Source organism: Homo sapiens, chromosome 7, assembly GCF_000001405.40.
Source record: "Homo sapiens chromosome 7, GRCh38.p14 Primary Assembly".
NCBI lineage: Eukaryota > Metazoa > Chordata > Mammalia > Primates > Hominidae > Homo > Homo sapiens.
The window spans coordinates 123,095,039-123,239,217 of NC_000007.14; the positions used below are offsets into that span (position 1 = coordinate 123,095,039).

Here is a 144,179-nt window from a genome sequence, read left to right on the forward strand (position 1 = left end):
TGTTTGGTTGTCACAACTCAAGGGAGGCTGCTATTGGCATCTAGTGGGTAGAGGCCAGGGCTGCTGCTGCTACATATCCTGCAATGCCTAGGATAGATTCCTCACACACAAAAAAAGACTTATCTGGACTAAAATGCCAATAATGCTAAAATGCCAAATAACCCTGATTTATACTGAAGGGAGAGGAAAAATGAAACATGAACATTCAAAGACTAACTAGCAAGCTAGTTCTTCAAAGCGAACAAATACATAACAGAAATTAGAATTTCCTGAAATAAACTATTTCAGTGCATATTAAAAGCTTGTATGTTTTGTTTATTTTATTTACTTCTTTCCCTCAGTAAGAGTTGGTAGCAGTACCCCTGTTCTATTCACTAAACTTCAAAGGAATAGAAGTGGGGTAGAATCCTGCCTGAGGGCAAACACTTATCTATCTAGTGATTAGAAAGATGGAGTTTTTGCCCAGAATAGGTGAAGATTAAAGGCAAGCCTAAAGAGTTTGAGTCAAAAGAGAGTTAAAATCTGAATTTCTTGATTCTGTGACCTATAAATACACTATGGAGCTAAAAAATGAAGTGTAAGTGAATAGTTACATTTGGAAATAATTGTCTACAGGAGACATAAGTTTTTATGAAAACATAGTAAGACCAGATCCTGTCTCCACAGAGTATATGAGAACTGTATATGTAATTTCCCCTCATTTATCTAAGCAATAGTGAAAACTAAGCATGCAAAGGCAGTGAATATAGCTTTCATAAATAGCATCAAATGAACAGAGAAGGGAGATTTTTAAAAATGGAAGAATCATTTATAATCTCTTATATTCAATGGCAAGAGTTTAAGTGTATTAAAGGCCAAATAATATATTACATTTGGCTGACTTTGTATATTTTTCCATAGCCTATGCAAATAATAACTGAAATTATGCTATTCTAATGTGTTGTGGCAATCTTAACTTAATCATAATAATGAGGGCAAGAGGAAAATGCTGAAAACTTGTTTATCACTAACTCTCCTAACACTTAATCTGAACTAAACCAATTTTTCCACCTTAAACAAATTAGTGAGACAAACAGCAAGCTCATCTCACTGTAGGAAGAAATGTAAAATGCTGTTTATGATTACTTTGAATAAAATATCCACATCCAAACTATATTAGTAAATCTATATAAATCCCCTAGAGCCATACCTGCTACACAATAAGCACTCAGTAAGTATGAGCTACTATTTTTATTAAGGCTATGTTCCAATATTGCTTTAAATCTAATAAGTATCTTGTGACTAACCAAGTGAAGAAAGCATAAGTACATTCTTCTCAGTCCAGAAGACTTTATGTTGCTGATCGGGAACATCAGGGAAAAAATCTCATTCAATGATAAGAGGAATATTTTTTTCTAAAATACCAATACCAGTTACATCAATGCACGATGCACAATTGTCATTCTATGTGTCTAGTAAATGTTCTTCAAGTAACCCCTTTTCAAAGTCAGAAAAAGAATAAGTAATCTGAATAGGAACAGAAATATGAATAATAAAAATAAGTGACACATGCTTCTCACCACAAGAACAGATGGGATGACAGGGCTTAGTCATGTTAAGACAAGTGAAAGGAGGCATGTACTAAGTATAGCAAATTGGTTGAACTCTATATGGAATCCCACAGAAAGAGTAACTCACACAGTTCAAAAGTATTTATTCTTCCAATGATAACATTAGTAACATAAAATAAGCATGATAACTATAAAAATAAAACTTCAGCATCTTATTAAAGGATATAAAATGAGACTTGAACAAATGTAGTACAAAAGAAAAATACATATTGAATATAACCACAAATAGTTGGTAGCAATAAATGCTTTGATCACAGTTGATTTTAATGAATAATATATACAACATATGTAACATACACAAAAACTATAATATACAAGTCACATTGTGTTAAAACTTATTAGAAATATTTTCCAGTCTCAAAGTATATGGGGGCTGTTTTGAATGATCTTTTTGCCATTAAGCTCTAATTTCATCACATTGTGGTCAGAAGACATTGTCTAAAATTAATTTGTAAGAGAGACAAGGTGGCTAACTAGACACAGCCAGGAAGAGCCTCTTCCAGTGAGAGAGACCAAAATATCCAGTAAACTGGCATATTTCCAACAGATCTGTTGAGAGAAAACACTGAAAGTAAATGGAGAGATGATGCAGACACTAGGACTGAAGAGGGAGGTAGCTGGGAACACTGCATGGGGTTACTGAGCACCAGGACTTATCCCTGGTCCTAATCGGCTTCTGAGGAAGTGTTGAATAAAATAACCATGGAATATCTTTCCATTTAATGTATTTATATCTTTAATTTCTTTCATCAGTATCTTATAGTTTTTATTGTACAAATCCTTCTCTTTCTTAAATTTATTTCTAAATATTTTAATCATGATGCTATTATAAATGAGATCATTTTCTTACTTTCTTTTTCAGGTAGTTTGTTAGTATATAAAGCTACAACACTTTGTACATTGATTTTGTATCCTGTAACTTTACTAAATTTGATTATTAGTTCTAACATTTTTTGGTGAAATCTTTAGGGTTTTCTATATCTGAAATTATGTTGTCTGTAAATAGGGACAATTTAACTTCTTTTTCTATTTGGATGGATGCCTTCTATTTCTTTTTCTTGCCTGATTGCTCTGGCTAGGACTTCTAGCACTATGTTAAATAAAACTGGCAAGAGTTCTTAACCTTAGAGGAAAAACTTTTAGCTTTTCACCATTGAGTATGAAGTTATCTGTGGACTTTTAATTAATGACCTTTATTATGTTGAGATACATTTCTCCTATGCCTATTTTGTTGAGAGCTTTTATTATGAAAAAAAATTAAAAAACAAATAACCCAATTAAAATCGGCAAAAAGCTCTGAATATTCACTTTTTTCAAAGAAGACATACAGTGACCAACAGATATATAAAAAGGTGCTCAACATCACTAATCATCAGAGGAAGGCAAAACAAACTACAATGAGATATTACCTTACACCTGTTAAGATGGCTATTATCAAAAAAAGAAAGATAACAAATGTTGGGGATAGAGAAAAGGGAACTCACATATACTGTTGATTGGAATGTAAATTGGTGTAGCCATTACGGAAAACAGTATGGAGGTGCCTCAAAAATTAAAACTAGAACCACCTCCTAATTCAGTAATCCTTCTAAGTTTACATCCAAAGGAAATGAAATCAGTATCTCAGAGATATTTGTATCCTCATGTTTGTTACAGCATTATTTATAATACCCAAAGTTGGAATGAAATCAGTATCTCAGAGATATTTGTATCCTCATGTTTGTTACAGCATTATTTACAATACCCAAAGTTGGAAACAACCTAAATTCTATTAATGGATGAATACTATTCAGCCATAAAACTAATGGCAATTATATCATTTGCAACTTATGAATGAACCTGGAATATATTATGCTAAGTAAAATAAGCCAGACACAGAAAGCTAATGACTGGATGATCTCACTTATATGTGGAATCTAAAAATGTATTGAATTCATAACTACAGTGAGTAGAACAGTGGTTACCAGAAGCTGGGGGGGTGAGGGAAGTGGGGAGATGTTTGTCAAAGGGCACAAATTTTCAGTTGCAAAATGATCAAGTTCTGGTGATCTAGTGCACAACATGGGCAGTGATGGATGTGTTAATTAATTTGATGGTGGTAATAATTACTCAATGCATATGTATTTAAAACCATAACATTGTACATCTTGAATATATATAATCTTTATTTGTCAATTAAACATTAAAAATAAAAAATTAAAGAAATTATCAGGAGGATTTTACAAAGGAGTTGAATCCTTAATCCTTCTCTTACATAAAATCAGTGATCCATGTAGGCAAAAACACATCTTATAAACAATAAAAAGATAGTACTATTTTAAAGTGAGTCCTAAAACTAAACACATGTATTATATCTTGTAATTCTAATGAGGTAGGCACTATTATTATGACATCTTACAGACAGTGCAACTGGGACTTTAAGAATTAAATTAAATACTGGGCCAAAGTTATGCAACTAGAAAATGACAATATTCAAGCCCTGGTATTTTTAACTCCAGAGCAAGGCTCTTGGCATTTACATTTGACTTTCCTAATCTTATACTAGACAATACTACCTAGCAAATAACTTAAATGTAATATAATGTCAGATAATATTATATAAAAATCTTTCTACTCTACCCTTTTAAGAAATCTCTCTTCATCTTACCTTTCCACTCCCTCCCCCAGGCTTTCACAATTCCACTCAAACCTTCAAAACAACTTGTTCACAACTTCGTTAGAATCAACTGATCAATATGCTTTTCATAATCAAATATCTTTATTTCACTCCTAAAGTGAAAATGTGGAATAAATGGTCTTCTTCAGAAGACCACTGTCAATTTTGATTTTCTTTTTCCTTAGAGTGGCTGGAATATTTATTACAATGGCGCATTTTCACGAAGAACAAGAACCCATCAGAGCCTTGCTTTTAAATAATGCTTTGCACAGTTGATTCAATCAGCCCATGACTAATTCTAACTTCTGAATGAGGGGAAATAGCTGATTTTCCAACTCTCCTGAGAACGCTATACATATTCATAGAAATTTGGAGTAATAATTGGGAACAAGCACTATTAAATCATCATTTGTTATATATATATTTTTCTAATAGAATAAAAAGAGAGATTGGAAAATGTCAACAAGTGATTTGTGTAAAGTCTCCTAATTCACAAGCTGACATTTCTTCAATGGAAACGAGTTAGAAGTAATGCTGGCAAAGACTACATTGTTAATTCAGATAATGTCACTTTGTCTCTTTGGAGGCACTTAATCAGGCTTGAATAAAAATGAACAATGTGAAAATTCCTAGAGAAAATGCGATTATGGTATGATGCATCTTTCAGTTCACATGCTGACATTCTGAGTGTTTTAAAAAGGTACTCCATCAGCCATTTAGGTAATAGGAATTAAAAACAGATGGATTGTAAAGAATAAAAATAGGGACAGGAAAATGAGGTTCAATGTCACTCCTTCACATGCAGAAAGTGTTGCATTTCTCTTCTTGGCTCATTAAAGTTCAGGTGTAGCTGGAATGTTGTACTGTACCTCTATGAGCCCATTTATCAGCAGTGCTACCCCTTTGATATTTTCTGTCCCAAACTTTATCTGCATGTTTTTTAAACTATAATTTATAATATGTAATGTGAGACCTTAGAATAATACAAGGAATAAACATTAAAACCCCAATCAAATTTCTTGAGTTGAAAATATTTGAGGTAAAAAATGCTTAATGGAATTAATAGCAGATTACACATTACAGAAGAATTAACTATTGAGACTAAAGCTGTAGAAACTATCCAGAATGAAACACAGAGACGAAACTGACTAGAAAACCCACAAACAAACAAGAGATTCAGTGTACATTGGAACAATTTCAAATGGCAACTATATGTATAATTGTAGTTGTCCCTGAAGAAAGGAAGTGGGGAGGGGACATTTTTAGGAATAGTGGAATAAGGTTTTTCCAAGTTTGATTTTTAAAAATCTATAAATACCTTAAAGCTTAAGGAACCCTGAACACATAGAAACACAAATAAAACTACATCAAGATACCTCACAATTAAATTGCTTAAAATCGGTGATAAAAAGAAAAATCTTAAAAGTATCTAGAGGAGAAAAAGAAAAACAAGGCAAGGAATGAAAACACATTTCTTATCAGAAAGCATATAAACCAGAAGACTATGAAAGAACATCTTTAAGTCTCTAAGGAAAAACACTGTCAATCTAGAATTTTATGTCCAGTGAAAATATCTTTCAAAAATGAAGACAAAATGGAGAATTTTTTCAAACTTACAGAAGCTAAAAGAATGTGAATTAGATAAGATGGAAATAGAAAGAACAAGCCTACCCAACAAGAATAAAGAATGAGGGGAAATAGACAAAACATTTTGATTTTTGGTATTTTTGTATTTTAAAATCTTTGTAAAAGATAATTGTGTGTTTAAAGAAAACACAATAGCAATGTATCCTTGGGTTTATGATACAAACATGGTATGTAATGATGGGGTAAAATTGTGAGGTAGAAAATGGAATCTTGTAAGCCTCTTATACATTGTGTTAGTTTATTTTATATTGCTATAAAAGAATACCTGAAATGGGGTAATTTATAATGACAAGAGATTTATTTTGGCTTATGGTTCTGCAGACTGTACAAGAAACTTAGTGCTGTCATCTGCTTCTGGTGAGGCCTCAGGAAGCTTACAATCATGGTGGAAGTTGAAGGGGGAGCAGGCACGTCACATGGTAAGAGAGGGAGTAAGAGAGAATGGGGAGGAGGTGCCAAGCTCTTTGTAGCAACCAGCTCTCGCATGAACTAATAGAGCAATAACTCACTCATTACTGCAGGGAGGGCACCAAGCCATTCATGAGGGATCCACCACCATTATTCAAACACCTCCCACTAGGGTCCACCTCCAACAATGAGGATCACATTTCAACATGAGATTTGAGGGAAAAAATATCCAACTATATCATACATGAAGTGATATATTACTTAAATTAAACTGTAATAAGTTAAAGTTGCAGACTATAAACTCTCAAGCAACCAAAAAAAAAATCAACAAGTAAGTCAACAAACAAAATAAAATAAAATTATGTAAAAAGTCAATTAATCCAAAAGAATTGGCAGTGCAAGATTTAAAATAAAGCCTGGAGCAAATAAAACAAATAGCATAATGGTAGGTTTAAATGCAATCATATCAATAATCACATTAAACGTAGATGACCTAAGCACACAAATTAAAAGGCAGAGCCTGGCAGAATTAATTGGAAAATGAGAAAGCAAGACATTTGCCTGTAAGAAACTCACTTAAAAAAAAAAACACAAATAGGTTAAAAATAAAAGGATAAAAAAGAAAACTCATGCCAAAACTAATTAAAAGCTTAAAAAAGTTACACTAATATCAGTATATGTAGGTGAAGTATGTTAACTGAAAAATATTAGCAATGACAAGGGAAATTCATTATGACAATGGCATAAACTTATAAAAAGTACATAGCAAACTTCAGTGTTTATACACTGAATAACAGCTTCAAAAATCATAAGTCAAACCTGATAAAAATGCCAGGAGAAGAGAAAAATCTGTAATTATAGGCAAAGATTTCAACACACCTTTCTCAATAATTGACAGAACAAATAGAAAATCAGTAAGGACATAGAATAATTGAACACCACTCTCAACTGTTTTGACCCAATTGACATTTTACGCTATTTCACCACCAACAGCAGAATATGTGTTATTTTCAATGACACACAGAATATTTACCAAGATAAACCATATTATTTTATAAGCAAATTTCAATAAAAATCGAAGGACTTAAATTTTATACAGACCTTTCAAGATAAATGGAGAGAGTGCTTCCTAACTCATTCTCTGAGGCCAGCATAACTTTAATACCAAAAACCTGATCAAAAAAAGAAAAACAAGAAAAGAAAGCTATAGACCAATGTCCCTCCTGAAAATTAATGTAAAAATTCTTCACAAAATGTTAGTAAATAAAATCTAGCACTATATAAATTGTATTCATAAAGTATCATGTTCAAAGTTGGTTTAATTCAATATAATTCAGTACAGTAACAAACTGAAAAAGCCATAAGATCATTTCAAAAGATGCAGAAAAAGCATTTGACAAATACTAACATTCATTTCTGATAAAAAATAATCTCAGCTAGCTAGCAATAGAAGAGAGTTGCTTCAAATTTCTAAAGAGTCTTTATGAAAATTTTACCGGTAGCATTCACAATTAATGGTAAAAAGTGCTTTGCCACTAAAATAAAGAAAAAGGCATGGATGTCTTAAGGCAAGAGTAAGAAATGAAAGACCGAGGTTGGAAGGGAGGAAGTATCACTGGCTTTATTCAAAGAAACATCATTGTTTATGTATAAAAATCCTATGAACTTACAAGAAAGCCACTAGACCTAATAAGAAAGTTTAGCAAGTGTGCAGGATACAAAATAAATTTATGAAAATGTATTCCTAGATTCTAGCAAAAATCAGAAACTGAAGCTAAAAACCAATATGATTTATAATAGTATGAAAAGTGAAATACAACAGCACCAAAAATATAAAATATTTTTAAAGAAGAGCAAAACCGTATGCTGAAAACTATATAATGCTGCTCAGCAAAATTAAACACTATCTAAATAGAGAGCTATAGTGTGTTCATGGATCTGGAGACTCATATATTTAAGATGTCATTTCTATTCCAGTTGATCTATTGATTATGACTAGAGTTCATGAACAGACTAGATTCCTGTTCTAGTCCCCAAAATTTTCACTCTAGTATACAGTTTGTTTTAGACTGTCTAAGGTGCTAAAAGTCCACAAACTCTTTCAGGAAGTGTAAGATAAGAAAAGACCCTGGAAGCTAGTCTGAAAGCCCAACATCTTATACATACAAAATTTTTTGCAGAGCTGAGATCTTTCTTCACATCAGAAGCAGATTTCATAGCAGCCATATCTGGGTTGATCAGAAGTGCTGTTTTCAAAACATCTCTTTCCCTTTATCCTAAGTTTCTTCCACCAAAATTCTCCCCATTCTCTTTCAGGATGACTTGGAGTTTAAAAGTCATTGCATGAAATGTAAGGTTTTTATTTCATTTTCAAGCTTCATTTGAAAATTTATTCATAGGTCATAGAATATGGAGATGTAGAAAGGTGTCTATTTGTGATTTCTTTATGTAGGAGTATTATAAGAGGCCACTATTCTTAGAGACTCTGATAAACAGCATCTGACTCTTCTGAAGAGTCCAAGAACATGTACAGCTTTACAAAAGAGAGGGAATGTGTCATGAAAGAAATATGAGCTAAGTTTTAAAAAAGGGCAGAATGAAGCAATTAGAATAACTAAGTAAATAATAATGAAAATGCTGGCTATTGTGCATGAATATGAGAGCAAATTGATCTTCTTTGGATAAAGTAGAGGCTACATGACATTTCCAATATTTTGGTAATCTTCAATACATTTTTTTTTTTACAGAAAAATTACCACAAAGGCATGGAGTCTAACTCAGTGGCTCCACCATAGACTTGCTGCTGTGAGGGGGTCAAAGGGTAGGTTCAGCTCAGCAGGTGTAAAGAACTACAGCTGCTGGGGTAAATCAACAACCTTGCAGAAAATGCTCCAGGGAGCTCTGGAAACATGGGGAATTTTGAACTATGTAAAAATCCCTGAAGTGAAAACTAACGACAACAATGAGTTAATGAAGTGAGAGGCTCAGTCTATACTGACATGCCACATTATTTCAATAAGATATTGAACTTGTGTTTAGTGTTGTATACAGAGTTTAAATTTTCCTATATTTTCTTTTTATGCTGAATTTTGTAAATGGAGATTTGCTTTTTAAATACATACTATGTTCACTCTTACTTCCAGTGTTCTCTCTCAACCAAGGAGAAATGAATTAAAATTAAATGATCCTCTGGAAATCTCTGCTTAGGGGTTATGAACTAGGAGTAACCTTTCTAACTTAAATAAAATTCACTTATCTAGAGTTTTAAGGAGATTTTGGCTAAATAACCTTCTGAAGAAAGAGTTTTAGCAAGGCTAGTGGATATATAGGCAATTACTTCTGTGTGATTCACTAAGGAATAAGAATATTACAGCAATTGTAAGACTGCTATCTAATATTGAGTTTTATTATAGGCAACACTGCTCCACGTTTTATGTCTATTAACTTATTTAATCCTCACAACACTATGAAGATATTCTTATACTATTAGTAGCCTATTTTAAGAATGAGGAAAACTGCAACATATAGAGGTCAAATAACACATCTAAGGGTACACAAGAGGTAAGTGGTGAAGCAGGGATTTGGTCCTGGTAGTCAGCCTCCAGATCCTGTGTTTATAGGCACCACTATAGACAGATAATCGTTTTGGTCCCCATTTGAGCTAGGCTAATTTGCTCTGTTCTCTGGCTATATGGTTACTTCTAATATTTTTGCCATCAACTAATTAATATGTTGACTCCTCTGAGTTTAAGATGCAAGCTTTAGGCTCCCTCTCCCTTTCACTCGGCATGGAGTCCTGCAGTAGAGTAGGCTAGTGGCAAGGAGCATCTAGGCACAGATGAGAACAGGAAGCACTTTCCTCCCAAGACACCTGGGTCCTCAAAGAGGTACAGAGCATCCGAAGTCCCAGAGGCCCTTGAAGTGGTGGATCAATAGGGCTTGTGGCAGTGATGAAGACATGTTGATCTCAAGGATGATATGAGTTTCATGAGCCAAAAAGCATGAGTAGATCTTGGAATCAGAAGTGGATGATAAAACATGGGAATAATATATTTCAGATAATCTCAGTGGAATTGTACATCTCAGTGGAATCCACCATGGACAACTGCTAATCACAAAACCAGATGCATCTCACTCACTAGGAGCTTCATATGTAAGGTCTACAGCACTTGGATGAACACTGCAAGGAGAAAAGAGCAAGAGAGGGGACCTAAAACAAAAACTAAGTTGAATAAGTTCAGTTTGAAATCACAGTTAAAACACTGAAATGACTAAATTGACTTCGATTTCATTAGATTAAGTCTTCTGCTACCAAGCCAAATTGCAGCTTGAGAGTGAAATTATATGAAGATATGAAAATAAAAGACAATTTCATTTTGGACACTCAAATACAAGGCTGTAAAATTGCTGTATACACTCAAGTTTTAATGCACAGGAATATGATGCCGTAACAATGACTTTCCTTTCTATGGTGGGAAGAGATAGGGAAGAATACTGAGTAGGGCAAAATAATCATATTATTCAATATTACAAATTAGATAAATGAGGCTCGGAGCAGTTATCTGACTAACTCAGTGCTTCACTGCCAATAAATGGTGGAATTGAAACTTGAGTTAATGTCTTCTGAGTCCAAAACCTGCACTCTTTCAGTGGAGCCACATTGATTTCATTTATATAATGTTGATTACTACCAAAACAACTAAAGAAGGGAAATTTCTGCTCTAAATGTGAAAGAGGAACTACTAAATGAACAACATGTTAACACAGCCAAAAGCAGAGTGGGTTTATAAAGCCGTAAGATTTTCTCATAATCCCAGACTATTAAGTAAGCCAGGTCTTCATTACATGGTCATTACTCTGGAGATCTTCAAATTCAAGCCAATGTTTTGAGTGATGAAGCTAGCAAGTCTGTTTGGTTTTATCTGGGGCAGGCTGAAGGAAGGATTTGTGGGTCTATGTTGATCCAATTCTTCAACATCATGGTTCCAATGGCAAATACAGTGAATGAAGATGAACAGTTTATGCAGCAATTGCTGCTTAAGACTGAGAAAGAAGCTCACTTCAACTCCACCCTGATTCAATTTCCCTTTTTTCTTTAGTAATTTTAAGTATGATTGGAGGAGAAAATAGTATCTCATCTAGTTATAACTAATTTAAAAGAAAAGAGGACTTCAAAATTATTCTTGAGCTATTTTTTTTTTTTACTTTCTGCAATGTAAGAATAAAGAAGAAGAAAAGAATGGACCAGAAGAAGGTGAACTGAAAGTCTTCCTGCCTACAGGCTAAAATGAAGGAAACAATTTAGGAAATATTGTGTACTATATATAGAAGCTGGTGGCATAACTATTTGAACAGAACCATCATCGAAGAAATAACAAAAACTATCTGTTTCAGAAAAGCAGATGACAGTGTGTTTTTATCATGGGGTTATTGTATATATCAATCAGCTACAGCTCCTTTTTAAGAACTCTAATGTAAGGATTATAAGACATCATTTATAATTCACTTATTGAGCAGGCCTTGGAGAAATTTTTTAAAAAGTAATTGATGTGCTTATGAGTTAGTCCCTTGTGTATTTTCCTGAAGAGTGTATATTTCTTAGTCATGATGTATAGATTGTCTAAAGCTTTTTTATTTTGGAAGACCTAAAAGACAAACTGACAAGTAACCATGCCTACAGATATAATACCCTATTTTTATTTTCCCTTCCCAAGAGAATGTGGAGGAGGTACATGAGCTAAAAGTTTAGAGATTATAGGTCTCTCGATTTACTTAGGCCTTCTTTAGTGTCTTTCTAAAGTTTTATAATTTTCTTCATTATTATTATTATTATTATTTTTTTTTTTTTTTTTTGAGACGGAGTCTCGCTCTGTCGCCCAGGCTGGAGTGCAGTGGCGCGATCTTGGCTCACTGCAAGCTCCGCCTCCCGGGTTCACGCCATTCTCCTGCCTCAGCCTCCTGAGTAGCTGCAACTACAGGCGCCCGCCACCGCGCCCGGCTAATTTTTTTGTATTTTTAGTAGAGACAGGGTTTCACTGTGTGAGCCAGGATGGTCTCGATCTCCTAACCTCGTGATCCGCCTGCCTCAGCCTCCCAAAGTGCTGGGATTACAGGTGTGAGCCACCGCGCCTGGCCAAAATTTTTGTTCACATTATGATAAATTTATTCCTAGGCACAATAGTACATTTTTAAAAAATTGCATTTTCTAATAGTTCATTTCCATTGTACAGAAATGCAATTGATTTCTGTATATTGTATGTAGAAACATCATTAAAATAATAATTTTGATTATCTGTGTAGAAAATCACATTATATAAAAATGATAGTTTCTTGTTTCCATTTCAGTAAGAATTGTCTATTATTGCTTTCTGTTTCTCTGTTTTACTCCATTATCTAGGGTTTCTGGTTAAATGTTTAATAAAAGTGGTGTTATTGGGCATTTTGGTTTTAATCTTCATCAAAAAGGAAAGTTTTAACTTTAACCCTAATTATAATTATTAATCTTATTTCAGACTGGATACTGGATTCTGAACTAGATATTGAACACTATTAAGTTTAATGTCTATTCTAGGTCTTTTTCTGACACTATTTTTCTTAAGGAATTTATTTTATTTTTTAGTTTTTTAACTTTCATTTTAGGTTCAGGGGTATATGTGCAGGTTTCTCATATAGGCAAATTGCATGTCATAGGGGTTTGGTGTACAGATTATTTTGCCACCCAGATAATAAGCATAGTATCTGAATGGTAGATTTTTGATCCTCACACCATTTCCCTCTCCCCTCAAGTAGGCCCCTATGTCTGTTGTTCACTTCTTTGTGTCCATATGTACTCAGTGTTTAGCTCCCACTCATAAGTGAGAACATGGAGTATTTGGTTTTCACTTCCTGCATTAGTTTGCTTAGAATAATGGCCTCTAGCTCCATCAATGTTGCTGCAAGAGACATGATTTCATTCTTTTTAATGGCTGTATAGTATTCCATGGTGTATATGTACCACGTTCTCTTTATCCAGTGTACTGTTGATGAGCATTTAGGTTGATTCTATGTCTTTGCTATTGTGAATGATGCTGTGATGAACATATCTGTGCCTGTGTCTTTATGGTAGAATGATGTATATTTCTTTGGGTGTATACTCAATAATGGAATTGCTGTGTTGAATGGTAATTCTGCTTTGAGTTCTTTGGGAAATCGCCAAACTGCTTTGCACAATGGCTGAGCTCATTTATATTACCACCAGCAGTATATAAATGTTCCCTTTTCTCTGCAACCTTGCTAGCATCTGTTATTTATTGACTTTTTAATAAAAGCCATTCTGACTGGTGTTAGATTGTATCTCATTGTGGTTTTAATGTGCATTTCTCTAATGATTAGTGATGTTGAGCACTTTTTCATATTCTTGTTGGCTATGTGTATGTCTTCTGATGAGAAGTGTCTGTTCATGTCCCTTGCCCACTTTTTAATGGGGTTGTTCACTTTTTGTTGTTGATTTAAGTTCCTTATACATGCTGAATATTAGATCATTGTCAGATGGATAGTTAGCAAATATTTTCTCCCATTCTGTGAGTTGTTTGTTTATTGTGTTGGTAGTTTCTTTTGCTGTGCAGAAGGTCTTTAGTTGAATTAGGTACCAATTGTCAATTCTTATTTTTGTTGCAATTGCTTTTGGCATCTTCATCATCTTTGCTAGGTCCTATGTCAAGAATGGTATTGCCTAGGTTGTCTCCCAGGGGTTTTATGGTTTTCATAATTACATTTAAGTCTTTAATCCACCTTGAGTTGATTTTTACATATGGTATAAGGAAGAGGTCCAGTTTCAATCTTCTGCGTATGGCTAATCAGCTATCCCAGCACCATTTCTTAAATGGGGAGTTCTTTCCCCATTGTTTATTTTTGTCAACTTTGTCAAAGATCAGATGGTTGTAGGTTTCCAGCATTATTTATATTCTGTTCCATTGGTCTATGTGTCTGTTTTTGTGCCAGTACCATGCTGTTTCGGTTACTGTAGCCTTGTAATATAGTTTGAAGTTGGGTAAGGTGATATCTTCAGCTTTGTTCTTTTTGCTTGAGAATGCTTTGGCTATTTAGGCTCTTTTTTGGTTCCATATTAATTTTAAATTTTTTTTTTTCTGATTTTAAGTATGGATGGAGTCATTGGAGAAGCCCAAGAAGCAGTCTCTTTCAGCCCACACTCCTCCCGGCTCCAATTTGAAGAGCTGCTGTCATGTCTGCTGCAGTGCACTGGGGTGCAGAGGCAAGGAGCAAGGGATGACCCCCTCTCCAAGTTCATTCCTGAGCTTTGGTGGTGCCCACTTCAGCAGCTGGTGCTGTGCTCATGTTTTCTCTGACCCAGTGCTTTGGTGGGCTGCGCTCCACCCCCTTCTTAAGGGTAATCTGCACTGAGGGTTAGATCTCCAGGAAAGAGGGGACTCCTTCTTCCCACTCCTTAAAGCTGGTGGGGCACTGTCCCCCAACTGACCAAGAGAACAGGCTGGGCACCCAGCAATGGCACACGGAGACCATTTCCAGGTCATAAAGCTGAGTCTGGCTGCAAGCCTCACTAACCAGGAGAAACCTTGTCTTCAGCAATTCTCCTCCTGGCTCCAGTCCTGCAATGGGAGAGAGCCTAATGTCAGTGCCTACTGCTAGGGCACTCTCCATACTCGCCACTGAGTTCTGGACATGGGAGCCCTTCCACTATTCCAGGGCAAGTTCTCCAATCTCTGGCCCTAGATGAAAATGCCCGCAGTGGCTGCCACTGCCAGGTCTGCAAATGATGGATGTCTTTATATGAGCCTGGATTAAAACTGGCATCGTTTTCTCAGTCTCAGGTCTTGGAGAATGCCTGCTGCTTTTCCTGATGTCTTTCCCTCTCTTCATCTCTCAGCCTTTCCCCAAGTTAGCTCCTGAAATTGGGAGAAACAGGGTGCTCTCCCTTGGCCTGGGTTGTACAGATCCTTAGTGAAAAGGTGAGTCACAGAGGGAGACTGACAGCCCTTCTCACATACTGGGGCTTCACTCATTTTTATCAGCCAAATGTCATCATGGGGGCTGCTTGCCCACTTTATCCTACCCAGGGTCATGGGTGTCCTTTGCTATTCCAGTGAATTGCCATTTTCCTTCCTGAATCAAAGCTCACAGAGTTGATCTTTATGTACTATATTGCTATTTCCAAGTGGCTGAGGCATGCTGAAAGCCTCTAATCCACAATCTTGGAAAAACTGACTCTCCTATTAATATTTAAAAAATTCTCAGTCACCATATGTTTTATTATGCCTCCTTTATTCTTTTTATCATATATTCCTGGAATTCTGATTAAATATTTGTTACATTTCCCATTCTCATTTTATTTTTCTTAGCCTCCCTCTTAGAGTTCCACCTTTTGTCTCTCTCTGTGCTGTATTCTCATTAATGTTTTGGAATGTGTCTTCCAGTTCACACACTTTCTTTTCTGGTTTGCATAATGTGCTATTTAACCTATTATGGTTTTAATTTAAATTAGTATACTTTTCACTGCTAAAATTTCTGTCTGATACCTTTTTAGTTCTCTTTGGTTACTTTTCACAGTTTGTTGTTTGTATTTGTTTCGTATTGTTGCTTTAACAAATTCTGCAAATTTATAGGCTGAAAATAAAACCCATTATTATCTTAAAGTTCTGTAGATTTGAAGTTCAGAACAAGTTTCATGGGACTAAAATTATGGTGTCTTCAGGGCTTCATTTTTTATTGGAGACTCTTAGGTTGAATCTGCTCCCAGGCTCATGAAGGTTGTTGGCAGAATTCAGTCACACGCAACTGTAGGAATGAGGTCCCTGTCTCCTTGCTGGGTTTCAGCTGGGGGTCATTCTCAACTTCTAGAGGCTTCCTGCACACCCTGGCTTGTGGTCCCTTTTATCTTCAAAGCCAGCAATGGTGGTTTGAGCCTTCTTATGCATCACATCTCTCTGACTTCTCATTGTGTTTCATCTTGCCCATCTGACTCTTCTGTCATCCTCATTTGCATTTAAGTGCTCATTTGGCCACATTGTGCACAACTGTATAATTTAGGCTACTCTCCCTATTTTAATGTTAGCTGATTACTAACCTTAATCACATCTGTAAAGTCCCTTTGCAGCAGTACCTACGTTAGTGTTTGATTGAATAACCAAGAAACAGAAATTTTAGGGGTACATTTTTAGAATTCTGTTTACCATACGTATGTTTCCAAACATTATACATCCTCATTTTATATTCTATATGTGATAGTCTTAACATATGTTGCCCTTGTACTTTGGATCTCTTTCTTTCGGTTATCTTGGCTCCTGCACATTGTGCAATATGTTCTGATATAATTTGTAAGTTTTGATTAAAATCGCACATGAAGTTTAGCCTTAGTACTGTTTTAAGCCCTTGATTGAAAAAGGTCATCCTTCTTTTCCCAGGTACTTGAGAATACTACCAATTCAAAATTATTTTAAAATAGGGTTTCAGATTAAGTCCAACTCTTTCCCATGCTTTGTTCTCTGCCCTGCCCCCAACACACACATTGGTATTGAGACTTTAGGCTTCCTCCACCTAGTGTGTAAACCAAAATATGAAAGTTCTCCTGATATTTTCCTCTATGTGGTGAGATTTTTCCCTAGCTCACATTCTCACTAAGAATATAGTCCTTTGGGATCCTAACCCTATATTGGTTTCCATCCACCCTTAACTTGGATAGACCCTAGCTTTGTCTCCTATTCCTATGAACCCATTAAGAGATCTCTAGGGATCAGCAGTTACCACCTTCAGTTCTTGTTTAAATCTCTGGATTCTTGCTTGTGCTTCATCTTTGTCTTCTGAGGACTTCCATTTTTTCTTGTAGACGCAATTATGTTATCCAATATTTCTTATTATTTAGCTTCAAAAAGATCCCATGCTGTATCTGTACCACTATACTATCAGTAAGAAAATTCCCTTTATTTCTTTTATAAAACCCTGCTTTTTCTTTCCAGACAGAGATTCCCATATTTGGAAAAACCTTTTAATTTCTGCCTCCCTTATATATTATTTTTACTGTTTACTTCTAGATTAATATGGTCTTGCCTCTATGTTGGGGACCTGAGATTTTGATATTTGCATTCCCGAAACTAACCTAGTAAGTTTTTACTGAAAAATTTGATTCATCTAGAAATAACATGATTAATACTGCCCCCAGAGAATAATTTTAACTATTTCATTTTTTAGATTATGCTAAAATAATAAACTGATACAGTTTGTTCAGTTTTACTCTTGCATTCCTAATCCAATCCTTCCTCTACTAAAATTTTTTAAAAACATTTCATTTGGTAAAATCTACATACTCAAGCAAAAATAAAATTTATTAACTAAACCAATAAAATTTTAGAACTGAAATGTCATCACAAGGACTCTTATATTTAGCCATGATAGAGATATAATAATATATCTAATACTCTTTGACACATAATAATACATGGTACACATGTCAAGATACAATGAATGTGCCATGATGTCGTTTTGTCAATTTTTGCTAATAATGCTCATTAGAACCACTGTCTAAAATTATGTACCTCCCAGGCTGAAAAAAGAAAGGTTTGGACACCATGGTGAAAATACTGCACACATATGAGAGAAAAGAAGTCTGAATTGTAGAGATGCTGACATGTACAGCAGCAGTTGAGGTGACTGAAAGATATACATATGCCAGTGCAGCCTTCCAAGTGCCTGCATGAACAGACAGTAGGTAGGCACTTAGTAGAATTGCTGCTATCATCTAGACAAGATCCAATCCTAAGTAAGATGCTGAAATTCAAAGTGACAAAGATTTCTAGTTAACCTCTAAGTAATGATCAGGATAATGACAAAAATACTGTCTACCATAGAGTGGGAGGACAAAGGATTTTTGATCATCTGTTTAGAATTGCTTTCTGGAAACTTTCAAAGACAGTATGCAACTCTCAAACTAAAATAACTTGAGAACATTAATGTAAATGGGACAAATGTGAAATGGGTCATTTAAGTCATTTTTGATATATCAAACATAGAGCTGTGGTAAGAGAACTATATCACTCAATTAAACAAATTTTCACTAAGTATTATTTTTCACATACTCAGCTAGCAGCTATTGGAAGTAATTCATTAAAATTATCCAAGCTGAAATGTTTGCATTATTTTATTGAGACCAAAACTTACTCATTATAATTTGAAAAGTCATTTTATTTTTTCATAATAAAAATGCATCCATGATCTGATGCAATTCAGCAGTGATAAATTGAATGACTAGAAAAAAGCAGAAATGTAATAAATACTACAGATTATAAATACATGTGTAAAATATGGTAGGGAAAGGAACAAATGAATAGAATAAACATAGAAGAGTTATACAAAGCAGCAATATTATAATTTAAGCTTTACATGGACAAATTTTTCTTTGAAAAAATGATTTTTTGCATTGGCCCATTAATAAACATAGATAAATAATGAACATGGCCAATTAATAATTCGTATGTTAAATATTATTTTAAAAACCCTCTTTACTATATTTAGTTTCAAGAATAAGTTTGTAAATAATCTTATTTGAATAAAAAATGACAAGGTCAGTAACAGCTGGAAAGTGCCAACGAAGATTAAAAATAGCAAAGGTTTGGCTGAGGCAGGAGAATGGCGTGAACCTGGGAGGCGGAGCTTGCAGTGAGCCGAGATCCCGCCACTGCACTCCAGCCTGGGCGACAGAGCGAGACTCCGTCTCAAAAAAAAAAAAAAAAAAAAAAAAGCAAAGGTTTATTTTTTGCTTTGTCTTTTGTTGTATTTTTAGCATGAGAATTGCTGTGATATAACATCTGCATCTTTTGCTAACTGTGCACCTTACTTTGTTTTTGATCATTTTTCCTTTAGCTGAATTTTGGAATGCCAATAGCACTTACTCTTTAAAAATTTATTTATTGATATATAATATTTGTACATATTTTGGGGGTGTATGTGATATTTTGCTACCTGTCTACAATGTGTAATTGTCACATCAGGGTAATTGGAAACTCATTCTTTTTCGCATCCTCACTTCTAGAAGACTATTCTTATCCCATTTTTGTTTAAATGTTTAGTTTTTTCTTTTTGATTTGATTTTAAATCATTTATTTTTCTGTTTTGTAATACGTCAGCAGTTTTCATTCTTATTCTTTTTTCCTTCTTTTTTTCATTTTTTCATTGCAATGTTAACACACCAGAGTTATGTGATTTTTCTGTCTGTATACACAGTGATAATTCATTTAGATTTCTACATCTCTTTATTTTTAACATATGACATTATGTATTTCTGAACTAAGATAAACACTTAAGCAAAGTTGTTACTCATATACGAAAATATGTTAATAGTTTTATAGTGTTCAGCTTTCCTTTCTAACTATACTGTACTAATAGTGCAAATCATAGCAAGCCTTATCCATAGCTCTACAAAATGAATTTCTCAGTGTGCCAATATCATAAAAATATGAATTATATTACACTAACTATAGAGTTCAGTAGAAATAAATTCTTATCTGTAACTTTTCTGTTATTTAGTATATTCAGCCATAATTTTGGAATTAGTGCTTCAATCTCAATTTTCATATTACATGTATATATTAAGAATAATCCAATTGGATTTTTTAAATGAGGAAATGCACATATCATTTAGATTAAACTTTTCTCTTCATCACCAGATGACCATGGCTTTGATTTCTCAGCAAATTCTCTGGAACAACAATGCAGAAATGATTTATCCAAGTACCGAATTAACTTGTATATCTTATTTTCTATTTTTAGTTTCATGGGAAATTTCTGAAATAATAAATTGCATTTAAAATGTTACATTGAACTCCAACTGTAAGATGAAACAAATGCTCTAATCTCTTTGAAGGTCAAGTTATAAATTATTCTTATGATGAAGCAAGTTGCAGATGGTTCATGAGCAAAATCTCAAAACATGGGCTTCTTGATGAAGGCACATAGATGCTCTTTAGTTGCACTGCAATAACAAATATGGACTCTGAGTTATAACAGCAGGTTTCGGGTATTCACAGGAATTGCAGCAGCTACACCATAACTGATTTAAATGTGTGTCATTAGTTATTTAGAGCCACATTTTACAGTCAATCATTAATGTCTTCCAGAAATTACCGCAAGATAGTCAGAAATTTTGTGCTTATTATGGCATGGTCTCATTACTCATAGCAGGAGCCCACGAAGGGTAAGTGTAGAGGTCAAACATGGGTACAATCCAAGTACATATGCCAAGCATAACCACAGCAACACCAACAATGTTGACACCAAGTCCAGCTTTAACCTTGAACAGGAAAGAGCATAAATGTCAGTGTCCCAGAAGAAAGCCTACAGGAGATTAGAATCCTATTGTAGGATGTATATGCCAAATTTACATGCATCCTAAATGATTAGTATAAATTGTCATTTTTTAAATTATACTTTAAGTTCTAGGGTACATGTGCACAACGTGCAGGTTTGTTACATATGTATACATGGGTCATGTTGGTGTGCTGCACCCATTAACTCGTCATTTCTTAAATCCAGGGGTTCTTCTCCATTCGTAGCAAGAGAAAAATCTGTCTCCAACTAAACATCGTTGAGTTGGAGATTCTCAGAGAAGTTCCTCTTAGGAATATACCTAAGTAATTCTGATTAGAGGAAAATCCCTTAGAAATCTGCCATTTCATGTTAAAGCAGAATTTCAGTTTTGTGGTTTTATATTTCAATGAATAAAATTCAGGACGCCATATGGCAACTGTATCTTTTATATTCACTCAACGTAATTGTTAATTTAACCTTCGATATTTTCTTATTGAGATTTTATGCCATGTCTATTATCTTTCTTAGCATTCTCATGGTTTTAGCTCTTATATCATTATTCTACAGTCCATTAAACAATCTCAGAGTTGCTTTGTATCTATTAAAATAAAAATTGGCAAATTACTGCCCTTGATTTGTTTTGGTAAATAAAGTTTTATTGGACCACAACTACGCTTATTTGTTTACATATTTTCTTTGCTTTCATGATACAATGGCAGAGTTGAGTAGTTGTGACAGAGAACATATGGCCCCACAGGGCCTCAAATATCATTTGCCTTTTTACAGAGAAAGTTTGCTTACTCCTGCATTCTCTGCATTAAAACATGGAGCCCTGAAGCAAAAGAGGAATACCTAGCAAGGGTGATAACAGATGCCCTCTTTCCTGTCCATGCAAGCCAGCCACTTATTTATCCCAGAATCCTGTTTTTATCCTTTTTAATACACATACATCAGGCATTACTTATATTCTATTATGCACGTTTTCCTTACCAAATGCATATTATTTTTGTGTAGAGGCAGTTCTAGAATGTTTATGTTGCAGGAGCTTAGGAACAGCAGTCTGTGTGAAAGAAAGGGAGCTGGGACTTATCTTGGAACTGTATTTGCATAGGAAGCTCACTAAATTTACTTTGGCTATATTATCATTTGGGTTGGTTTGGAAATTGGTGATGAAGATTTGGAAACTACTAGAATATTCTCAAGCCAGTTCTTATAAAGTACTGAATATTCTGCCAGTACTTTTGTATTTGGCAAAAATGTGCATGCTTTATCAGTGAAATTCTTACTTATTGTTTGCTTGTGTTTTCACGTTAGGTCCTGGTATTGAAATCACAACAAGAAAGATACTTCTTCATCAGTGAGGCACTGACTCAGTGTCTCATTCAGAGGAAATGTTGGTGCATAAATGTTTGTGATAGAAAATCACAGTGTTGTTTTGATTGCTGATTTCTTTAACCCTATTTTTTCCTTTTGCCTGGATCAGTTTGGATCCTAGTGTTGACTTGTAGGTTTATGCTGTCGTGTGGAGCATGTTCAGTGCTCTTTTCCTTCGTCCAAAGCATTAATGATGCATTCAACATCTCTCTGTTTGTGACCGTAAGTTTTAATGGCATGTTCACTTCTGATAATCACTCTTAAAAACAATTTTGTGATTAGTCATGCACACTGCATTCATAAACAGAATTCAGGCCCTGCTTTTCCTGGTGGTTGATTGGTGTATAAAAGGGAAGATAATTCAAGACATGGCACACACCAAGATGTGTATTGGATTTGATAGTATTTTTTTCAGCTAACTCACCATGTCAATGACTTTCAGATGACCATATGAAAAGACAATAGCATTGGGTGGATTTGCTACTGGTAGGAGGAATGCAAATGAAGTACACAGAGTAGAAGGTATCAGAATATAAAGAGGGTTCACATGAATGGCTTCGGCCTGTTGTAAGAGATAAAAAAGAGTCTAAGTAAAATTTTGAGGGTAGACACGAAACATAAAAAAAAAAAAAGTATTACAATAAGCCTTCCCAGAAGCATGTTGGAACCTAATGATATAAAATTATATAAATTATTGCAGTTATAACTTGAATATTTTTAAGAAAATATCTCATCCTCTTGTTGTTGATACAGTTACAGATGCCCACTTAAACATTACAGTCCAGTTCATTTAGAAAATAAAATATTATTTATTCCAGAAACTAAACAAAAACAGCAACCATTTATTACTTATCTATTGCTAGGTGTTGGGCTAAATGTTTACATATACGTATATATTCATATATTTACACATAATATAGTTTATAATATATAATAAATGTCACATATTTATATATATATTGAATTTTTACAATGATCTTATGAGATGGCTACTATAACCTCAAATAACATAAAGAAACAGAGGCCCAGAGAGGCTAAAGTAACTTGTCCGAGCATACAGCTGGTGAGCAACAGAGCTCAGGTAGGTTTTCAAGTCCCTGTGGCTCCAGCAGTTCTCATTACACTAATAACTTTACTGCCTCTGTGATATATGCAATTTAAGATTTGCTTAGGGTTCATCATATAAGAAGAGTTACTACTATTTTTAAATCAACACATAATTTTCTAACTGTTCCATGTTGAGAAATTTTAAAAAAGCAGAAAACAACACAAAATGATATTGTACCAATATACACAGCCTACATTTTTTCTACTTTCAATCAGCAGCTTATGAACACCAACATATGCCCTTTGAGCTTGTAGCAGCATAATTCCAGAAAGACAATCCTTCTTAAAGTGCTTTCCTTTCACCAAACCAGTCCATCCCAATAAGAAAAACATTTTACTTAAAGCTGTTTCTTGTAATTGCTACCTAGATTGAGAAAAGAAGAAAAGACATTCTTTCCCTCTCTCTTTTAGCAAACCCACTTACTTTTTAAAAATTCTTCCCTGGGCAGTAGAAAACTGTCTAAGATATTTAAGCCTCAAGCCTGAAGTGTGAGCCTAGTTTTTCATTCATTTGCAAATCACTTATATGAACCACTTCTCAGAAATTTAGGAACAATGTTTGAGAGGCAAAAGTGTCAGCGGTAGAGATCTAAATAATAAAGTTACCAGCAAACACTGAATTCCAAGTCTTACATCTGAAATGGATCTAGTCTGACCCTCTCTCTTATTTATAACGAAAAAAGCTGGACTGAGAAAAAGTAAGTTGTTCACTTAAGATCATGCTGCTTGAACATGAAAACTTAAAAACAGTTACCTAGAGTGAAGGTCCCCTGAAAGCATTAATACAAATAAAGACCACCCTGTAAGTTACTTACAGGAGGCCCATTTAGACCAAAAGAGATTCCATACCACAACATGAAAACCAGCATTCCGAAGCAGAGTACTGCTCTTAATGAAGAGTAAAAAGGGGATAAATGAGATACTCACCAATGGAGATAATATTGGGAGAAAGAGTGTAATGGTAGCTGGATTGCTGGCTACCTCAGTTAAAGATGTCACCATCAAAGAAGATATCAGAATTATTAGCCATGCTGGTAATGAACCCAGAGGAGATAATTTATTTCCTATCCACTTAGATAATCCAGACTCCTAAAAAACAAATTTGCAATATTTGTTACTCATGAATAATTCTTTGTAATCAGACACAATAAAATCCATAAAAAAACATTATTTCCTTTGAAAACTCACTTTCTAAAATATAATTTTAATCTCTCTTTTTTTCTGTGGTTTGGTAGGTCTGGGTGGCTTTGGTAGGAAGGAGCTATTGCTTAGTCTTATTTTGACACTGGGAACATGGTTTAGAAAGTTTGAAATGTATTACCACTTTTTTCAATTACATTTTAATTTTATCTAATTTATATATGTGGATATTTTAATAGATCATATAGAGGGCTTTAAGAGAAGAGCAACCCTTCTGATTCACCTCTCTCTATTCCTAAGTTATATTCTGCAGAGGCAACAACTTTCAACCCTTATTAGCCACTTATAGCTAGCTATATTTAGGTATTCATAGTTACCTTTTAAAATAATATTTTAATTATGATTTTTGCTTACTTTTAAAATTTAGACATTATTTACTGACTTTCTAATATGTTACATGATAATTCAGCTCTCTTACACCATCTACCAAACATATATTTTTTGTTTCTTCATTCCCCCACATTCATATATTAACATTTTTGTTTAAATCAATATTTAATGTTTACCCCTATGATTAAATAAATATTGTTCATAGCTACACCACTTAGCATACTATCAGTGCGTTTACTCTCCCTTCCCCACAAGGAATAACTATCTCATTATTTTGTTTGCTTAGCTTTCCAAGTACCTATCACTAATTCATCTGAAATTAAAACTAAAAAACTCCCCACAAATAGATGAACATATCAGGTAATTGATGTCTTTTCATGTTCCCTCACAGAAATATCTATTCTGGAATATTTCCTCCTCCTGCTCCATTTGGCTTAGTTTCCCTTTAAATCTATTCAACTGTTGTTGTTCTGGGACCCCTTTTCACTATAATATTATGACGTTCCTTCTCCTCCCCACTTTGTGGGAATCATTTTTTAATCTACTCTTTTGCATTGGGGGAGCACTTCCTTCTATAACTTCCTGAGAATTGGTATAAGAGTCTTTGCATGCTTGAAAACCTTTTTCTTTTCTGTTCCCACTGTTCTTATTGTTTTGCATTTGTAGAATTCTAGGTTCAAAATAATTATAACTCCACACTTCTAAGCCATTACTCCATTTCCTGTGGTTTCCAGTTGGATTCTTTAGAAGCCTGGTCATATTCTGCTCCTTTGATTCATTATACATAGTGCAGAAAAACTGGCTATACTCAGATTAGCAAGGATGTTGTTCTGTGTTTCTCCCCCACATGGAAGGGAAAATCCTCCTTTTGTGAAATTTCAGTGAGCTATTGCATGTATGAATCTTTATGACAACTAGAAGTGGCATGAGAAATACTCTAATTACAAGCAGTATACCCTCAGATCAAAAGCTGGCACAGAAATTCCTAGATGTGAGCACCAGATATCATGTGTGGTTTTGGCTTGTATTTTTGTTTATCTGCTTGTTTTTGCTTATGACTTTTAGGTAGAAAAAGATTATCCACCATTTTAGTCACATTGACACAAATTAATCCTAGAATAGGTATACTTTAAGAATAGGTTTTATCTATGTCTAATTAGATGTGGAAATGATTATACTACATACTGTTTCCCCTACCTGTAGGCCACTGAAATCATATCTTCATCCCCACAGTTCCAAAATTCTACATAAAGTGCTTTGGTATTGGGTACTCAGTAGCTCTCTCAGTCCAGAATCTCAAAGTCTCTAGCTCTAAGAAATTTCTTGTGTTATTTTGTGGAAATGTTCTTCTTTTCTATTTTTTTCTCTTTTTTTCTGAAATGCCTGTTAGTTGACTGTTGAACATTTTGGATTGATGTTCTAATGTTCTTATCTCTTTGTGAGCCAGTGTCTCATTGGCTCAATTTTGCTACAAAGTAAATCTCAATTTTCTATCACGGAGGACAGAGAACAACAGCAGGACTGGGGAAAGCATCTGGGAAGCCCATAGATCTTTATACACTTTTTAAACCATCCTCCATATTCAGCTCTGGCTTTTACTGTTGCTTTCAGAGTTATCTGCTGCCTCCAGTTCCTGAGGTCTGCCAGTATGCTATGGATAACCAGCATGTTTCTTGTTGGCTCTTCATTTTGCCAGCCTATATGTTTCATATTTTACTATTTTTCTATTTGTACAAAGTCAGTTCCTCTCAAATATCCTCTTTCCACTTTCTAAATGTGATAAACATTTCTTGCCTCTTCTTGTCCCTGTCATATAGTCTTTGTCTTTATGGATTGACATGTTTTTGTTGTTATTGCAATTTTAATGGATATCTGAAATAAAAAATAAATCCTGCATGTTTAACCTAGGAGAGAAAATTTCAAGAATGTATGAAAATTGAAGAGGAGATATTCACTGATAAGAATTTGAAACTGTCTATCTGCTCATGAGAGAGAAATCATGTTAAAACAAAAACCCAGGGGCATTTAAAAGAAAAGTAATTGCAATGAGGTGAATTCCATAGTAGTTGCTGTTTCACTGTTCTGTTCCCAACTAGAAAGAGTATCTGGTTCTGGACACTTGCCAGACTACAATTTGAAAGAAAAGTGTTGAAAATTAATTGCCTCCAAATTTTTTACAGTCCAGTTTTTAGGGGCATATTTGTCCACAGCCATACTCTTGAAGCTCATGGCTTCAATCTGGGCACTTAGAGGTAGAGTTATTCTGGGTATCCTGTAGACATTTGGCTCTGTATATTGAGATTTTTATAGCAAACTAGACCTCCCTCTCTGGGTTCCCAAATTCTTCTACTGAGAGAACCTTGTGCATCAGGCTGAGTCCACACCTTTTCGTTTCCTCAGATTTTGTATGCTAGGGTCTGGCTGATGCTTTCAAAATCACTTTGAGTGTCTAGGATCCAATCCAGACACATAACTCTGTGCAGAAAAATTGTCAATAAAGTTAGAAGCAAAGGAGTATCTTCCAATAAGTTATCAAGAAGAGAAGAGACAGTGATTTGTCTTGAGTAGTATAGAAATTTAACCTCCTGGAAGCCAAAGGGCTGAACATGACAGTTCTCTCACCATTCTGTTCAATTTGATGACTGAGTAAGGAAATGGAAGAGCCATAAGCTTTGAATATTTCAAATAAGTCTATGAAAACCAGAATGAGTGGTTTTAATTAATCTAGGAGTAATTAATTTTCATGGAAATTTGGGAGAAGATAATTTTCTTCCAACAACTCTACAAAGACCAGGGCAATTGCAAGGGATGAGGGCCTCCCCAAACTGTTGCTTTATATCAACTGGACAGACAGGTCAAATAAAGTCAACCAACATCTCATGGTGTTTTTATTTCTTACTAAGATTAGACATAATATAATGTTAGAAAGGGTTATGTGAATTTTTCTCCAGACTTTATTCAATAAACATTTACTAATTATCTTTAAAGCTAATATTATTTCTCATTCTCTTTTTTTTTAAATCAGCAATAGCATCATGATATACTGAAGTCCAAGAGCTACTCAAATTCATAATGAAATAAGGTAAAGGCATAAGCAAACGAAAAGTATATTTCACTAGGAGTCACTTTACATATTTTCATATACATTTTTCCTTACTAGCCTTCTAATACTATTTCATGAATTAAACATTTTAATCTTCTTTGTATTATTTCTTTTGACATTCTGGAGCACCATAAAAACTATGTTTTATGCTTGCAGCCTGTAATATTTCTTGAACTCTGAACTCATCTCATTTGTGTGGTATATTCACTGCATAGCTAGCAAAATTTGCAACATTAAAATGACAGAGTGAAATTGAATATGCCCAAAGATTGAATGTCTCTGTGCTCTTCTTTTGAACAGTCTGGTTAATTGTTAAATATCTTACACACAGAGTATTACCTCACAACCATCTGCCAGGGCAAACCCTCCACCAACAAGAATGGCTATATCCCAGGGCATGAATGACTGGAATTCTTTCCAAGTAATCAGTGGAGAGTAATCAAAAGCAACTGCAAAACAAAAATCCTACAGTTACACATTGCTTAAAATATTACAATATGACATTTGCTTCAGCATCCTAAGTAGCCATCTTACAGGAAGTTTGTAATATTCCTATATTGTTTTTAAAGAGGGGAATTAATCTGGAGTTTGAGTAATTTCCACCTGGACTAGGTGGAACATTCTACTATAAAAAAGAGAAAACTCCATAACTTAAAAAAATCCTTTGGGTAATATTATAGAATATATTTCAATAAATTATAACATTGTCACTTATAATGGTACTCATTCATTCACTCACTCATTCATTTATATTCCACTAACATCTTTGCCAACTGTGAATAGCACAGTGCATTAGACTATAATATTCTTTGCTATGCAAAATGTCCATAATATTCCATTGGTTCCAATAGCATCTTGTAGCATTTTAATTATTATCCATTAATATTTGAACATTTTATTAGTTTTTAGGTCATAAGGAGGATCATGATAGATTCACCAAGATTTCAGTTTAAAAATAATTCAAGATTCAGATTAAATAAAGTATTATTTATGAGGTTCTTAAAGTGCTTATAAAAGGATTATCATAAAGATTTCTCTTTATATTTGGCTTCTGATCTCTCCATTGCTTTGTTGATAAAGAAGTTCATTTGGAGACATATTCTGCCCATTTAACTTGTGTATAACAGGCAGCCTTCTACATGGTAAGATTTTAAGTTTACCAATAAGCTTCCTTCCTATCATCTTCCCCCAAATCCAAACCAAACCCATCCTCACTGATAACTGAAATTATGTCACCAGGTTTCTTACTTTAAGGTCATATATCTTGTTAAAATGTAAACATCTCTGACAAGTACTTCTTATTTAAAATTTAACATATTTATATATTATTTGTCATTTTTAAGCCTTGTATGAATGACTTTAGCAGGGAGAAGAGGTTTTGAAGAATGAGGGGAGAGAGAAAGGTGGGTAGGAGCAAGGCTCTTTCTAAGGGAGGGAATTCAGATGTGGAAACCAGGGAAGCTAAAGCCAAACATGGATTCCTCAGTACTTGCCACTGCCAGACCTCAGGGCTTTGACTGCAATGATCAGAGTCCTTGGGGTCCCATAGGAATCAATGCTCCATATTGCATCACCTCCTTAACACACATTGAGATATTCTAATCTCAAGTGAAAAACAAAGTACATTTGTTTCTATGCTGTGCTGGTCACATATGTCCTGGAAATCTGATACATTAGTCATTTATAGATTCTGACAAGAGTCAAGTGGGCCAACACAACTACATAAATCCCAGTTCCATCCCCATAAGAACAAACAAACAAAACCACAAGTCTACTAGTTAATTTCCAGACAATTACAAATTAGTTGTCCCACATTGACAAGATAGGAATCTGACTACTCAAAACATGCTGTGTTGTAAAGCAAAGATATGGATGAATCTTGTGTTTAAAAAGTGTGTGTGTCTGTGTGTGTGTGTGTGTGTTGAGAGGATGGTATGCTCAGGCAAATGTGCACACTTCTTTGTTCATGTGTTGTAAATACAATGAATGCTGTCACAGAATACCTTTTCTTTATTTTTATTACTATCATTATTTTTAGAGACCGAGTCTCCCTCTGTTGCCCAGGGCAGTGGCACAATCATAGCTCACTACAGCCTCCAACTCCTGGGCTCAAGTGATCCTCCTGCGTTGGCCTCCAGATTGGCCACCACACCTGGCTAATTTTTTTAATTTTTTGATAGAGCTGGGGTCTCACCATGCTGCCAAGGCTTGTTTCAAACTACTGGCCTCAAGTGATCCTCCTGCCTCAGTCTCCCAAAGTGCTGTGATTGCAGGTGTGAGCCACCACATCTGGCCCTTTTATTTCAGCTGTGATCCTAGGATATGGCTATGTGAGGTTTATTTAGCTTTTGTTCCAGAACTACTTTGAGAATGTAAATACTCTTTCTCTTGAAATTCATCACCTTTTTAGATCCTCTGCATTTATTACCAAGGTATCATAATGAAGCAGTGTCTTCCAAGTTCTTTTTCCTCTGTTTGCCAATAGTAAGATTAATTTTGAAGTGAGTTTACCATGGGTCAAATAGTATCGCTTGTAGCAGAGCCCTAGCCATGATACAAAAGGAAATCTACTTCTCACTTCTGCAAAGTAAGACGATCTCTCTTGAAGGTGGAAGCTGTGCTGGCTTGAAGACAGCATTGCAGTTTGCAAATAGGGCATGCTAGGCCAGGGATTGTGCCAGCATAGACTTTCTTTCTGCTCTAGGTGCCAAGCGAAACCAATGGAATTTTGTAATTTTTGCTCTTCTGTTAAATTTATGCAGAATTATAAATGATACTCAACCAATTTCTCCTGTAGGTGTAGTTTTAGTCAGTGTCTTAGCTGGGATAAGAAAGAATAGCAGCCCTATAAGTAAAGCAACAGTTGAATCTGTAGCAAAACCAGGGTACCTGTAAAAGGGACAAATACATGTATTAAAAATAGCATCAAGAACTTAAATGAGCTAAAACACCAATTTTGCTAATAACATATCAGTAATAGGTTATTATCAGTAGTAGGTGGTGTAGGTTATTTATCCTCAATAATCTGCCCTAAAATATATGGATTCCCGATTAAATGACACAACACTAAAAACAATAATCTCAGACCATAGTCTTATTGTTCCCATATATCTCTTCTTATTTTCAATACCACGTATACACATGCTGACATACTAGGCCAAAGTGGCAAATTTCCCTTTTAGATAAGCTTACAGATTTGTTAAACAATTTCTTCTTTGAATTATTTAATTTAATAATATTGATCAAGATTTGAAGTTGAAACATTGCTAGAGCATGGAAAGCCCCATATAATTGATTTATAACATCCTTCTATTAAATTGTGGCAAGGCGTGATATTTCTGTGTTCCTCTAAAGCTCTTCTATAAATTGTGAAAAGGAATTGATCTGTTTTCTGAGATATCACACCTGCTTCTGTGTTTATAAGCTCTAACCATATCATACAAAGGAAAGCAACCTACTTAATTTTTTGCACCCCATGAAATTCAATCAAGAATATTAATTGTTGGAGTGGTTTAGCCAATGCTCACAAATGATCACCATATAAATTAAGACTGATTCAGGAACAGATGGGGTCTTAGAATCACCAGACCATTGTAACAAATAAGACAGATTCCCAGAAGCCTCAACAGGAAAGAACCTGGAGACCAGATATAACTGAAATAGGCATTAATAATTAGCATTTAGTGTTAAAAGTCAGCAATATTAACTAGTGCATTTCTGTAGCCTGAGAAGAAATATGTACCATGCTAAAGATTCTTTTACTATCTTGCAACTCAGTAATATGTATACACTACCGAAGCTTCTCTACTTCTATAATTTATTTGAAAAATCTAAAAAGCCAAAGAAATGCCGTATCTTTCTCAATCTAGCAATTTTTAAAGCAGTCTACTTTCTTTAAGTATAGACACATTTTCTTTCATTACTAGTTAAAAATCTACCTTACCATAATTTATCTTACAAACTGGACCGATATTTATAATTTTATTATACCTTATTTCTTTTATTTCAGTTATAATTTTTGGTTGTATTTTTGGCAAATTGGGCCAGGCATCATGTAACCAGATTTCGTTTTATATAAAAAGACACATTGAATTCAGTCCAGGTACAAACAGATGGAATGAAAACATTAGGTGGTAGCTATAAATCTTGATACATCATGTTAGCTTTAGAAATTCTTAATGCCTGAAACTCTACATAACAAATATGTCCTACAAAATATATACATTAAATTAAATCAAGGCATAAATACTGAAATAATTTCTTTTCAAAGTACTTTAAAAACTATTCTTATCATATTATAACTTATTTTTAGTTTCTCAGGAATGCAGTTAGGTTGTCTCAGTATTAGAAACTATTAAGCTTATATAAATTTTATTTGTTTTGGGTTTGCCAATTAGATTTATATTTTAAAATCCCATCCTCTCTCAAACCTTTGTTCCTTTCTTATTGTTTTCTCTCAGAATTGTAGGTGGCATGAGTGCCTGCTCATAGCCAATACACTGCTTTCCTGCTACAAACAAAACAATTCCTGTTTCCTCGCATAAGAAACAGAAATTGGAAGCTGATTATATTGAATTACCTATTGGGATTTCTGCCTGGGCTTTATTAGCTATCTCTGATTTCATTTAATTCTTACGCACTGGTGTTTAGATAAAGACTCTCCCTGTCTAGGATGACAGAAGTTGGATTTTAAAAGGGGGAAGCATTATTTTTTATGTTGATCTAGATCCTACCACAAAACCACAAAATATTAATTAAATATTACATAATAACTTGATTTAAATAACTGAATGTCTAAACCTCTCAAAATGAAAAGTTTTATTTCTAAGGGAATCAAAAAGTTTATAAAAATGAAGCTGATGCTTTAAAACACACCACCATATTGACTTGTGTGGTCATTAGGAATTTGGACTCAGACTTCGCACCCTTCAGAAACATTGACAATGCCTATAAAACCAGAAGGTTCTGATTCAGGGAGGGAAGAATTTCTTTATTGTATGTGGGCAAAATACATATGACCTAAACAATTTTGGTTTCTACCCCAAAATACAATTTTTTTTTTTTTTTTTTTTTTTTTTTTGCTGGGGGATTTGAGACAGGAAGTCCAAGTAAGACATGTGCTGAATTTAGAAATTAGAGTAGTTCAGTGAAAGATAGATTGGGAACACAAATCTCACAACTGAGTTATTTATATTGACATATAGGATGGTCCTTAATTTAGAAAATTATGCTATACCCTTCCCCCTCACTTCACACAACTCAGCAATTGATTACTGGTATATAAGACACTGAGATATAAAATTAACTCTGACCTAGCTTCTAGCACCAGCTTTTAAAATCAGTCCTATTATTTCTTCAGAAATTCCTTATCTATGAAATGGAGGCTGGGCTGAACTTGTAGTGAACTAGTGCAAAAATGTAAATAAATGAAGAAAAAAGACAAGATACTACACCAAACAAATAGTCCTCCATAGAATTAAAAAACAAAGTGGGTAAAAATCACATAATATGAATTTATACCAGATTATTAAGAGGCATTGAGTGGTATTTACTTCACATAATAACATTAGTATAGCACTTCCAATAGGGAGAAGTCCAGCACTATTGTAAATGCTATAATTACCTCCATCTTACAGATGAAGACCCTGAGAATTAAGTGACTTGTCCAAAGTAAGGGGATGAGTCAGGAAAGGAACCCAAGCAGTGTGGCTCTGAAATCTATGCTCCCAACCACCACAGAACATAGCCTTTGTGCTGTTATATTTCAGGGATGGGAATAATTTTGTAGGGATGGGAATTTTGTAGGGATGGGAATAATTTTGTCTAATGGACTTTGCCTTTCAGTAACAGAGTAAGTAATATGGTTATTCTTTCTGTGCTCTTATCCTAGATTTCATTCCTTATAATTTTTTTCCTGAAAAGATTAGAACTTAAAATATCTTTTCAAGGGAAAGAAAGAAAAATATCTCATCCAATCTTTCAGAATTACAGGAACCACACAGGAGAGAAGCAGAGTATAAAACAGGAAGGGCTGACAAACATAACGTGCAAAGCTTACTCTGAAAAAAGTGCAGACCAACCAGGAACAAATCCGGGGTCTCGACTAAACCATAGCAGAGCCATTATAATGAAGAGGACCAAGGTCACAATTTCTTGATACCTGTGGAAAAATTCCAATGGCATCACTTCTTATTTTCTCAGTCGGGACATTTGTAGAAACTCCTTGAGCTATTGTCAGGAATGATCGCAGTAGAACACTAAACACTGTAAGAACTAGATGTGTCAATAATTTGAGAGCATCAGTGCAGTTTGAAAAAGCCCTTTCTCCTCTTTGGGGTCTCTCAGCTTCTTTTCATTTTACCTGGCAAATTTTAGTTAGACAGGGTATGTGTTTTATCATGTTGAGTTATAGTCTATAATCTCCATAGCTTAGCAAATTTGGGGCCCTAATCAAGTGTTATAAATACCTTGCAAGCAATTATGTGCTTGTTTGCTTTTCAACAGCTACTTGCAGTGTAAACAGCATTTCTCTCTTCTCTGTGTGTGTGTGTGTGTGTGTGTGTGTGTGTGTGTGTGTGTGTGTGTGTTTGTCTTACCTTATTGGCCCAAGCTTTTGGTATTCTTGCTTAATCACCTCAGCACAAGCTTTTTGTTGGACTGTTTTGGTTTTGCCACATTTGAACATCTCCTTAAAACTGCAAAGAATAATTAAGCCTGTAAGCAAGAAATTCTTTTACTACCACCTCCCTGTAAGGAAGATATTTTTGTAAAACGTTGTCATCTTCACGCAATATGAATCTCCCTTCATGCAATATGAATCTCCCCGTTAATAACAGATATCTGTGCTTTTCACCTCTACCTCCACCTCCTTTTTTGAATGTTTTCTGTCTTTTCTGTTTTTGCCTGGTTTGCTCACTTTTTCGTGTTCAATTTTCATTGCATATTTTCCATGACATCCTTTACCAATCTCTTCCTTTTTCCAAGTTATTTTGTACCATTGGAATTTTGCCATGTGCCACTTATCTCTAACTAACATTTTATTACGTACTGGATCTTATATATTTAAAATGTATTTATTGTGTATCTTGGTTGTTAATTCTTCCACGCATGTAAGTTTTAGCCCACTAGTTAAATTATTTGAGGGCAAGGACAGTGAGGTGGTCATAGATGTTTCCTTTGGCCTGCTATCTCTGAACACTGCTACCTCTGAACATACACAGTAAATACCTGACACATCAATCCAATAGTACCTTTGGCAAATGTATGAGACAGTTGGGGTCAGATCCATCAATTTTCACAAAGTATGCTAAACTCGAGTTTTACACTAGTGCAGGGACTGATCATGGTCAGAGACTAAACTAAGCCTAGTCTTAGAAGTAAAATAAACTCACCATAAATACCATTTGACCCAGCAATCCCATTACTTGGTATATACCCAAAGGAATATAAATCATTCTGTTTTAATGATACATGCATACATATGTTCACTGCAGCACTATTCACAATAGCAAAGACATGGAATCAACCCAAATTCCCATCAATGATAGACTGGATAAATAAAATGTGGTACATATACACTATGGAATACTATGCAGCCAAAACAAGGAACAAGATCATGTCCTTTGCAGGGACATGGATGGAGCTGGAATTCATTATCCTCAGCAAACTAACACAGTAACAGAAAACCAAACACCACATGTTCTCACTCATAAGTGGGAGCTGAACAAGGAGAACACATGGAACCAGGGAGAAGAACAACACACACTGGGGCCTGTCAGGGGTGTGGAGGGAGGGAGAGCATCAAGATAAACAGGTAATGCATGTGGGGCTTAATACCTAGGTGATGGGTTGATAGGTGCAACAAACCATCATGGCACACGTTTGCCTACATAACAAACCTGCACATCCTGCACATGTATCATGGAACTTAAGATAAAATTTAAAAAAGAAGTAAAACTCTATTACATTTTTTTCTTTAAGTTTCTTTACTCATATGTCCTAATAGCACCCACAACATAATTTTCCTGTTTATTTCCAATAGTAACTGCCACTTTTTATTGTTTTCAGCTGCTTGTTTTAGTGACCTCCTTCCTCACTAATTTTCTGTCTTGAAGTCCAGTGTCTTCGAAACTGAACAGTTTTTGTGAAATACTGTTCTAGATGGAGACTTTTAAAAAAATTCCTCCAGAGGAAGAACTAAATGAAAAAATGGCTAGATTCTTATGGATTATCTCTTGGAATGTTTATGAGCAGCTCAGTTAGTTTACATTTTGTGTAAGTATAGACAGAAAGGACATTTTCTTTCGTAAAGTATCTGGGGCAAGCCTATACATTCATAATCACCTTCATGCATACACTTCAATGCCTGAATATGAGTGAATGGACAGTGCTACATTTATGATCAATTAGGAAATAATTGCTTTTTACAATCTCAGTTAAATTACTGACTAGTGCCAGTCTCAAACTTTTACCCCTTGTCATGACATAAATACTATTATAAGAAACTAATTAATGTGCCACCTAGAGAGCAATCTGTAGAAGAGAAAATCATAGTAAAGAAGGAGATGAGTCTCCTTAGAAACAATTTTCCACCCAGTACATTGCATATATAGTTTATCATTTTGGTTGCAGACAATAAATAGTTAAGTCGAAAGCCAAATTGGCATTGCTACAAATGAAGGTTAATGCCTTCACAAAGCTACTGACAAAGCCTATGACAATGCATCAAACTCTCCATTTAAATAATTGAATGGCACTGACAGATGAGCTCCTCTTCTCAGGTATGTTGGGATCATTTATAATGGGTGAGTTAACTGTGTTAATACCCAACATACTAATCAGAATGTATGCTAGTTTGCCAGGGGAGCGGCTGATAATTTCCGTCTGTCAATCTAAAATCTCTGGAGGTAAACACCTTGGCAGACAGAAAAGGACACTGAAAAATTAGCTGGAGCATGAATCTGTGCAGTGTTTAACAGATAGTGGACACCAAGGGAACTGTTTAAACATACCACTCATCATGATTTACAGACTTTGCCTAGTGTATGCACTTCATGGGATTTTTTTCCTCATTAAGAGCACATTTCAATATATTTGCCTTTTATCTTCTTAATTTCTCCTTTTTAAATGGTGTGCCATTTTAAAATAATGACAATGGTTGCATATATGTTTGATAAAGTCATTAAATGTAGCAATGAAGAACCTGTGACTCTTTTGACTTGGGATTGCCATCTCCTGTATCCTGCATTGCTACCTGCATGATTGAATAGTCCCCAAAGGCTTGGATTTCCTGAAAGGGGCACTTAGTATGCAGCTGGCCTCTCCCCATTGATGCCCACCTGCTGAAATCAGTGACATTTTACACATTTGCTTCAGCAGGAGGACTGCCACATGCTGCTCCCACAATCTGGATAGAATTATCTTTTTAATCATCAGTACCATCTTCTCACTACTAATAAAACCATGGCAGTTCTGGAGAAAAAGCAGAAAGAGGAATCAAGAGGGGAGAATGTCAGTCCTCGTATTACTAGGCATGGAACCCATGGCCACAGGCATGGAACCACTACTGATTTCAGCATTTTTCTTTTCTTTTCTTTTCTTTTGAGACAGACTTTTGCTCTTGTCACACAGGTTGGAGTGCAATGGTGCGATCTCGGCTCACTGCAACCTCCGCCTCCCAGGTTCAAGTGATTCTCCTGCCTCAGCCTCCTGAGTAGCTGGGATTACAGGCACCTGCCACCACGCCCAGCTAATTTTTGTATTTTTAGTAGAGAAGGGGTTTCACAATGTTGGCCAGGCTGGTCTCTAACTGCTGACCTCAGGAGATCCACTCCCCTGGCCTCCCAAAGCATTTCACTTTTCAAAGGAAGTACACATAGCTGGCTTCAGTCTCTCTGGTTTGGTGAATAACATGCTGTTTTATTCATAGGTCCTTGAAATTATTTAAATAAAACCCCACAAAAATAAATTTGAGCTGTTTTGTTTTTCAGGAAAAAAAATACTCAAGATTTGATATACAGCGACTTCACCTTTCTTTAAGGAGTATTGTTAAATGAGTAGAATTTACAGGCTGCATTTTAGATTTTGCTCTGGAGCCCTTCATAATTTTAAATGCTGGTTGTCATCTAAGTTATGTAACTCATTGGTACTTATGACCTACCAGCTTTGATCCCAGCCAAGATAATATGTTGAAGTTGTCTTTGAATGCATGTATTTGACATTTTAGTGGCATCAGTCGGTCTTTATTGGTCAACATTTTTTTTTTTACTTTGACTTCTATGTGTTCAACTTAGGCCCAGATGTGTTAGAATTATAGCCTTGGAAGGGATCTTACTGATTTTCTGGGTAAATTCTATCATCTTACAATTGAAGACACTGAGACTGAGAATGGGTCTGGACTTGCAATGATCTCTTATCTGGCCTCTGAGAAGCCAGAATTTTATTCCTGGTCTACTAATTCCTAAAACAATATTCTTTCCACAGAGAACATCCTCAGATCTTTATTGTACTTGGTATATTGAAAGGGATGTCAATTTTGGTGCTAGCATGATGCAGGAAGCCCTATAGGTCACAGTGTAAGTAGCTTGATAACCCAAGGAAATCTCCACATTAAACCAAGTGGAGGGGCAAACCTTAAAATTCCCCTTTAACAAGTTGGACATCAGATTGAGTTATTTATGCCCTTCAATATCTTATCATCTTAGGACTCAAAGGACACTTAGATTATTTGTTTTCTAATCTTTATTTTTATTTATTTATTTATTTATTTGAGACAAGAGTCTCGCTCTGTCATCCAGGCTGGAGTGCAATGGCGAGATCTTGGCTCACTGCAACCTCCGCCTCCCGGGTTCAAGCAATTCTCCTTCCTCGGCCTCCTGAGTAGCTGGGACTACCCGCCACACCTGGCTATTTTTTGTGTTTTTTTTAGTAGAGATGGGATTTCACCATGTTGACCAGGATTGTGTCGATATCCTGACCACGTGATCCAACTGCCTTGATCTCCCAAAGTGCTGGGATTACAGGTGTGAGCCACTGTGCCTGGCCCTAATCTTTATTTTTATTCATTTTATTTTTTGAGACCGTTCTCTGTCGCCCAGGCTGTAGTGCAGTGGTGTGATCTCAGCTCACTGCCACCTCCACCCCGCAAGCTCAAGCAATCCTTCCACCTCAGCCTCTTGAGTAGCTGGGACCAGAGGCGCACACCACCATGCCTGGATGGTCCTTTTAGGGGGGAGGTTTTTTTTGTTGTTTTGTTTGTTGATTGGTTTTTTGTTTGTTTTTGGTAGAGACAGAGTTTTGCCATATTGTCCAGGCTGCTCTTGAACTCAGAGAGGATTGCGCAAGCAATCCTCCCACCTTGGCCTTTCAAAGTGCTGGGATTATAGGCATGAGCCACCGCAGCTGGCCCCTTTCTAATCTTTAATTAACTGTTCCACAGCCAGTATTATTTAAATGAGATTCAACCTTATCCTTAAAATACGTATTTGTGTGTATTAATTTTGTGAGCAACAAAAATGCAGAAAGGTAGCCTGCATGGCATAGGGGAAAGAGCATCGGATAAGAAGCTAAGAACTGGGAACCTAGACACCTTTATTTAGCCTATTAACATGAAATATTTACTTACTTGAATCCTAGGAAAAGCCACTGAAGCCAGATCCAGGATAAGAGTAGAATGATAAGGGCAGCTGGGAAGGAAAACGTAAACCATGATCCAAAGTTGAGGCAACGACAGTCAGGATAGCGTCTGTGTGAAAACATGGAGACGTGTTCAGGGATGGAGAGACAGGTGGAATCCTTTCTGATTGTCACAGGGAAGCAGCAGTCCACCTCTTTCCTGTGTTTCTGTCCAAGAAGGAAGTCCTGGAATATACTCATCATTAAATAGAGTACTTTTACCCCTTGTCTCCTGTCTTGATTCTGGAACTGCATAATTATCACTGCATCCCATATAAGCAAGAGTGGATGTGTTTTGATTTTTGTTCTCTATATTTCATCTTTAAGGAAGTGCTTGTGGAAAAAACCCAGTGCAGTTCTTGGCTTTAATGAGTATTAAATGCACAAGAAATGGGTGTTCATGAGGTATTTGCGTTTTGTTGTCAATACTCCATCAGTATATGAACAAGGAAAGACACATAAGCAGAAATGGGAACAGGTGAAAATTAGTGGGACTGAATGTCTGTTCCCATTTCACCTTGGTGGCTGGAATTCTTGGCCATGTGAAAGTACTCTGATCCAGCCTAGGTCATCTCCCATGGCTGTTTTCCTTTCTGTTTCTTCTACCCCAAAGCACAGCAACCATCGAACCAGGTATATGGTAGCTCTTTCTTCCTAGAACCAGGTGGTGCTTTGGGGCACAGTCAAATGGAGTAACTCTGAGCCAGATAAAAATAATTAAAAGTTCTGAAGAAATCAACAACTTTTCTTTTTTATCTTACCTACTTATTTTCAACTTTTAAACTCACATAATAACTCAACAACAACAACAACATAAGATCAGACACTAGCACAGTTTCTTTGGTAACCTCACATTCATTGTTCTAAAATGTCTAATACTAAATAAATTCTTATATAGTCATTTATTTTATTACTATGGAGAAACAATAGGAAATTTGAGAAACAGTTGTCTTTACTTTTTTTCTAAAAGCAATAACATAAAGATAAATTTGAAAATCTGAAAAACAAAGATATACAGAAGTAATAAAAACATCATTAACATATTTTAATATGTTTGAAGTCATAAAATATGTAGAACTTTATAGAAATATTGATTTGCAATTTTTTCTATTTTAATCATACTTTGTACTTTGTCATTTAAAAATCACATAAGTAATAAAATATTTCATGTTATATCTATGTAGCAAATTTATACACTTTAGAGTGTTTCTTTTTCTACTTTAAGATGGTTCCTAATAATAATGGGCCCTCAAAACTCTAGATTTCTAAGGTTTTCTATCATTTTCTTTGAGCTTATGAAAAGCTATTAATCTCCCTAGGCCCTAGAATTATCTTTAGCAACTGGAGGATAATTTTTATCTACCTTGAAGAGATCCAAAGATTAGCTTACATATTTATGCAATTAGAAAGTGACAAATGATAATTAAAGATGTTAGAAAATGTGCAGTGTGATGAATGGAAAAATACTTTATCACATCCATGAGGCTCTATTGAAAACTGTTCATTTTTGAAAAATGTTTGTTGTCTCCAATTGGAAAATAAAGTAATGGGAGAAAAGCTGATTTCCCATTAACATTAGACTTGGATTACAGGATGACCTATGTTATTCTGTACAACCTAACGACACTCAGAAATGCTGCTTGGATTAGGTTTAGACCCATGTCCTCAAGCCTAATTTCACTTTTCACCATCTGTGGCTCATATCTTGAAATCAGTATGCAGAGCTCTCTCTACCCACTGGAGAGAATCCTGCAAAATGTATTTGACTGAAGATGGGCTTTTCAGAATTTTTGCCTGGAGGAATAGTTTTAGAAAAATGAAAGCCTGAAAAAGTTAAACTTCATTGTTATGTTTTGTTTAGTTTAATAGTATGGAAGTATATAAACAACCACATGGGACTATGCCTCTATAATCATAACCTTTACCCTTATACCTAGAGTGAATATTTTGGACAAATAAAGAAATATATGGCATACTCTAAGCATTTTCTTTTGCTGTGATGTTCCTTTTCCCACTCTTTCTCATGTCCTGCAAGTGAAGAGACTTCAAACATGCATCTAAAGCAAATACAGATTTCTTCTGTCATGAACTATGCTAAGACACTTAATTCTGATGAAATCCTTTTCTTTTACCTAACACTGTTTGGTATCTACCAAGTGCCAGGTGCTCTCCAAGCTACTGGGGACATAGTGGTGAATGAGATTGACCTGGTCTGGGCTTTCATGAACTTTATGTTAAAGTGGGGCACACAGGCAATAAACAGGTAAACATATAACAAAATAGGAAATAAAGCAGAATAATGTAATAAAAAGTGATTGGGGAAGGGGGAAATTTTACGTAATGCCATCAGAGAAGGTAACATTTTAGATGAGACCTAAATAGCAAGAAGGAGCCAGTCATGTGAATAACTGGGAAACAGCATTCCAGACGGAGGAAATAGCAATTACAAAGTCCTTGAGTTAGGAATGAGTTTGTCACATTTGTGGAGAGATAGGAGGCCACTGTGGCTGTGGGTAATGAGTGAAGGTGAGTGTGACATGAAAGAAGTAGTCAATATGGATCAGATCATGTATAACCTTGTAGCCAGTCCGAAAGTATGCGGATTTTATTACAAATGCAATAAGGACTAATTGGAACGTAGTAAGTTAGTAACGTGACATGATCTAATTAGTAATTGACATAAAACAGAATGGCTCCTGGATGCATTCTCAGGATTGAAGGCAACAAGAGTGGAAACTGTGTGATGTTCAGGATGTGGTAGACAGAGTTCCAAGATATGCCTCAAATTTCTGCCTCCTGGTGTACATGCCTTGTACGATCTCCTCTTCTGTGTGGATGGAATCTGTGAATATGATGAGATATCACTCCTGTGATTAGGTTGCGTAGTGAAAAAAGTGAAGGGATTTTACTTAGGTAATCAAAGTCCCTAGCAATTGAAACTGAGTTAATCAAAAGCACGAACTATCCCGGGTAGGCCTAACTTAATCAGGTGAGCCCTTAAAAGAGAGTTTCCTGCTGGCCTGAAGAAGCAAACATCCTGTTGTCAGAGGAAGGGGCCCTGTAGCAAGGGCCTGAAGGCAGCCTTTAGAAGCTGAGAGTGACCCCATGCCAACAGCCAGCAAGAAAATGGACACCTCAGTAATTAAACTGCAAGGAACCAAATTCTACTGACAACATCAATGAGCTTGGAGGAATACCCTGAGCCCCTGTCTAGGTTACAGGCCCAGTTGCCACCCTGCTGTCAGCCTGGTAAGATCCTGAGCAGGAACCCAGCTAACCTTTGCCTGGAGTCTTTTTAAAAAAAATTCTTAAAATTTTTAATTTTTGTGGGTACATAGTTGGTGTATATATGTATGGGGTACATGAGATGTTTTGATACAGGCATTCAATGTGTAATAATCAGATCATAGAAATGGGGTTATCCATCCTCTCAAGCATTTATCCTTTATGTTACAAACAATCCAATTATACTCTTTTAGTTATTTTTAAATGTACAATTAAATTATTATTAACTATAGTCACCCTGTTGTCCTATCAAATACTAGGTCTTATTCATTCTTTCTGCCAATTTTGTACCCATTAACCATCCCCACCTTTCAGCCCACACCCTATTATCCTTCCCAGTCTTTGGTCACCATTCTTCTACTGTCTATCACCATTAGTTCATTTGTTTTAATTTTAGATCCCACAAATCAGTGAGAACATGTAATGTCTTTCTGGACCTGGTTTATTTCACTTAACATACTGACTTCCACTTCCATTTATGTTGTTGCAAATGACAGGATCTCATTCTTTTTTATGGCTAAACAGTATTCCATTGTGTATGTGTACCACATTTTCTTCATCCATCCGTTGATAGGCACTTAGGTTGCATCCAAATCATGGCTATTATTAATATACACAGCATTGCAACAAACATGGGAGTGCAGATATACCTTCCAAATACTGATTTTCTTTCTTTTGGGTATATACCCTGCAGTGGGATTGCTGAATCACATGGTAGCTTTATTTTAGTTTTTGAGGAACTTCCAAACTGTTCTCTATAGTGGTTGTACTAATAATTTACATTCCTACCAACAGTGTATGAGGGTTTCCTTTTCTCTACATCCCTGCCAGCATTTGTTATTGCCTGTCTTTTGGATAAAAGCCATTTTACCTGGGGTGAGATGATATCTCTTTGTAGTTTTGATTTACATTTCTCTGATGATCAGTGATGTTGCATGCTTTTTCATATGCCTGTTTGCCATTTGTATGTCTTATTTTGAGAAATATCCAAATATTTTGCCCATTTTTAATTGTATTATTAGATTTTTCCATATAGAGTTGTTTAAGCTCCTTATATATTTTGGTTATTAATACTTCGTTAGATGGAAAACTTGCAAATATTTTCTCTCATTCCGTGGATTTATCTATTCATGTTGTTGATTGTTTCCTTTGCTGTGCAGAAGCTTATTAACTTGATGTGATGCTATTTGTCCATTTTTGCTTTGGTTGCCTGGGCTTGTGGGGTATTATTCAAGAAATTTTTGCCCAGACCTATGTAGTAGAGAGTTTAACCGATGTTTTCTTGTAGTAGTTTCATAGTTTGAGGTCTTAGCTTAAGTGTTTAATTTATTTTGATTTCATTTTTGTTTATGGCAAGAAATAAGGGCCTAGTTTTATTCTTCTACATATGGATATCCAGAGTTCCCAGCACCATTTATGGAAAAGACTGCCTTTCCCCAGTGTATATTCTTGACTCCTTTGTCGAAAATGAGTTCACTGTAGGTGTATGGATTTGCTTCTGGGTTCTCTATTCTGTTCCATTGGTCTATGTGTCTGTTTATATACCAGTACCATGCTGTCTTGATTACTATAGCTCTGCAGTGTAATTAGAAGTCATGTAATGTGATTCTTACAGTTTTGATCTTTTTGCTAAAGATAGCTTTGGCTATTCTGGTTCTTTTGTTGTTCCATATAAATTTTAGGATTTTTTTTTTCTATTTCTGTGAAGAATGTCATTGGCATTGTCACAGGGATTGCCTTGAATCTGTAGATTGCTTTGAGTAGTATGAACCTTTTAATAATATTGATTCTTATCCATGAACATGAAATATCTTTCCATTTTTGGTGTCCTATTCAATTTCTTTCATCCATGTTTTATAGTTTATATTACAGAGATCTATCACTTCTTTCATTAAGTTAATTCTTAGGTACTTAGTTTTATTTGTGGCTGTCATAAATGGAATTACTTTTTTGATTTCTTTTTCTGATTATTCACTGTTGGTATATACAAATGCTACTGATTTTTGTTTGTTGATTTTATATCCTGCAACTTTACTGAATTTGTTTATCAGTTCTAACAGTTTTTTGGTGGAGTCTTTCATTTTTTCCAAATATCAGATCATATCATCAGCAAACAAGGATACTTTGACTTTTTCCTTTCCAATTTGGGTGCCTTTTTAACTTTCTCTTGTCTGATTGCTCTAGCTAGAACTTCCAGTACTATGTTGAATAACAGTGTTGAAAGTGGGCATCATTTTCATGCTGCAGATCTTAGAGAAAAATCTTTCGGTTTTTTTACCCATTCAGTATAATACTAGCTGTGGGTCTGTTATCTGTCGTATACAGCTTCTTTTTTTAAAAAAAATTGTTAAGGTATTTTCCTTCTTTACAAATTTTTTGAGGGTTTTATTGTGAAGGGATGTTGAATTTTATGAAATGCTTTTTCAGCATAAATTAAAATGATCATATAGTTTTGGTCCTTCCTTTTGTTGTTATGATGTATTATTACATTCATTTATTTGCATATGTTGACACATCTTTGCAACCCAGGGATAAATGCCATTTGGTCATGATGAATGATCTTTTTCATGTATTTGTTGAATTCAGTTTGTTAGTATTTTGTTGAGGATTTTTGCATCAATATTCATAAGGGATATTTCTCTGTAGTTTCCTTTGTTTATGTGTCTTTGTCTGGTTTTGGTACCAAGGTAATACTGGACTCATAGCGTTTGAAAGTATTCCCTCCTATATTTTTGGAATAGTTTGAGTAGGATTGATATTATTTCTCCTTTAAATATTTGGAAGGATTCAGCAGTGAAGCCATTGGGTCCCAGGCTTTTCTTTACTGGAAGAATTTTATTATGGCTTCAATCTCATTACTTGTTATTAGTTTGTTCAGGTTTTGGATTTCCTCATGGTTCAATCTTGGTAGATTGTACATGGCTAGGAATTTGTCCATTTCTTCTAGGTTTTCTAATTTATTGGCATATAGCTGCTCATAGTCACTACTAATGATCCTTTGAATTTCTGCAGTATCAGCTATAATTACTCCTTTTTCATCTCTGATTTTAAATATTTGGATCTTTTCTCTTGCTTTCTTAGTCTGGCTAAAGATTTGCCAATTTTGTTTAACTTTTTAAAAAAAGAAAAGTTTTCATTGATTTTTTTGGTATTGTTTTCTTTATTTCAATTTAACTTAATTCTACTCTGATATTTTCTTCTACTAACTTTGGGTTTGGTTTGCTCTTGCTTTTCTCATTCTTTAAGATGCATCGTTAGGTTATTTGAAGTTTTTCTTTTTTTTTCTGATGTAGGCACTTAGAGCTATAAACTTCCCTCTTGGTACTGTTTTTTGCTGTATTCCATAGATTTTGATATGTTGTGTTTCCATTAACATCTGTTTCAAAAAATTTTTCAATTTCCTTCTGAATTTCTTTATTGACCCAGTGGTCATTCAGGAGCATATTGTTTAATTTTCATATGCTTTTATAGTTTCCAAAATTCCTCTTGTATTTGATTATTAGCTTTATTCTATTGTGGTTAGAGAAGATGTTTGATATTATTTCAATTTTTTGAATGTTTTAAGACTCCTTTTGTGACCTAACATATGGTCTATCCTTGAGAATGGTCCATGTGCTGAGGAAAAGAATGTGTATACTGCAGCCATTTGATGAAATGTTCTGTAAATATCTATTAGATCCATTTGGCCTGTAGTACAGATTAAGTCCAATGTTTCTTTGTTGATTTTCTGTTTGGAAGGTCCATCTAATGCTGAAGGTGGGGTGTTGAAGTCTTTAGCTATTATTGTATTGAGGTCTCTTTCTCTCTCTCTCTCCCTCTCTCTCTAGCTCTAATAGTATCTGCTTTATATACCTGGGAGCTCCCATGTTGGTTGCATATATATTTACAACTGTTATATCCTCTTGCTGGATTGACTTCTTTATCATTATATAGTGACCTTCTTTGTCTCTTCTTATACTTTTTGTCATGAAATCTATTTTGCCTGATATGAGTATAGTGACTCCTGCTCCTTTTTGGTTTCCATTGGCATGGAATATATTTTTCTATCTCTTTATTTTCAGTCAACTTATGTCTTTGTTGGGTAAGTGTGTTTCTTGTAGGCAACTGTCCAATAGATCTTGTTTTTTATCCATGTAACCACTCTATGTCTTTGGATTGGAGAGTTTAGTCCACTTACATTCAATGTTACTATTGATAAGTAAGGACTTACTCTTGCCATTTTGTTATTATTTTCTGGTTGTTTTGTGGTCTTTTCTTCCTTTTATCTCTACTTCCTTCAATAAAAGGAAGCTTTTAGTGAAGGTGAGTTTCTCTAGTGATATGGTTTAGTTTCTTGCTTTTTATTTTTCATGTATAGGGTAAGGCTTGATGTTCTAATGTACTGTGGCTCAGCTAGCACTCAAACCACAAGACATAGTCTTTCCCACTCTCCCACCCCTTTCCAAAGGCAGTGAAAGCTCACCCCGTGTCCACTGCCACCACAGATCCATGGGGAGCATTGCCAAACTACCACTGATGTTCCCTTAAGGTCCGAGGGCTCTTCAGTCAGCTTGTGTGAATACTGCCTGGCCTGGGACTCACCTTTCAGGGCAGAGGACTCCCCCTCCTTCCCAGGACAGGTCCATAAATGCCATCCAAGAGCCAAGTCAAGGAATCAGAGACCTTAAGAACCTGCATGGTGCTCTACACCGCTGTGGCCAAGCTGGCACCTAAAGTGCAAGCCAAAGTCCTCTTTAGTTTTCCCTCTGCTTTTGTTAAGCAGGAGTCTCAACCCACAGCCACCACAGCTAAGAATGCACTGATTCTCACCTGAAGCCAGCAACTCTTAGAGTCTCTACAGTCTCACCCAAAGCTCTTGATGTAACTCCTGAGTCTTGCTTTCAGGGGCAAGAACTTTTTTTTTTTTTTTTTGATGGAGGCTGGAGTGCAGTAGCGCGATCTTGGCTCACCACAACCTCTGCCTCCCAAATTCAAGCGATTCTCCTGCCTCAGCCTCCTGAGTAGCTGGGACTACAGATATGTGCCACCATGCCCGGCTAATTTTTGTATTTTTAAGTAAAGATGGGGTTTCACTATGTTGGCCAGGCTGGTTTTGAGCTCCTGACCTCTTGATCTGCCCTCCTCGGCCTCCCAAAGTGCTGGGATTACAGTCGTGAGCCACCGCACCCGGCTGACGAAGAGCTCTTTAGTTAGCAGGTGATGCAACCTCCCAGGCTTGGTCTTTTTCTTCAGAACAACAGATTTCATTCTGGCCCAGGGTGTGTCTAGAAATGTCGTCCTAAAGCTAGAGCCTGGAAAGGGGGCCAGTGCCCTAACTTGCTGTGGCTGAGCTGGTATCCAAGATGCAAGACAAAGTCCTCTCCACTCTTCCCTCTCCTCTCGTCTCCTCTCCTCGAGCAGTAGGAAGGAGTCTTTTTTTGGAGCTGCAATCTGTGCAACCTGGAGTTAGTGAAGAGGGATATGAGGACTCCCTTAGCTGCCCTGTCTTTTGTCCCAGTAGACTACATTCCCCCCACACAAGTCCTCTGGCTCAAGGCACAGTTCAGCACTAGAAGATGTCTAGGAGTTGTAGTTTTTGTGCCCTAGACTTCCTTTCAGAGTTATTTTTGGCCCCAGAACACTTTAGCCCGCAGTGGTGAGGGTTGTGGGAAGTCAAGTTCCAACTGCTGGGATGGGCACTTCTTCTCTGGCTACAGCTGGTTTAAATGCTCCCTTGGTGTGTGGGCTGAGTTTATTCCTGTTTTTCTTTCTGCTATGACAGGACAGCATTGATTTCAATGACTTACAATTGCTGGGCTCCTCCTCTCCCCACAGCACAAGAATGCTCTCTGCAACATGCTGCCACTGCCAGGGAATGAGGGAGGGGCAGCATCTGTGATTTTACACTGTTTTCTCTACCTCTTCAGTGCCTCTTTCAATGATATGAAATTAAAAGGAGCTACTGTGAGTGCTCACCTGATTTTTGGTCCTTATGAAGGTGCTTTTCTGTATGTAGATAGATGTTAAATTGGTGTCCTTGCACGGGGTACTATCCATGGAGCCCTGTATTCCACCATCTTGCTCTGCCCCTTTCTTCCTGAACTGTTGACCCACAAAAATAATGAGATAATAAATGTGTGCTGTGTTAAGCCACTAAGTTGATTGCCATTTGTAAGGTAGCAGTAGAAGAGGAATACACAGGGAAACCTATTACAAGATAAAGTCCCTCGGAAGTAGGGTAGAGTGGAGTAGATTTTAGTTTACATGTGAAGATAAACAGAAGGCAAGATATTTTAGATATATTTGGAATAAAACCTAGGAAATGGAGAAAAGATGTCATATGTTGAAATGGTGAAGTCTGAGGGGAGGTTGGATTGGCAGGAGGGCAGGGGAGAGGTGGCAGATCAAGCATGCTGTTTTGGGATGTGATGATTTGAGATGTCCCTCAGTTTTTGAAGTGGTCATGTTGGAATGCAGCTGGATAAGTAAGTCTGAAATTCAGAGGAAAGGGCAGGGATAGAGATAAAAAATTGGTAGTTATCAGCACATAGGTGGTATTACAAACATAGAAATGGGTCTGATCATTTAAGCAGTAATGGAGATTTAGAAGAGAAACTGAAGTGCTTCTCTTGGGGCACTGTAAGTTTTAGAGGTTAGGTAGAAATGAGCAGATGAGCTAAGCACTTTTAATTTTATCAAAAATCCTGTGAAAAAAGCATTAAATTTTTATTTTACACAGGAATAAACTGAGTCTTAGGGGGCTAAGTGGATTTCTCAAAGTCAGATTGTGTAGTCAAACTGGATTTTTAACCCAGGAGGAGTTTAAAACACAACCTCTGTTCATTAAACCATTACATCCTCAATTTTAGCTCCCAGGTAAAAAGAGAAAATGCCACATATATTACAAAACATCCGCAGGCTGGAGTACAAACTTTATGTTTTCTTGGCACTTTAAAACAATTGTAGAAATGATGCCCCATAACACGGAGATGTGCTTTGACCTAAAGCACATTTACACGTCAAGGTTGACTCTTAGGAAGAGTCATTGTCACTGCAAGTAACTTACATGTTATATGCAACTTATGCCCCACTGCAAAACAAATAACTTTAATACCCATGAAATACTCAGAACATAGCTTCAAAAGAATGAATGTAGTCTTGGAAATTTATAACCTTGGAACAGATTTTGGGCATTAAGTGTCATAGTATGCTACTATAGATACTATAATTGCACACCAATTATAGACCTTTTGACTGATGACAGTTTTGATTATCTCTGAGATAAAGCTACTTTTCCATTTTGTGTGTGTGTACTTCCAGAGGATTTTCCTCAAAATATTAACTATTTATCATTCATGATCCAGGCTGAGATTTTTAACAGCCATGGCAAAAGTAGAGCAGTGGCAATAACAACAGCTAACATTATTGACAAGTTACTATGTGCCAGACCCTCTGCTAGAGCCACATGTGCATTATGGCATTTAATTAATTCAATAATGTTGTAAGTTCTAGTATCATCCCCATTTTACAGAAAAGGAAACTGATAGTCACAGAAGTTAAGCTAATATATGGTGAGCTTGAAATCTGAATTGAGGTCTAAGTCCAAACTCTGCCGTGTCAAAATTTCTTCCATAGTATTTACCATATTGCAATCTTACAGAGTAATATGAATTACTTGACTGTATCAACTAATTTCATGTGAATGATGGAAACCAGCAGTTCTCTAATATCAACAAAGATGAAGCATAAGAATTCGGTCTGGATATTAGAAAAAGAAATTCACAGACAGGAACTAAGATGTGGAATCCCTTCTCTTGGAGAATTCATGAGAAAGGATATAAGTCATTTTCAAAAAGATGTCAGGTGCATTTCTTGTCTTAAATTAGGGGATACATTGGATAAATCCTCACTGGTACTGTGAGTTTCAGAAGCCTCTCATTTATAAACCAAAAACCTTTTAAAGTTTTCTAAGTCAGTAATTGGAGTGTAGATAATGGATGTGTATTCATAGAAACAATACTCTTGGAGGTCTGTGTAATATTGATCCTAAACTCCTATACCAGTGTTCGTTGAACACAAACACCCATTCTTTCTAGAATGGAGATTGACATTCTTTGAGTCTTGTATTTCTTAGAGAATCCGTGCATGCACAACATTTTGCAAATAATTTCAGAAAATTCATAGAGTCTATGAATCTACTTCACAGAGAGTAGTTTTCCTGCCTCTAAACTCTAATTTTTCTGTGAACCCAAATCCTGTTCCTAGGCTTTCTCAATTGTGTCTGTCTTCTTGAAATTCTGATTATTATCTGTTCTTTTAGTAGAACCAGTCTGAGTGCACATATGACACCATGGACTTTCATACTATTGTTTCAATGATACTTACATAGCGCAAAATATTTTTACATAGTTTACTTCATTGAATTCTCACAATAACCCTATCAACTGTGACTATTTTACATATGAAAAAATTAAGTCTTGGGAGAATCATGGACCTTTTTGTTGTTAAATTCATAATGTGGCCGGGTGCAGGGGCTCATGCCTATAATCCTAGCACTTTGGGAGGCCAAGGCAGGTGGATCACTTGAGATCAGGAGTTTGAGACCAGCCTGGCCAACATGGCAAAACCCCGTGTCTACTAAAAGTACAAAAATTAGCTGGGTATTACGGTGCATGCCTGTAATCCCAGCTACTCGGGAGGCTGAGGCACGACAATCACTTGGCAAAAGTTGCAGTGAGCTGAGATCGCACCACTGTCCTCCAGCCTGGGCAGCAGAGTGAGACCCTGTCTCAGAAAAATAAATAAGTAAGTAAAATAATTCACAATGTAAGTACCTGCAAATTGAGGATTTTTTAACCCAAGTGTTCTACCTGTTGAATCCACAGATTCCCATTTCTGCAATGGAATTGTCATCACAGTTCCAAACATATTAACAGTCATATATCTGTTTGTAGAATACTTTATTACTGACACTTATTACAATTGTTCAATCTTTCAAATCTTTTTTGAATTCCAAAGCCAAGCCTTCCAAAATTAATACCTCTGTTCACCATTCATTACTTAAGTTCACATGTTGGTCCCCAAACCCTACATAAATTGTCCCAAGAAAATAATTCCTTTTCACTTTAGTTAACTACCATTTGTGGTATTATTTTCAATGAAAAATGTTTTTCCTGTTTGTTAAGGGTGGTCAGCCAAGAGTTATCCCCTCTGAGCTGACCTGGGAAATCTGTTGGCACAAGTTAATTCAGTATTCCCTGAATATTTAATTCTCAGTATAAAGGAAGGTCTGTAGATCTATAGATGTCCTGAAGGGAAACAAGGGAGAGTTAACATAACATCTCTGTACTTGAATTCTCTGAATCAGGTAAGAATAATTTTTATAATTTTTGTGCTGCCCTTATGTTAAATCACCAATCCAATAAGGTTACTTACGTATTGAAATACTCTGCAAAGATCAAGTTGGTGGAGGTACCAGTGATTGTTGTCAGTCCACCAATGGTAGAAGAGTAGGCAATGCACAAACACGTAAGTTTACGTGTCACGTGGCCCTTCTTTGTTCGATATTTGGTTCTCATGCCTGAGTTCTGTTCAACAACAACAAAAAACTACCATGAGAACTGCTCTATATTTGTTATGGACTGAATATTTGTGTCCCACCACCCGCACCAATTCATATGTTGAAACCCTAACTCCTGATGTGATTGTATTTGGCAATGGGGCATTTGGAAGATACTGTACCTTCCTTTGAGGATGTGGCCCTGGTCTGATAGGATTATGTCATTATAAGAGGACACATGAGAGAGCTTGATTCCTCTCTCTCTCTCTCTCTCTCTCTCTGCTATGGAAAAAGCCACAAGAAGGCATCTGTCTGCAATGCCAGGAGAGAGCCCTCACCAGACACTGACCCTGCCAGACCCTGATCCAATCTTCAGAACTGCAAGAAATAAATTTTTATTGTTTAAGCCACTTAGTCTGTGGTGTTTTGTTATGGTGATATGAGCTGACTAATATAGCATTTATCTTTCCATCAATAGAGATGTAGCAATAAAAGTATTTAAGCTGAAGCCACTGAAATATTTTAAAAACCCAATTTCATTCATTTCTTCATCCTTCTTTCTTGTCTCTTACCCAACTCTTCCCCCATGTCTTTCCTTCTCACCACTACTCCCAAAGCTTTTCATTATTTTTCTGTTGATACTGGTGGTACATACTCAATAAGTCCCTAAACTTCTTTAAGAAGGGTTTCCCCATCTACACACCTTAATGGATGGTTCCCAGGGGATATTACTCCTGAAGTGGAATGTTTTCAACACCATATACCTCAGCATTGAGAGATAAGTCAGTGTCCTCTTTGCTCCCACTGTCTATTCCAGAACATTAATCCTCCACTCACACAAAAAATAAATCCATTTTTTTTAAGGATCATGTAACTTGGATATCTCTTTCTCTCCCCATTCCTTTGACCATTATATTTTGATCTCCTGGTCACCCACTGTCATTTAAGATAACATTTGCACTCAGCACTTAATCATCTTCCTTAGTCCAAATCTTGTCAGTGACTGAATGACTACACTATGTTCATGAATAGCCCTTCAAATATCCTGGCCTCACAGATTTTTTATCTCATTTCCAACGATTTTCAGTTCTCCACCTCAGTCACCCCACCCCCATAGTTATACCTTGGACAATGGCACATCCTGAAATGGTTTCACTTGGGGAATCACTAGTCCAAATGTAAGTGTTTTATTTAAGAGATGACTTTCTAGGGTGTAAGCCAAAAGCAACTTCATTCTTTTTCTCACCCATGACCCTGTAAACACCCTTTGTTGGTTTGATTCTTCCTCTTCCTGTGGCGAAATTCAAAGAAGAACCAATAACTTTTCCGGTCATTTCATTTAATGAATGGTTTTTCAGTTATGTTTAGTCAGGAGAATAGCTTCATTTCAGTAGTTAAACAGTGCCCTATTTAATAAGAAAAATCCCAAATTTTAAACTTAAGCATTCTCTTATCCCCTAGATCAGGCCTGCTTGAAAACCCATAGCTGGAAGGAGGTTTGTGAGTTTGACTTTCTCTTTCTCTCCTAGTTCCAATTCTTCTCACCACTTGCTACACTCAGTTTTTAAACCTTCAACATTTGGAATGTCAAGAGAAGAACAGGATCAGGAGAGGAGTGGTAAGGATTAGGAGAAGTCTTATTTGACTGTGTATTAATTTTAAAATGGTATTAGTACTTTCCAGGCATGGTGAATTTTTGAAATGACTCCATCTGGTGGGCAATTTTATGAGATTTTATGAGACTCCTATTATCCAAATAAGAACATCAGATTGTTGTTCTTTCTATGTAGGTAACACACATCTTCTGCCTGGTGACGTATGACACACTCATGGTGTCTGCATGTGATAGTCTACCTGGTCTCTTTATGTTGAAATCCACTTATGCTGTCAAAAATCCCTTCTGGAGGAAGTTGCCTTTCAAATGATCCCACATGACACTCCTCCCACATGTTTCCTACATATGGTCCAAGGGAAACAGTCACCTCTGTCCTGTTGTCAGTGACAGTGCAGCTGAAACTTGATTAGGTAAAGAAATTCAGCCACGAGTTTTTACTTTATAATTTTTCAAGAATGTGTCAAACACTAATCCGTTGACCTTTTCTAAGTCTAAGGTGGTAGATAGCAAGTTCTCCAAGTAGTAGTTTCTTAACGTCTATCTCACCTTGTTAAGTAGGAGACTCTTCCCTTCTTTCGACTGTGATGGTACAAGTGGCAGGGGGTTGGGGCACTGGGGAAATACTCCAACTTTCTCCATAAGCAGACTGTCTCTCAGCCTTCTCATTTTAAACACTAAGTTTAAGAGTCTAAAGCTGTTTTTTGGTCACCTCACTTGCAAGTACTGTGGAAATGAAATGCAAAAATACCTAAGTGTGTGCTTGATATTATAGTTACTCAGGGGTAGAAAGAGTATCATTTTACCATCCTGGTTATCAAGAAATTGGCACAGTTATCACAGTTTCTTCTTCCAACTTTGCTGTTGAATTAATTCTATCTCTACAGTCCTTCAACTGCACTGGCAAATCTAAGTCAATAAAGTATGTAGTTATGCCCAGTTATGGTCCTCTCCTTTCTTTACTTCCATCCTTATTCAGTTTAGATTCCATGGTACACCATTTCAATAAATTTTCTTAAAAAAACTCCAAACTCTCTTTCTTGTCTTTTCTTGAATGGTAGTTCTTTATGAAAATTCCAACTGATTTATAAACCCAACCATTCTCTCTCTCCATGTCATGTCTGCTTCTGAGTAGCCAGCTACTGTTGTTAAAAATTACATGCACAGTAGAGCAGATGGGATCATTCATGATCACAAACATCCAGTGCTGTAATGATGTTGCTCCTCTACCCTACTGTGTTTGCATAACCAAATTACTCTACCTCTTTCCACAAGGAAATATAAAACCTTCTTTATTATCTCTATACGTCCCTCTTAATGGTCCTTCTCAGTCTTTACAAGTAGCTTTGCCTCCTACTTCACAGAGAAAATAGAAGCCAGCAGACAATGGTATCACTGTGAAATGTAGAAACCTACTTGCATTTGCCCCATCTTCCTGTTCTCTACATAATTAATAGAGTCAATGTTTCTCCTCCAACTTCTTGTTTCTGGACCACAGTCTCTCAGATTTTCTCAGAAACCTTCCACTACAGACTATTGGAATTTTCATCAACATTTAATTATTTTTGAGCCATCCTTACAGAAGAAAAACAAGAAAGACTTCTTAACCCTCCTTTCAAGTAAACTATTGTCCTAACTCCATTTTCACAGCCAAACTACTCGAAAGAGTTGTTTACATTCACTGACTCCATTTTCTTAGACACTTCCATCTTGCTTGTCTCCTCATTCCACCCACAATGCACTTCCTGTGATTATCAGTAATCCCCTCAGTGCTAAGTTCAATAGGAACCTTTCAATCTCAACTTTGTAGTCCCCTTAGCAAGCATCTAAAAGAGTTTATCTCTTCTTTTTACTGAAAAAACTCTGCTTTGGGTTTCTGTGATATCTCACTCTTTGGATTTTTCTATCTCTGCCTGTTTTTCTGTCTCCCTTGCCAGTTATTTTGCCTTCCATCCTTCCTTAAAACTGGAATTTCTTTAAGCTGTCACAGGCCCTTGTCTCTCCTCACTCTAATGTTTCTCCTTTAAAAATATCTTATTTTTATTGATTTAATGACTATTTTTATGCCAGATCACCAAACTTCTGTCTTCAGCCAGGCTCCTCCATCTAGACCCATGTATCCAATTGCCTGTTCAACATAATTTGAGGGCCAGGCACAGTGGCTCATTCCTGGAATCTCAGCACTTTGGGAAGCCGAGGCAGGTGGATCACTTGAGGTCAGGAATTCTAGACCAGCCTGGCCAACATGGTGAAACCCTGTCTCTACTAAAAATACAAAAATTAACCATGCTTGGTTGCAGGCACCTGTAATCCCCACTACTTGGGAGGCTGAGGAAGGAGAATTTCTTGAACCTGGGAGGCAGAGGTTGCAGTGAGTCAAGATTGCATCACTGCACTCCACACTCCAGCCTGAGCAATAGAGCAAGACCCGTCTCAAAACAAAACAAAACTATATATATATATTTGAATATATGTGTGTGTGTGTGTGTGTGTATATATATATATATATGTATATGTATAATATCTTCAATAAAACTCCAATCTGAAAATGTTCAGGACCAAGGCTATTACTTCTTTTGTCAAACCTAGTTTGTCAGGATCACTTATATAAGCTGATGTCATCACCATCACTATAACAACAAACACTTATAGTGTCCTTAGCATGTAATAAGCACTGTCCAAGTTAAAATCAATTAAATGTTTTAATTCATTTACGTCTTACAATACAATGAGGTGGGTAAAATTATGATGTCATTTTATAAATAAAAGACATAGAGAAGTTAAGTGAATTGTTCGAGGTCCCAGAGCCTGAAAATGACAGACTTGGGTTTTGAAACCATGCAGTCTTGCTTTAGAGCTCATACTCTCAGCCACTTTGCTGTAATGTATTGCTTGTCCTCCTCAAAAACATTATCTTCCTCATCCCGTCAAATTCTGTCAATTGTATCTACTGAAATATGCCTGGACTCTGTTCAATTTTCTCCACCTCCACTGTTGTCACCCTGGTCTCAGTCAACATTATCTCTGGCCTAGGTTAATGAAATAGTGTGTTTATAGATCTTCTTGCATCAACTCTTGCCTGTTACAGACTCATTCTACAGACTGCAGCCTACAAAATCTGAAAGATTTTGTAATCTAAAAGATTACAAGAATCTAAATGTAGTTAAGGAATATATAAACACTTATTATCTTTTGTCTTCTTGTGTTTGTGTATTTCTTAAATACATTTGTACATATTTTTTAGGCTGCTGTGTATAGGAGAGTTCTGAAATAGGCAAGAATTAATGCAAGCACAACCATAAAAGGATTGTTACAGTAACTCAGGCCACATTTTCTTTATCCATTCATCATCTATCAAGGGACACTTAAGTTGTTCCCATATCTTGGCTATTGTGAATAATGCTGCAATGAATATGGGGAAGCAGATATATCTTTGACATACTGATTTCATTTTGGGGGTACATATATCCAGAAGTGAGTTTGCTGGATCACATGGTACTTCTATTTTTTTTCTAATTTTTTAAGGAATCTCTATATTGTTTTTCATAATGGTTGCACTAATTTACATTGCTAGTAACATTGTACAAGGGTTCTCCCTTCTCCAGGATGAACAGAAGAAATGCCATCTTCCATACAGATAAACATGCTATTTGAGACATTATTAAAATATCTTTTTGAAAAGTTGTGATAAGGAAAAAATTACTACTCACTAAAAGTCATCATAGATATGAAAATGGCATTTAGCATGGCAGAGTCAGGTGCATTGGACTGTAATTTACCTTTTACTTTCTAATTAACTTTAAGGTCAGCCCACAAAGGACTCTACGCTTCACCCAAAATAAACTAATTTACAAACGTCTCCCTTTCCCTTATATTTTATACATAGAAATCATTTGTATTTTCTATATGATAAAACATTCCATTGAAATTTGACACAAAATAAGTGGTATGTAAATAAGATAGGGAAATAAGTTTAAAAATTCTTATGAGTCATACAAAGTGGCAATTGAAATTTGAGGCTTAACATTAAATAGTTTACTATAGGAAAGACTTCAAACACAAACCAGAAAGTGATGCATAATTTGAATATTATTAAATTGATAATAAGAATGGAAACTTAAAATATGCAATGTTTATATGATTTCCCTTTGCCACCTTAAAACTTTCAAAAATATAAATAAAGAAAAAATTGGATTTCATATAAAAGCTTAACTGTAAATATATGCATATATATAGAATTATTAAAAGACACTGGATGATATAAAACAAAAAAATCAAAACAGAAACAGGTTAATATGTTTGCCATGCTTTATGCCTTATGAATTAACCACACATTTTTTATTAATAAGGACCTTTAAAATATACATTATTGCTACTGCACATGAGCTGATGTTTATGCAAATATCATCAACAATTTATAAAGGCATTAAAATTCAGGGTAAAAATTCTACAGTAAATGCTAACACTAATATATCATAATGCAAATTAAAGGTTAAGAGGAGGAGTTTTTGAAGTGGAATGGTGAATGCACCATTTTTTTAATCTAGCCAGTAAACATGAGCTCCATGCATTCAGATTTATCATTATTTTTACCGAGTGCTTGTGTTCGCTGGGCTGAACACAGAAGAGATGATACTGAAGTAAAGGGTAAAGCATGAGGACTAGAGGGACAGTAGCAGAGGGCACTGAGCTGAAAAATAGGGCTCTTAAGAAAGCCTGATATGAGCCACTAAATGAGCCAACTAGTGGTACAGAAATTATACAAAGGGGGCAGGTATCACAGCAGATTAATCTTTAGTCTTCTGCCTAGATAGTAGTTTCAGCCTATGGCCACAGGACATTGTCACAGGTATATTATGAATGGAAAAGTACTTGTGTTATATAAGGATATTTATGTGAAGTGAAAAGTACAAAATGATGTAAAATTTTAAAACAAAAAATATTTCTACATATACACATGTGCCTGAAATGAAACATATATATATGTGGCTGAAGTAAAATATATCAAAATATTAAGGATAGTTATTTCTTAATCATGAGCTTAGTGGTATCTTCCACCTTCTTGATACTTTTTGTAACTTTTATTGCCAGAAATAAGTTTTTTTAACATATAAAGGAATTATAGACTATTAGGGCAGACAGGTAGTTAGAGATTATATGGTGTAAAGACCTAATATTTCAGAAGTGCAAAATGAGTCTCAAGTGTGACCCAGCTGATTACTACAGACTTGAAAGCAGAATCCATGTCTGTGAGTTCTCTCTCAGTGAATTTCCCCTGTACCAACTTGCCTTCCAGAATACTTTACTTCTATGAATTTTTAAAACTACATTTGAGTTCCATTTCATACTGCTTTTACCACAATGGTAACCTATTGTGTTTTTATTCAATCCCTTCTGTCTACCATACATGTGGAGTATGCCTTCCACATCTTCTTCCAAGTAACTGAAAAATTTCCTATGAGGACATGACCGAATGCAGAATCCAATGACATCATCACAGTGGACCTGTCACAACAGAAATCCTGCAGGTCCAGATGTAACTCACTATTGCCACCTGGTGGCAACGATTGCAGATTTCTTTCACAGCTTCCTTCACTGAATACGTATACTTTGTATCATCCTCCAATTATGGCTCTGTCATAATGTTGCTTATAGTACAGACTTCACATTTTCAATATGTTGCCTAGAGCTCTATTAACAGCTAGAAATATGATATACATTACTTTTCCTGCCCCTTCTGTAAGTTAGAATATGTCTTTTCCTTCTTTTACTTGCTTATTTTTTAAAGTACCTACTACTGAATCAGTCCCAAATATTCCCTGGTTGCTTAAACATTCTCTCAGAACAATCAAGTGATAGGATACCTAATTCACATCAATATTCTGCCAATTTTATTGTCTTGATGACATCTCTTTCAGGGCCTCCTTTCCTGTCCCAAACCTAGTTATTTTTTCTCTAGAACTGCAAAGAGCTATCTAGACTTAAGTCTTCCCTCTTATTTCATCAAAAGTCTGACTGGATATTGACTCTAGGTTGGAAATAAATGTTACTTAGAATTTTGAAGGCAGTTTTTCTGCTGTCTCTGAGTAGTGCTGCTGGGGAGAAGTATTCAGTCATTCATATTTTTGATCCTTTGTAAGGAATTAGTGTTTCTTCCTTTTTGAGAGCTTTTAGGGTCATCTTATAGTATTCTGAAAACTCAAAGATTTTAAAACAGACCTGCCCTGTGTGGGTCTGCTTCATTCATTTTGATGACATTTAGTGAGTCCTTTAATCATAAAACTTGTACTCTTCCATTGTAGAAACTTTCTTGAATTTTTAATATACTCTTCTCTTTTTTCCTATTCTTTTTTGGAAACTCCTCTTATTTCCTGTTTATTCTGTTTCTTTCTGTTTTGTCTACTGAATTTTCCATTTATGCTTTTATATCTCTATATTTTACATTTATACTTTATTTTATATTTACATATTTTGTATTTTTGCCTTCTTGATTCTCTTTTATAGAATACTATTTGTATTTGTATTTCATAAATACAAGTAATATATTTGTTTGCCTCTCTGATTATATTAATGATATTTTCTTTTTTATAGTCTCTTCTTCTTGCATAGTCTCTGTTTCCCGCAAATTGCTCTTTTTTCTTTTTATTTATTTGGCAATCTCTCTTTCATAATTGAGGCTTTCATCAGATATCCAGGAATTTTTGGTTGTCTGCTCACATTTCAGGCGGTGAATATTTGTGTAGAAGCTCTGCACTCGTATTTTGGGATTTGTTGTTGCCTGTAAGCTTCACTGTAATGTCATCTGACTTGGCCTTTTTTTGAGAAAATTCTAAGGTCAATGTTTTCATCTCTCTTAACGCTGATTGTGTTCTCCAAGGAAGCATCATCTGGCCTTCTGCCTGCTGACACCCGAAAGGCATAGACTTGGCTCCTGGACCAGTGTAGGTAGAAGGCCGGGTTCTCCATTTTCAACTTGTAAGCTATCGCTCAGTACCCCTGTTTTCCTTGTGACACCCTCCCCCAGCCCAGAACTGGATCTGGTTCTCCTTATCCCGTTTTACCTTGTCTGAAGATCATATTTCTGTTTGGTGGATTAGAAGCTGTTGCATCCATGTGGATTTGAGGAAGAAAGTAGAAGATTTAACTGCTTCACAAGCAATTTTTTCTTCCTCCTGCTTTTCAGCATTTTAAAAATGTTGAAGCCTGCTGCTATGGAAATTGAATTGTTTATTGGCTTTTTTCATTACCGATTTAGGATTCAGCTTCCATGGGATTACTGGGGATAATGGGGTTATTTTCCACTCATCTTTTTACTTTCCAGCTTCCAAAATGATTTTGCTGTCATGTCTTCTCTTGATGTTTATATAATTTGGATTATATTTGAAAGTCTATTTGTTCTTGTTTTAATGAAGACTTAGAAAAGTGGTAACAAATGGGCCTATTTAACCTGCCATCTTAATGGAAGATGCAATATTTATCTTTTTACATTTCAAAATTAAAGAAATAAATATTTACTAATAATTAATGCCCACTTTTGACCTTGGTGCTTTCGTGGTCCATATGTTGGTAGATGATGTAACTAAAAAGGGAACAGGAGAGTGGAAGTTCCATAGTGCACAGAGGAATTGAGACAGTGGGAACCTGTCCTTTTGGTCTGCATGTTGAGTTTAAAGATCCTCAGTTAAGTTAATAACAGATTATGTTATTTAATTAAACCAGCCTTCCTACAGTGTTCTAATGGTTTAAAATGTCTATAAGAAGATTATTTCTGTAAAGAAATTTTTTTTATAATGGATTCTTTATTAGACGAAGCTCTGATCACAATAGTTGATCCCTTTAGTTTTCCCATCCTTTTTCTTCTCCATGCCTTCTCTTTGGCCCTATCAGGAGCTCAAGTCCTTCTAGACCTTCTCAAGGCCTCATTCTTTACCAGGGCAAACCTATCCCTTCAGATGAATCACTGACAACTCTCCTGCTGTGCCTTCAACATCCCAGCAGGCTTATCATTTTGCTGTTCCCATCTTTATGGACCCTGAACTTCAGCTTAATATGAAAATCAATTTCTATGCTCTCTTGGATGCCACTGGAGAAAATCCCTTGGCTAAGCTCGCTGGTGCTGTGAGAAATCCACAACCTCTGACCTCAGATGGGCCTCAGTATCACTCTGCAACGTTTTCCTGTGTTTCTGCTTTCTTACAAGGGATACCTAAACTCTCCCCACATCCTTCTGTAAAGAAATTATTGAATGAAAGTACTAGATAAGTGAATAGCAAGAAATTGTAGGAGAGGATCTTCTCCTTACAGCTAGTATGAACTCTTCATGAAGATCTAGTGAAAATATAATCAGTAATAACCTGAAGAATTCAGAGGAGTTGGTAGTAAAATTGAAGTTATCGGTAAGACTCTGAAATAGAATTTTTATCCACCGTAGTTAATAAAGAACTATTACATATTGTGAATTTGGATATGTTTATAAAGTAATAAACATTTATTGTGTGTGATGAATAAAGAGATGTTTAAAATGTAGCATTAAGGACATGAGGCCTCTTTATAAATAAACTCTATTTTTCAGAAATGTTAAAAGTCATGATTAAATCCAATATTTACTTAAAAAATTTTATTGCCCTAAATGTTAACTATTTAGAAGCTTCCCTTATACTTTCTTAGGAAAAAGCATATGTGTATGTGTGTTTGTGTGTGTGTGCCACTGAGAAAAACCTTGCTCTTTCTAGTTGTAAAAATGACTGAAACAAAATATAATAACATAGCATATTTTTCTATCCAGCAGCATGACAAATCAGATTCCCATGCTAAATGAGATGCTATTTAAAATATTAAAAACAATCTTTTAAAGTGCAACAATCATTTTAAAGCTGGATTTAAAATAGGATTTCAGATTTCAGTGTATCATGTTGCAAGGAGAGCTTGGTATAAAAGATATTGCTCCAGGCCAAATGTGTGTGGGGAATCATACAAGAAAATACACATAAAGCTGGTATCCTTTGCAGAAGCAGAAAGAAAATATCATGCTGAATTAAGGGAAAACAATATCCCCTAAAAATTCCTAACCATGAGCATTTTTTCTTAAAGCACTAATTTATGTTATGTGTGTGTTAAAGAGAAATAGCAATATAATTGAAAACTCTTACAAGAAGCTGCAACATAGGACTTAAAGAATTTCCATAGTAACTAAAAAAAAATTTCAATGTTTAAAAGTACTGAACATGCAAGAAAATAATTCAACAAAATGAGAACCAGCAATAAATAAATAAAAACTAAATCAAAGAAAGAGACCCACAAGGACCTCAGAGGTGTTGGACACAGACACAAAATATAATTACATTTACATATGATTAATAAAATTAGAGAAGCAATTGAAAATATGAAAAAGATTATAAAAGTTACAGGCAAATCTTAAGACAAATAGAGTTTACATAAATTAAATTTAAATAACAATTTAAAAGCTCAGTAAATAGGTCAAAATAGACATAGCTAAAGAGAAAATTAACTAGCTGGAATATAAATCAGAAGTTACTACTCATAAAAATAGATGTTAAATAGCTTAGAAACCACAGTGAGAAAGTGCAGAATGTTTAATTGGAGACTCAGAGGGAGAGAATACAGAGAACTAGGATGAGGCAATTGAATATTGAGAAATAACACCTGATAATTTGCAAGAATTGTTGGGAAAGATCAATACACAGATTCAGGAGAAATATGCACTTAGGCATAGCAAAGTAAAATTCTATCACACACACACACACATATACACACACATCATTAAAGCAACCAAAGAGAAAAGATTGCCTACAAAGGAATAATAATTTGACTGATAGCTAGCTGACTTTTAAATAGAAAAAAAGAAAGCCAAAAGGCAGTAGAAATATATAAATATATTTCAATGTGCAAAATAAAAAATAATAACCTATCTAGCACACTATAACTATAAAAACATGTTTCAAGAATTATAGAAATCTATCAAACAAAAACTGTGAATTTAACACCAAAATCACTCTCTGAAATACATTCAAAAGATATATTCAAGAAGAAGGACCATGACCCCAGATAGGGGGTCTGAGAAGCAAAATACAATGGTGAACAAAGATATTAATAAATATGAACATAACTCTACAGAGCACTGATTTTAAAAAATAATACAATTATGTAATTTATGGAGGAATAATAGACTAGAACTAAAAAATTGGAAAATGGCATGTAAATAGAAAGCGATGGTCTAAGTTAAAATATCCTAGGCTCTTTATACTGTTCAGGAGAAAAAAAAATGGATTATCTTTAAATGTTTATATATTAAGTAGACATGATATTAATGACTGAATTATGTCTCTCAATATTCGTATGTTGAAGCTCTAACACTCAAAGTGACTCTGTGTGGAAAAGGGCCTTTACAGAGGTAATTAAGTTTAAACAAAGAAGGATGCCTAATCCGATAGGGCTGATGTCCTTGTAAAAAGAGCAAAAGGGACCAGAAATCCCTCTTTCTACTGCATGTGCACAGAGAAAACATCACGTGAGGATGCAATGAGAAGGTAGCCTTGTACAAGCCAGAAAGAGAGGTCTCACTAGAAACCGACCCAGATAACACCTTGATCTTGTACTTGGCTAGCCTCCAAAACTGGGAGAAAATATAACAGATTTGTATTGTTTAAGACACAGTTCTGTACTATTTTGTTATGGCAATCCTTGCTGTCTAACAATATAGAAAATGATTGGACAATTAAAATAGACACAAAGTATAGAATAGACCACCCATACAAGTGTGTGTGTAGCGTGAAATAAAAGAAAATAACTGCATAGGAACGCAGGAAGAAAAGATGGAAAGAATATTTGGAAAAAATAAAAAGCTGGCAGTAGAAATTATTCTAAATATATAATGTCACAAATAATTTAAATGGATAAAACATGTCGGGTAGAGGTAAAACTTTTCAAACATAATAAAAGAGATACACCTAAAATATAAGGACACAGAAATATTGAAAGTGAAAGGATAGAGGAAATGCCAGGTAAATACCAGCTTTATAAAAGCTGGTAGTGTCATAAAGTGTTGAAAGTGAAAGGATAGAGGAAATGCCAGGTAAATACTAGCCTTATAAAAGCTGGTAGTGTCATGCCTGTAATCCCAGCACTTTGGGAGGCCGAGGTGGGCGAATTATGAGGTCAGGAGTTCGAGACTAGCCTGGCCAACATAGTGACATCCCTTCTTTACTAAAAATACAAAAAATTAGCTGGGCACCTGTAATCCCAGCTACTCAGGAGGCTGAGGCAGGAGAATCGCTTGAACCCAGGAGGCGGAGGTTGCAGTGAGCTGAGATCGTGTCACTGCACTCTAGCCTAGGTGGCAGAGTGAGACTCAGTCTCAAAAAAAAAAAAAAAAAGCTGGTCGTCCTGTATTATCAGCAGACAAATAAACTCAAAGACCAAAAAAATTAAGATAGATGAAGAGGTGCACAGCAAAATGATAAAAGGTTAATCAATCACACACACAGAAACATTCTAAATGGGTTCAGAATAACATAATTTAACAATGCAGAGGAACCAAAATGGACAGAAGTATCAGAAGAAATAGAATACCTGCATGATAGAAGGAGAGTTTAACAAAACAGTCTCATCAGTTGCTGAATAAAAAGAGACAAAACTTGGTCAGAGCACAGAGATTTGAGAAGCACAACTAGTAACTTGATCTTACAGAGTTTTGGAAAACATCGAACCTAATTAGTTAAAAATGTACAATTTGTTTTAAGCACAATGAAAAATATTTATTATAGCTGACTATGTGCTAGTCCGAAAAGCTGCTTTAACAAGTTTTAGAGAACTGTTATATAGACCACAGTTTCTGACCGCAGAAAAATTGTTAGAAAAAATTTAAAAGTAGCTAAAAATCTAATTTATTTTAAATTTCAAAACACATTTCTAAGCATCTTTTGAGTGAAAAAAATCTAGTATAATGGAAATCAGAAAACACAAAACTGAAAAATATGGAAAATAGCTAAAGTAATAGAAGCAAATTCATATCCTTAAATCCTTACTTTGGAAGAGAGGAAAAACTCAAAACTAATAAGGTAAAGGTCAGATTTTAAAAATTAGTAAAAGAGCAAGAGCATAAATACACCAACAAAGTAGACAGAACAAAGTAATAAAGAAAACTATTAAAAATAATATGAAATATACATTAAATAGAGAGGGTGAAAGGAGTCAGAAGTTGGTTCTTTGACAAGACTTGTAAGACTAATAAAATAGACATAGTTTGGAAAGATTATTTGAAAAATAATCTTTAAAATACAGATTTAAATAAAATAAGATAAATAAAGATTTACATTAAAAAAGACTTAAATAAAATATTTTATTTAAATGAAATAAAGATTATTTAAAAATAATCTTTAAATAATCTTTAAAAGCACAAGAAAAATGTTAGAAATAAAGACATATAACTATAAATACTATAGAAATTAAGTAGATATAAGAAAATATTATAAACAACCACACACTACTAAATTTGACATGGAACACATAAATTTCTTTTTAAAAATGCAATTGTTTGATGTTGAAATAGAAAATCTGAATACTCTTAAATCCAGGAAAGTAATAGAATAATTTCTAAGTACATATGCCTTCCACTTTCTCCTTTCCTTGAGCAGCTAGCTGCGATACAGAATGGACAGAGGGAGATGGGGAGCCATCTTGAACTGCAAGTTTCCAGTGCTGGAAATGGCAGAGAAGAGATAGAAAGAGTCAGGGGCATGGTGATGAAGGAGCCACTATACCAGCCTATTTCTATCTTGTTGAAATTGTTGCTATATTTGGTCTTTGCTGTGGCGACCAATCCATACCTTAACTAGTGCAAGTGATAAAACAAAAGAAAACAAGAGAATGATTAACACAAAATTTGGACTATAGCTAACTTGGCAAGGGGTTGGGGGTGATTCTGTAAGGAAAAGAGATAGGCTCGTGTAGATTTTAGAAATCATTATGTTCTAGTTATTAAGCTGGGATGTGGTATACATTATCTTATTTTGTTATTCTTCAAAATATTTAGTCACGTTTTATACAGGCATATATGCATGAAATATTTCTTAATCAAAATACAGAAAAATCAATTTGGAGACAAACATATTTCTTTTTTTTTTTTTTTTAGAAAATACCACTAGAAGATGCATAGGAGAACACTGTTGAGTATTTCAAGAAATAAAATATAGTATTCAAATAAGCTATGTAGTGTGGGGGGCTTATTGTACAGTTAAAGTACAGATATCACTAATATGGCTGAGCTTATGCTATTTGCTAGATAATATTTCAATAACATAAAATGTGAAGAACTAGATTTTTGTATTTCATAAAATAAAGATATATGGGAGAAATGATATTGTCAAAAGTCAATAGTTTCTTTAATAGAAAAATGTTTTGTGAGACCACAACTAAGAATGGCCATCAATGGAGATAGCACTTTGACTCTAATAAAGGTTGAAATCTGGAGTGAGGTCACGTTCACAGATTGTTGCTGTGATTCCTAAAGGGTGTATGGTATTCTCCCTCTCTCTCCTTGCTTACCTCGTCTATAAACATTCTCTATAAACCACTGCATGAATAAAAGGAAACCCTAGGTTGAGTCAGGTAAGGGTTGAGCAGTACTAATTACTGCCTTTGCCATCCAACTTCTCCCAGTTTAGGAAAATAGAAGAATAATGAAGGAGAGCCAGCTTTTGTTTGTTACGTGATCTAAGCTAAAATACCTTTTTCATATCTGATCTAGGAGCCAGATATTCCAGAATTAATATCTCCTTATTTGGCAGAACTAATACCCCTAGTTTCTAATATTATGAACCATGTTTATTACTGTACTTACAAGACTCCTTTGAATTTTTGGAGAACATTAAAAAGTGTTGTCTTGTACAATTGGATTTCAACCATAAGGATTTTCACCCCTAAACTAAACAATACCTAATTAAAAGCAAGATGTAATTTATTCAAGGATATTTTTACTTTGAACTTTTCCCTTTGAGGAATTACAACTTATATTAAACTAATGAAAAACAATTATCTCAGATTTTTCATTAAAAGTATACTGATTTTCCAATCTCTTTCATTTGTAGATGCCTGAAGGTTTAGAAATTGAGCTGATGTAAAACTCTGGGCTGTCTCTTTGAGTGACATTAATGCTTGCAGGGGAGGGAAAGAACTAGCAACTTTATTCCTTCTTTGGTATCTACAAATGGATTTTCGGATACCTAGAACTCATTTCCCATGGAAATTGTATGCATGGTGGTTGGTTTACCAGGTACCCCAATGGAACCTGACAAATATATTTCCTCAGGTACTGTCAGTGTAATTTTAGGATATTCCTTTCTTCTCCCAGTATCTTTTCTTGTCTACAAATATTTCAGCTACTTTTAGGGGGTAATGTGGGATTTATGGGCTTGGTAACTATTCACCACTTTATTTTGGGCAAGTAGAGAGCTCAGTTAGTATTTGGGCCATGGCCTATAGTGAGAAGAGAACTTCATAAAAGTTAAGTCATGGGACAAATCTCTTTTTTAGATATGCAGCATAGGAAAGTGACTCTTCGATGTGAATACTTTAAAATAAGGTCCTGGACTACTAAATATCCATCATCTTCAACACTAACATCTAGTCTTTATCACGCCAGCAAAATGATCATCGTTATTATCTGTATGAGAATTTTGCAGTTCTATTAACAAGAATTTTAGAGCTGATAAATTTTAGTTACAAAACATTTTTTTGTCTTTCTACCCAAAATGAAACCAGTCTGATCCATAGTGTTGACTTTAAATGTTTATCAGTTTGATTCTTTGCTTGGTGTAGTTTATTTTTTTAAAGCAGCCAAAAATAATAGTATTTAATGGTTCTGTTGTCCATAGTGACTTCTCTGAATTTTCCCTGATGGTTAACTAGACACTGGAAACTTAGTGTAGTTTATATACAACATGAGTTATTTTACTGTAATTGTAATCATTTGATAAAAATATTACTGAATTTATTTATTCAATAAGCAAATATTTACTATTTACAGCAGTCACTATTCAAGATATTTGTGATATGTACTAGATGGACAAAAATCTCTGCCCCATGAACCTTGCATTTTAGTGGAGAAAGAAGACAATGAACAAAATAAATAAAAATTAAGCAAATTATATAGTCTGTAAGAAGGTGATACATGCTTTTGGATAAAGTAGGGTAGAGTCAGGAGGATTAGGAGGAAGGATATGGGATATGGTGGCTGCAGTGAAATAGGGAGATTAGGGTAGGTCTTGTTGAAAAGGTGACATTGAGCAAATGTTAAATGTATATTTCTTAACTAATATTACTGTCTGCTAAATACAGAATTTATTTGGGGGCCATTATTATTTTTTTCTACTTATTGAGAATTTTCTACTTACTACACACTAAACTTTATATGGATCAGTGTATGTTATTGCCTTTGGGGAGAAATATTATAGTTCTAAAAATTGAAGTAAGCTTATTGATCAGCTTAGATTAATTTAATTATATTAGTAAAGAGATTTTAATTAAATTTTTAAAATCTTTAGTTTTGTACTAAATAAATGGTGCTTCAAATGAATCAAATTGTAATAATTTCATTAGAAATAAAATTTATTTATTTTATTGCAGGAACATAGCAAAATTGTGCAGATTACCAAAAAAAAAGCTAAGCCTTTTATTTTATTTCTCTTCCTTTTTTTCATTTTCATTTTAGGTTTTGGGGGTGCATGTGCAAGTTTGTTATATAGGTAAACTCATGTCATGAGTGTTAGGCTGTGTTGAGGGAAATTCATAACACTAAATGCCCATATCAAAAAGTTAGAAAGACCTCAAATTAACAACCTAACATCACAACTGAAAAAAATTAGAGAAGCAAGAACAATCCCAAAGCCAGCAAAAGACAAGAAATAATCAAAATCAGAGCTGAACTGAAGGAAATTTATCTTCTCTGAAATTTAATTTATACCACTCTCCCCAAAAAAAGAGTAATATTTGTATTTTTTTTTTGACTTGTAGGTCAAATTCAAAGTCAAACCCCACAGGATTTATTTTAATTCAATAGAATATCCTACCTACTTCAAGAAGAAAGCATAAGATCAAAAGATTATGAATATAAATATTTTATAGCTAGATGAAGTAGATATACATTCTTCCATATAATCAGTGTTAAATTATATAGGGTAAATCTATCAAAGAACAGCTGCAGTTTATTATAATTGTAACACAAATTATATATACATTTATTCCTGAAAATATACCTATAATTGTTAAAAATCAAAACATATCATAAATGTATAATATATAAAATAATGCTTTCATGCATGTCTTATAAAGAATACTTTAGTGCAGCAAAAAACTATTCCTGTTTTTATATAAAGCTAAATTTTTGTGCATTGCATTCTGGAAAGACCATAGAATCAACATTCAAAAGCCTCGCTTTCCTTTCCTAAACTCAGATATTAATCTTTATTGCCAAAAATGCATCTCCGTTATCTTTTCTCTATTGAAAGGTTATTCTTACCTCTGAGTTCTGCATTCTAATCAATGGCATCACAATCTACCGCTCCCTAGTTTAGAGCAGTGGAGGCATCTCCTACATTTTTTTCCCTCGTCCCCAATGTCTAATTAATAAAAAAGCTCAGTTGCTCAGTTAATCAAAAAGCTCACCACTGACTTTCAGGTTGTCCCAAAGGCAGAACTTATCATATTGCCCCGCAGTTTTAAGGCTTTGCGTTTTCCATAAAATCAACTCTAAACTCCTTTGCATTGGATGAAGAGATATTTATAACCTGGACAAACCCATACAATAATTTTATTCCCCACAACAGCTCATCTCTAGCATCTGCATTGTAGAGGTTTCCTGAAAAAAAAACATTCTTTACTTAGCTGGTTCTTTGAATTAGTTGTACTCTCTGATTAGAAAGTGTCTTCCTCTTTTTACTCTTTTGCTTTCACTCATTCATTAATTGATAAAGATAACTACTTATCGAATACATCCTTTGTGTCAGGCAATGGGAATGTGCCAGAGTTTAAAGTGCTGACAAGGTAGACACATTCTTGCACTCATGAGTTCGCACTCTTCTGCTTGCACATGCTCTCGTCTTTCCAGACTCAAATGTCTTTACATTATACTTCCTCGCTGCAGTACTCCCAGATCAAACTAGTTGCTCCTGCTTCTAGAAGTGTTGGCATCTGTGCATGCCTTTGTTGTGGTATTTATGTCAGACATATTTTTATAAGTCCGTCTTGTCCACTAGACTCTGAGCTGCTTACAATAAGGAGCAGGTCTTTTCATCAAAAGACCTGCCTACAATGCCTGGGACAGTATTTGGATATCAAATCAATTTGAATGGTTTTGACTGAAACTTTAGGCCTTATGATAGAAAACTAGGTTTCCAAAGATGACCACAAGAAATTTACTGAATGCATGTATATTCTTTCTGTTTAGGTGTGCCAATTTTCATAACAGCTTTTAAAGCCCATTTCTTTATTTTTTTTTATTATACTTTAAGTTTTAGGGTACATGTGTACAATGTGCAGGTTAGTTACATATGTATACATGTGCCATGTTGGTGTGCTGAACCCAGTAACTTGTCATTTAACATTAGGTATATCTCCTAATGCTATCCGTCCCCCCTTCCCCCACCACACAACAGGCCCCAGTGTGTGACGTTCCCCTTCCTGTGCCCATGTGTTCTCATTGTTCAATTCCCATCTATGAGTGAGAACATGTGGTGTTTGGTTTTTTGTCCTTGCGATAGTTTGCTGAGAATGATGGTTTCCAGCTTCATCCATGTCCCTACAAAGGACATGAACTCATTTTTTATGGCTGCATAGTATTCCATGGTGTACATGTGCCACATTTTCTTAATCCAGTCTATCACTGTTGGACATTTGGCTTGGTTCCAAGTCTTTGCTATTGTGAATAGTGCCGCAATAAACATACGTGTGCATCCCCATCAAAAAGTGGGCGAAGGATATGAACAGACACTTCTCAAAAGAAGACATTTCTGCATCCAAAAGGCACATGAAAAAATGCTCATCATCACTGGCCATCAGAGAAATGCAAATCAAAACCACAATGAGATACCATCTCACACCAGTTAGAATGGCGATCATTAAAAAGTCAGGAAACAACAGGTGCTGGAGAGGATGTGGAGAATTAGGAACACTTTTACACTGTTGGTGGGACTGTAAACTAGCTCAACCATTGTGGAAGTCAGTGTGGCGATTCCTCAGGGATCTAGAACTAGAAATACTATTTGACCTAGCCATCCCATTACTGGGTATATACCCAAAGGATTATAAATCAGGCACATAAAGCCCATTTCTAATGTATTATTCTATAACATACCTGGCATACTGTTAATTTTTCATGTTTTATAGGAATTATTTCTATCTCTAAAGATAATATCTTCATAAATATATATGCAATTCCCATCTTAAAAAATCCTTAATATATTCTGTAGCTAATGGCTTAAAACTTATCTTTGTATTCATTTTCTCTTTACATAGAAATTGCTCTTTCCTAGAAGATTTCTGTAATTAACAAGAGGGTTTTCTTTTTCCTATTGAACTGCCTGTTAATGCATTCCATGGCCAGATGAAGAAATATATGTCCCACTTTCCTATTCCTAATGCCATAGTTACTATAGGAGTATTTCTATGTGGGATTTATTTTTCAGGTCTTGAGATATATTGCTCCCAGTGCAATCTAGTATAGTATTTTTATATTGATTTATTCTGGGGAAATGAATTCTATGGGATAGTTTACAGAGATCTCCTTCCCTCTTTTAATATCTAGAATGGCTACAACTCCTCCACCTGTATTTGACAGAAGCAACTCATGAATTCTGCATTGATTTTTTTTAGTGGCAATGGAAGCACTAAAGATAACGAGTTGTAATTACATGAATAGGAGTTGCTCCAAGTTCATAACCTGGAAGAAATGACGACGATGCCCCTAATGAAAATCAGTCTATTAGGCCAGCAAGATTTTAATAAGAGAAGGATGAAAAAAACCTACCTATCAGGTACTATGCTTATTACCCGGGTAAGGAAATAATCTATATATCAAACCCCCAAAACATGCAATTCACCTGTACTACAAACCTGCACATGTACCCCTGAAACTAAAATAAAAGTTAAAAAAAGAAAATGAAGCAATATTCTGAGACTGGAATTATATTTCTTTAAACTACCTTGGCTAACTGCCATTATCCTGATTCTGGTAAAAAGAGAAAATAATGATACTAATTTTCAGAGCCTAAAATGGTTCCTATCCAGATGTTGATTTCTGTCTGTTCATGAAAGTTTATCAAACCATTACACCATGCTACTGCTTAGTCAAGCAAAATAATTTATAGAAAAGGAAGCAAGTGGCAGGTTTTAAAATGCATATGTATCTAACTACAGCTCTAATATAATTTTGTATATAATTATTTAGAAAGAATCAAATTTATGTACCTTTTCCAACTCCACCTTGCTTGAAATTTTCCCTGTATCATTATTGTATCTGAAAAATACATTGATCCAGTTATAATTTTATTAAAATATAATTTGGAAAAATCCCAATCAAAATGTCAGTATTCCTTACCCTGGAACTGGTTTTGTTTTCTCTTTCCTCTCATTTATTTCATGTCCATTAACACTTTCTGCAAAACATTAAATAAAAGAAAAACAATTTAAATAAGGGATTATCATTGGGTTTGCCTGTGTGTGGATGCGAAGATGGAAGCATTAGTAGAAATTGAAAATAAAAAATTCACTGTGTACTAACATAACAGTCATCTTATTTTATAAATACAAATATCCTCCCAACACTTTTTCACTGCATCAGAGCAGTTAGTCAGAGCCAGAAATAATAACAGTGAAATTTGATGCTGTATCCAAATAGAATGTAGGAATTAAAGATTCCCAATATTATGCAGGAAAGCCATTTCAGTATAGGAAAGAGTAACCTGGAGGTCTACTGATAAAGACATGAGAGAGTGTTCCATCAGTCTGGCTGAGGGATAGAAAAGGCATTCTTCTTTTTGCAAGCAAATAGAAATGTAACAATTTAGGTAAAATATTTGTAGAAAACTATTTTTGTAGATACTGAGAACTATAGAGGGAAGAAAGTTAAATTCATATCATGCATGTATAGATGGTTAATTCAAAATACAACTTAGAATTCTTGAGTTTATGTCTATTGCTCTAATGACTAGACCCCAGATTGGCCATATCAACATGTGATACCATCAATTTCTAGTCCGTGGTTGGTTGATCCGTTGAAGTAAGTCATCTGAGTGGCCTCGACCTCTGCTTCTGCATTGATGATCTGCTGCACTACAGCCTCCGCAATGGGCATCACCATGGCAGCCGTCGAGGTGTTGCTGAGCCACATAGACAAAAAGGCAGTGCTGCTCATGAACCCCAGCGTCAGCCTGAAACCAGAGAGCCATTATTGTGGAGCTGTGCTCTTAGCTTAACTAGCACCGTATTATTTAACTGGAAGATGTTTAAGATGTGTTTTGTGAGTTGGGAAATTAAGTCTTTCAAAACATGGAAGGTTAAGATTCTGCCCAGATGATGAAATTGGAGTACCGTGACAGCCAGGTAGAAATCAAAGCCATATATGTAAAAGTGGAGTTCTTAAGAGATTTGTCTCCCAGGGAACCATGCAAATTTTCTCTTCAGAAACAGAAAAATGATTAAAACTAAACGAACTGCAAGTTGGTTATATGACATAACAGCTTATAATATTACACCAATATCTGAATGCTCTTCACAGCTGACCACTTATCTTCAAATGCTATTAAGACGAAACTGCAATCAACTTTTGAATTTAAGGTCCCTTATTTTTTCTTTTATCTTTTAGCCATAACTCTGTTCATAGGGGTGTCAAGGAGGTACAAGGACAAAGAAAGATTAATATTTATAAAGCCTCTTTTTACTTGTTCACTATACTAGTTCAGTATAAGGTGGGTGGAGAAAATAGTTAAAGTCATTTGCTAAAATGAGGTTTCTGAATTTTCTGAATATTCTGATTTATGCTCCCCTGAATCTGATATCCTTTCCTATTGTCAAGATCTGGACACACTACATTGTCTTCTTTTATAAATAGAGTAGTTATTAGTTATTCTCCTTAAAAATAATATACCTAAGACTACAAAATTTTAAGCCATATCTATAAACTTTCAAAGTCACACTTGGGGAAAAAAATGATCTCTTTTGAGTAGGCGGGCCTAGAAAATCATTCAGAAGCACACCTTTCTATATAGAGCAATTTATGAAATAATCTGACACCCTTTTAAAACAGATGTACAAGAACAATACCACACTGTAAGTTTCAGACTCAGATAAGGTGAATATTTTCAATGTATACAACAAAATAAAAGAAAATATATTAGGAATCTGCTTACGCAATAAATGGTTCTTCTAAAAAAAAGAAAATTAAGAACTTTTAACTTCTTAAGGCATTGTCAAAACAAGAAATCTTTGTATAAAAAATGCCAGGATCAGATAAAGCTTCTGGATGGTGAAAATGCCTTAAATTGAAGAGCCACTTAGTGGCATAATGGACAGAACTTCTGCCCCACTGTGAAGTGCATTACATCATCCTCTGGAACAGTGAGCAGAGGGTCAGGAAAAAGAGATACATTTCTGTAGCACCCTAAAAGGCATGGAGCCCCACTTCATTTTAAGAGTCAGATGACGTCGTTTTGGTTTTTTTTGTTTGTTTGTTTGTTTGTTTTGAGACAGAGTCTCACTCTGTTGCCCAGGCTGGAGTGCAATGGCGTGATCTTGGCTTACTGCGACCTCTGCCTCCCAGATTCAAGCAATTCTCCTGCCTCAGCTTCCCGAGTAGCTGGGATTACAGGTGCCTGTCACCATACCCGGCTAAACTTGAACTCCCCACCTCAGGCGATCGCCCACCTTGGCCTCCTAAAGTGCTGGGACTACAGGGATGAGCCACCGTGCCCGGCCGAGATAATGTCTTAAACACATATGTGTTATACAATTTTTAAGTAAAAAAAAAATTGAAAATTTGTCTCGTCTGAGTCATTTTTTTTTTGTATTTAGCAAAACAATTTGCACCATAAATGAAAAACACAGATGTGTCTACGCCCTAGAATGAATTATGCAATATAAGTCAATACAATATTCTAATTTTCAAAGAAAGATGAGAAGGGAAGAAACATCTAAGGCTTTAACGCAAAATGCCACTATGCAAATGATTATGACACTGGAAATTTTCTTTAGCTTACATTCATGTTCTTAGCAAGAAGTGAAATAAAACCGAAATAGCCAATTAATTTTATCAGTCAAATGAGTGATTTCATACTCTGTAGATGAAATGTCTTAATTGATTTTTTCACTTTGCAACAGTTGGTTTAAAAAGAAAAATATTCACCTTGGAATTTTTCTGCACACATTTGTATTTTGTCAGTAATGTCTTTGTCTTTGGTTTGTAACATCCTCCCTGATGATAAAGGATGCTCTTGAACAAGTTCTGAATGTGTAATCAGCCAAATAAACAAGATCGGAGGAAAATCTACTCTGAAGTCTATCAATCTTGTCTGTTGAGGTTCAAAGCTTCTCTCAGCTTTGACTTCTATGATGCATAAAAGGTGAGAAAGTTGTGTGCACGTATTCCAAGCACCCTGTAATCAGACCTGCAGTGAAAGTTGTTTTTTTTTCCTCCTACAACTCAAGTACACTTTATATCACTTTCATATTTGCAGAGGAAAAAACGTCATAAGTCAGACTGTGATACAAAGAATTTCCTGGGCGTGAATTACTTATTTGATTATTTGCTCTGCACAAAAATGGTCTGTTCAGCAGGTAAACTGGAAGCAGTAAATGCAGTACTTACCATGCAGGATTTACACCAACCATCATCACCATTTTCAGAGCAATTCTCTTGTGCAAATTCCATTTTTCTATGGATGTTGCTAAACAGATAACTCCAATTAGCAGTAAGTGAAAATCCTTGAAATAAGCAGATGCCACCTGAAATAACAATTAAACCCGTGATTATTTACTTTGGTGGGGAAAAATAACATTGCACAAGAAAGACATTATTATGCTGCTCTTAATTTTGACCTTCAACCGCATAATCTTTCCATTTTGTTGAGAAAAATGTAGATGTGTTTGAATACAAATTTAGACATGTTCTATATTCTTACTCAAAAATGGTGTTAAGGAAAAGTATACCGAAAAAAGAGTACTCAGGGTTATTAAATAGCTGAGTAACATCAGGTAAGTGCTTTTCTATTGGGGCTAATTTGTTTATGCATCTATAGTGGAATGGCAATGACTGTGATTTGGGAACGTTTTCAATCAAGCTCCAACTTACTACTGTCTTCATCATGACCCATTATGCTGTAACTGCAGTCACACCTTTATATATTGAATGATTTTACTTTCAAAATTACTTTTTATAAGGCCAGGCATGGTGGCTGATACCTGTAATCCCAGCATTTTGGGAGGCCAAAGCAGGTGGATCACTTGAGGTCAGGAGTTCGAGGCCATCCTGGCCAACATAGTGAAACCCTATCTCTACCAAAAATACAAAATACTAGCCAGGTGTAATGGTGCATGACTGCAATCCCAGCTACTCTGGAGGCTGAGACAGAAGAATTGCTTGAACCCAGGAGGCGGAGTTGCAGTGAGCCGAGATCGTGCCATTGCACTCTAGCCTGGGCGACAGAGTGAGACTTCATCTTAAAAAATAATAATAATAAAATTGTAAAACAAATACCCTCAAATGAGACTTAATATTTTAAGCAATTTTCAGTCAACACCATTCAGAGATTAGTAAAGGACCTAGAACTTTAAGCAACCATTTGCAGCAGTATTTCTTAAAGAATACTTTGAAATACATTTAGGTACATAATCTTTTTTTTTAAAAGGGTTGTGTAATTGATTAGGTTGAGAAAACAGAATTTTGACATACTAGAACTTTCTCTCCTATAGGCCTTTGCAAAAACCTTTAAACAATAGTGTATAATGTCATTTTTAAAGAGGGGGATATCATATACTACATATTTTTCAGATTTACTTAATTATTAAAAACTTATTTTTATTTAATTTTTAGGTGGAGCACTTCATGAGAGTGGTATTCAAGATAACTTACTTTAAGAAGCACTTGGCTAAACTGAAACACAAGGCTGTGCTGAAAGAGGATTATAAGAGTAAATGCCCCTCTAAAAAAATCAAACAATAGCTAATAGAAGGAATGGGAATGTTGGAATAAAACCATTCTAATGTTACAAAACCACAAAAAGGAAAATCAATTCTTATGATAATTTTGCTATATTAAATTATATCTGCATTTTTAACATAATTTGCTAAGCTTGGCTTCGTTTCGATAAAAAGCAAAAATTGATAATTACCCTTGAAATTAAAAGTAGGCAAGTGGACAACTTTTATATTTTATAAAATGTTCATTTATGATGTCTTTCAAAGTTTATATCTATCTCTTTACATTTTGTAGTGATTGGATAATAGAAAATAATTATATCAATTTCCTTGCTATTTCATTTATTACTCATTGAAAAATTATCCATATGCACCAAAAATATTATAGGAGCAGAGTATATATTAATAAATGCTTGATAAATTTTTCCCTCTTTGCACCTCTTCAATTCTCAAATATCAGGCCTTTCTAAATAGGTCCTATATTTTTCTGTATCATAGAGCCGTGTTTGGTTTTTTCGTAGTATATACATTACGTAAATACTGTTTGTTTACGTGCTTATTGTTTTCTCTATTATACCATACATTCTGATGAGGACCAGGAATCTGTTTTGCTAGCCAAACCAGGACTCTATTTTGCTAACCATCACGTATTTTGCACCTAGCATAGTGCTGGTACACAGTAGAGAGCTTGGTAAATAGAATTGAAAGAATGAGGGAGAGAGGGACAATGAATAAGCTATGGTCTCTGAGCTCTTATATCCCAATTTTCTACACTCTGTCCTCTACTTCCTAGTCTCCCACCTCTTTCAACTCTTACTCTAGGTATAAGTATTTCAGTATATTAATTTGCCAGTGCTTCCAGAGTCGGGAAGCTGTTTTTTTTTTTTTTTTCTCCCTGGTTCTATACCTGCCTGTGAATTTTTCTTTTTTTTCTAACTTTGAAAATCCAGTTATCTCGGTCCTCCAAAATGCTGGTATTCCACAGGGTTCTGTCCATAGTCTTTATAGTCTCCTTGTTTTATCCATCCAATGACTGAATTTGAAAGATTCAACTTTATGGGACTAAAATAATGCCTGGCACATACATGGGGGCACTCAATGAACCTTTGTTAAATGAATGTAGACTACACCAAGATCTTTATTTCCACACAGATAAGTCTTCTGAGTTTCAGACTGATATGTCCAACTGTTCATTTCCATTTGAATTTCCCACAAACACCTACAATTCAACATATCCACAATGACACTTCTCATTTTCTCACTCCCCATCCTTCAAACACATTCTCCCTTTGTAGTTAATGTAAACATCTATCTACTCAGTTGCCCAAGACAGAGACCTAAAGGTCAGCCATGATTCCTTTTTCACTTCCAATATAAGTCCTATTATTCCTAGGTCCTTCATATCTTTAAAATTTGTCCCTTTTTCTCTGTTTACACATGACTACCTTGATTAAGTTCCTCACTATTTCTCACTTGGCTACTGTATGATCGATCTTTTTCTGATCCACTCCATACCATTGTCATAGCCCCTTTTCTACAGTGTAAATCTGATCACATAATTGTCCTTCTTATACTTCTTCAGTATAGTTTTTAAGAACTTCCCATAGTTTTAAAGACCAAATCCAATATTTTCAACATGTCATAAAAGACCCTTCATCATCTGGTCCCATTTCACTTCTCCAATTTAGTTTTTTGCCACTCCACCCTTCTTCTTCCTATGTATTTAGTTCCCCAAACACAGAAGTGCTTTAACACTTGCTTGCAATTTAACCTGGAATGACCCTCTCTGCTTGTCTTGGATACTTCTAGTCTTCCTTCATGGAAGATGTCAGTTCTTCTAAGATATCTTCCCTAGGACACTAAACTGGATTAGATAATATCTCCCTTTTTATAGTACATCTTAATTTATATATTGATAATTTCTTCACTTATTTATCCCCTTTATTACACTAGATTTATCTTGAAGGCAAGATGTATCTTATTGATCATTGTATTTATGGACTTAGCACATGCCTGGCACAAACTGGCACTCAATGGATGTTAAATTTAATAAGTCCCTAGACTTAAAGAGCTTACAAGCTATTAGATGAGAAAAAACAAGTTAACAAAAAGTGCAATAAAGTATTATAGATGCTTGAATGATACCTCTCCAAAATATAATTGAGATTTTAAAAGTAAGTGGGGTGATAATTTTTTTTCCTAGAGGGATTGGGAAAGTCTTCTTACAGGAGCTGATCCTTGAGTTTATTATTGAAAAATGAATAAAGATTTAAGTTTTCATTTTCCCTTATCTCTTTTGCAGTTTGGCTCATGGAAATAAGCCCTATTGACTGCTGTGGTCTAAACGTTGGTGTCCCCCACCCAAATTCATATGTTGGCACCTAAAAGGAACCAAATATGTTCACTCCAACCTCTTGAATGGAATTAGTACTTTTATAAAAGGGGCCTGAGAGAGCTCCCTTGCCCCTTCCATCATGTGAGGATGCAGCAGCAAGATGCCATCTATGGAGCAGACAGCAAGCCCTTACCATACACTCAATCTGCCAGTGCCTTGATCTTGGACTTCACAGCCTCCAGAACTGTGAGCAATAAATATCTGTTGTTTATTTACCCAGCTTAATGTATTTTGTTGTAGTAATCTGAATGGGCTAAGATACCCTATTTTACCAATACTCTGAGAATTAAATAAAAGAATAAATGCAGAATTACTTAAAAATACAAATAAACACTTAGAAGCAAGCCATTATTAGTAAGTGATTAGACACAGAAAGAAGTCCAGGACTATGAGACATTCTTGCTGTTACTGATTTGGGTTATATGAGGAGTTAGCATATTGTAGAGGGCCAAGCAGTAAATATTCTAGACTTTTTTGGCCATATGGTCTTCATTGTAATTATTCAACTCTGTCATGGCACAAAATAGCCAAAGGCAATATGTCAATGAATGACTATGGATTTGTCCTACTAAAAAGTTTATTTTAAAAATTAGGCAGCAGGCTGATTTGGCCTTCAGGCCCACAGTTTGCCAGTTTTCTCAATAGACCATGCAAACAAACTACAGCCTGCAGTCCAAATAAAATTAGTTGTTAAACTTAAGAAAAAAACTTCACATTCTCTGTTTTCATTGTAGTACCTATTCTATGGTTTTCATCAGTCAGAATATTTGAGAAGAAACATTAGCCTCAGGCAGATGTGTTTGTTTATGGCCTACTTGTCCAGGGAGGTAATAGAAGAAGGTGCTGTTGGTTTGTAAATTACACTGATAAATATAACTATTCTCAAGGCAAAATTGATATGTCAAATAACATCTCTAATAAAATTTGATATCTATTTGCAAGATCAACATAGTTATATTTCTGTCTCAAAATAGGATTTCATCAAAAAGCATGGGCTTTTGCAATCAGAGCACCTGAGTTCTCTCTTAGTTATGTAATTTACCAGTTCAGCAACCTTTCTACAAATCAATAAATAGTTGTAAAAATTAAATATTACCTCACACCAACCTTGCAAATTAAATGAGATAATATTTTTTAAAAGGTGCTTTGTTAGTTATTAGGTTGTTTAGCTAAATCCAATAGCCAATATCTACTTTTCACATTAACTGACTTATCAGCAGATTTGACACACATAATCATTGCCTCATCTTCAAAACATTTGCTTCACTTGGATTCCAAGATCCCACACCCTCCTGGTTCTCCTCCTACCTCAATAACCTTTTCTTCTTAGTCTCTTTGGCTAGTGCTTTCTCTTCTCATTTGCCTCTTACTGTTATAGCTATGCAGAGGTCAGTTCTTTGTCCTCTTTGCTTCTCTATCTTCATTCACTCCCTGAGTGATCTCATCAAGTCTTAGGGCTTTAAATACCATCTATATTTTGATGAATCTCAGATTTATATCTGCAGATTAGCTCTCTCTCATGAACTCTGGACTCTTTTGTATTCAACTGCCTACTCAACATCTTCACTTAGATGTCTAATAGGTATTTCAAACTTTTCTGTCCAGCACTGAACTCTAAGTGTCAGCCCCTTTCCTAGAGTAAGCCTGCACTTCCCATCTTCCTCCCATTTCAATTGATAGCAACTCCATTTTCCCAATTGGCAGATAAGCTGTGAGGCATCTTTGACACTTTTCTTCCAACCATATGCCATATCTAATCAATCAGGAAAGTTTGCTGATTTTACCTTCAAATTTTATCAGCAATACATTCAATATCTCTACTACTGCCCCTGGTCTGAATTACCATGGTCTCTCACCTACTGCAGTAACCTCCTACCTGTCTCTTTCTTTCTGTCTTGTTTCTCAACACAGCAGCCCAAATTATCCTTTTTAAAATCAAAGTTAGGTTGATCATTTAACTTTTGTGCTCAAAACTCTTCAAAAGATCCCATTTTATTCAATGTTAAAATCTTGCAATGGACTACTTTGACCCTACCTGGTCCATTGCCTCATTACATTATGTACCTGACCTAATCTGTCATTCTCCTTTTTAGTTACTCTTTTCCAATTACACTGCAGATATACCTGCAATAAGGTCTTTGCACTGGGTGTTACCTCTTCTGCAATAGTCATGCTCCAAATATTCAAATGGCTAACTCCTTCATTTCCTGTAAGTCTTTCTTCAGGTATCACTATCTCAAGGAGGTCTAACCTGACCATCTTATTTAAAACTACCATTCTCTCTGATCCCCATCATCCTGTTGCATCTTTTCCATAGCACAAAATTACCTTTCTAGCTCACTATACTGTATAATATTTCTATTTATCAGATACAGTGTTCATTGCCTCCTTTCCTCTAGAAAGACAGGAAATATTTTGCCTGTTTTTATTCATTGATATGTTCCTAAATCCCTGGCAGGGTACTACCATATGAATATCTGTTGAATAACTGAGTAAATACATAACATAACACCTATATCTCTCTCTTTCTCTCTCTCTCTCTCTATATATATATATATATCTCCATACATGTGTATTTTCACATTCATATATGTGAAATTTATATTTAAATATTTTCGATGATAATATTAATGCTTGTTTTGAAATATCAAATTGAACATACTCTAAATACTTTAGATTTCTGGTTTAGTTCAACAAATATGAGAAAAGTTTAATATTTGTTGATATTCTTCAAATACAGTAATGGGCTCAGCAAAATACCAGTATTTAGGATTGGCTTAATAAACAGGTAAAGTTATAACTGTGATGGCCAAAGAGAGAGGTGTTTAGGGCTCTAAACTTAGATGAGGGCATTAATGACATGGTATCCTACTCAGTGACAGATCTGAGATTCAAAGATGTTGCAGTGGGCAGGAATTATAGTTTAAAACTCTCAAAACAAATTTTAACTGGGAATATTAAACCTAGTAAGAATGCTTGATACTTAGTTTGTATCATTGTTTAACATACATTATTTAATTTGATCATGACAACAATGGGTTGTGTAGCATTATCACATCCCACTTACAGATGATAAGAATTATTAAAGGACATGATCATAATCAGTGATAAATATCAAATTTTAAGCTCAGGTCTTATGACTAAATCTCTAGCTCATTCATAATAGATTGTAGCTTTGGTCAGCTAACTTATTAGTAAAAGGTAAGTTACCCTGTCGGCAAAAAGGATCACAAGTCTGAGAACAGTTTTCTCCACTAAAAGTTCTAAGGACTATGATTTGCTGCAAGTTCCAGTTAAACTTACAAGGTGAAGAGAATCACATAAAGTTTAAAACAAACTTAGGCTGAAATGCCATAGGGAAGACGATAGGCTCATTCACCTTTACAACACTCAGAATGTTTCTAGAATGATCTATTCACTTTTGTGAATGTATAAATAATAACATTGGCTAACATATATGGAGTACTTACTATGTAATGAAATTTACATTTATTAACTCATTTAATTCTTAAGTCTCATTGACAAACTAGAGTTAGTTTCAGGAAGAAAAAGAAGATGGTGGTGGTGATGGAGTTGGAAATGGCAGATTTGAGGATGGGAGTTGAGGTCTGGAAACCACTAAGGCTCAAGGTGGGAAGAAATAAGGAGGAAATGATATTAATTTTCAAATTCAAGCAACATTTTCATGAAAAAAACTAAGGTTTATTTATGAAATTCTACATGTTAGAAATAAGTTTAATGAGTCAGTGATTGAGTTTCAGATGTGGGCTTAATAAAGCTGAGTTACTTATGAGTTAAAATTATTCAAAAATAATATGTATCTCCTTGAAAGGGATATTAGAGGCCCATAACCCAGAAAGCTTTTAAACACCTTCTGAATGATTTCATCCGTTAGAGATATTGGAGATATTGGATGGGATCCCTGTTCTGGGTGAGAAGTGACCAAGAAGAATTCCCTTTCAAGTCTAAGATTCTATGACTGTTAAATTAGTCTGGGGATAAAGGACTGTTGGGCAGGTGTCTGCAGTCACAGTGATGCAAAACTGCCATTGGCACCTACAATTTTGCTGCCTTTAGTCAGGCCCTTACACACCACAAAGAGGCAGACGTATATATCCTTGGCAGCTCCTACAAAGCCAGCCCTTCCCAGGCACCCTTCCCTCCTGCTTCCCTCTAATGTTTCTATGTCCCTTCCCATAACAGCTTGCTACAGAAATGCCCCATGAGTCCAGTGAATCTCACTTCTACTTCAGCCTCTTTTTAACAGTTAATTTAGTCAGTTTTATTGTTACTAAACCATAACAGACAAAGGTATAACTGTTAAAAACACACCTGTCTCTGGACACAGAACCATCCAAGCCCATGGGACAAGGGTTAAAAATTTGACACCCTATTTTTAACAACTGATCAACCCCTTCTTTTTTTATTCCCGATATTGAAAGCCATATAGCATGTTTAAGCATTTAAGAAGCTTAATAGATTATAGCTCTGAGATTCCATGCGGCAGCAGAATGTCAGCCTGGAGGCAAGAGGAACTGAAGTACAGCCCTGGCCAGTCTTCCAAATCAATGGCCATTAGAAAGAAAAGACTCGAAGTTAGGTGGGAGGGGAAAACCCAGTAAGAAAAGAGGATCAGGGAGGATAAAAAGTGCAAAAAGATCGACTGGGGCTCCAAAATCAGGAAGAAGGACGTGAAAATAAAGAAGGGAACCATTCCTTTCACAGGAAGAAATGTAATCAAGGGTTTGTTAAAAAGAAAATGACAGACAGGTAAGCCTCAAGAGAGCAATGTTAGACCCAGGCAGAAGATAGAAGTCCAAAGGTGATAAATTGCACTGACTGGTATCTCGAACTTAACATCTTTCTTGAGATTGTTTCAGCTGTGGTTTAGACAGTTGTTCACTGGGTGGCTGGAGACTGGTTTCAATGCGTTTGGGAAACCAAATCCACTTTCTTCAGATGGGTACTCTTAGATTGTATAGAACAAATAAACACCTCTTAGCATGAATAAACTCCTCTCAGCAAGAACAAAATGGAGCTATACATGAACATTAGTTTGGCTTTATCTTTTGAAATGGCAGGTTTCTGGAAATGAAAACAGGGAAACTTTTTCTTCATTAAAAACAAAATTGTTTTTCCAACACCGTGAGGCTGAATTCTGCTGAATATAAAAAGCTTATGGAGGATGTCAACAAATTTCCCTGTTTTTGAGAGGGAGGCACTAGGCATAGATGTCAGTGAGAGAAGAGGGGACATACATTTCTCCCACTGACATGCATGACTCAAGAAGCTGCAGCTTGTGTTTGTTCTTTGAAGGTGGACACACATGCAGAATGCCAGAGAGGAGAAACAGTTGGAAGTTTGGGGGACTTATGTGGAACCTTACCAACGAGATGATTGCTCCCTTTAAAAATAACTTTTCTCAATGGAAATCTCAATACAAAACAGGAAATCAACTTATGACATTGGCAAGAGGACTTACCTTCTTAGAAGGCATGATCCCAAACATGGGTAACATTAAACTAGGTAGCAAAGCTGTTACCGACAGAGGCAATGCTTCTGTGAGCCAAAATGTGGCGACCACAAAGAGTGTGTAGGCACATTCTGCTTCCTGGTAAGAACAAATGCAAAGCAAAAGGTGATATTATGAGGCTGGAGAAGTCAACATTCAAACACAAACATGTTTGCTTAATAGAGCCATGTCACAGAGAACGTAAGAAGATCTGAAGACCTCTGCATCTTTGAGTTGCCCTCAAATACTCATTTCTTAGAAGTTCTAAGAAGCAAAATTTAATAAACATAAAAAACTAAAGGGAGAAAAAAATCCCCATTCATTACATTTATTTCACATTTCCCTCAAAAGAGATAATCTAGTCCATTTTCTTGCTCATATTAGTGTATATAGATGTTTCTACTCACTTTCCTTTGGCCTATAAAATGCACTCCCCCATACTTCCAGAGTACAGAAATAGCCAAGTTACAGCCTTTCCCCTGGGGGCAGGATACCTGCCTTTTAAATGCATTCCTTGGTGCCTGGTTGAGTGGGACCTAAGCACTCCTGCCTTCCTCTCCTTCTAACTAAAAGGGGAAAACCAACCTAGGAGAAACCTTTGCCGTACTGTGTCTCAGAGAAAAGACATGACAAGTTGTGTGGCATGGAAGAGCCTGAATGCTACTCTTAATAGAATCTGTTGCTTTGCTTAGTATAAAACTATAGGTTCATGTTTTAGGGCATTGTTAAGAGATGGTCAAAATTTATCATTATATTTAACTTATATAGATAACTTTGGTATGAAATCACCTGGAACGTTCTAAGTCTTTAGTAAAGGTTAGCAGCTATCAAATGGTGCTATTTTGCTCTCACAGTGCTTACTCTCTGCAAATTCTGAGTTGCATTTGAAAAATTTACAAAAACTGCTGTTTAGGTTGAATGAAGTTATTAAGCTTTTATTTTTGTCTGGCACTACTGCTGTCTGATTCAACTGCCTCAGGGTGAGTCCTTGGGGCTTGGGATTTACTTGACCAGCATCCCTACACTTCCAGTGCATTTCTAAGATATCCTTAATAAGCCAGGATTAGGCAGTACCTTTATTGTGTTATCTATTTAAAGGAGAAAGAATGAAAGTGTTTTGATGTTGACAGTTTCATACAGAGTCTGCTTCTACCATCTTGATAAACAATAAAACAACAAAACAAAGCTGAGCCTTGAATGGATCTTCCTGAACAGCTCTAGAGAGAATTGTGTATACTAGCTTAAATTAAAATGCCAGCATGGAAGAAAGGTTGTGCATTTTCTCTTAATGAGAACACATGGATAGCCTGAAAGTTCCTGTTATGACTTTATGTTTTCCATCATACTTGTAAGAACCTAGGTTGCAGAGATAAAATGGACCACTTTTAATCTTGCTCTCTAGTTACAACTAGCCACTATCTTGATCCTATTTATTCCCCAGTCATTATATCTCTCAAATCTGCCCCTCCACCCACTTCCTCCACTGCAGGCAAGACTATTCCAATATCAGGTCACTTTCCAAGAATCCATTTTGTATTTGGCATTCCCTTACAGAAAGCCAGATACAGGTCTAGCCACCCTGACAACTATCTGGAGCACCAATCTATGAGGGTCTGCTAAAACATCAAAAAATAAATAGAATACATAGTGCTAGCTGGTTCTGTTCACCATATACACCCCCTGCCTTAAGTGTTGAACATCCATGTCAACATGGGCCTTTGGGTGGAGAGTCATAGTCCACTAAGATGGCACAACTTTGGTGACAGAATAAAAAGCAAAATTTCAATAATCACATTATTACCTGGCCCAGAATACTTCCATATTTTAAGTGGCTCAGCCCTGACTGAAATCAACCAAAAGTCAGTGACTTTTAGTTGTTTATTGAAAATAATTGAAGAATCCTCATTTTGCATTCAAACCCACCTTCACTTTGACTATAATGTCTTATCACAACACCTCCTGACATCAATTTTCTATATCCAAAGAATCTTCTTTACACACTTCCTTGATATTTGAGTTCTGATCCTTGCTCCTCATAATGCATCCCTTTCTCTGAACTCTAATTCATAGTATTCAGCCAGTTGGTATACCAACAAGCCCCCAGATCCTTTATGTGCTAGTTTCTACCTGTCTGAGCTCACATTCTAGACCCTTTGACCGTGTTTGATCATTTGGATGAAGCAGTCACAAGCTGATAGCCAAGTCTGGCAAGGCAATTCTATATATTTGATTCACAGTGTTATAAGTCTATGTGCTTAATTTGAGTCAAGATTTACAAATCAGCAGATTTAATGTTAAAAAATAAAGTCTGAATTCCTGCCTTCTCTTAACAAACTGAGATATTTGGTAACACTGGGATCATATTCTTCCATGGCAACAGTTCTCCAGGGTCACCTTTAGAGATTGACTTGTATTTTTTCAGTTCTATACAGTACTACTACATTACTTCACTCATTCTCTTACCTCCTCAACTTTTGTCAGCATTTTAGTAAAATATCTGGTAGGAAAAAGGTTGCCTATTTGCTCCGCCTTTCAAATATTGCTTTGTCATTCAAGAATCAACACTTAGATTGTGCATTTGGACTTCTCCCCTCTCTGCCCCTCTGCCTGGTCCATGAACCAGCAGCGTCAGCATAATCTGGGCACTTGTGAGAAATGTAGGACATCAAGCCCTTCCCCAGACACACTGAATCAATCAGCATTTTCAGGCTCACAAGGTGATCCTTATCTAGGTTAAAGTTTGAGAAGCACTGGGCTACATCCTTTTCCAGACCTTCCCTTTCATCTTTAAATCTGGTTCCATACACTTGCTTCCAAGTAGTTTCCTTTTGCCTAAGCTGAATCCCTGGATTCATAACCCATTTGTAAAACTTGTCTACCTTTTGATTTGCAGTTCAAATTTATGTCTCATCATGGAGTTTACCTTGAACACACATGTGCATTTTGTATTTTTTCCTAGGAGTCCCAGTGGATTATAATTTCAGCTAGCTAAGGCACCATATCTGCATGTCTTTGATAGCTGCCTTCCCAGAATTTGTGAAAATTGCCCCCTTTTTTCACATCTGAAGAAAACCAAAGGTCTGGAAAAGGAGGAAGACAGAGTTATTCCCCTCTGAATGCTATTTTTTTATCCTTATTTTTTTAATTGACATGTAAAATTGTATGTACTGTATTTATCATGTACAACATGGTGCTTTGAAGTATCTATGCATAGTGGAATGACTAAGTCTAGCTAATTAATATGTGCATTACCTCACATCATTATTATCTTTGTGCTGAGAACACTTTATATCCACTCTTTTTAGCATTTTTCAAGAGTACATAATGTTATTAACTACAGTCACCATGTTGTACAATAAATCTCTCAAGCTTATTCTTTCTATCTTTTGACTAACATCTCTTTAACCCTGACACCTGATCTCCCCAGACCCTGGAAACCACAAGTTCACTCTCCACTTCTATGAGATCAACTTTTTTAGATTCCACATGACTGACATCACATGCTATTTGTCTTCCTGTCCCTGGCTTATTTCATTTAACATATATCCTTCAGGTTCATACATGTTGTAACAAATGACAGGATTTTCTTCATTTTATGGCTGAATAGTATTTCATTCTGTCTCTGTCTCTCTCTCTCCATGTGTGTGTTTGTGTGCAAGTGCATGTGTGAGTGTGTGTGTGTGTGTATACATACCATATTTTCTTTATCCATTCATCTGTTGATGAACACTTAGGTTGATTCCATATCTTGGCTATTGTGACTAGTGCAGCAATAAACATGGGAGTGCAGATATCTCCTCAACATACTGATTTCATTTCCTTTGGGTATATATCCAGTAATGACATTGCTGGATCATACAGTAGTTCTATTTTTAATTTTTTGAGGGAATGCTGTGTTATTTTTCATAATGGCTGTACTAAGTTACATTTCTGCAAACAGTGTTCACATCCTGGCCAACACTTGTTATAATAGCCATTCTAACAAAGGTGAGATAATATCTCACTGTGGCTTTAGTTTGTATTTCCCAGAAGAGTGATGTCGAGCATTTTTTCATGTACCTGTTTGCCATATGTATGCCTTCTTTTGAAAAGTCTATTCAAAATTTTTTGCTTATTTTTCAATTGGGTTATTTGCTTTCTTGCTATTGAGTTGTTTGAATTCCTTATGTATTTTTGATATTAATCTCTTATCAGATGAATAGTTTGCAAATATTTTATCCTATTCTATAGGTTGTCTTTTCACTTTTGATTTTGTTTGCAGTGAAGAAGTTTTATTAGTATAATGTAATCCCATTTGTCTATTTTTGCTTTTGTTGCTGTGCTTTTGAGGTCATATCCAAAAAACTCATTGTCTAGGTCAATGTCATGGAGCTATTCCCCTGTTTTGTATTCTAGTAGTTTCATAGTTTTTGGTCTTACATTTAATTAATTAATTCATTTTGAGTTGATTTTTGCATATAGTGAGATATATGGGTCTGATTTCATTCTTCTGCAGGTGGATATTTAGTTTCACTAACACCATTTATTGAAGAGATTCTCCTTTTCCCATTGTGTGTTCTTGGCACCTTTGCTGAAAATCAGTTGGCTGTAAATGTAGAGAATTATTTCTGGCTTCTCTATGGTTTAATTGGTCCACATGTCTGTTTTTATGCCACTGCCATGCTGTTTTGGTTCCTATAGCTTTGTAGTATATTTTGAAATCAGGTAGTGTGATGCCCCCCAGCTTTGTTCTTTTTGTTCAAGATTGCTCTAACTATTTGGGGTCTTTTGTTTCAATACAAATTTTAGGATCGTTTGAGAGCTCTTTAATGGGTAGGGTAGCCATCTGCCCCAGTTTTCTCAGGACAGTGTTATTGTAGAGTTTCCTTTCTCATTAGTATTTCCTTTCATTTTCAAAAGCGTCCCTCTTTGGCTGATAAATTAAACAAGCATCCTATTGATGGGTTCATCCCAGGAATGCTTCCTTCCTCTAATTCCTTTTCTCTATTGTGTGATTTTTCTTGGTCGTGCTTGGGTATGTGAAAGAATGCAGGAAAGCATTCTTTCCCTTCAAAGTCCTTAGGCATTAAATAGCAGAAGGTTAATTCAAACACAACACCAAGTATTTTCTTTTAAAACTATCCTATTAAAGTATATAGGGTTATTTTTTACTTTAAAATCAAAGATCTGTGAATAATCTTGCTAAGAAGAAGAAAAGTATAAGAGATAGAAAAAAAAACAACCATTTTCTTCTTTTGTGTTATTCACATCTATTCACACATGCACACAAAGAATACGAGGGTGAGTAACTTTTGGTGGACAAGTTCTTCTGATGAAGAAGAAAACTACTCAGAGGTTGTGGAACTGTGTTGCAACTAAAAAGAGATCCTAGATATTTGATTTTAGGACTGGCTTTGAGGTAGAACATAAAGTAGCTTCATTTTGTCACTAGAAACTCATAGAGTGACCAATTGTTTCAAGCTATATTATCTTTGTCTCCTGTAAATTTCTTCCAAATTTGTCTCTTTCCTCTTTTTCTTCACCTTAACAGACCTCCTACTCCTAAGAAATAAAACCACCACAAATTGTTTACCACCATTACACACAATCACTACTACTACTACCTCCTCAAGAGAACGATGGTAAAACAGCAATAAAAGAAGACCAGTTGTCAATTAAGAGTATGAGTGAATCCTTCCTCCCCCACAACCTACCCCCAAGTCTGCTGGAAGTTGCTGATACATCCGATATCGTTATTACAACTTACTCTGCAACCGTAACAAGTAAACGTTTTAATCACATTTTGTTCTGAAGTATTTTAGTATTATGAATTCTTAAACTGAATGATAGCAACAAAAATAATGTGTACTTTTATCTTGTTTATTTATCATGAAGGACATAACTGTAAAGATTTACAGTTATGACTACCACTGACCTTACAATTTTTTTTTTTTTAAATCATGATTCCTTCTCAAAATAAAGAAAGAGAAAAGAGGGGAAAAAAAAAAGTCCAGAGGACTTCCTCAAAAATACTACTTTTCTACTTAAAAATCTCTGTACGTGTTACGACTCCCAAAAGTTACATCAAGAAGTTCAGCAAACAAGTCACACCTAGCCAGACAGAGGCAATTGTGTGGAAACCAGGTGAAATTCCATTAGATCATAGGCAATGTCATGTCGCTTAACCCTGGATACCTGCTCTGTATGTATACACTGCACCTCTTTGGCTCATTCATGGCAGCTCCGTCTTTCCTATTATAAGATTTCCTCACACTACCAGAGACATGAAGTTATTATAGTATGGGCAGTTCCTCGTCCCTTAAATTAAAAAATATATATATTAGAAGCTTTTTAGCAGTGTATTCTTTAGAAGCATTTTCAAAATTATAAAATATTTAGAACATAGTAAAAATATACAACAAACATATTTGTACACCTTATCATATTTAACAAATGTTGACACTTTGCCACATTTGCTTAAATTATTTTTAAACAAATAAAACATTCCATATTCTGTTAAAGACTGATGTTAAGGACCACTCCCTCATTTCCTTCTCCTCCACCATTCCCAAAGTTAACTACTGTCTAGAATGTGGTTTGTATCCTTTCCATTCATGTTTTTGTGATTATACTACATGCAGACATTAATACATTAATAACAAGTGGTTTTAAAATTAAATAAGGTTTACTCTATATGTCACTTTGCAACTTGCTTTTTTCACTCAATATTTTATGTACTTCAAATACATTCATGTTGATACATGTAGATTTATTGTTACTTCATTTTAATAGATGTAGTATTTCTTTTTATGAATATTTTACCATTTATTTGTCTGTTTTTCTACTGATGTTTGTTTGGATTTTTTCCCCAATATTTTATTATTATAAGGCTATGGACATCTTTGTACCTATCTCCACATGCATGTCTATGGAAAATAGATTTTCTTAGCTGGTGGAGAAAACTAGCATCAGAACTTCAAACGGGAAGGAGTCCATTGGAACTTTACTAGATATTGCCCATTTGCTATCTGACATGGTTAGGCTTTTTGTCCCCACCCAAATCTCATCTTGAATTGTAATCTCCATGCTACCCAGGTGTCAAGGGAGAAACCAGGTGGAGGTAATTGAATAATGGGCGCAGTTTCCCCCATGCTGTCCTCATAATAGTGAGTGAGTTCTCATGAGATCTGATGGTTTTATAAGGGGCTCTTCCCCCTTAATTTGGCACTTCTCCTTCCTGCTGCCTTGTGAAGAAGTTGCCTCACTTCCCCTTCCACCATTATTGTAAGTTTCTTGAGGCCTCCCAGTCACGCTGAGTCAATTAAACCTCATTCCTTTATAAATTACCCAGTCTCGGGCAGTTCTTTATAGCACTATGAAAATCGACTAAGAAGCTGAGATGGTCATACTAGTTTATATTAACACCAACAATGTTCAGAAATTCCATTTCACCATCCTTGGTATATGGGATTAATTTATTCATTTGACAGTCTGATGGTATGAAAAAATCTTCTTATTTAATTTCCATGTTCTTGAATACCAGTGGAGTATTTTCACAGTTATTGAACATAATTGTTTCTCTTCTGTAAATTATATATTTATAGTTCTTTTTCATTTTTCTGTTGGGTTATTTTTTCTTTTATCTCATGGATTTGTGGAGTTATTTTTAGATTCTTAATATTATTTCTCTATAAACTATGTATTTGTAAACATTTTTCTTAGTCTCTGGCTTGTCTATGAAATTAGCTTTATTGTATTTTTAATTGACAGGAGGATTTTAATTTTAATGCAGTGATTTTAAACACTTTTCTGTTGTCTCATGTTTTTACCATATTTTATAAGAAAATCTTTCGGCCGGGTGCGGTGGCTCACGCCTGTAATCCCAGCACTTTGGGAGGCCGAGGCGGGCGGATCACGAGGTCAGGAGATCGAGACCATCCCGGCTAAAACGGTGAAACCCCGTCTCTACTAAAAATACAAAAAATTAGCCGGGTGTAGTGGCGGGCGCCTGTAGTCCCAGCTACTTGGGAGGCTGAGGCAGGAGAATGGCGTGAACCCGGGAGGCGGAGCTTGCAGTGAGCCGAGATCCCGCCACTGCACTCCAGCCTGGGCGACAGAGCGAGACTCCGTCTCAAAAAAAAAAAAAAAAAAGAAAGAAAATCTTTCTACATTATATATTTCCATATTTTTTCTAAGATTAAAATTTTTTCAAGTGTAGAGCTTTAATATTTTTGTATAGGAATCTAACACTTTTTTTTTCTCAAAATGAATAGCCAAAGTGCCATGCTTTTTAAATTGAATGAGCTCATTTTTGCCTAGTAATTCATGTTGCTACATATTTTCTATGCTGAAGTTCTCAAATGCAGACACATAAGCTTCTGGTCTCTTTATTTTGTCCTCTCCCTCTCCCACTGCTGCCTTCTAAAAATAAGTTCTTACAGAATTATGCTCTTTTAACATTTCTAACCTTTCAATAAGGTTTACAATCTGTATGACAACTCCTTCATCTTATATGTTTTTCAAATTGCCTTAATAGTGTTAGATTTTCATTCTTTCTTTTGAATTTTAAAATTACTATCTCAAGTTATAAAAATTTTATTCAGATTTTCATTCAAATTACACAGAATCTATGAAGTAAGATATAGCTTTAAGTATTTCTATCTATGAACTTCTCTATTCTTTTAGGTGTCTATTAAATTTCTTCTATAATGTTTTGTAGATTTCTCCAGAAAGGTCTATTATATATTTATTAGATGTTTTCATTATTATTGAAATGAAAAATTTATCTAATTACAATCCTTTTGGAGATTTTTTTCTTCTCTATTTGGAAGCTTTAAAAAATTCACCTTATTTTTAATCTGAAGTCTCATTCCTGATGTGCCTAAATATGGACTAATATCTAATTAAGTTGTTTGTACTTACAAATGCATTTGAGAGCTCATCTTTTTTAAAAAAATTCTGGAGAATTCAGTAATTATTACTTTGAATATGACTTCTTTTCTAGTCTTTCATTTTCGGTAATGTCTTTTATACATATGTTGGGGCTCTGAATTCATTCTCCAAATGATTCTCTCACTTAAAGATATCCTTTTATATTCTATTTGATATTTTAGGTAAATTCCTAGTATTCTTTCTCAGTTCACTGAATATATCTTCAAGGATACTCAGTTTAAAGTTTATTTCATCTTGTAGTATACTATAAGAGACATACCCTGGTTATAAGATTAATGATAGCCATAAGGCTTATTCAGGCATCTTGCTGATACTACATGTCACGTAGCAGTATGTCACAGAGTAGGGTTGACACTAAGTGTCACTTAGCAATGTGATGCAGACTGGCTTGGGGATTTCCAACCTTGGCCTGGGGATTTCCAGGAGACAAGGCTACCTCAGATGCAACTTTCATAAACAAAAAAGGCTTACTCTTTCCAGAATTGTTTAAACTCCCTTTATGAGAGAAATGGCTGGTAACTCACCTGGGCTGAGTACAAGCATAAGTAAGGGGGAAGGGTCCTTTAAATTCTGAGACTGGTCACTGGACGGAGGCCCTCCTGGTCAGTCAGTCATCTGACTGCATCTGGCCCATGCCACTGGCCTGCTCTTCATCTTCATCTTGGAAAAGTCAGAATAAGCTGTTGAGCATTAGAATAAGCTGTCTAAGACTCATATTTGACATTAACCAAATGAAAAAGGAGAAGCTGTTGAGAATAAGCTGTTGAGCATTAGAGTGTCTAAGACTCATCTTTGACATGAATCAAATGAAAAAGGAGAAGTTGCCCCTGGGGAAGCTGGTTAACTAGGACCACCCAGGAGCCTCAAACATGACACATCTATTGAGGATTTTGTTTGTTTTTTTAATCTCAGTGACAAAATTCCAGGATATCTAACTAGTTTTATTTTATACTTTCCTGCTCTTGCTTTATATTTTGAAAAATAATTTGTTTCTCTTTTTTTGTTTTTTTCCTTTCCTAACTTGTTGATTTCCCTATTATTTTCATTTCTTCTGAGCGGATTTTGTCAGTCTTTCTTTAGTGTCTTATTGTATTTTGAAATTTTATTTTCAAATTTATTCTGAGTGGTAGCTTTATTCTTGTGTTTTCTTCTTCTGCACTCCTTGTTTCTCATCTAGCACTTTTACAGTTGCTTCCAGCCAGTTCCTAGTTCCTGGTTCAGATGGGTCTTATCTTGACACCCTAGAGTTCTTTTCTTGCCAGCATAACATGGATCCAGTCATCTAGCTGAGTTGGGTAGTATGGGTGAGGTCTTGGCTGGGGAGCTGGGCAGTGTTTGCTTCCTGTGAGCCATCATAGCCAGCGATCAATCCAGCTCTTTCTGTCCTTCACAGGTTTGAGAAAACCATTTTCCAGCCCTTAGTTTCTGGCATTTAACCTGACTCTGGTCCCTGAATGGCATGGGAGTGCTTTCAACCACAGGTTTCCACATTCATGCCACTTGTTTGCTTTTCTGACTCATTCTGATCTACAGAGATCTTTATTTGCTTTGTGTTTCCAATGGAGAAAGAGCTTGGGAAGGGAGGATCCTAATTGTCTAAAACCTCATCTAGACTGTTGATCATAGACTTTATATATAGAAAAACTTATTTAAGATGTGAAAATATTTGCCAAGTAGACAGATAAACCTGTTTTCTGACTTACTATAGGATGGGCAAGTAATACTCATGAATGCTTATAATGTGCCAGATAACAACACTTGGCACTCCACATGACATTTTATTTAACCCTCGCCAAGATTCTTTGGGGTAGATATTGTAATTCCATGCTGAACTAAGGTTCAACGATCACACTGCTAGCGTGTGGTAGAGTTGAGATTTGTCCATGTATAAACTCTATCAGAGTATATATTTTTAAAATTTACTACCCTGTTCCCAACATTTAAAGCAGTACTTGGCATAGAGTATACGGTCAGTAACATATTTGAGTGAGTAAGGTTCTTCTTTCTGTTCTTTCTAATATTGTTTGTATTTATATATCTTATAAAACACTAAATCTTTATCTTAGGCATAAGGTTCCTTAGCATAGAAACTTCTTTCTCTTTGCCTTGTTCCCTTTTCTCTGTTCTCTCCTCCTTGCCTGGAACTGGATATTTTGACTCCTGCCCCAGTGGGTGAATGTGTTTACAATTTTCCTGCAGCCCTCATCTCTCTTGCTAATAAACAGCACTGGAACTAAAATGTCCACCTGCATAGGTGAATTCCTCCATCACAGACATTCCCACTTACCCAGCCCCCAGTTAAAAATATCATAGTCATATCTTGTCTTAACCACCTCAAGTGCACAGCTAGGGCACTTGCTGAAGGGGTGAAAAAGGCAAAGAAAGCTATGACTAGGCAATTTGGATAATGACTTTTTCCTCCTTACAAAGTTCTGACTGTCAAGTTATCTTACAAAATGTGGCTGATTACATTTAAAAATCACCTTGGTTCTCTTTTAAATTATAGCCCCACATGGAATTAGAATATAAGTTTGGCTTTAAAATATAGTTTTTTCATCTCTTCTGCTTTTTTAAATGACATACTGACTGATATTAGGGAGTAATTTGGCTGATGAATTAGTACGTATGTGGGTATGATCTCTTCTCAGCACAGCGTGAGAAAAGCAGAGCCAATCACAGACCTCAATCACTACAATTGATTTTCTAAAGAGAACACAAAGCAATTAAAAAAGGAGAAAAATCATGCATTCTAAATCTCTGTGCTACAAGAAAAACATCATTATTATTTGACAGAGCCTGTGAAGGGCTTTGTATGGTTCTTGGTATTCCTACCCCTACTGCAGCAGTGATTTCTTAAGACTCAATTTATATTAATTGCAAAGTTTAAAGTGCTTTAAAATATCCTCATTTTGGAAGATGGATAGTAAAAATAAGTTCAACTACAAAGTCAAGGAGAAATAACTAGATGTTTTTTCTTTTCTTTTTTTTTAAGTTTTTAGCCAAAATGGATAGTAGAGAAAAGCAATTGATGGCCCACTAAACCAGTTATTGGGAAATTTTTAGTTCCTCCTTTTCACTCAACCTCCACACCTAACCAGCACCTGAGATGCATTGTTTTCATACTCTGTACACAGTGGAACTGGAAAAAGGTACAGAAATAATCAGTTCTCCAACCTGACTACACATTTGGTTATGATCAAAATGCAATCCATGAACTACCTGCTCCAGAATCACCTGGGGAGTTTGTTCAACGTGCAGCATCCTACACTTCACATTAAGAGTTTATGATTTTACACAAGTATCTCAGGTGAATCTGGGGAAGCTTATCCATAGACAACATTTGGAACTTTTTAAAAAGAGCCTTGCTCATTTTATAAATAAAAAAAAAAATCAGCCAAGGGTAGCATGTCTGAGTCACTTGGGGAATGTTTCAGAATATGCTATGTTAATCAGGACAGGATAAGCTATGCTGTGGCAAAAGTTCCAAAATCTCAGCAGTCTAAAACAGCCAATTATTTCTTACTTATACTATTTGTCCATCATGGGTAGAGGTTACTACGTGATCCAGGCTGAGAGAGGCATCACCTCAACCTGTGCTTTCGTGATTGCAAATGCAGGAACAATGACATAAGGCAATCTGAGCACAGCTTTTAAAGATCTGATATAAATATCATTAAATAAGCAATGACATCATGAGCTTGGAAGTCAGACAGATTTGTGTTTAAGTCCTCTTGCTCCCTTTGTGGACTGTGTGACTTTGATCACATTTCTTGACCTCTCTGAGTTTCTGTTCTGTAAAATTGGGATGATATTGACTATTTCTAATTGTCGCTATGAGGCTCACAGTGGGCATTCACATTTACTATTGTTACCAAACAAGGTATAAAACATATTATGGGAGGAAGAAAGAGCTTTGTGAAAGGGACAGCCTCTGGTTACACCTACATTCTTCTTGTTCTGTCCTTTCATCATTATTTTCACTCTATTGAAGTTCCCCTCTTTCATCAACCTCTTTCTCCTGCATTCTCTCCTTCCTATCAGGTCCAAAGCCTTACATCCTTCTGCCACGCTAGATCATCCTTCACTCAACACAGTTATTAACTATCTACTATGTGACAGGCACTGGGTTTGGTGCTGGAGGAGACAGAAATTTAAACACTATGCTCCATGTTCTTGAGATATTTACAGTCTGGAGGGAGACACAAAGATAAAGCAAAACGGAAGACATACTGTAATAGAGGCCAATGTATCCATGATGCAATGAGAGCATCGAGGATGATCCTTAGTTTACATCACAGCCTGAGCCTTCCTTCCCAAGAAGGGTGAGGTAAGAGGAGATGGCATTCTAGGAGGAGGATATAGCGTGTGAGAAGGCAGAGAGACAAGAATAATCACAGGCATTCTAGAAACTGCAAATAGTGAAGTATTGTTAAAGAGGAAAATGCAAATGTGGGAGATAGATACTGGGGACTGTGTGGTGGAGGCTTTTAGGACAAATAAATGAAAAGTCAGAAATATCCATCAGCAAAACCATCTTTTGTTTAGATATTTTTCCATTATAGGCAAAAAGGAACCATTGAAAAATTTTGATTTTTCACAATTGGACTGAGTTGGCATTTAAAAAATAGTACTCTGGCCAGAGACTGTAGGGGAAAGTGTGTAAAAAACAAACAGTCTATGAAAGAAAGAGAAAGACAGCTTCAAGGAAAGCAGTGCCAGCAGGAAAGGAAAGAGAGGAGAAGATGAGGTTGAGAGGGGAGATTTAGGAGGATTTAGATTAAGGAGATGCAACACCGTATTAGTGATGGGGGCTTGTGGATATTTGAAGCATCTGAGATGACATACAGCTTTCAAACCTGTGAATGGAGAGAAGGGTAGTGGCATTCTCTGACATAAAGAAAACAGAAGGAGCAGCAGGTTTTGGGCAAGTGGGACTGCATGCGGTTAGGGGAACAGAGGAGCTGGAAGATGATGAATCCTTAGTGGTTTATCCACTTTTTAATTACGCCTTCATAGCACAGATGATTTCTTTAAATTATTCGGCATGTGTTTAGGTACAACCTACTTTTGCCATTAATATTTGTCATACTATATAATGACTTTCCAGCAATTCTGCAAGCTACATAAAGACAGAAACATTAATTTAAACTTCTGCTTATATCACACAATTCATCTGGCACAACACTTTGGGCTGGGAAAGTTCTTGTAAAATATTTGTGAAATAAAAATATATTACCAAAATTGGATTTTCTGGTTTTGTCGAACTACCACATTGCTATTAGCATTATTTCTATTTTTTTCCTTGTTCTTCATCATTTCTGCATTCTTTGGTGTCCAAAATATTCACTTACTTGGACTTTATAGCATTTTCTTCTTTATCTTAAATCCCTACAATATTTTTATGCCAACATTTAAAACAGTATCAATTATTTCCATTAATATATTTAATTATTTTATTTGGCTCTTTAAAACTTATCTGTTTTCTTGGAATTTCTCTCCTCCCTCTTCTTTCACTTATAGTCTTTTTAAATTATCTCCTACTCATTTTCATTTTCTTTGACCAACTTCTCGACCTACCACTTCCTCCTTCTAGGGGATACTTCACTTTTTAAAGTTTATATTTCCTTACAATCATTATATTTCTCCCATCTGTTTATTTTATTTTTATATCTAGCACCATAAGTCTCTCATCATGTATCATTTTATTTATTATTATTTCTATTCTCACTTTGAAAGTCATCATGATTCAAGTGACTATATCGTGAGTTTCAAAGTTAGAATATAAAATATTTTCTAGAGAAATCCAAAATATTTTCTGAAGAAAGAATTAAAATTTGGTATCGGTTTTACAACCCATCAACTAAGAAATGCTGCTCAGTATATGTGTGGTTGTTTCCTTGTCTCCTGATCTTAAAAAGGGGTCCTGATTAATAAGTAAGCTAGATAGAATAGGTATACCTGGAAGAATTGCACTCTACAAATATAATATATTGTTGTTTGATTTTCCCCTCTTACTTCTAACAAATCTGGCCTTTTTGTTTCATGAATAAAAATACAAAGAAAATCCAATAACTGGAAAAATAAGTAAGGAAATAGTATTGACTGCTGAAAAGAGTAAAAATTAACAAAATAGCCTAAAAAGAACAAAGTTGCACATAGAATATTACTGAAACTATGTCAGTATATACTAGGCCAGTTTTACCAAGATTTTAACTGGAAATATTTAAAGAAATTTCTCTCCAAAATGAGAAAAACTCAGTGTGATTATTTCATTCAAATAAAAAGCAGTTACACTCCAGACTTGTTTACTGATCATTAACTACTAATTGGGTAAGGACTGAGATTACCATTATGTTTAAGAGACAGAAAGAATTTCTGATGCTCAGTGTAAATCAATAAGAAAATGGAATTGCATTAGCGAAGTGAGATTCACAGCAATGTACTAGGAATATATTTATTATGACCACGGAAGCTATAAAGACACAGATACTCAGTTGTGATTAACATCATTGGCTCTAGAGTCAGACAGAAGTTGGTTGGAAAAATCTGTGTAGCCAGATTTTTGCAAGCTGCTTACCTGTTTTTGTCTCTATTTCCAATTCGGACGCAAGTATGGAGAAAAGGGGCACCATATCCTGACAAGCTGACTGACCAGCTTAAAAAACTGGGGCTCTGGGACACCCAGCAAATGACATCCTTATAGCTTCAGTTCTCATAAGCCTATCTTCAGTGGTTAGAATCACTGCAACTTTCTACCTTAATGACATTGCGTACCATAAGGTCAATTGAGGAAATGGTTAAAACAGAACTCTTCTGTTTGGCCTGTCTAAAGCATTTTCATGAACAGAAATGCCTGTGTTGTTGACAAATGATGAACAAGCCATGAAAGAGTAAGTCTTCAAAAATATACAAAAGACTAAAACAAAATCACTTTTAAAGCATGAATTCTGAGTTCTGACAGGATCCAAGCTCAAATTTACTTTCTAGAGCATGTAGATGGCCTTTGGTGAGTTACATGTCTCTGAGCATCAATTCCCTCAAATGTAAAACGAGAAGCACATTTGTACTTGTTTATTCGTTTGTGATGGAGGTTAAATAAGATAATTTGGGGAAAGCAGTTGGCAGAATGCCTGAAACAGAAGAGTACTCTGCAAATCAGTCTATTCTCCGTCCCTGTTAATAGTACATTGAAAAACCAGTTAGGGTCTTTCTTCATTCATGGCACTTTTTTCACTTTAGATGGAATTAAGACATAAGTTAAGGCCAGTCTATTGAACAACTCAATAACAAGCAGGAAAATGAAGGAAAGAAATCAGTCAATAATTCATTGTTTGTTGGCTCTACATCCTGTAGATTATAGCCCCACATGGAATTATTTTTTATAATTGTGGTTTTGAAAGAGAAACTTGGATTTTTGTTTCCATTGAATGTTTTAATTAATCTAATATTGTGTCTTTAGAAGCATAGACTTCTTCAGTTTGGTAACCTAAAAGTTAACAGTAAATTGACTTGCATTTATGTTAAAGTAAACTTCTCCTTAAATTTTATACCCTCCAAAGGCCTACATTCTTTAAAAAAATAATTTGCTTTCATTGTAAGCAAGTTAAAATAATAGTCTTTCAGTTTAATTAGCAGTTTATTGAATGATTAAATATATGTTTAAAGTGGCCAAAAAATAATATCATGTTATTATACTAGGAATAAATCCTCCATTAACATTAATTGAGTTTTAACAAATGAGTTGATTAGGAGGAAAGGAAAGAGGAACCAGCTCACCAGATGCAACTTGGTGCCAGACACCTGGTTCCTGCATGGACCTAATGTTCTTTTGTCATAGCACCTTGGAAAAAATAATCAGTGGCTGCATTTCTTAAAAATAATACACTTCCCAGTGAATGAATCATGTACTAAAATGATTGCTTTTGATTTATTTACTCATTTTGTTTTTCAAAGAGTTTATATTCATTTCTCAGAAAATTATGGAGGATAATCAAATTGTCATGCATTTATATGTAAAAAGAGCAGCACAGATGATATGTGGTAATGACCTAAATTTGTCTTGACTAGTTTAATTTCCTACTTTCTCTGCCATAAGTAAGAATGTATGCTGAGACTAACTCAAAAATATTAAAATATAGCAGGGCTCCAGGTATGAAGCAGGATATGGTCATGATAGGATTCAGCCAAATCTAGAGGACTCATGGGACCAGGAGAGTTGCAAAGTGAAGATCATAATGTGTCTTAGATGAAGTTCTTGGCAAGGAGATGGGGTGAGAATTCAGAATAGAGCACTATTTCTGTGCTGGAATTTGTCATCTGATGGGGCTGCCAGAGATTCATATAGGAGACCTCACAAGGAGCCGGGGTGGGAGTGGCAGGGTGGGAGGGAAAGGGTTAGTCACACAGAATTTGAAAAACAAAACCAACAAAGCCAAAAACAGCTGACAAGGTCTTTTAGTTATTATTATTATTTACAAATTCTGTACGAATTTGAGGGCTTAGAAATTTGGACCAAAAGGGGTGGGGAGTTTTTCCCTTCCCTCCATGTAGCTCTGTGAGACCTCAGCACAAGGAGAGATAAGCCAAGAATGCTGCAGCTAGAAGATTGCACCTGGTGGGAGACAACCCACAGATGCCACAGCAGGGGCCAGTCCCTTCTCCAGCTTTGCAGGTAGGATAGGCCTTGACAGTGTCCAAAAGGACTTTATTAGCTCACATGAATTCCCTTCAGAGGTCCCAGGATCACTGGCAAAGGCTTCTGGCAGAGGCTGGAGGGACCACCATATTATAGTTAATATGATTCTATTATAACCCAGACTGGTGTAACCTCGATTAGTACTTGTTAGAGGAGAGCATCAGCAGGGTTCTTGCCCATTAAGAGGAGGGACTGTGCATAATGGAGTGCTGGGAATTGCCCCACCTGTGGAGTCAACACACCCAAGGAGACTGGCACTGCACACTTACTGTGTGCCAGGCACTGCTCCAAATAAGTGTTTGAAGAGTGTTTCTTCATTTCATTCTCACAACAAGCCTGCTACTATACACATCTTTCATATGAGAAAACAGAAGCACAGAGACATTAAGTAGCATGCCCAGGTGACACAGTTTGTAAGTGGTAAATCTGGGACCTGAAGCAGAGAATCTGGCTCCAAAGCCTGTCCTCTTACTACCAAGTGACGTTTGTGCCTGGCACAGAGAAGGTGCTCATTAAATGTTTGCTGATTCAAATCATTTTACCAAGAAATTAAACATGCTTGAGCTTATTGTTCTGGACTTAATGCCCTGACTACTCTTAAAAAGCAAACAAAAATGCTTACAAGTACACCACAATGAAACAAAACCTGGAATTATCAGAACATGGTAAATGCTTTATTAGATTTTCTGATTGACCAAGGGAAATTACTCTAAGCTTTCAATGTCTTCTTTTCCTACAAGGGAACTAAATTTCCAGGAAGTTCTGTGACAAAGCCACAGAGCTGAGAAGTAAATTAGTCTGTGCTGGACCTAGGATTTCCCTTGTTCTTCCACCTCTGTCCCCAGCAATTGCTTTGCTGCCTATTCTCAGGGGAAGGCATTGCACTAGCCATGCATGCTCCCTGGAGAATGACAACTTGAACTGCAAAATCTCAAAGGTTGTGCTTCTTTTGTTCTTCCTCTCATCTAGTTGATAGGCAGAGAACAATTCTGATTGAATATTCTATTTAATTATGTTTAATCATACTAAGAATCAACCAATGTTAATTATTAAAAAGGGAGAAAATGGCCAAAACATCATGTACAACCATCCTGACTTTAGGTATGAAGGGTCAACATTCATTCAGCTCTGAGCCAGGCAGTTAAACAGCAAACAGTTTTAATAAAGGACAATTAAATAAGTCAGGAAATCCACCAGTCTGTTCTCCAGGTTCACTCACCTTGGTGTGGAGGACGATGGGCAGAGGTAGTAAAACCAACACAGTGAAAACCACGAAGAGAAATCGGCGATAAACCAGAATGTAACTGAAGAATTTCATTGTCCTGAGCAGGTGGCTTCAATAGTGTCCTCCAAATAAAGCAGATGTTAAATAACCAACTTGGATTAATATTTTTCCAGCCTGTCACCTTCACTCACTGCCCTAGACCGACCAACACAAGTTAAAATTAAATCTCATTTTTTATTGTTTTACTATCACAATTAACATGAAGAGATAGGCCCAAGACTTTTCATGAGAAATCAAAGACCATTTGCTCCTCTGGGTTTTCAAGGAAAAACTGTTCTTTCCCTGCTTTCTTTGATCACATTCACTGAAATACAGACTGGACAAGCCTAGGAGAAGGCAAAACCATGAAGCTGGTTGTTTGTTCACAATGAGGCACTTCCAACCCTTTTGATGTCCTCTGACTTCCAGACTCCCTAACTGGAGTAGTTACCACATTGTCATGGTGCCATGAGTGAGTCTCCACAGGCAGCCTCCATGGCCCTTTCTAAGGAAGTATGTTTTCAGTGTGTAAATTGAAATAGCAACTAATAGTTGGAATTTCAGTGTATGACAGTGAAAGGGAAACTTTTTTGTTTAGAGATGGATTTTTAACGGACTTCTTGGACAATGTATTGCAAGGGTCTTCTACAAAATTTATAGCAAATGTCCCTGTTGGTTAGAAGCAAAGTTTTGTGTATTTCTTGGACCCTATTGTCTCTTTTGATAGAAAACCAAAATAACCATGAAGTGTTATATAAACCCTCTATTTTAAGACCTTTGAAGGCTTGATTTGATACTGTTGTGCTGATACAGACTACATAATTATCAGGGAATCTGCATAAAGATGAGTGATTAGGGACATTCAAGTGGTGTGTGATGTGTGTGTGTGTATGGTTTGTGCACATGAGCACATGGGAAGTTGGAGACTGTTCCAACAGTGATATGGAGGATGTATTTTGAAAATCTTCAGGGATAAGGACCCTGGTTTTTTTCACGTTGTGTTGTAAATTGATGATCCAGTAAACCTCAAGTTAGCAACTACTACTTGTCTTTAGATATAAATGAAACACATTCCCAGCCCTACTAGAATTTATAGTCAATATCTCTTGACATAGATAACCTTACTCTTATGTAATCTATAGTTAGCATTTAGGTCTTATTTCTAACTTCATACTAATATAACTCTGCATTCTCTTTCCATCAAGAGAAACAATTCTCTCACCAGTACTCACCATATTAATGTAAATGAGAAAGCATTTTTTTCCTGTAAAAAATTTAAATTCCTAAACATCTATTATGGACAGTTATTCAGGAAAATCAGAATAGTAAACAGAAAAAAAGTTTCCAAACCAGAAAGTCTTATTATATCTTAAATTTCTTAGATGAAAGGATAATTACAAATGATATTGTAATAAAATGGTAAGTGATAATAAATAGGTAACAATAGTATATAGTGTTAAAATTAATTTATGAACTGATTTACTCAAACCAGTTGTAGTACTTATTTTTTTCCATTAACACCCTGTACAGTTCTCTAGTTCATTGCATGCTTTTTTTTAAACTACTACTTTTTGAAGAAACCATTTTTGCTCTCAGATTTCCTTCAGCTACCTGGTGAGATGATTTGAGCCTCACTTTTTCATCTTAGAGGATTTTACTTTGTGAGATGACACCAAAAAACGAAAAGGCATTTGTGTGACATTTAAAGGAAATGAGAGCCTATGTGTAGGCAACTGGAACCAGACAGAGGCTAAGGGAAAAGCACTTGACATTTGTTAGTCCCTCCTTTCTGTGCCCTATTTTCTCTCTTTAGGTCCTCATTTCTCACCAGAGGAAGGCTCCAGGACCCTATTCTTATGGCCTGGGCTCTAGCTAGCTGAATCTGCTGTGGGTGTTCATTATTACAAAACAGCCTCACCTTCTCCTTACCTTCAGCCAACCTCTTATTCCTCGGTGGTTTTCTCTTCACTGTCATAGAGAGAAAAAAATCTAATAAAATAATTTGCACTAAACATGAATGACTGATGTGAGCTGAATGTCTCTGCAAGAGTCACTGGGGAATGAAACTCTAAGGGAGACTTCGGGGCCCCTTGGATACATATCTTAAGGTACCCTTCAAATCACATCACGCTTTAACTAGCTCCATGCCTAGGACAAATTAGTCACAGTTGTCAAATTTCACCTCTTCTTTGTACAGAAAATCATAAACCTTACTACATCATAATTGTGTTATGTTTTATCTAAACTGAATCACACCATTACATAATCATGAATCAGTTCATGACTATGTTCATTCATTTGTTCTTAAGCTTCGCCTAGCCCTTAATTAAAAAACATGTTTACCAAAAAAATCACAGATATTGTTCATTCATTCATTGTTATAGTTATATCCTATGTCCCAGAGAGTTTACATTTAGTACCTCATTTAATCTTCAAAACTTGATACAAGTTATATGTATGTATTGTTATTATTATTTATATTTTATAGATTTGAAAACTAAGATTCAAAGAGGTAAAGTAAAATATCCCAGGTACTAAATGGCAAAACAATTCATTTGAATCCAGTTCTTTCTGGCACCTAAGGCAATGCTCCTTGTACTACGTTTGAGGTCTACCATCAAGAATATTCATTTGGCACTAAGCACTAACTTCAAGTCTAGAATTTGTATGGAGATACCTGGTTTGGTTAGTTTAGGGACTGTAGTTCTGGCGTTTGCCATTGAGACTTCTGGATGGTCATAAATTATGTGAAGCTCAGGTTCAAGCACAGAGGAAATGAAGGGTTTCTTATTGGTAGTAAAGAAGTTAGATTGCCCAAGATGCTTGAGTTGTCTAACCAACTGAGGGGAGTGGAAACTAGTTTTTATCCAGTTGTCTCACATGCTTCTCTCAGGCCTACCTTCTGGTTGTCTCTTTCTTATGCTTATGTTTATAATGTTAACTCCCAAATTTGTGTTCTTCAAGCCTTTCCTTCTTCCAAGAATATGGTTTCCATCTCTGTTTTAAATGCTAACCATAGTTGAAGTTTGACCTTGTAGATTCATCTCAAAACCATCCTAACAATCCCAGTCCTTGCACAAATCCCCAATCCTTGACTTTCCATGCACACACCCAGGGTGGTCCTTGAGCCAACTGTATTCAAATAATATCAGATGCTTAACAAAAATGCAGATTCCCTGCCCTTTTGGATCTAAATGTGACTTTGAAACCTTCATGTTTTCTTGGCACCCTGCGTAATTTTTAATACACAGTAAAGTTTGAAAATCATAGATAATATCTGTAAGACACACTGTGGCCTGTGAGTAGACCAATGTTATTTACTATTTTAATAATGCATGTAAATCTTACATCTTCTGTAAGATTGTTAATTCTTTGAGTACAAGGAAGTACAGACTACTTCCTTTGCATCACTTATGTCCCTAGTAAAGTGTTGGGTACAAGTAAATACTCAAAGAATACTTTCTCTAAACTTACCTATGAGTATAGATAAATGGAAACCAATTAGCTTCCTTGTTTATATAGTATGGTTTACTCAAGCAGTTTGTCAATAGAATATATAGGTTTGCAATGAGATATGGCTTTTCAATGGAAAATATTTGCCCCATTGCAAATGTACTCATACATATATACACTTAGATGAAAAAGTGTATATACTCAGTATACACTTTTACTTTGCTGGCAAAAACAGCCAGGTGCATTTGTATACAAAAAGACAGTGCATTTGCTTCAATTATGTATTTCTATTTTCACTCTTAGGGTTTTTAGAGTTCAAAGTGCATGCCAGGTTTATTCAATTGCTATTGTTGGGATTATTGGTCAAAAAATGTAAGCCAGATTTTCTCCCAACATTCATTTGTTCTTAAGCTGTGACTAGCCCTTAATTCAAAAACTCACTCATAGTGTACCCTTAATTGTATACTCTGGTTACCTACATAAATTGCATGACTTACAAGCACTGCGCTGTGAAGGGTATACTCTTTGAGTGCCATATGTGAGCTGAATCCCCAAACATTTTAGATACTGTTAAAACTAAGATGATCTTTTTTCCTCAGTAGCATCCTGTAGTCATTTACATTAGCACTTTTTAGAGTTTTATTTCTTTTTCTGCTCACCTCTCCCTTCCTTAAGATGTTGAGTCTTCTTGATGAAAGAAAAGCATGTAGATTGTGTATATAGTAAAATTTCCAGGCTGATGTCAATTAACTATATCAATTTTTACTTTCATTTCCTAAGATAAAGGATAAAATAATTAGCTAAGGTAGAATAATCTACCCTAGAGACTGTAGATTTATATACAAGTCCCTAAAAACTTAAATTAACGTCATTTATTATTAACCACAGTTTCAATAATTATTCTTCCAGTGTAATGAAGTAAATGACTAACTGAATAGATGAAGATTGAACTGTGTCCTACAAGGTGAAGACCTGAATGCTCATGAACTGAGAAGGAAAGCAAATTCCTAAACAGGAAGACCTCCCTCTAGCAATAACAGCACCTGCCAGAATATGTCAGCTCTGAAGCCAAGACACCACTGGCCACAACCTCCATCAGGTTGGGGAGGAATAATTTTATCTTGGCTGAGCCTTATCTCATTTTAATCTTGGGTTCTCTGGGAGGTGAAAGAGGAAAATTCAGGGAGCTGGGAATGTAGAGAAGGGAAGCGAAAGGACATTCCAGGACACTTAACAAACTATTAGAAAAGGGAAGCTGAGTAAAACTACTCTCAGATATCTAGAACACTGTTTGTTCCACTCCTCTTCCTGCTTGTGTCACCCTCCCCTGCACAGCCACCTCGTGTCACAGTCATGTCTTGACACAGGCAACTGTACTGTAATCCTTGTGAAAATGTTTAGCATATTCAGAGGTGAACCCAGGACCCCTGGATATGGCATTTATTAAGTCAGCACTTGGGTAGTGACTGCTGTGATTCTAGGACTCTTAGAAACGGAAATCCATAGAAATGGATCATGGAGAAATACCCTAGAATCCCAGCTGATCCAAGTGTCCACTCCCCCTGTCAAGTCAGAAGGCTTCCATGGAACTCAGACTAGCTAATCAGCAACTGCTTTTGAGTACAGCTAGAAAAAAAACAAGTTTAAAGAAATTAATGAGGGAAACGTTTTCTCAGTCATCTCAGTTCTGCTACAAATTCACTGTTGCTCATGGCCAAATGTGTTAATTTTTCTCTTTCAGAAAAAAAAAAAAACCCTGATATTCCTCCTGCCATTTTTACCACCAAAAATATTGTCTCTTTGGAGCATCTCATGTCCCTGATAACAATGAAAAGATAAAGCGTTAACATAATTCTAATGGTGAACTTATTTTAAGTGTAGTAAATGACATTGACACAATCCAGTTTCCTGTCAGGCTGACCCATCTTTGGAATTTTTTTTTACCTAAGCATAGACTAGCTGACAATATGTTATTAACATGAATATAAGATGTTAGCCAGGCTGCCCTCTCACAATAATTTTCTTTGGCATAGCTACAGCATTCACTGTTCTTCACCAGTTGGCTTCTTTTATTATATGAGGTTGGTGGCTTTTGGTTCAAACTGGTTGCTTATGAAGAAAATTCAGTATTTAAAGAAAATGTGTGCCTTACAACCTCATGAAGAAACACACCAACATTTACTCTAAGTCATTTATACTTACATTTTTATCCATTTTCCTTATCATTGATTCTAAAAGATACATTTTTCAGAACAATATTTTCTTCTCAACTTATATCATTGTACAATTAAACCACATTAATTGGCAGATAGGCCAGGAGGACACAGCTTGATTTATACTTTTGTCCCAGATAAACGAATGATAGTGAGTAGTTTGATCTCTGGGAGGTTTTAAAAGAAATGAGGTTACTAAAATGGACCCAAATACAGATTTTTCTAGTGAATGAATTGATATGAATAAAATACTGTGCCTCTACAAGGGAAAGAGAGCCTATTCACAGCAAAGAACTCCAAGTGACTTAGTAGAGCATAAGACAAATGCAATTGGAGGCAATTAATTGTGAATGCTCTGTTATTTTGCATAACAATCTCCATTTTCATAGTCCCTAAAATAATTACAAGTTCTCATGGCAAGAGTCTTGGCCTGGGGTGACTTTCTGAGAACCACAGTAACTTTGGTTTGGAAAATTGATCTAGACCTCCATGTAATATCCATGCCAAAGAGCCCATTCTTTCTCAATACCTCTGCTGATGGATGACTCATTTCTCCTCATTTCATATTTAAATACCTGCTTTCCTCTCTGTTAGACTTCCTTTCCCTCTGCCATTGGACAAAATTTGGCTTCTTGTGGCTTCATCTACTGTTCTAATTCTGCTTCTTGGGACCATGAGAGGGAGAACTTCAACTTCTCTTCCATGTGACAGCCTGTATATACCTGAAGTCTTCCCATTTCCATTTGCTTCAGCTATTCCTCATGTCTCAAATGTTAAGTCTCTTCACTATCCTGGGCACTCATCTCTCTGACTCTGGCTGAGTTCCTGAGTTGAATGTTCTATTTCAGATTCTGTTTGGCAGCAAAAAGCAGGAGTAGACTGACACCTCCTTGGTTCTGGACATGATTCTTCTAACAATGCAGGCAAAATTGCATGAGCTTTTTTACATCGCAGAAACATATTGAGCTTATTATTCAATAAACATTCAAAAATATGTTTTATGTATTAAAGCTAAGTAATTTCTATGTTGTCATAATGATAAATATGGCATATTTTTCTTGTTTTCATCTTGTTAGGTTTGTACATATGCTTTGAATTGCCAGGACTTATTTATCACATGTATGCTATGCACATATTTAGTAATAGTGTCCTCTACATTTTAATCTAAAATCATTGATATTATACTCAACAGGTTCCCTTCTTCAAGTATGTTCTTTCAAGTTGAAATTCTTTTACTAGAAAGCTTTTGGGTACTACTATTAACTTGTGTGAACCCAAAAAAGTCTGAGACAGGTCTCAGTTAATTTAGAAAGTTTAGTTTGCCAAGGTTGAGGACATGCCCATGACACAGCCTCAGGAAGTCCTGATGACATGTACCCAAGGTGGTCAACACACAGCTTGGGACATGGGACATCAATCAATATATATAAGAAGGACATTGGTTCAGTCTGGAAAGGCTGGACAACTTGAAGCAAAGGCAGGAAGACTCTAAGCAGGGAGAGAGCTTCCAGGTCACAGGTAGGTGAGACACAAACTATCACATTCTTTTGAGTTTCTGACTATGGTTTCCAAAGGAGGTAATCAGATATGCATCTATCTCAGGAAGCAGAGGGATAACTTGGAATAGAATGGGAGGCAGGTTTTCCCTAAGCAATTTCCAGCTTCAGTTCTCCTTAGTGATTTTGGGGACCCAAGATATTTACCTTTTCACACTTGGGTCTACAGAATTGTCTCCTTTCAGTAATCCATTCTAGAATCTGCCCCAAGTTTGACATCTAACTCACTGATACAGAGTTAATAGTAATAACACTTATGGTGTTGACTGCCAAGATGCTGTTTACCCATCTCCTGTCTTGGAACACAAAACCACATTTCCAATAAAATATTTAAAGTCTACCTTCCAGAAGTTTAGGTTATTCAGCTGATTATATGAAGCTTTCTACACCTTGACTAGCATAAATACTAAAAAGGACATAAACAGTTTTTTAAGGCATAAGTTACTTTCAGCTTCACCAACCAATTCTTCCTTTATACTTTGAAATATGCATTTGTCTGAGTAAGAAGAATTAGCAATTATAGTTACTGTATCATTGATTTCTCCAAAGAAAGAAGAATTATCCTTCAATAATTTATTCAAAAATTAGAACTATATTTTCCAGAAAGGAAATGGCATCAGAACAAAACATGGGTGAATGCATGTATGATTCCATAATCAGACACTCAGCAAAACATATATGGAGTTAGTGTGACCATAGCAGTATTGGAAACTACTAATATATTTCCTCCCGATCAATCTTCTTTCTCCTACAGGAATGTTATGTCCTGGGCAGATGCAGCAACAGACATCCAGGGGTCTCAGTAGAAGCTGCTGAGAAAAGAAGGAGTGTGGATTTGGAAGGACTAAGGCTGAGACAATGAATTAATCTCAGACTCTTTCCTGAGGGGAAAAAGGCAACATCTAAAATTATAAAGACCTAAGAAAGAAAAAAATCAAATGATGAATGGCTAGCATTCTGTATCCATCATATTATTGATTTCCAACAACGATCTCATGTTTATAGATGAAGCTTCAAGAGGTTAAGTACCTTGCTTGAGTTCACTCACTCAAAGTCCAGATTCAGATCTGTTTGACTCCAAAGCTAGTGTTCTTCTTTCTCTAACTCTGCTAATTCTGGCTTCATATATGCACCATAATTTGTTGCCAACTAATGAGGAGGACACAGAGCACAAGACTCCAGAAGTAAGGATATTTAAAGTCAGAGGGGCTAGAGATACTTCTGAGAAGCTTGTCTTGTTGGATATTTCTGGCCAGAATGTGAGAGAGAGGGTGCAGACACTGAAAGGAGGGAGCTATGTAGAGGTACTGCACCCTAGATGATTGTACTAGAGTCAAGCAGCTGTCCTGACCAGTGGGTAATCTGTTCTTGGATCAGGAACTGAGTCTAGGGTACAAATGCATTAATTTAGAAAACTTGGCAGAGAAGGGCGTAGAGGGCAGTTTAGCGGCCATGGAAGGGCCTGGTAGTGATCTCAGGGACCAGGATATCAGTTTCATCACTAGGGTGGCAAACTGTGCTAATTTACCCAGGACTGTGAGTTTTCTGGAACACCGGACTTTCAGTGTTAAAATTAGGAAAGTCCTAGGCAAACTGGAATATATGATCACCTGGTCATAGCACCAAGAAGGTACCCAGCCCCCATCAACCAGAGATGTGAACATTACATTGGTTCTTTCCTCTTGCTCACACCCCTCCCTCCTTCCATCCTTAAGTGCTCTCGATTTTACTTGCCTTTGAATGTCTGTCATCTCCTTCATCCCCATGACCACTGTTTTTGTTCAGGCTCTCACCATCTCTCACTATTTCGAGGGTCTCCTAACTGGTCTCTGTATCCATTCCTGACAACTTCCACAATGCTGAATGCTCCACAATGCCACCAGAGGGCTCTTCTCAAATGAAACAGAACGTGTCACTCCTGTTCAGACATATCAAGAGCTCTCCACTTGGGAAAGGAGAGAGTCCAATCTTTCTCCATAATTTAAAAGACCCTACAGACTCTAATGCCAGCCTATATCATCAGCCTCTTTTCTCTACACCAGCCTGCATCACACTTCATGCTTGTCTATAAAACAGACCCTACCCAAAAAAACCAAACCAATCCTAAACAAAACATGTGTTCTTACACTTCCAAGCCTCTGCCTTCTGCCTGAGACATTCTTCCAAGCTTTGTCCATGTATAAAATTCCTATTCATCATTCAAAATATTTTGCAATGTGTAGAAATAAATACTAATGAAAATGTCTTTAGGGAGAGGCTTCTCTGTGGCTGGAAAGAATATATTGATAAACTGCTTGGAGTGGGAAGTGACTTCCATGCTGTGTAACAGTTGAATAAGACTTTATGTCAGATAGTATAATCCAATATCTTGAAAGTGTTCACTTAAAAATCACACAATTTATAAATTTAGAAAGGAGACATTATTTCTTATAAAGGGTTACAGCCTGCAAGTTGGACATTCTTACAGGCTAAGAAGCATAACCTCCAGTCAAAGTCATTAGCAGGCACTTCAAGGGAAGGAAGGGTGGAACAGGGATTTACGTTGAATATCTTGGCCAAGTATACATATTCAACAGGTTACAGGAGGAGCTGTGAATATTCATGAAGGTGGTCCTAATGCATATGTATTGAATAAACATACATGTTACATAGGACCCATTAGGAGACTTAACATTTAAATGTATTAAAAGTAGGCCCTATAGGTCAAAAGATGAAGTAGAGACATGAAGACACTCAAGTGTGTAAACTGGCCAGAACCAGTCCTTGGTTTGCCGTCTCTTATCACTGGAAAGTTGCAGGAATCAGTACCTTGTTAGATCAAAGCTGTTGTTACGGGTTGTGGAACAGGGTGTCGGTTAGTCATCATCTGGCAGTGAGCTGCAATTCTTTCAATATTGCTTATCTCAAGGTCAGTGCTTGTTTAGCTGATAAAGCAAAAGAAAAACCATGTAGCAGTTAGAACACAGTTTATTCTTTAAGTTCAGGGGTGCATGACTTAACTCTTGCATGGCATGGCCTTAGGTCATGTTTATGATTTGGTATCTTATTGCCACAAAGAATCTATTCTGCTAGTCTTACGATCTTTATTTTAATGTTAATGCTGGTCAGTTTTTGTGTCTAAATTGCAAAAGGGAGTGGGTATAATGAGGTGTGCCTGACCTCCTGTGCAGGCATGGCCAGAAACTCAGTATTTAAGGTTTCTCTGGGGTCCCCTTGGCCAAGAGAGGTGTCCATTCAGTTGGCTGAAGGGCTTAGGATTTTATTTTTAGCTTATATTAGGTTGGTGCAAAAGTAATTGCGGTCTTTGCCATTAAAAGTAATGGCAAAAATGCAATTACTTTTGCACCAATCTTATAAAAGCAGAATGCCTACATATGTCTACAAGCCACATAGTGTGCATCAGGACTGAGTCTATTTTTTAGCGTTTGTCCCAATAACAAAAGATGGAACCATATATTTCTCAGAAAATAAAATTTTAATTTAATTTAAAATTTTATATTCACTGTTTATCAACCAATACTTAATCCTGTTTAGAACATCACTAATGATGATTGCCCGAAGGCTGTGGTCAACGGCCTTCATCAACATCAACAGCATGAATATCACCTGGGGATCTGTCAGAAATGTAAATCTCAGGCCCCATGAGGTGTATTGAATCAGAAACTTCGAGGAGGGGTCAGGAGGGCAGGAATCGCTGATTTAACAAGCCTTCCAGGTGACTCTAATTCATTCTAATGTTAGAAAAATCACTGCTCTAGTTGAGGTTTTCAAATGGTCTACCATAATTAAAATCCCCTGTGCAGCTTTGTTAACTATGAAAGAGATTCCTGTGTATGTTGAAGTTTGAGAATTTCTGTTATATTCACAAATTAAGCCACAGCACTACAGAGCTACTTCCATGGGTGGTCTTGCATGACTCTTATGAAATAGTTTTTCCTGAATAATTTGACTCACTTTGAAGGATAAGCTCTGGAATGCCTGTGTTTGAATTCCACCTTCATCATTTACTGAATGTGGTAGCTGGCGCCAGTCATCTAACCTCTCTGGTATGGTTTGTATCTGTGTCCCCACCCAGATCTTATTTGAATTGTAATCCCCATAATCCCCACGTGTTGAGGGAGAAACTCAGTGGGAGGTAATTAGATCATGGGAGTGGTTTTCTCCCTTGCTATTTTCGTGAGAGTGAGTGAGTTCTCGCAAGAGCTGTTGGTTTTATAAGGGGCTCTTCCCTATACACTCTTCTCTCTCCCGCCACTTTGTGAAGAAGGTGCCTGCTTCCCCTTCTGCCATGATTGTAAGTTTCCTGAGGCCTCCGAGCTATGCAGAACTGTGAGTCAATTAAACCTCTTTTGTTTATAAATTACCCTATCTCGGGTAGTACCTTTATAGCAGTGTGAAAATGGACTAATACGCTGTGTCCAAATTTTCTTCCCTTCAAATGGAGATAAAAATTGACCTAGTTCACAAGGTTGTTTGAATCTGAGTGGGAAAATACACATAAAGTTTTTAGAATGGTGACTTTCAAAACAGCTGTATGGCTCTGGGTTTTCTATATGGGTGTTGTTGAGAAGACTATTCACTCTGTTACAAAGTCCCCTCTCTGAAGATCCACAGAGATAAGGTTCCCTATACGGCTACTAGGGGTTTTGCTGGGTACCTTGTGAATCACGACATGGGTGAATTCCCTTCTCAAACTGGCTGCCTGAAACTGAGAGCTAAGAGATTTTGTCCATCTCTGTTCATTTGAAGGGTCCTGTGGCCTGCATCTGAGTGCTGATTTCACTTCTGACTTTGTCTTTCTACACTTTTTGCCCTTTACCTTTATTCTCCCAACTTATTTTTATTTATTTTATTCTGCATTGTGTGTACCCTTTGAATGCTCTTAGATATTTTTAGGAATAAGATAAGGCAAGAATGTAATTGATTTTATTTAATTAAGCATTCAATCAAATATCCAGACTACTACAGTGGTGTGATGGATAGTACTGAGTGTCAACTTGACTGGATTGAAGGACACAAAGTATTGATCCTGGGTGCATGTATGAGGGTGTCACCAAAAGAGATTAACATTTGAGTCACTGGGCTGGGAAAGGCAGACTCACCCTTAATCTGGGTGAGCACAATCTAATCAGCTGCCAGCACAGCTAGAATAAAAAGCAGGCAGAAAAATGTGAAAAGAGAGACTGGCCTAGCCTCCCAGCCTACATCTTTCTCCTATGCTTGATGTTTCCTGCCCTCGAATATCAGACTCCAAGTTCTTCAGTTCTGGAACTCAGACTGGCTGTTGCTGCTCCTCAGCCTGCACATGGCCTGTTGTGGTATCTTGTGATTGTGTGAGTTAATACTTAATAAACTCCCATATATAATATATGTATATAATATATATACACATATATATTATATATACACATATTATATATAATATATACACATATTATATATATTATATATACACATATTATATATATTATATATACACATATTATATATACACATATATAATATATACACATATATAATATATACACACATATATAATATATACACACATATATATAATATATACACACATATTATATATAATATATACACACATATTATATATAATATATACACACATATTATATATATAATATATACACACATATTATATATATAATATATACACACATATATATAATATATGCACACATATATATAATATATACACACATATATATAATATATACACACATATTACATATATAATATACGCACATATTATATATATAATATATACACACATATTATATATAATATATACACACATATTATATATATATTGTATACACACATATTATATATAATATATACACACCTATTATATATAATATATACACACATATTATATATATAATATATACACACATATTATATATAATATATACACACATATTATATATATAATATATACACACATATTATATATAATATATACACACATATATAATATATACACACATATCTATATATATACACATATTATATATAATATATATACACATATATAATATATATACACATATATATAATATATATACACATATCATATATATAATATATATACACATATATATATAATATATACACATGTTATATATAATATATATACACATATTATATATAATATATACACATATATATAATATATATACACATATATAATATATATACACATATTATATATAATATATACACATATTATATATAATATATATACACATACTATATATATAATATATATACACATACTATATATATAATATATATACACATACTATATATATAATATATATACACATACTATATATATAATATATATACACATACTATATATATAATATATATACACATACTATATATATAATATATATACACATATTATATATATAATATATATACACATATTATATATATAATATATATACACATATTATATATATAATGTATATACACATATTATATATAGAGAGATGTACACATATTATATATATAATGTATATAGACATATTATATATATAATATATATACACATTATATATAATATATACACATATATAATATAGTACACAGATTATATATAATAAGATATACACAAGTGTATGATATGTATACACATATTATATATATAATATATACACACATATTATATATAAATGTATATGCACATATTATATATAATGTATATACACATATTATATATATAATGTATATGCACATATTATATATATAATATATATACGCATTATATATAATATATACGCATATATAATATGTACACATATTATATATAATATATATACGCATATATATAATATATATACACATATTATATATATAATATATGCACACATATTATATATATGATATATACGCACATATTATATATATAATATATATACGCATATATATAATATATATATGCGTATTATATATATAATATATATACGCATATTATATATATAATATATATACGCATATTATATATATAATATACACATATATATAATATATATACACATATTATATATAATATACACATATTATATATATAATATATATACACATATTATATATATAATATACACATATTATATATAATATATATATACACATATTATATATATAATATATATACACATATTATATATATAATATATATACACATATTCCATTAGTTCTTTCCCTCTAGAGAACCCTGATTAATAAAAGTGGTCATTGATATTGACCTTATTTTCTTAGCAAATCTGAAAAGCTTATTTTTGATAATATCTCATGGGTACTGGTGTTTCATAGATTCTTGGTGATATGGTTTGGGTCCATGTCCTTGCCCAAATCTCATGTCAAATTGTAATCCTCAATGTTGGTGGGAGGTGATTGGATCATGGGGGTGGATTTCCCCTTTGGTGCTATTCTCATGATGATGGGTGAGTTATTGCAAGATCTGATTGTTTAAAAGTGTGTAGCACATCCCCCTCTTCTCTCCCTCCTGCTCCAGCCATTTAAGCCATACTTGCTTCCCCTTCACCTTCCACCATGACTGAAAGTTTCCTGAGGCCTCCTCAGTCATGCTACCTGTACAGCCTGCAGAACCATGATCCTCTTTTTTTTTTTTTTAATAAGTTACCCAGTCTCAGGTGTTTCTTTATAGCAGTGCCAGAACTGATGAATACAATTGGGTATTTTTGTAGACATTGTTTCATTGACTCTTTGAACCATAGGAATGGGTGGTTTCTCCAAGCTATGAAGCCTAGATTTTAGAATTTGGGGTAGGTTTAAAGTTTCTCCCCAAATTATTGGGCTGGTCTGAGATCTCATCTTTCTGATTCCCAAGCCAGTGTTTCTTCTATTTTACCATGCTTGACACAGACTTTAAACCTTTTTCAGGTGACTTTCCCAACAGCTAGACACCTGCTCTGAAGTCCTCCTTTCTTGACTGTTACTCTCAGTATGATATTCACTTTAACAACTGACATACATAGGGAACAGGAAGAGAGGACATTTTCTTTGCATATATCTATGATGGAAGGTGCTATGGTTTGGCTGTGTTCCCATCCAAATCTCATCTTGAATTCCCACATGTTGTGGGAGGGACCTGGTAGGAGGTAATTGAATCATGGGGGCAGGTCTTCCCCATGCTATTCTCGTGATAGTGAATAAGTCTCACAAGATCTGATGGCTTTAAAAGGGGAGTTTCCCTGCACAAGTTTTCTCTCTCGGTGCCACCATGTAAAAAGTGCTTCTCACCATCCACCATGATTGTGAGGCCTCCCTAGCCACGTGGAACTGTAAGTTAAACCTCTTTCTTTTGTAAATTGCCCAGTCTTGGGTATGTCTTTATCAGAAGCGTGAAAATGCACTGACACAGTAAATTGGTACCAGGAGTGGGGTACTGCTGAAAAGATACCCAAAAATATGGAAGCGACTTTGGAACTGGGTAACAGGAAGAGGCTGGAATGGCTTGGAGGGCTCAGAAGAAGACAGGAAAATGTGGGAATGTTTGGAGCTCCCTAGGACTTGTTGAATGGTTTTAACCAAAATGTTAACATGTGGAACTGTAAGTTCATTAAACCTCTTTTTTTTTTTTTTTTTGTAAATTGCCCCATCTCAGGTATGTTTTTATCAGCAGCATTAAAATGGACTAATACAGAAGGATTGTAAAACGTTAGAGAAAATGGAATTTAGAAAGCACCTGGTTACCAATCTGATTCTCAGTTACCTTCTCTAAGACATATAAAGACAAATTAAAAAAAATACAGCTCAAAACAACTTTGGAAGCCAAGGCTGAATCAACTTTTTCAGAATATGCAAATATTTTTTATTAAACTCCAATTCTGAAGAAACCTATTGAGCAACTCACATTCATCTTCTAACTATACCATCACAGCTGTAAATAGAGCAAACTTGAATGTGTGTAAAAACACTTTTCAGCCCTTCTTTCTATTCCTTTATGTGACAGTGTAGCTGCTAAGCAGTCATAGTGCTTACCCTATCTCCATAATCTGCATTACTCTGCCTCAATCCATTTGAAAGTGACTCTGATAAAACAATTTGGCAGGGAATAGAGGGACTTTGCCTTCACACACTGCAGTTCTACCAAAAGCCTTACCATCCAAACCATTGTTAAGAAATGTTAGTTGGATTGACAGACTTCATTTCCCCCTTTTAAGAAAAATATAATCCTTCTTTACATCTCTTCCCCCAAATGATGGCACATATTTGAGAGTTATTTTATTTTATTATAAGTTTAATTTAATCTAATATCAATATTCTCTCCATACCTAAAACATTCATGGCAATTATCTGCTATTCTCCTATCCCACAAGTTCCTTAAAAATATATATATAATAAAATAAAAAACTATTGCTTAATTTTTATCTCTTGTTGTGATGTTATGGTCCCTTGGTCTGAAAGCCTGAAAGCCTCATGAAAGTCTGAAAGCCTCTTTTCATCTTAACCTTGCTCCTTGCTGCCTAGTTTCATTAGCTCAGCAAATGTATTCTTATAATAGCTAACAGGTAAACTTTCATATTGGGAGATGCTCTTTAGCTGTTAACTAGTTATATAGTTTGGATGTTTTGTCACCTTTATATCTCAGGTTGAACTGTGACCCCCATTGTTGGAAGTGGACCTAGTAGGAGGTGTTTGGATTATGGGGGCAGATACCTCATGAATGGCTTGGCACTGGTCTCATGGTAATGAGTGACTTATCATTCCATGAGTTCGCATGAGATCTGGTTGTTTGAAAGAGCCTGGCACCTCCTTCCTCTCTATCTTGCTCCCTCTCTTACCATGTGACAAGCTGGCTCCCCTTTGCCTTCTGCCATGATTAGAACCTTCTTGAGGCCCCTATCAGAAGTAAATGCTGACACCATGCTTTTTGTACAGAATGCAGGACAATGAGCCAAATAAACCTCTTTTCTTTATTAGTTACCCAGCTTCAGGTATTTCTTTGCAGCAATGCATTTCTAATCTTTGTGGCTACACTTCTCCAAAAAAAAAAAAAAAACACTGTTAAAAAAAAATAAAAGAAACTACCTGAGGCCAATCCAAGCAGTAGTCAAAAAATTTGCTGCATCAGACAGTTTTTAGCACAACCCACTAATAGGACCTTAGAAAATCCACTCTACATAAGATAAGGGAAACTTTAAGTTAATTTTTACACAGAATTATTCATATTCTTACAAAGCCAGTAGCTTGCTGTGACTGATTATCCCAGAAGATGTTTTAATAGACATTGAGTTAAAACATTTCCCATAATTGACTTCGTTGACAAATATTTTCTCTAATTACCTGGGAGCTACTTCTTTGTTTGAGAATGTGTTCTTTGAACTTGGGCAAAAGACATAATTAGTCAAGACTAACTTGGAAGTAAGAAAAATTGAGGCAGAAGTAAAACTACTCTGTTAAGGGGGCCAAGACAATTCAATGGGGGAAAGAATAGTCTTTTCAACAAATTGCACTGGGACAACTGGATAATTCACGGGCAAAAAGTGAAATGGAACCCCTGCCTCACACTATATACAAAAATTAACTCACAATGGAACAAAGGCCTAAAGGTAAGAGACAAAACTATAAAACTCATAGAAGAAACATAGATTTAAATCTTTGTGACCTTAAATTTGGCATTCTTTTTTTAGATATGACCCCAAAACATAAGTAACCAAAGAAAAACTAGACAAATTAGACCTCATTAAAATTAAAAGCTTTTGAGCTTCAAAGACACAATCAAGAAAGCGAAACATGAGCCTGAAAAATGAGAGAAAATATTTACAAATCTTATATCTGATAAGGGTCTAGTATTTGTAATACATATAAAAACAATTACAACTGAGTAATATAAAAAACAATTTTTAATAGGCAAAAGATCTTAGCAGACATTTCTATAGAGATACACAAATGGCCAATAAGTCCAGAAAAGATTCTCAAGCTCATTAGCCATAAGGGAGATACAAATCAAAACCACAGTGAGATACTTCTTCATGCCCACTGAAATGCCTGAAATGAAAAAAACAGACAATAACAAGTGTTTGCAAGGATGTAGAGTGATATGGTTTGGCTGTGTTCCCGCCCAAATCTCATCTTGAATTGTAACTCCTAGAATTCCCCTGTGTCATAGGAGGAATCTGGTAGGAGGTAATTGAATCATGGGGGTGGGTCTTTCCCATGCTGTTCTTGTGATAGTGAATAAGTCTCACGAGATCTGATGGCTTTAAAAATGGAAGTTCCCCTGCGTAAGCTCTTTCTCTTTGCCTGCTGCCATCTATGTAAGATGTGACTTGCTTCTCCTGCCTTCTGCCATGAAGGCAGCCTCCCCAGCCACATGGAACTGTGAGTCCAATAAACCTCTTCCTTTTGTAAATTGCCCAGTCTCAGATATGTCTTTATCAGCAGCATGAAAAAGGACTAATACATGGAGAAATTGAATTCTCATACATTGCTTGTGAACAAAAAATTATGCAGCCTCTTTGGAAAACAGTTTGGCAGTTTGTCAAAAAGTTAAACATAAAGTTATACTATAACCTAGCGATTTTGCTCTTAGGTATATACCCAAGGGAAATAAAACATATCTGTATACACAACAACTTGTATATGAATGTTCATAGCAGCATTTTTCATAATAGCATCAAAAACTGGAAACAATCCAAATGTCCCTCAATTAATGAATGGATAAACAAATGTGGTCTTTTTGTGCAATAAAATATTCAGCCATAAAAGGGAATGAAATTCTGATACATGCTACAACATGGATAAACCTTAAAAACCTTGTGCCAAGACAAGCCAGACACAAAGGCCACATATTGTATGATTCCATTAATATGAAACGTTTAGTATAGGTCAATCCACAGAGACAGAAAGTGGATGAGCAGTTTCCAGGGGCTCGGGAAAGAGGGATAGGGGGAGTAACTGCTGATGAGTAACAAGGTTTATTTTTGGGTTATGAAAAGTTCTGGAATTTGATAGTGGTGATGATTGTAAAACTTTGTGAGTATACTAAAAACAATTGAATTGTACAGATTAAAGAGGTGAATATTACAGTATGTGATTCATGTCTTGATTTAATAAAAGATAAAACTACTCAAAATTACATAATAAATGTGGAATTATTTGCAAAGTATCAAACGCCTTATCAGCAGTTCACAAACATTTACTTCTAAGAATCATTACACTCTTACATGAAAATTGTTTTCTAGTAATCACTGTATTGGAATATAAAATTGAAACAAAATTTAAATGTTTAGCAATTTGTTTAAAACCAAAAGTAGTAACTTCATTACATGTTATCATAAATAACATATTTTGAAAAATACAAATTTATTCTCCAAAAAAAATATCATGAGAACAGGGTATAGTTTTTCTTCCAGATTTATTGAGGTACAATTAATAAATAAAAGCTGTATATATTTAAGGTACTCAACTTGATGTTTTGATATAAATATACATTGTGAAATAATCATCACAAGTTAATTAACATATTCATCACCTCGCAGTTATCATTTTTCTTTGCTTTGCTTTGCTTTTTTGTAGTAAGAACTCTTAAAATCTAGCCTTTTAGCAACTATCAAGTATACAATACAGTATTGTTAACTATAGTCACATTGTTGTATATTAGATGTACAGAACTTATTCGTCCTGCATAATAAATCTTGTGCCCCTTGATCAAAACATCTACTCATTTTTCTCTTCAGCCCGTAGCACTACCATTCTACTCTATGCTTCAGTGAATTTGACTTTTAGATTCCATATATAAGTGAGAAGATGCAGTATTTGTCTTTGTGTGCCTGGCTTATTTCACTTAGCATAATGTCCTCCAGGTTTATGTATGTTGTCAAAATGGCAGGATTTCCTACATTTCAAGGATGAATGATATTCTATTATATATATGCACCACAATTTCTTTATCCATTTATCTATCAACAGACATTTTGGTTATTTCTATATCTTGGTTCTGGTGAATAATGCTAAAATAAAGATAAGAGTACAGATAACTCTTCAAGATACTGATTTCATTTCCCTTGGATATATACCCAGAAGTGGGTTTGCTGAATCATACAGTAGTTCTATTTTTAATTTTTTGAAGAAACTCCATACTGTTTTCCATATTGATTGTACCAATTTACATTTCTACCAGCAGTATTGCCCTTTCTCCACATCCTAGCTAACCCTTGCCACCTTTGGACTGTATAAGTTATGCTAAGATTGGAGCTTTGGAAAGTTAAATATAAAAGTAATTTAAACAAATAAGTATTTAAGGATTTCAAAAAGACTTAAAGGGGGTTGTATTAGAAAAAGGGTCTTCAGAGAAACAATAAGATATGGGGGAGGAGAGGAGAGAGAGAGAAAGATTTAGATTTATTGTAAGGAATTAATTGGCTCACACGATTATGGAGGATGGGAAATCCCATGATCTGCAAGCTGGCTGGAGACCAAGGAAAGCAAGTGATGTAATTCCAGTCTGAGTTTGAAGGCCAGAGTACCAGGAGAATTGATATAAATTCTAGTCCAAGTTTGAAGGCCTTAGAACCAGTAGTTCTGCTGGTAAAATTCCAGTCTAAGGACAAGAGGAGACTGATGCCTATGGACTGAATATTTGTGTCCCCCTAATATTCATTTGTTAAGCTCCTCACCTCCAATGTAATGGTATTAAGAAGTAAGGCCTTTGGGAGGTAATATAAGGTCATGAGGTAGAGATCTCATAAATAGGATTGGTGCCCTTATTAAAAGATGCTAGAGTGTGTGTTCTTTCCTTTCTACCACACGAGGATACAATGAGAAGACAGCCATCTAAAAACCAGGAAGGTAGCCCTCACCAGACACTGGATCTCCTGGCACCTTAATCTTATACTTTCTAGCCTCCAGAAATGTGATAAATTTCTGTTATTTAAGCAATTCAGTCTATAGTATTTTGTTATAGCAGCTTGAACTAAGACACCAATGTCCTAGCTCACACAGTCAGGCAGAGAGAAAATTCTTCCCTCTTCCACCTTTTTGTTCTCTTCGGGTCCTCAGTGGCTTAGTTGGTGCCCAACCACATTGGGAAAGGTGATCTGCTTTACACATTATTCTTAAATGTACAATAAATTAGTGTTGACTATAGTCACTCTGTGGTGCAATCAAAGACTAGATAATAATAATAATAATTATTATTATTATTTTGAGACAGGGTCTTACTCTGTTGCCCAGGCTGGACTGCAGTGGTACGATCTCGGCTCACTGCAACCTCTGCCTCCTGGGTTCTAGTGATTCTCCCGCCTCAGCCTCCCAAGTAGCTGGGATTATAGGCATGCACCACCACTCTCAGCTAATTTTTGCATTTTTTGTAAAGACAAGGTTTTGCCAGGTTGGCCAAGCTGGTCTTGAACTCCTGGCCTTGAGTGATCTGTCTGCCTGAGCCTCCCAAAGTGCTGGTATAGGAATGAGCCACTGTGCTTGGCCTAAAAAACTAGTTCTTATTTGTTCTATCTAATTATATTTTTGTACCCACTAACCATTCTTATTTCTCCCAACCACCCATTCCAGGCTCTGGTAACCATCATTTTACTCTCTATCTCCATGAGTTCAATTATTTTAATTTTTTAGCTCCCGCAAATAAATGAGAACATGTGAACTTTGCCTTTCCATGCCTGGCTTATTTCACTTGTTTCAAATGACAGGATCTCATGGAGCTCCTTCTTTTTATGGCCAAATAGAACTCCATTGTGTATAGATACCAACTTTTCTTTATCCATTTATCTGTTGATGGACACTTACGTTGGTTTCAAATCTTGGCTAGTGTGAATAGCACTACAATAAACATGGGAGTGCAGACATCTCTTCAATATACTGATTTCCTATCTTTGGGTATATAACTGGCAGTGGGATTGCTGGATCATAAAGTAGTTCTATTTGTAGTTTTATGAGGAATCTCTAAACTATTCTCCATAGGGGTTGCACTAAATTACATTCTCACCAACAGTGTATGAGGATTTTCTTTTAGCTACATCCTTGCCAGCATTTGTTATTGCCTGACTTTTGAATAAAAGTTGTTTTAACTGGGGTGAGATGATATCTCATGGCAGTATTGATTTGCCTTTCTCTGATGATCAATAATGTTGAGCACCTTTTCACATACCTGTTTTCCATTTATATATCTTCTTTGGAGAAATGCTTATTCAGATCATTTGCCGATTTTTTAATTAGATTACTAGATTTGCTTTCCTATTTAGTTGTTTGAGCTTCTTAAGTATTCTGGTTATTAATCTCTTGTCAGATGAAGAGCTTGCAAATATCTTCCTGTATTCTGTAGTTTGTCATTTTGTTGATTGTTTCCTTTTCTATGTAGAGGTTTTTAACTTGATGTGGTCCCATTTGTTCCTTTTTGTTTTGGTTGCCTGCACTGGTAGGGGTGTTACTCAAGAAATCCTTGTCTAGTCCATTGTCCTGGAGAGTGTCCCCAATGTTTTTGTATGGTAATTTTATAGTTTGAGTTCTTAGATTTAACTCTTTAATTCATTTTGATTTTACTTTTGTATATGGCAAGAGACACTGGTCTAATTTTATTATTCTTCATATGGATATCCAGTTTTCCCCATACCATCTACCGAAAAGACTGCCCTTTCCCCAATGTATATGATTGACACTTTGGTCAAAAATGAGTTCACTGTAGATGTATGGATTTATTTCTCTATTCTTTTCCATTGGTCTATGTATCTGTTTTTATGCCAGTACCATGCTGTTTTGGTTACTATAGCTCTGTACTATACTTTGAAGTCAGGTAATGTGATTCCTCCAATTTTGTTACCCTTTTTTTTGAGGATGGCTTTGGCTATTCTGGGTCTTTTGTGGTTCTAGGGTTTATTTTTTTCTATTTCTGTGAAGAATGTCATTGGTATTTTGATAGGGATTGCACTGAATCTTTAGATTGCTTTGAGTAGTACGGACATTTTACCAATGTTGATTCTTCGGATCCACAAACACAGAATATCTTTCTGTTATTTTTTTCTTCAATTTCTTGCATCAGTGTTTTATAATTTTCACTGTAGAGATCTTTCACTTCTTTGGTTAATTTTATTCCTAAGTATTTTGCTTTATTTGTAGCTATTGTAAATGGGATTTCTTTCTTGAGTTCTTTTTCAGATTGTTCTGTTGGCATATAGAAGTGTCACTGATTTTTTATGTTGATTTTGCATTCTGACACATTACTGAATTTGTTTATCAGTTCTAATAGTTTTTTGTGGAATCTTTAGGTTTTGCCAAATATAACATCATATTATCAGCAAACAAGGGTAATTTGACTTCTACCTTTCCAACATCAGTACTCTTTATTTTTGTTTCTCTTTTTTGACTACTCTAGCTAAGACTTCTAGTACTATGTTCAATGGAGTGGTGAAAGTGAGAATCCTTCTCTTCTTCCAGGTCTTAGAAAAAAGGCTTTCTGTTTTTCCCCATTCAGTATGACACTAGCCTGTGGGTCTGTTATACATTGTTTTTATTCTGTTAAGCTATGTTCCTTCAACACCCAGTTTTTTTGAGTAATTTTATCATTAAGGGATGTTGAGTTTTATCAAATGCTTTTTAAGCACCAACTGAAATGATCATATGGGTTTTGTCCTTCATTCTGTTGATATAATGTATCACTTTGAATGATTTGCATATGTGATTCATTTTGTATCCCTGGAGTAAATTGTACTTGGTCATGATGAGTGTTATTTTAATGTGTTGTTGAATTTGAATTTTTAATGTTTTGTTGATGATTTTTTGCATCAATGTTCCTCATTAGCTTTCTTCTTTTGGTGTGTCTTTGTCTGGTTTTGATATCAGGTTAATTCTGGCCTCATAGAATGAATTTGGAAGTATTCTGTCCTCTATTTTACAGAACAGTTTAAGTAGGATTGGTATTAGTCCTCTTTAAATGTTTGGTAAAATTTGGCAGGAAGCTACCGGGCCCTGAGCTTTTCTTTGCTGGAAGAATTTTTATTACAGTTTCAATCTCATTACTTGTTTTTAGTCTGTTCAGATTTTGGATTTCAGCCCCTTGTAATTATTATCTTAAAATATTTGTTGTCAAATAAAGATTGAATAGATTCAAACTGTATGGCATGATGATTTAATATATGTGTACATTGTATAATGATTACCACAATCAAAGTGATTACACATTCATCACCACCTATTCTCTATACTAGATGCCCAGAACTTTTCTTATCTTATAACTAATTGTTTATACCCTTTGATCAACATCTCTCCGTTTTCACCTTCCTCTAGCCCCGGCATATTATTCTACTCTCTGTGTTTTTAAGCTCAACCCTTTTTAGATTCCACATACAAGTGCAATCATACAGTATTTGTCTTTCTGGGTTTGGGCTTATTTCACTTAGCATAATGTCCTCCAGTTGTGTCCATGTTATCACAAATGGCAGGATTTCCTTCTATTTATAGCTGAATAATATTCCACTGTATATATGTGTCACAATTTCTTTATCTTATCCAGCTATCCACTGATGGATACTTAGGTTGTTTCCATATCCTGGCTGTTGTAAATAATGTTAAAATGAACATGGCAGTGCAGATATGACTTCAGGATGCTGATTTTATTTCCTTCCAGTAAGATTGTTGGACATATAGTAATTCTATTTTTAATTTTTAAGGAACCTTCATGGTATTTCCCATGTGGCTATACCAGTTTACATTCCCCTTTCTAATTTTTAAAGTAGCATCTTTTTGGTATTATTTTATTCTTTCCATTTATCTCTCCATTCATTCATCCCCTTATAAAACTATATTTCAAACCCCACTTACATCAGATATATTCCCTTTTAATGAAAGAGTACTTAGAGTAAAGGGCAAGAGGAAAAGAAGATAGAAGAACAATAAAAAAAAAAACTTCCACAATAACACTTTTACCAGAAAATGTGTGGTAGCAACATTTAAATAATTTGCCACACTTTTATTAAGCTTCTTTTATTTCCCAGGTTCTGATTAGTGCTGGGGATATGAAGATTAATAAGATATGGTTACTACTCTCAAAAGTTTATTGTATAGTTTAAAAAAAAACAGAATGTGTGAACAAGATTAAGAAACTGTTTTTGAGACTAATCGAAACCCCTTTAGGGGACATTTTGGACACAAAAGAGGTAGTGGTCAAATATACTGTGTTTGACCAGTATAGGAGGGAGGACAGAGATGCTTACGACAAAAGAGATCATTGAAACAACCTTGTTAACTGAGGAGCTGTTTCCAGGAGAGCATCTGGAAGAAGGACTTTGCAGGCAAGAAGTAGAAACGTCAGATCCCCTGAGATTTTGTGGAATCTTAAAAAAGGACTTGAATAGACTAGGTAGGGTGTAAGTGGGATACTCTGAAAGAAGTGAAGCATGATGAACTAAAAGGAGTGGGTAAATTCCTTCAATCATCTATTCATTTACAATGTGTAAAGTTCAAATTGAATATCAGGAACCGTGCTGGGAGTGGGCCTACAAGGATGAAGAACACTTAATTCTTACCTGTGAGATGCTTACATCCTGGTAGATGAAGCCAAAATCTAAGCAAATAATTTCAGCAATGTGATAGGTATTAAAGTAGAGATTTGCAAGACATATGGTCGGAACACAAAGGGAAAAATTACACAACTCCTCCAAGGGGATTTAGGAATTAAGATCGGGGTGAGCTAAGACATGAAGGAGGAGTAGGCATTCTCTGGGAATACAGGAGTGGGGTTAAGGGCAATCCAGGCAAAAGGTATAGCACCAAAGATAAAAGATACATACAGGGTCTTACATGTTGTTTGGTGTGCCCAGATCACAGGATCTGCATGGGAGAATGATAGGCAAAAGACTACAAAAGTCAATGGAACCTAAATGACAATGGGCCTATAAATGCCAGGTTATGAATTCTGGATTTTCTTATGTAAGCTTTAGGGAGCCCTGCAGGAGTTTAGGAAGAAAAGTGGTATAATCAGGCTTACCTTTCAGAAAGGTTAATCTGGATTTACTAGGAAAGAAAATGCAGCTGACTTTCCTGAATGGATACTGGGTGATTCATGGAACCTGTGGGAGAGTTGAGAACTAAGCTCAAGACTGCTTTGAGGAATGACACCCCAAATCATGCTCAGAATTGACTCTGCAGAAAATGGCCATCTGAGATGCTGCTGTCACCGAATGCTACCATAACTCTTTTGCCAGAACCAAACCTCTTTCCACAACATTAGCCAGCAAAACAATCTACAGGGAACATCCTTCCTCCCTCTATTCACTTCTGAATCCAAGTGGACCATGAATAAATCTAATTAATAGAGCCAGGATCTCATGCCTCTGCCATTTCTTCTGAGCAGCTGGAGAAGGTAGATTTCTGATTCTACCTGAGGAAGGCTGGGCCCATAGCGTTAGAGATTCTCCAAGCATTGCAAGTATGGCCCAAAGGTACTGGGCTGCTGTGGCAGAGAGCCACCTCACCTGGCAATAGTATTAAAGACAAATTGAAAACAGGCAACTTTGAGAAGAGTTCAAAACATTCTGCAGTAGTTCAGGTGATATATGAACTCTGATGCTGATAGTGGGAATGGAAAAGAGAAATCAAAACCAAACGTGAACTTTTAGGAAGTGGGCTCTATAGAAAGAAAACGTATTGGATAAAGGATCTAAGAGATAATACAGCCAAATGGAGCCTAACTTGAGAGACAGGAAGAATGCTAATCTTAACTAGAACTAGGAAAAAAGCAGGACGATTATGTTAAAGGATGGTAAAAGTGGAAACAGAGGAATACATATTTTGACATTTAAAAGATTTAGTGATCTAGAAGTTCACTTTTTGGATATTTTATTTTTCAACAATACTGGTCAAATGAGATATTATTTATTTATTTCAGAATTAAATTTTATTTTACATCCATAGAAATCATGAAAAACATTTACATTTTTCCACATAACAATATAACATTTCAACAGAGTATTTCTGGCTGTAAAGAAGATCTTGTTGATTTGTACAATTGAAACAACAGTTTTTGTTCCTTAAAGTAAACAAAATGACTTGGTGAATGTTTAAAATTTTTGAGTCTAGATATAAACATGGATTCATTATTAACATCCTATACTGTCCATTACTAAATTATTCCCATTATCAATTGGCACTCGTGTGAAGATTCATTCTTAACATTGTTTTGGTCAGTTGGAATACAGTAGAAAATGTTGTGGGAAGTCAGGAACCCCAAACGGAGGGACCAGCTGAAGCCATGACAGAAGAATGTGGATTGTGAAGATTTTATGGACATTTATTAGTTCCCCCAAATTAATGCTTTTGTAATTTCTTATGCCTGTCTTTACTGCAATCACTAAACATAAATTGTAAAGATTTCATGGACACTTATCACTTCCCCAATCAATACCCTTGTGATTTCCTATGCCTGTCTTTACTTTAATCTCTTAATCCTGTCCACCGAGGAGGATGTATGTGGCCTCAGGACCATGTGATAATTGCGTTAACTGCACCAAATGTACAGCATGTGTGTTTGAGCAATATGAAATCCGAGCACCTTGAAAAAAGAACAGGATAACAGCAATTTTTCAGGGAATAAGAGAGATAACCTTAAACTCTGACCGCTGGTGAGCCGGGTGGAACAGAGCCACATTTCTCTTCTTTGAAAAGCAAATGGGAGAAATATCACTGAATTCTTTTTCTCAGCATGGAACGTCCCTGAGAAAGAGAATGTGCACCTGGGGGTGGGTCTCTAAACTGGCCCACCTGGGGGCGTGGTTGTCTCTTATGGTAGAGTCTGCAGAGATGAAATAAACTCCAGTCTCCTATAAACTCCCAGGCTTATTAGGAAGAGGAAATTCCCACCTAATAAATTTTGGTCAGACAGGTTGATCCCTGTCTTCTGATAAGATGTTATCAATGACAATGGTGCCCGAAACTTCATTAGCAATTTTAATTTCGCCTCAGTCCTGTGGTCCTGTGATCTCGCCCTGCCTCCACTGGCCTTGTGATATTCTATTACCCTGTTAAGTACTTGATGTCTGTCACCCACACCTATTCACACACTCAGGGATCCTACCAATGTGTGATGTCTCCCCCAGACTCCCAGCTTTAAAATTTCTCTCTTTTATTTCTCAAGCCAGCCAATGCTTAGGGAAACTAGGAAAGAACCTATGTGATTATCGGGGCAGGTCCCCTGATGAGAAAAACTAACACAAGCCAGAAATATTAAGCATACATTTTTGCTACATATAAAACTGCATGGTAATTACACCACATATATACAGTTCTCACTAACCTTTATTACCCATAAATTTTTAAAAATCATTTTTACAAGTAATCTGGATATTTTGACTATCTGAAATCAAATGATTGCTATTTTTAATGTTTGCACAAAAAATTAATTAAAAAATCATTTTACTAAGGTTAAAATTTCCAGTAAGTCTATTGGCAGATATAAATAAAGCAAAATTTTGGCCGGGCATGGTGGCTCACACCTGTAATCCTAGCACTTTGGGAGGCCGAAGGGGCGGATCACTTGAGGTCAGGAGTTTGGCCAACATGGTGAAACCCCATCTGTACTAAACCAGCCTGGCCAACATGGTGAAACCCCATCTGTACTAAACCAGCCTGGCCAACATGGTGAAACCCCATCTGTCCTTAAAAAAAATACAAAAATTATCCAGGCGTGGGGGTGGGTGCCTGTAATCCCAACTACTTGGGAGGCTGAGGCAGGACAATTGGTTGAACCTGGGAAGCAGAGGCTGCAGTGAGCTGAGATTGCACCACTGCACTTCAGCCTGGGCAACAGAGTGAGACTCTGTCTCAAAAAAAAAAAAAAAAAAAAAAAAGGAGATATAAAGCAAAATTTTAAATGGATTGCTCATTTTCTATAGCAGTCAGCTTTAAACATATGTACAAAATAAGTAAGCAAATGATGCTATGAGGAGATAAAATTATCTTAGAAATTAGTTTTTAGGATCAGCCTTAAATTTTTCAGAAATTATTAGAGTATGATTTAATTTTTTCAGTTGCTTACATAAAATAAAATGAAATAATTATTCCTGTTACATGGGTTAAAGATTCTAATAACTAAATAGGCTTAAATTTGGACTAAGGCATAGTTATTTGAAATAAGTAGTGCAAGTTTTAAGTAATGTCTGGTTTCTTTATGAAGTAAGTATAGATTTTAAATACCTTATGTTTGTGATTCAGAATGTCAAGTCATAGCATGTGTTGACAGTAAATGTCTACGGCAGGGAAGCAATGTTTGGTCTGCTATGAAGGACAATAAAAACATGTTTTTATCTTGAGAGGAGAAAGGAATATTAAATAGAAATTATATCAGGGAAGAGAAAAGCCTGGTCCCAAAATAAAAGGGCCATTAATTGAAGAGAAGAATATTATTCTTTATTGACACTTAGCATTATCCTTATTACTAGGACTAGTGTAATTCTTATTATATATTACAATCATTACATATATATGAATACACATGTAAAAATACAGACACTGCATGATGACTAAGCAATTTTGGAATAAATCCATAGACTAAGTCATAGAATACATAAATTGTTTATATCTTAACTGCTCATTTATACCTGAACAAATTTTCATTAAGCATATCAGTAATTTTCAAATGATGTAATAAAAAATCTGGTTGTAGTATTTCATTACTTTGCTGAATTATATTTGCAAAAAAAGAAACTAGCTACCTCACCTATTTTAATGTGAGTATATTCTGAGTTATATTATAAGAATACAGGTATATAGCTTAAAAGATCCTACATTTTTCATGAGGAGACATAGGATAAATTTCCTGTAAGGTGTCACTGCTGTGTATTTGCAAAACATTTTAAAACTGAAAACTTTAGAAGTTTGAAGATCAGACATTGGAAAAAATGTGTACTCCACTACAATACCGCTGGTGTACTTCTATAAAAGGACTCTTAGTGAAATCAATCAATTGGATAAAATTGTAGAATTTTATCAGTGAATTGCTTGACATCCAATCATTTTCTGTTGACATGAAATGTGCATTATGCTTTCACAGGTTTTAAAGTTTACATTGGCTGGATTTACCAATATAAAACAATAAGAAAAAAATAAGGAAAGCAGACATTGGGGTAATAATGGGTCACAATCTCCATGGCACTGGAGAATAGAAATATCTCTATTAGTACCACTAATAGGACCCTTTGGAAAGGAAGGCCAAAGTGAAAGCCAGCAGTCACATGCGGTGACACCTGCCAGTTTCTGCTGTGTGGTAAGAGCAGTACATAAAAATAAAAGCTCCTCCCTGAGAAAATCCTCCCAAAATAATTGTCAGAAAGAATGCCATTCTACACCTCTTGATCTACCAAAAGTTTTACATTTTCTGCTGCCTATTTAATTCCAGGTTCCTCCTCCTGGGAATCTGGTGAAAGCCCAAAAACATCAAACCAAGAAGATATAGCCATGTTCATATTTAATGTCATGGGCATAATTAGCACATGTGGGCAGATACATTTGATATGTGAACTTCTGATACCTGCAAAGTCTCTGCCCATCTGTGCCCGATATCTTCCCATCCATGAAGAAAAATCACTGCGGCTGTGGCCTTCTGGGCAGTGGACCCCGTGGCAGGCAGCAGAGCAGACACGCATTGCTGCATATCCACCCACTAGGTGGACTGTGCAAGTGGAGGGGGCGTGGGCCAAGGGCCAGTGAGTGGAAAGTCCAGCCGGCCTCACCTGGGTGCTCGCTCAGGCACCATCATCACGTATTTAAGAAGCCGTTGGCTATATTCCAGGAATTGAGACGCTCACCCACGTGTAAAAGTATTTGGCTTCTATTCTCTGGAATAGATATGCATTAAGATTTTGCAAATTTAGAATATAGATAGAAATATTTAAGAGTTTGACATTTTTAACATGTCACCAGATGTTACTTTTCCTGGTATTTAGTTCTATGTAGTTAGGGGTTGAGTCTTCAGTGATTTACTTATTTAAATACATAGTTTGTGTCCCTATGTAGTGTCTATAGAGAACATTTTTCTCTGTATTGTTTTATGGTGATAGCTGCTACAGTCTAACCAGTCCAAACTGTGAAAAAGTGACAAGAAAGATTAATTGCTATTTGTCCCACATCTACCATGAATCTTTTCCACTTAGGCAAACACTATGTAAATTTCCTGGAAATGTCACTTGGGGGAGCTTGTGACCCTGATCTGTCCCCATCAGAAATCTGGCAGCCAGTGAACATGATCTTGGGCCAGGTGGAAGCAGCTTTTGATTGGCAGGTGCAGCTCCCCTCACCCCCCCACCTCCCCCACAACTCCCCCCCAGCTTCTCCAGCCCCTACCCCTGTCCCTCGCCAAGATACACAGACAGAGTGAGGCTCTGGAGCAGTGTAAAGGCCTGCCTATATGTTGCCTGCTTCCTGAGTGCTCCCATAGCTTCCTTAGGATCTTTGACAAAACTCCTTTTCATCAGAAAAATTTGGACAAGAAGGCTTTCTTTTCTTCACATTTGGGCCTAAGTAGTATAAGTGTTCATATCCTCTCACAAGCAGTTTCTGAGTAAATAAGGTCCCTCCAGCTCTGAACAAAGATCTGTCTTCGTAGATTCCTTTCATCTAGACGGTTCTGACTAGCTACTGTTGTATGGCCTGAAAAAATCTGCTCTTCGTCTTTTGATTCTGTCATTCTTATAAAAACAAACAACAAAGTGCTCCAGACATCTTTGTACTGTCATAAAACCTAGACAAGTGAGTGTAGATTTACCAAAACAATCTTTCCTTAGTTGCATATAATATACAGAGTATAATAAACAAAAGTATTACTTGTAATATGATGACAAGAGGCTCAGCCATGGAGTCACCAGGCATGAGCTCTAATCTTTGTTCTGCAGCTTGATTTTAAGCTGTGTAAACTTGTGCAAGTCAACTAGCATCTTTGAACATTATCTAAAAGACAGGACTATATTTCAGACATTGAAGTATTTATGAAAATACTGTTTTAACTACCAAGAGATCCACTTACAGATGTGTCACTGGTGCAGCATGTGATCTAAGTCAGGACTCAGCACAGCCTACAAGGTCCTGGATAATCTGACCACCTGAGGAAACATTCTCCTTCTTCACCCTCCACCACTCTCCCCTGACTCATTGTGCTTTGAGCACCCACTGGCCATGCATTCCTCATTAAGGTTTTGCAAAACTATTCTCTCTGCCAACAGCTCTGTGTGTTCCATTCCCACTTCTACCAACCACCCCCTGCCCATCCTTCAAGTTTCAGCCTAAATATCAGTTCCTCATATAAAACTTCCTGGCCCACCAGAGTGGCTGGGGTCTGATGCAACTAGAACTTATTTCCTCTGCTTCTTTATAGAAATACTCAAAATTATAATGTAAACATTATTGCAATTAATGGTATAATGTCAGTATTTACCATCAGACTATAATTTATATGAGAGCAGGGTGATTTTTGTATGGTTACTGGGCCTAGATCTTAGGTCCCTGGACAGTACCTGGGATATAGAAGGCGCTCAATAAGTATTGAGTGAAAGAGTGAATGAACCCACTACATGCCCTCGCATTTTCATGTTATTGCATGTACTGATGCATCTGGTTGGGAGAGCCTTCTCTCTGATTTGATATTCCTTCACTGAATGAATCAATTCAGGGATCGCATCCTCCAGACATTTATTATAGATCCTTGGTAAATGCTAAATGCTTTCACAGTGCCTTGTATTTTCCTCCATGACAGAGGCTACATACTAGATTTACCTGGGTGTTAACAAATGCTGATGTCCAGACACTGCCCCAGACCAATTAAACCAGAACCTCTCTTCCCAGCATCATTTCTTAAAAGGTCTCCGTGGTATTTCTAATATGAAGCCAAGGTTAAGAACCACTGATTACTATACTGTGTCCTTATGTATTAAATATATGCATGTCTATGTCTGCTAGGTGGCTCAGCCCTTTGAAAGAAAGAACTTTTCTTATTCATTCTCCTAGCCTGTGGATCTAGCATAGCAGGCATTTTGGTGACCAAAGACAAAAAAGGTTTTTGAATGAGTGGTTAGATGAACATTTGTTATTGAAGTAAGTACATGTCATCACCAGACCATGTTTTCCTCAGATATGAGTGAGAAGGGAATGCCTTAATAAAGACAATGACTTCCAAGTATTATACCAAGGAATTCTCTATTGAGTGAGATAAACATATAATTATCTGTTACTGACAAAATTAAACATCCTTTTTTCCCTCTTGGATAATACAACAGTATTTCAGTCATAGAGAAAGCTTTCCAAAAGTATTTGGTTGTGAGAGAGTAATTGAATTGAGAACTATTGTGAATTGAAGCCAAACACATACCAGAGTTTCACAGGTCAGGCAGACATATGTTAATAGGACAATCACTGTTTCCTTTTCAGCCCTAAATGTAGAGCAGCTGAATAGGATAGTATCTAGAGTGAAAAAATGAATAAAGTGCAGTTTTTTTTCAAAAATCAATTGCCAAGAACCGCAATGATTTAATCAGTAGGGACTTCTGGACAAAGTGCGAATAAACTTGTTAATGTGTGGGGCATTCTGCCTGCCTGCAAAAGTTGGAGCTTTTCATAGTTCAGGGTAAAATTCTGTAAACTTTGTGAATTCATATCTATGTGAATATATGCTTTTTCCTAGGAATACAGAATATAGCTTTTATCAGCATCTTTAAAAAGTCTAGTTTTCAAAAAGGGTCATTACTAAGAGGGAGTTTGGGGTCCCTACTGACCTCTGTGGTAACATTAGCCTGGTGTGGACCAGGAAGCCTGATCAGGTCTTCTGACCCAAGCTAAACAGACCTAGACTCTTCAGCCTTGTCCATAATCTCCAGTTCAGTCACACAGAAGTGCCAAAAATCCTCCTAACTTCCTATGTCTTTATGTGACAGTTTTATCTTTGGCTTCTAATCATTTTTAATTTACCTTATTTAATTTAAAGTTCCCAGAATTTTCATCATCCCAACATTGTCACTTCTTCTTCTTCACCACTTATTTCTAGACAACTTATTTTGTGTCTTCTTCAAGTTTGTTTCTTTTGGATTATGTTCCTAACATATATAGAAAGTTGCAGATTATGACCTACAAGAGGACCCTAGGGAACACTGGCTTTTATTGAGCAGATGGAATAGGAAATTATACAAGAATGACACAGGTCCATCAGAGAAATGGGAGAAGAACCATCAAGAGAAGATGAGATCAAGGACAGGGTGAGTTACAACAGGAATATTCCTTGCATGTGTCCTTGGATGGAGGTTGTGAGTGACCTCATGGGAGTATTTTCCTGAGGACATGGAGGTGGAAGTCAGACTGCAGTGGGTTAAAGGGTCACTAATGAGCCAATGGTTTCAGTGACATGGTTAGCTATAAAGAGAAGGAAAGAGGAGGAAGCAAGAGATTCGGTTGATCATTTATTTGGGTAAAAAGCCCTATATATGCTGAAGGAAAGAATGCAAGGGGCGAGTAATGTTTTAGAAGCAAGAGGAAAATTTAATGTTACAATCCCTCAACATGAGGAAAAAACGGTCTATTTTTGGTGTTTTTATTTCATTGTATAGTGTCTTTGAAGACGAGTTGCCTATTTTTCTTGGTAGAGCTATATATAGTAAAACCCTGTATCCATAAAGCATAGCTCCAGGTAGTCAGTAGTAAGGTTATATTGAGAAGATAAAGATGTCTTATTCTTCACTTCAAAAATAGTTTGATATTCTCACCTCTTCACTTCCCCGCTTTAATGTTGGCAGATGACACATATGTTCTCTTTTCTAAAGCAACCACATTCACCACTTGTCTTCGTACTAGGCATTATTCCCTCTTTCTACCATTTTCAATCTGTTTGGCTACATACATCTTTAATTCACCCCTGTTATTCCCTAAATCTTGAGAGTTTCAAATCCACTTTATTCAGTACACTTTCAAATTAACATTCTAATTCTCTCTTTTATCTCTAGTTTTCTTAAGAGTAATTTTGCTCTCTTCTTTCTCAGTTTCTATTTATTTATCACCTCCTGGCAATCTAGCCTTTGTCCTCAGCAATTGCCTTTGCCTATCCTCTCACCTGCAAATGACAAGGAAGAGAATCCACACCTTCTGCCCACTCTGTCTCACTTTCTGCTCACTTCCTGGACCCTGGAGCCTGCTTGCTTTGCCCTGTGGGATCCCTTCTCTGTTTTCTATTGTTATTGGTTCCAAGTTTGGCTCTTGCATGGAGCAGGTATTCACAGCTGTATGACTTGTGGTGCAAAGGTGAAGGGTACCACAGGTACACAGAATTGTTATGGTATATGGTGGTGGTGAGTGAAGGCCCTTACTTCAAGCTTCTTTAGTTTACATTCTAATTCCTCCACTTATGACCTATGTGGCCCTAGGTAGGTTACTCACTCTTATTGTCAAAAATGAAGATATTAGTTCTTAACTTATAGGCTTATTGGGAGAACCAAATAAGTTAAAGTGCTTAGAATAACACCTGGTCTTTTATATTAAGCTGAATGTCATATGACTTATAAAAATGGCTGTATAATTTTTGTACTAATAAAATAACTGCTTACTATATATTTCAATCATGTTCAGAAATGCATTTATGTAAGTCCCAGATCTGCTCTATCCTTTAATCCAGATTCAAGGGTTTTACACTTCTAGCATAAAATATAATTAAAAAAGAATCTACCCCATAGTGTTGGACACTTTAGACAATCTGGCATGTAATATATTCTCCATAAATATTATAACTTGCCAGGTGAAAGAGCTTGTTGAAGAAAATCAGAGGCTTTCAAGGAGACAGCAACCTTTATTTACAGGGAGACCACAATGACCAGGGGAAGTGCAAGTCTTCTTAGAGGTTATGCTGAGTGGATAAAGCTCTCACACTGGAGAGCTGGACTTACCTAACAGACCCTTGAGTCCAAACAAGGACAGCCTTTGAGGTTGAAACTATCAGCAGCATGGACCTCGCTGGATCAATAGTTCTCACTTTCTTCATATCCCAATAGGATCATCACCTCCTGTGAAGGTAACCTACCAGAGACTTTGCTCTGTAGGTTGACTGCTCAAGTAAATTAGGCCCACATGGTAATCCTGAGTCAATTTTGGCTCATTCATTCATGGTCAGCAAATACATCTTGAGTATATATAGTAAGTACAAGGAACTAGGCTGGGTACAGGAATACAGTGATGTATAAGCTAGACATAATTCTGTTCTCATTAAACATGCTCAAAGAGAAAAATTTACCTTCGAAACATTGATGGACTTTCTATCTATATTTCAGAGAATCTCACAATACAACTATTATTTTTATAAGCAAAAGTTTCTTGCAATGTGTAGATTCTACCACTTCATTTTTAAACTTAAAATTAGGACATTAAAAGTTAAAAACCATAACTCTTCATATTGATCCTTTTTTTATAGTCAGCGGAAACAGAAGGGTAATAACAAAGTTTTACATTATTTTCAGCAATGTTTCGATTATTTGTTGCCCACAGGTTTCAGAAATTCTCCTCTTAAGACTGTGATTTCCAGGAATCAAACCCTCAGGCTCAGACATCTTAGTCATAAGTACTACTCATTTTCCCAGTGGCTCTGTAAGGTACAAATTTCCAGAAAGACTGGGCCGAGGTCTACGATTTCCTTCCTTCCTCCCCCACCTCTCCCTATGTTCCCTCCTTCTTTCTTCTTCTGTTCCTTCCCTTCCCTTTCAACACCAGACTACAAGAGGTTTGGGTTTCAGTACACTTCTTTATAGTTTTTAAATAGGACATTGTTTGTTATAGGAAAGCACCTTGCACAGATACTATTTTCCCAGCACCTAACTTTGGATATTTCTTTTCTTCTGGGTTTGAGGACCATAATCTAACTTCTTGTTTGCCTGACTTGCTATTTCTGCTATTTGTCCTGTTTGCAATAAACAAAGCACTTCAGGCATTTCCATATTTTTTGCAAGTTATCCCCTAAAGCTTGGTTTCTTCAAGCCATAGCCTACACATTCTGACATTCCCTCTGCTCAAACACACACTGAGGCTTTCTATCTAAGGACACAAAAACAATGCAGGTTTAAGGTTATCAGTCATGTCTGTCAAAGCAACTGCAATTGAGTAGGAAGAATATAAACACCAATGGCAATAATAATAATTATAAGAATTGTTTATAACTTTATATAATAACTTATACAAAGTATTATAATTACATATGGGTATTATATATCATATTATAATATGTGCATGTGTATATGCATCTATGTATACATATATGTTAAAATCAAATATACATTATATATACACTAAAAAAGACAGTGCTAAAATTCACAGATAGTTGATGCTTTTGGAATTCAGAGGATAAGATTGAGGATTAGGTTACTTTGGAAGAATTTTAGCAAAAACAATAGGTAAAGCTATGAAGAATGAGTAGGCTTTAGGAAGGAGAAGTGGACAGACTCTGGGGGAAAGTATGGCATAATCGGGAAGAGAGTCAGGAAACACAAAGCATTCTTTAGGGACATCTTCTTTTTCTTTTGTTTTTGTTTTTTTTTTTCCCAGGAATTGTGTAGTACATTACAGGACAAAGTAAGCCAGAAGTTTGGAAAATTAATAACTTTTCCAAAAGGGGACAGGTAGTGGAGGGCCAGGAGGCCAGGCTGAGGAGTTTGCACTTGACTCTGACACCCAGCCAGTGTGAGTCCAGCAAGCATGAGTGATGATTTTTTATTCCTGGTCATTGGCTATATGCTATTTTAAATATTGAGGATTATGGGGACGTTCTGTTACACATGTGTATACCCTGAAAGGAAATTTTAATTTTATTTCATTCTACTTTTTAAATGTTTAAATATATGACAAATAAAAAATATACTTTGATATAAGGAGTAAGCAGGGCTTTTACTTTAGATATTGTTTTCATTCACTAGTAGTTAATCCAACATCATTTGTTAAATACTCCATTTTATCTTCAATTACTTGAAATACTACCTTAATCATTCATATACTGAATTTTCTTATACATCTGGATGTATATTTTGTTTCATTGAAGAATTTATCTATTCTTATACCAAGACCATCCTTCTTTTATTTGTTCTTTTTTAAAAACAATTAGTTTTATTGAAGTATAATTTGAATCCAATTAAATTCACCCTTTTTAACTATAGATTTTGATAAACTTTGTGAAATATGTACGGACATATAACCAGCACCAAATCAAGATAGAACATCTGTCACCCTGAAGTTTTCTTATGCCCCTTTGCAGTCATTCCTCTCTCTGTATCCTCCAACTCCTGATAACTACTGTCCTGATTTTTGTCCCTATAATTTTGCCTTTTCTAGAATTTCATAATAAATGGAATCACACAATAGCCTTTTGTGCTGGGCTTCTTATACATAGCACTATGGCTCTGAGATTCATTCACACTGTTGCATGCAACAGTAGTTCTTTCCTTTTTATTACTGAATAGTATTACATTTACAGACGCAACATGTTTATCCAGACATCATCTAATGAACATTTAGATTGTTCCCAGTTTTTGGTTATTCTGAGTAAAACTATTATGAACATTTGCATACACATCTCTTGTGGATATGTTTTCATTTATTTTGAGTAAATACTTAAAAGTGGGATTACTGAGTCATCTGGAAAGTACCTAATGAAAAACAATCACACCGTCTCCTAATGTGGCTGAACCGTTTTGCATTTCTACAAGTAGAGTATGAGCTCCAGCTTTTTACATTCTTGTCAACACTTGATACTGTCAGTTTAAAAAATTTTAATCATTCTCATGGGTATATAGTGGTATTTTGATATGGTTTTAGTTTGCATTTCCCTATAGAATAATGATGTTAATTATATTTTCATGTGCTTATGAGTAATTTATAAAAATTCTTTGAAGTCTCTGTTTAAATCTTTGGTCTATTTTTAAAAATCAGGATGTTTGTCTTTCTACTTTGCCTGTTATTTTCATTATTGAGTTGTAAGTATTCTTTATATATTCTCAACACAAGTCTTTTATTAGATACATGTTTTCTTCCAAATAATACTGTATATGCTATTGTTACTAGCATTGAAGACACTTGTTCTATCATTTCAAATTCCTTACAGGAATTCAG

At 35.7% G+C, this 144,179-nt stretch overlaps 1 protein-coding gene and 1 pseudogene across 10 annotated transcripts, besides 1 other annotated feature; both read right to left on the minus strand.

The window, feature by feature from the left end:
* SLC13A1 (solute carrier family 13 member 1) lies at positions 18,493–104,933 on the minus strand. 10 transcript variants are annotated; one of them, NM_001324400.1, is given in 18 exon segments: positions 18,496–20,617; positions 22,433–22,570; positions 24,043–24,204; positions 28,088–28,197; positions 30,531–30,637; positions 33,807–33,908; positions 34,345–34,443; positions 39,372–39,491; positions 52,121–52,272; positions 53,368–53,535; positions 54,406–54,582; positions 73,336–73,384; positions 73,466–73,523; positions 74,110–74,297; positions 76,730–76,866; positions 85,935–86,063; positions 95,420–95,575; positions 104,810–104,933. In NM_001324400.1, coding segments are annotated over 11 exon segments (1,416 nt in total). In that variant the 5' UTR covers positions 54,526–54,582; positions 73,336–73,384; positions 73,466–73,523; positions 74,110–74,297; positions 76,730–76,866; positions 85,935–86,063; positions 95,420–95,575; positions 104,810–104,933; the 3' UTR covers positions 18,496–20,479.
* Positions 95,189–95,498: an enhancer, noted in NCBI's record as "active region_26566". NCBI's record gives its function as "activates an Ori minimal core promoter by ATAC-STARR-seq in GM12878 lymphoblastoid cells {active_cell/tissue: GM12878}" and the evidence as "EXISTENCE:reporter gene assay evidence [ECO:0000049][PMID:35858748]".
* LYPLA1P1 (LYPLA1 pseudogene 1) lies at positions 134,833–135,814 on the minus strand (annotated as a pseudogene).

Bases quoted from the DNA above. Each gene is read 5' to 3' on its own strand.
- SLC13A1 (XM_011516515.4), bottom strand. From the start codon at position 104,908: ATGAAATTCTTCAGTTACATTCTGGTTTATCGCCGATTTCTCTTCGTG. The intron at 53,536-73,335 runs GTACATAAATTT...ATTTCGCCACAG, and splicing joins GCAAGGTGGAGTTGGAAAAG to GAAGAGGAAGAATCAAACCA. The intron at 52,273-53,367 runs GTATAACTATGG...GTTGTTGAACAG, and splicing joins AGGATGTGCCATTGTCCAAG to AACTCAGGCATGAGAACCAA.